The sequence below is a fragment of the Calypte anna genome, chromosome 27 (genome assembly GCF_003957555.1).
Source record: "Calypte anna isolate BGI_N300 chromosome 27, bCalAnn1_v1.p, whole genome shotgun sequence".
NCBI classification, from domain to species: Eukaryota; Metazoa; Chordata; class Aves; order Apodiformes; family Trochilidae; genus Calypte; species Calypte anna.
In genome coordinates, this window is record NC_044272.1 from 2,578,878 (window position 1) to 2,717,555 (window position 138,678).

Sequence of the window (138,678 nt, forward strand, 5' to 3'; positions counted from 1 at the left end):
TTTGCAGGTTTTTTTTTCCTGAATGTGTCCATCAGTCATCATAAATTCATTCTTCTTCAGGCCTCCTAAACTTATGGCAGTATCCCTGGGCTATCATCTCTGAACCCTGGGGTTTTAAACCAATGAATGAGATTAAAAGAACAATTTTAAAAGGTGGTTAAGCTATTTCTTTTGAACTTATTTATATTTATTTGCTATTGCCTGGTAAATTAAGGATTGTTCTATTCCCAGAGCTGAGAGGAACTCAGTTTACATTTCTTCTTTGCCTTGGAATTGTAAAACTGCCTCCAAAGTTTCAACCTTGCCCTCAAAGTTAAATCAGCAGAGATATTTTCTCTATTTTATGGATATTTTACTTTATCTCAACTCTGATCTTGTAGTGGAGATTTAAACCAAGGAAACTTCATATTTAGAGAAGTGGTGTGGACAATGATTATTGGCTAAGAAAAGATGAATTCCCCATTTCTGATGTAAGTCAGAAGGGAAGGATTTGTGTTTTCTCTCAAAGAAATAAAATAAAATGAAATAAAAGGGTAAGGAAACTTTCCCTGGTAAATTAGGGACTAACCTTAGCACATGAAGCTTCTCCAGGGATGTGAGTTGCCAGCTGGGCCCAAGCCACTCTTCCTTCACCTTCCAGTTCCTCTTAGAGTTTATTATTTGGGATTTAAAGGGACTTTTCAGCAATCAATGACAGGAACTTCTTCTCTTGCAGATCTGTTTGCCCAGGAGCTGAGAAGGAGGTATGGAACCTTTCCTTTGTGCTGCTCTGAATCCCATCATTCCACTTCCAGGAAAAAAAAACTCCATTATCCAGGATTTGAAGGACTTGTAGTGCCTGGGCACAGTGCTAAATGATTTATTTCATTTGAAAGGAAGAGCTCAGCTCAGGCAGGATTCTCCCAGTATTTTCCCAGGTTTCTTTTTCAGCTGGAAGGAGTTTTTGTTGGGCTGGGTTCCCTTTCCATGGGGTTTTGCCAAAGAAAAGCATTCCCAGCTCTCTCAGCTGGGCTTACACTGACACCTAGGAACTGCTCAGCTAATTACAGCCCAGGCTTTTCCCAGGTTTTCTCCCTGGCAGCTCCAGCAGTGAGGAATTCCTCATCCTCAGCAGGATTTGCCTTTGTTGGACTCCTGGCACATCGCCTGCCTGGTGAGCCAGAGCTGAGATCCAGCAATTCCCTGCCTTGTGCTGACACACTCCTTGGCTTATAAGAGAACTTTTAATTAATTACTGAAACTCTATCTCTTCTGGAGAGCCCTTTCTGCATTTCCCACCCAGGCCCAGATGGGTCCTGTGCCCAGCCAAAGCACATCTGCTTGTTATCCTACCAGCCAAAACACATCTGCTTGTTATCCTAGTGCCCAGACCAGATTTACTGCTCCTGTCATATTTAAAAGTTAAATAACAATGCAAATATTGAAGATTTCACCAGGCCAGCAGAAGAGGAAACTCCATCCTCAGCTGTACTTCCAATAAGTGAGGTACCAGTAAGTTACCCAGCTATCTAAGATAGGAGTTTTTTTGCAAGATTTACAACCCATGACTTGGAAACCTTTTCCACGTGTTGAAACTTAGGGAAGAATTACAAAATTCCCATTTCAGGAAAAAAAAGGATGCTGGGACACTGTGATTTCCACAGTGTGCAGAGGATGCTGATGTGCAAGGAGGACAGAGCAGAGTTTCTGCCTCACTGTAATAATTCCCAATAATTCAGACCCCAATAATTCAGACTGTGTAAGGCTGTGTCAATCCCTAAAAAACCTTGGGAATGCTGGGGAAGCTGCTGGAGTCTGGGATGGGCAGGAAAATGGAGCTCAGAGGGGATGGCAGAGGTGGCTCTGAGAGCAGAGCAGGAGGCAAGTGGTGCAGGTGATTGGCAATCAAAAGAATTATTCAGTGCTTCTTCTCTCCTGCCAAGCTCAAGAGCAAGCAATGACATTTCATCTTGTTCTCTATTTTCCTGCTTTTCCATCTTCCTTAATTTACAGCTCTGAGAAAACCAGATCAAACCCTTAATTCCACCAGGAAGCCTTAATATGGAGGACCCTTTCCATTGGTTTTTCTACCTCTCCTTTTCTCCTCCTTTAATTAAAGCCAAACCAAGTGTGTTTAGGTCCCACAGACCTCTCTCTACTCCTTTCAAAGCCCCAACACTGACTGCTAATTACTTTAGAAGACTCTAGGTCAAGGGAAGGAGTAAAGTCACCATGGCATTTCTATTGATTATGCCCTAAAAGTGCCTCCCCTAATTGGAAACAGTTGGCTGGGTAGTTGGAGTCCTAACTGACCTCCTTTAACCTTTAAAATCACAAACTATGGAGATGCCTGTGGTTCCTCTACATTCTTTGCTGACATTCTTTGCTTCTGAGGTTGCTTCTGATTAGAGCTTCAGCTTTAAAAGTGAGGTGATGCTGTCCCCAGCTTGCAGCCAAAGCACCCTCTTATTTTCTCATTGAATGCATATGACACCAACCCAGCCCCTCCACTTGATGTATTTCAAGTTTTCTTTCTCTACCATGGCCTGAACCAAAAGGGTTTTTCTTTTGTTTCAGATGGGAGGATGAAGGCAGAAGAAAACCACTTGGATCTTGACCTACAAAACCACTGAGCTGCCTTCATTCTAAGAAACAGAAAATAAAGTTGTTGTTTTAGAAGATAAAATACCAGACAGCAAAAAGACTGGAATATTTAGATGTAGTTAGCAAAAAAACAATTTAGGATTCAGCAAAAAAATTGGATTTGTTAGAAATTGGCCATAGAAATTCTTTAAGCTACTCAGAGATTTGTTCCTGAATTGCTGTCTGGTTGTAACACATTTCCATTCCAGCTTAATTTGAAATCTATCACTCAATAAATGCTGGTTCATCTTACTGTGTGTGATGAGGGTGTATAATTTTGCAAGTTTTAAGGCTCTTACTGTCCCCTTGTGCTGCTTTTTCCTCTCTGTCACCAAAAACCTGAGCTCCCTGCTCCCCAAATTATCTTCCTTAGAAGCCACTTACTCACTGCAGAAATTACAAAAGAATTATTACACATGAACTATGCAGATTATCACCAATAACCATCCCCAGTCAGGAGGACCTAGGATGTTTATCACCTCTGGAAAAAATTCCTTACTAAGCAGACATCATTCACAGAACTTTGCATTCCTCCTGGATCCAGCCAAGCTTCTGAGACTGCTGCCTGGATTCTGGGAATGAGGAAACAAAAGTCTTGTGGTTCCTCTTTTTGCACAAACTGCTTCTTTTCAGTGGTTTGTAACCATGGGGTGAAAATGAAAACAGCTGCCAAGTGCAGTTTGCTTCCAGAAGGCACCATCCACCCCTCCTGGTCCCCCACACATCTGCAGCTCCAGATCTTTGATGCCCTTCAGCCACTTTTTCCTGGAATTTTCCTGGAATTAACACTGAATTCTCACCTTTGCAAATGCTGTGGGGTTGGAGCTGAGTGGTCCAGAGATGCTCAGCCCAGTTCTCTTTATCCTGCTGGGTAAAGCAAACTCAAAACCCCTGGCATGGCCCCAGAAGGGCCCAAAGGCATCTGTGAGCACTTCCCAAACCCTCAGGATCCTGGGATCATCTCAGAGCAGGCATCAAAATCTTCGAAGCAGATGATGAGCAAGTTCTAACCCTAACCAGCTTGGGTCTGCTTTTACCCATCAGTGGGGGCAAAATCCAGGGAATTGGGGATCAGATCCCTGGAGGAGAAACTGCAATGAGTCAATTCACAGGTCACCTTGAGAGCATTTAAAGCTTCAGCACAAGGATGCCCCAAGTGTCCTCTCCCCTCCTGCCCCCTGCCCTCCCTCACCATTATTTCTACTGCTGTTTGCAATGAAACAGAGCAGCTCTCATTGCCCCCCCTCCCAGCTCCTCTCATCTTTGGGGGGAAAACCAAAAAAAAAAGAGAGAAAAATCATCAGCTCCTTCCCAGGCAGCTTCTGCTCCAAGCTCCTGCTCCCTGCTCTTGGCCAAACCAAAAAGGCAAAACCTCAGAGTCCTGGCAAACCTGAGGGAAACCTCCTGGAGACCTCAGCTCCCCTGAGAGGAGGGGGAGAGGTGGGTGCAGGGGGAGGGGACAAGGAAACAGCACCCTGAGCCACTTTGGTGGGAGATGAGGAGCCTTCTGCATGGAACTGCTGCCCCCAACATGATGCTTGTGTCCTTGGGGTCCCTTTGGGACGGGTTGGGTGTCCCTGTGGGATGCGTTGGGTGTTCCTTTGGGATGGGTTGGGTGTCCCTCTGGCTTTGGGATGGTTTGGGTGGTCCCTTTGGGATGGGTTGGGTGTTCCTTTGGGTTGGTTTTGGTGTTCTTTGGGATGGTTTTGGTGCAGCTCACCTCCTCCTCCATCCTCAGCACCTGCAGCCAGGCCAGGGTGTTGGGTGCCAGGGTGGTCACAGCCACTTTTCATCCCTCCAGTGGGAGCAGGAGGATAAAGCAGCTGGGTTCCAGCCCCATCTCCCAACTCTTGGGGGAAAAACAGGAATTCCAGTGTTTTCCTGAGGAGCCTACACAGTCTGGCACCTTCTTGCAACTCAGGAGTCATCCACAAGTAATATTCAGAGAACAGTTTGGGTTGGAAGGGACCTTAAAGCTCACCCAGTCCCAACTCTCCCATGGACACTTCCCACCAGCTCCAAGCCCCATCCAAAACCTTCAGCAGTGCCAGGGATGGGGCAGCCTGGGCCAGGGGCTCACCAGCCTCACACCAAAGGATTTTTTCCTAATGTCTGACCTGTTCTCCACCATCTCACTGGGACACAGAACTGAGCAATGCCAGGAATTGGTATCAAGTATCCCCCTCACCTGGGCAACCTTTAAGCCTCCTCCACTAGCCACAGGCAGGTGTCTTGTCAGCTTTATGCTTGCTGCTTGGCAGGGACACAGGCAGAGCCAGGTTTTGTTTTTCCCCAAATAAAAGGGAAAGAAAGAAATAAAATAAAAGAAAAAAAAAAAAAAAAAAAAAAAAAGGAAAAAAATAGGTGGGGAAGGAAATTTTATTTCCAAGCTTCTAAAAGGATCTTACAAACCACAGAGAGTAAAAAAAAAAAATGCAAAACTATATATATATATATATATTATATATATATACTTGACAGGGTCCTCATAAGCAACTCTTCACATTATTCTAAGGGTGATAGGAGATATCACTTAACCATATATGTGTTCATCCCATAATCCTGATCACTGCTGACAAAACTCTTCTTGTACAGAAGTTCCCTTAGGCTGCACAGATTTCTTTTCTTGAAAGGCAAGAAGAAGGAATGAGAACCAAAGTCAGAAGAAAAAAAAAAGAAAGCAAATCTCTTGAACAAAGTGTCCCCAGGTAGGGCTGGGTGACAGCCAGGCCTGATGCCTCCTGCCCAGCTATGGGAGCTCCTTCCACACCTTTCCATGCCACCAGTTTTCCAGCCCTAACCCCTGCTTCCCTGCATCCAGGAGGCTTCTCCAAATGAATCCCAACCTGCATCAGGCATTTCTCCAAATGAATCCCAACCCTGCCTGGCTGCACCCCTTGACCTCAGCACCACTCTGTGCCCACCAAACCTCACCTCAACCGTTTTATATATATTTTTTTTTACTTCCTTTTTTTTTTTACTTCCTAACAGATCTTTTCACCCAGGAGGAGTTAATCCAGGACCTCCATGCCCACCCCCAGGACAGCTTCCAGCTCAGCATCCCTCCTCCTGCTCCAAGCAGGGATGCCAGGAATGCTCCAACAGCAGCTGAGGAGGAGGAAAACCACGGGCAGGTGGACAAAACCAGCAGCCCCAAACCAGAAAGGATCTCAGGAAATAAATGCAGAGAAAACCAAGAGAAAAACGGAGCTGGGGCAGCTCCGTGTGCTCCAGATTCTTCCTCACCCTGAAATTTGTCCTGGCAGCTTTTGGACATTGCCAAAAAGTAAACAAAACCCCAGTGGATTCCTTGTTCTCCCCCACCCCCACACTTAATGTCCAGCTTAAGTGAAATCAACAGATTTAAAATCCACACTGAGAAGGAGAATAAAAAATAATAATAATAAAAAAAAGAGCTAATTCCTCTTGGCATCACAACAGCAACAAAAAACTTGAGCCTTGGAGGCAGGGGGCTGACCAGAACATCTCCCCCCCCCCTCCTACTCCACTCCAGAGGTCTAAGGGGCTCTTTGGGTCCCATTCCCAGCTGGGAACCCCCTTAGGGCCCAAACATCTCCCACTGTCCCCAGGCATTTTCTGTCCCAATCCTGGGAGGCAGCTGCTGGGGGGGAGGAAGGCTCAGCCCTGGGGCATCCCCTCTCCTTCCAGCACAGCTCCAAAGGCAGCCCTGAGCCCCTCATCATCCTCATCCTCCTCCTCCCTACACATGAAACAGGCAACCACAAACACCCCAGCCAGCTGTGTGAAAGAACGGGTATATTCAGCACGCACTCAATACAGCATAGCAAAAAAAAAAAAAAAAAAAAAAAAAGCTGTCGTTCCCTTAAAAAAAAAACAAAAAAACAAAAAACGAAACAACAACCGAACAAAAAAAAAACCAAAACCAAACGAACAACAAAAAAAAACCCAACCAAAAAACAAAACAACAATACGAACAAACCCAAACAACCATCAAACTTTCAAAATATCCACCAAAAGCTTTCAAATCACTCCCCACCCGACAGCCCTGATGCTCGGGTTCGTCTGGCCCCAAGGAGGGACCCCGGCCTCAAGGAGGGACCCTGGCCCCAAGGAACCCCAGCCCCAAGGGACCCCAGCCCCAAGGAGGGACCCCGGCCCCAAGGAACCCCGGCCCCAAGGAGGGACCCCGGCCCCAAGGAAGGACCCCGGCCCCAAGGAGGGACCCTGGCCCCAAGGAACCCCGGCCCCAAGCCGTCCCTGCCCACCATGGGACCCAAGGTGGCCCTGGCTCCCGGGTCACCCCTCGGTGCTGCAGCACCCAGCTCCTCCCGCGGTGCCCAGGGTGCTCCCACTGGGGTTGGGCCGGCCAGCGGTACCGCTCCGGTTCTAGCCCGGGTGGTTATTTAGGGGAGGGGGAGGACACACACACCAAAATAACAGAAAGCAGGAGGGGGGTAAGGGGGGGGTTGAGGGGTCTGACTGCCCCCAGCCCGGGGGGAGCATCCGCAGCCCTTGGGATGTGCCAGGGAGGAGAGGGGGGGTCCCATCGGTGATGCTGGGGCAGGGGGGGTCCACGCTGGGCTGGCTGTGCCGGTGCCTCCGCTGCTTTCTGCCCGAGGGGGGGGACGAGGTGGAGGAGGGGGAGAGGAGCGGCGGGGCTGGGGGTGGGCAGGGTCCTGTGCGGGGAGGGGAGGTAGATCGGCTTTGGAGACCTCTTGCCCCGGGGGACATCTGCTGGGCCACCAGCTCGGTTCCTGGGTGAAACGAGCCCATCGCAGGGCCCCCAAACACCCGCTCTCCCCTTCTCCCAAGGGGCAGGTGGCTCAGAGCCCCTTCACACCACCAGAAAGCTCTCGAACTTTGCGGGTGTGCCGGGAGGGGGGGGGACGGGACAACTTTCCTCTAAAACTCTTCAGCCCTGAAACCGCCTCCACGGCTGCTGCAGGAAAACTCCCGGCAGCTTTGGGGACAAACCCGGAGGTGGCAGCAGCGACCAACGGGGCAGGAGGGACCTCCCCGACCCTAAGCCCAAACCCCAAGCCCCCTCTCTCTCCCTGCCCCCTCTGCCAGGGTCCCGCTGCCGCCCCTGCCCCGCGGGGATTGCGCGGGTGATGTTCTCCGTCCTCCCCCCTCCCCAGGTCCCCGTCCCCAGCGTCCCCCCTGCCCTTAGTCTTGCTGCTCGTTCATTTCCATGTCGGACACCAGGATGTTTTTCTCGGCGGATTCGCTGGGGTTGGAAGTGGTGCGGCTGTAGCGGGCGCTTTCGAAGGCTCCGCGCTCCGCGTTCCGCCGCCGCTTGTAGAGACAGACGGAGACCCCCAGGACAGCGCTCAGAGCCAGCGCGGACACCACCACCACGGCGATGGCTGTCGTGTTCTCTGGCAGGGCTGTGGGGAGAAGGGAGGTAAACTCATAGAATCATGCTGGTTGGGAAAAAAAAACCAACCTTGAAGATCACCGAGTCCAACCGGTGACCTGACTCTGCCCAGTACCGCAGCTCACAGAATGATTTGGGTTGGGAAGGATCTCTGAGAGCATCAAGTCCAACCCTTGATCCACTGCCACATGGTTCCCAGCCCATGGCCACATCTTTTTTAAAAAGTGCCATCGTTTTTAAAAAGCTCCAGGGGTGGAGAATCCACCCCCTCCCTGGGCAGCCCATCCCAATGCCTGATAACCCTCTCTGGAAGGAATTCCTTCCTAATATCCAACCTAAATCTCCCCTGGCAGAGCTGAAGCCCCTGGCTCTTGTCTTACTGGGAGAAGAGACCAACCTCCTCCCCTGGCTCCAACCTCCTTTCAGGGAGCCCATCCCAATGCCTGATCACCCTCTCTGGAAAGAATTCCTTCCTAATATCCAACCTAAACCTCACTTGGCTTAAGCCCATGGCTCTTGTCTTACTGGGAGAAGATACCAACCCCCCCCTGGCTCCAACCTCTTTTCAGGAAGTTATAGAGAGCCAAAAGGTCTCCCCTCTGCCTCATGTTCTCCAGGCTCTCCATGTCCCTCACAAGCTCCCTATAAGTCTTATAGGGACTTACAGGACTCAGTCCAGCACCTCATTGTCCTTCTGGTACTTGGGGACCCAAAGGTGACCCCAGGATTCAAGAGCAGCAGTCTGCCATCTCCCACCAGCTCATTCCACAAGAGGGGCATTGGCTGGTGGGTTTCCAGAGGGATGGTGGCACAGGGACAGGACTGGAGTCTGCTTTGGTGTTTTGGAGACATTCAGCTCCTGGGTTGGACCTTTCTGGGTCACAACTGATGTTCAGCAACCCCTGGCAGTTCCCTGGGCTGGATCTTTGGGAATCCACCAGCAGATGGGATCCCCCAGCCTGGCCAGGCAGTATGGGCAAAGGCAGGAGAGCCCAGCAAAGGCCCAAATGGACATGGTCCCTCATGGAGGGCTGGCTCCAACCCCCCACACCCCCTCCCTCTGGTTATTAACACAAGCCAAGCTGCAGCAGCCTCCCCTCCCTGACCCCCAGTTCCTGATCCTAGTGCTGATGGTGACACTCACCTGCCCTGGAGAAGCTGCTCTGCTCCACTGCAACAGCAACACAGCCAGGTGAGTGTGTGACCACAGAACCCTCTCCCAGCACCAGCACCCCCAGCCCCCCAACCCCCCCTACTCCCAGGCCCCCCCCAGCCAGGCAATGCACAGCTCTGGGGACCTCTGACCCTGCCCCATCACCCCCCATCCCACCCAAGCAATGCTCTACCCAAACCCCCAGCTCACCCCACCTCAGCCAAGGTTTCCTCAGTCCCCTACCTCGGGGGATCTTGCAGATGACCCCCATGGTGACATTGGTGCAGGAACCCAGGTGCCACAGGCCATTGCTGCTCTGGATCCAGTAGCAACTGTTCTGGCTGAGCATGCTGGGCCCTGTGTCGTGCTGGCCCCAGTTGGAGTAGTTGACAGCAGTGTGGTCATGCCAAACCAAGGTGCCACCTGGGACATGGGACAATTAGGTCTGGGGAGCCCAAAGGGGACACCCCATCTTTGGGCCAGCTCAGAAAGCAGGAGGATGTGTAATGGGGTGATGGGGAAGGGAGGTGGGGAAAGGGGAGATGGGGAAAGGGGAGATGGGGAAAGGGGAGATGGGGAAAGGGGAGATGGGGAGGACCAGAGGTTGCAGGGCACATTCCTGAACTTTCAGGCTTCAGCTGCTTGCAAGAGGCTTCAAAGTCACCACTCCCATCCCATCGAGCCAGAGGAGGACATACACAGCATGTCCTGACACACTCCTGGTCACCCCATGGCTTCCTTGGCTCCCCTCAGACCTGATGGGAATTCATGGTGGTGCCTTGGGGGAATATCTAAAACTCCAGTTCTTCCTTCATACCTTTGGGGTTGAAGGTCATGCCCAGCCAGGCCCCTTTGGAAGTGCCCTCGTACGCCTGGAGGTGCTCCCACACAAAGACATTCTCCATCTCATCCTGGATGGACAACACTGAGCCACCAACTGCAGTGGAGAGAGAGTCAGGGAAGAACCCAGATCTCAGAAGGTTGGGGAGCAGCAGATCCCAATGGGACAAAGCTGAGGAACCCCTCACAAACCCCAACTCCTCAGCAAGGAGATGATGGGCACAGGGGTCCCATTCATACACCCAGGGGCATCCTGGGGACTCCATCCCCTTCCAAGGGTTTTTCACCCCCCTCCACACCACAGTCCCCCCACCACCACCCCAAAATACCTTTCTGGCACCTCCTCATGGCACCCTTCTACCCCAAAATACCTTTCTGGCACCTCCTCATGGCATCCTTCTGCCCCAGGGTGACCTCCATGTGGAAGGTGTAGCAATGATCCCGGAATGGGATCCAGGAGGAGTCCTCCAGTGATTTGGGGCAGCTCCCACTGTAGCTCCACTTGTGCATGGGGGGGGCATCTGGGGAGAGTTGGGGAGGGGACACAGAAGTTCAGAGTCCCACAGCACATGGGGAGGGACACCCAACCCTGTGCAGGGATGAGCTCCAGAAAGGATGGGGAGGCCATCACCCAAACTTGGGTTGCTTCTCACCCATTTTCCCCCCCCTCTCCATGTGTCCCTCTGGTCAGTACCTGCTCGGAGCTGGCAGATGCCCCCCTGCAGCTTGGTGTCACAGCTGGCTGTGCGCCAGCTCCCATCCACATCCATGTAGGAGCAGCCAGGGACCTGCTGGGGCTCCCCATCCTGCCAGCTGCTGTACAAGAGGTTCTCTTCTGTCAGCCACGAGTAGCTCCGACCTCCCTGGAGAACCAAGGGGAGAAGAAGCTTCTTGACACAACCCCCTGGGCAGCCAAGGGGAAAAGAAGATGGGGTTTTTATTCCTTAACCCCCTGGAGAACCAAGGGGAGGAGATGCTGGGGGGCTTTCTGCCACAACCCCCTGGAGAACCAAAGGGAGGAGATGCTGGGGCTTTCTGCCAGAACCCCCTGAGCAACCAAGGGGAAGAGAAGCTGGTTTTTTGGGGTTTTTTTTCCATAACATCCAGGGGAACCAAGGGGAGGGGATGCTGGGTGTTTTTTTTCCATAACCCCCTGAAGAAGCAAGGGGAGGAGATGCTGGGGGGCTTTTTTCCATAACCCTCTGAAGAGCCAAGGGGAGGAGATGCTGGGGTTTTTTTGCATAACCCCCTGAAGAACCAAGGGGAGGAGAAGCTGGATTTTTTTTTTCCCACAACCTCCTGGAGAACCAAGGGGAGGAGATGCTGGGGGGGGTTCCCCAACTACCTGGAGCCCCCCTCCCCCTGGATTCCTGCCCCTTTCCCTCACCTGGTTGTTGGCCAACCCAATCCAGAGTGGAGCCCTCAGGCTGCTGATGGCCTGGGTGAGGAATGCTTGGCTGTAGGGATCCAGGATGGTGACCAAGGTGGCATTAAGGGTCTCACAGAGCAGGAGTGCCTCGTGCCACCGGAGGGGTTTCTGCAGGATGCGGTAGGTGCTGTTGTGGTAAAAGAGGGTGCCAGTGGGAGAGGGGGGGTACAGGGTCCGTGCTGGGCTCAGGGATGGGTCTGGGGGAGCAAAGAGACACGGTCAGAGGGGACACAGGACACCCCGAGCTGTCACCCCTTCATCCATCCCTCCCCTTCACAAGCCAGGGTGTCCCTGGTAGTGCCATCCATGCATCTGGGGACATCTCAGGGGCAGCAGAGAGGCCACGTCCCCATGGGTGCCAAGCAGCAACACCTCAGTGCCACCCCTACCTTGGGGACATCCATCAGGATTCATGTCCCTAAGGGCCATGCCAAGCTTTGGGGTCACCCCACAAATGGCTGGGGGGGAACCATCCACCCAAGTCAAGCCCATTCCCCTGAGCTCCTCCAGCACGGAGCTCCCCCCAACCCCCCAAAATGAGCCCAAACTCCCCTGAGCCAGCGTGGGGCACTGAGGGGGGTGGTGGCAGGTCCCCAGGATGCAGAGGGTGGGACTTTGTCCCCCTGTCCCCTCCTCACCCATGCTCTGCTGGCAGATGTAGCCGTGCTTCTCCTCCAGGCAGCTCCGGTCGTCCCAGCGCCCCGTGAAGTGGGGAGGGGAGCCATGCCACACCACCACACAGTTGGTCTGCACAGCCAAGAGCCACCTTTGCATCCTTCCCCCATCCCAGGGACACCCCCATTCCATCCCCAGGGACACCCCCATCGCCAGAGACCCCCTCATCCCCATGGAACACCCCCCATCCCCAGGGATCCCCCATCTCCAGGGAGCCCCCCCCCTCCCATCCCATCCCATCCCATCCCATCCCATCCCCAGTAACCCCCCTCATTCCCAGGGACTCCTCTCATCCCCAGGGAATCCCCCCCAATCTCTAGGGATCCCCCATCTCCAGGGAGCCCTCCCCCTTCCTTCCTCAGTAATCCCCCTCATTCCTAGGGACTCTCCTCATCCCCGAACCCCCCCATCCCCAGGGACCCCCCCAATCCCCAGTAACCTCTCTCATATCCAGGAACCCCCCCTCAATCCCAGGAACCCTCCTTATCCCCTGTAACCCCCCCCTCCCATCCCCAGGGACTCCTACCCCCAGGGAACCCCCATCCCCAGGGACTCCCTCACCCCCAAACTCCCCCCCCCATCCCCAAGGACCCCCCTCATACCCAGGGATCCCCATCCCCAGGGACCCCCTCACCCCAAGGGACACCCCCACCCGGCAGGGACAGATCCTGCTCTGCCCTTGGAATTCCCCCCCCAGCACCCTAAAACTTCCAGACCCATGGTGGGACACGGGGCTGAGCCTTTCCCCAGGGGTGGGGGGGGATTTAGGGGAATGGGGGGGTGGTTTCTGGCTCACCAGCTTGTCAGGGGGTCCCGGGGTGCCCCCTCCCGAGGGCTCCCCAGGTGCCCAGCTCAGGTGCTGCAGAGGCTCCCCCGACACCCACCGGAATTCCCGCTGGGATTGGCGGAGCCCGATCCAGAGGTCGAAGGAGATGTTGGGAAGCATGGAGGTGATGAAAGCTGCAAGAGAGGAGGGAGAAGGGGGTAAGGACCAAGCCACCCCCCCCCCCCAGGAGGTGCCTCGAGAAAAGGGGGGTGGAGGAGGAGGAAGAGGAGGACGGGGAAGAGGAGGACGGGGAAGAGGAGGGAGAGGAGGGAGAGGAGGGAGAGGAGGGAGAGGAGGGAGAGGAGGGAGAGGAGGGAGAGGAGGGAGAGGAGGGAGAGGAGGGAGAGGAGGGAGAGAGGGGAAGGAAGGGAAGGGGGGAGAGAGGGGAAGGAAGGGAAGGGGGGAGAGAGGGGAAGGAAGGGAAGGGGGGAAGGGGATGGGGAAAGCGAAGGGGAAGGGGCAGGGGAGAAAGAGGAGGAAGAGGAGGAAAAGGAGGAAGAGGAGGAAGAGGAGGAAGAGGAGGAAGAGGAGGAAGAGGAGGAAGAGGAGGAAGAGGAGGAAGAGGAGGAAGAGGAGGAAGAGGAGGAAGAGGAGGAAGACGAAGGTGTCACTTACCCTGCTCCAGGGGGCTGGCGATGGTGGCCAGGACAGCCCCCTGGCTCTCACACGCCTGTTGTGCCTCGGGCCACTTCACCATCTCAGCTTTGTCATGGCCATTGAAGCTGAAACACTGCCCAGGCAGGGGACAGGGTGCTCCATGGCTGCAGCCATGTGTCCCCCCAACACCCTCCCCAGCCCCATTCTTCACCTTCCTCAGCATCCACCCCCTCCTGCACCCTCAAAAATCCCCCATCCATTCTTCCCCCCCCAACCATTCCTCAGCCCCCCTGCCCCATTTCTTCATGAGGTGGCTGTCCCCTCTCTGTTCCCTCTTTGTCCCCTCCCTACCTTACTGAGGAAGGGGACCCAGCCCGGGGGACAGCCCCCACTTGTCGGTGGGGGCAGTGGTGGTGGGGAAGGCTTTGGGGTGGTCCCATTGCTCCTCTTGCAGATGTATGGCAGGGCTGTCAGGCACTTCTGGTCCCCCCAGTCCTCTGTGGGGAGGGACAAGTCAGACATCATCCCCTAAACCCTTCACCACCCCCCCTGCTGCACTGGGGCAGGGATGTGACCCCCCCAGCCCCTCCCAGAGCCCCAGTATGGCTGGAGGGGGGGTGTTCACCTCTGCTGGCTGTCATGTACACACACTTCTTGTCCTTGTTGATGGGCCTGGGCTTGCCCGGTGCCCAGGAGATGAAGTTGAGGAGGGATCCATCAGACCACCTGGGAAAGGCACCACAGAATCCCAGGATCAGCCAGGTTGGATGTGACTGCTGGGATCATTAAATCCAACCCTTGATCCACTTACTCTCCCCCCCTGTGGTTACCAGCAAGTTGAAGTTGAGGAGGGGGATGAGGAGGGGGATGAGGAGGGGGATGAGGAGGGGGATGAGGAGGGGGATGAGGAGGGGGATGAGGAGGGGGATGAGGAGGGGGATGAGGAGGGGGATGAGGAGGGGGATGAGGAGGGGGATGAGGAGGGGGATGAGGAGGGGGATGAGGAGGGGGATGAGGAGGGGGATGAGGAGGGGGATGAGGAGGAGGATGAGGAGGAGGATGAGGAGGAGGATGAGGAGGAGGATGATGATGATGAGAAGGAGAAGGATGAGGAGGAGAAGGAAGGAGGATGTTGGAAAGGAGCCCTGAGATTATCAGTGAGAAATCCACTCCCCCCGTGGTTCCCAGCCCATGGCACTCAGTGCCACATCCAGTCCCTTCCTAAAAACCTCCAGGGATGGAGAATCCACCCCCTCCCTGGGCAGCCAATTCCAGTGCCTGATCACCCTCTCTGGAAAGAATTCCTTCCTAATATCCAACCTAAACCATTCCTGGCAGAGCTGAAGCCCATGGCCTCTTGTCTTGGGAGAAGATCCCGATGCCCCCCTGGCTCCAACCTCCTTCCCATCCCACTTCCCATGGGTATTCCCCACAGGACACGTTCTCCAGTGCCAGGGGGGACACGAGATCCCTCAGTGACTCAGAGACCCCTAATGGGTTCTGTGTCCCCCTCCCCACTGCCCTTTCTTGGGTGAGGACCCCCCATCCCAGCACCCCAGGGTGGGTCCCTGAGCTGGAGGTGCTGAGCTTGGTGCTGTGTCCAGGTTGGGGACAGTGACAGGGGGACAGCTCTGCCACTTACTTGAACCTCCCATCGTTCTCCTGGGTGTGCAGCCCGATCCACCAGTGCTGCTCCTGTCCCCTGGAGAACTGCAGACCCGAGGGGACACGTCAGACATGACAGATGGGGGGACTGTGCTTGGGGACAGCACTGTCACCCCAGCCATGGGGAGCAGGCAGCTTGCACTGCAGTGATCCCCAACCCCACTGATCCCCAAGCCCACCACCACACCAGACCCACCACAGACTCCCAGATTGGGTTGGAAGGGACCTTCAAGCCCACCCAGTGCCACCTCTGCCATGAGCAGGGACACCTCCCACCAGCCCAGGGTGCTCCAAGCCCCATCCAACCTGGAGCCCTCCATCCACCTTGAACCCTCCAGCCAAGGACGGAGGGAGCAGCCTGAGGAGGGAGTGGAGCCCACTGGCACCCAGGAATGTCCCTCCCTGTCCTCTCTGGTACCTTTTTCAGGTTCTGGCCCAAGAAGTGCAGCTCAGCCTCGCTGTGCACTGACACCAGCTCTGCCTGGACCCAACCACAGATGCGCTGAGCCTGGACCCAGGTCAAGTGGTCCTCAGAGAACCTGTACTCAGCCTCCTGGTACTTCACCCATTCTTTGCTGCCTGAATGGGTGTAAAGAACAGTGGGACAGTGTCACCAACACCCATCACCTCGTACCTTGGTCCCCCCAGGGTTGGGCTGCTTTGCTTTTGCCCTCCTTGGGCCAGCATCCAGCCAAGGGGTCTGATCCTGCCTGGTCCCTGCAGCAGTGCTGGGCAGGGAGGGTTCAGTGGGATGTGTGGGATGCTCTCCATCCCCACCACCCTAACACAGGGTCCATCCTCCACTGGGTCACACTGAGGGATGTCCCACAGGGACCACCCTGGGGTGGCAGATGTCTGGGGAGCACCAGAACACTCATGGCCAACACACCTTCAGCTGGGATCTCTGGTTCCTTCACATCAGCACCTGGAGAAGAGGAAAGAAGAGGCCTTCAGCAGGATGTGGGGCTGGGATGCTCCTGCTCCTCCTTGCCTGCAAACCCCTCCAAGGCTGAGATGCCCTCCTGGATCCCCTTGGGGATGGAGAGCACCTCTCCCAGCCTCAGAATGAGGCCTCATCCTCCCATCAAAGAGCAACCACTGGGAGGGAGGTGACCAAGAGTCACTCCCCCAGCCTGCAGGCAGATTTCTTGGGAACTGAAAGGGTCTGGGGGTGCTTCAGGGGGGCACCTTTGGGCAGTTTGCAGATCCAGTCCAGTTGGGCTTCACACTGCATGGGCATCCACTGCAGGGAGGCAAGGTCCAGCACGGCACAGGTCCGGATGTCATCGTCATCGTAGTTACTGCGGTCAAAGTTGTGGTAGAAAACTGGGGGGGTCAAGAGAGACAGGGGGTGTTGGGCACTTCCACCAGCACCAGATCCACCTCCCGCTCCTGCACCCCAAAATCCCCCCAAATTTGGGGTAGTTACTGAGGTCAAAGCTGTGGTAGGAAAACTGGGGGGGGGGTCGAGAGAGACAGGGGGTGTTGGGCACTTCCACCAGCACCAGATTCACCCCCCAGCCCCCACATCCCCTGCACCCCAAAATCCCCCCCAAATCCCCCAGAATTTGGGGTAGTTACTGAGGTCAAAGTTGTGGTAGAAAAACTGGGGGGGTCGAGAGAGACAGGGGGTGTTGGGCACTTCCAACAGCACCAGATTCACCCCTCACACACATCCCCTGCACCCCAAAATCCCCAGGGGTGCCCTATGACCCCAACCCCCCTGGACTCACCCCCAGCCCATCACTCCACTTCCAGCTCCTGTCCCCCGCCGGGTCCCGTCGGTTCAGGCCGATCCAGAACCAGTGCTGCTCGTGGAGTTCTGGCTCCAACTCCCTGTAGGGAGCCAGGGTGAGCACACACACACCTCCCCCCCTATATACACTTATATAGAATGAATCCCAGACTGGATTTGGGTTGGAAGGGACCTTAAAGCCCGCCCAGTGTCACCTCTGCCATGGGCAGGGACACCTCCCACCAGCCCAATCCACTTTCCTTAGAGGTGCAAAGCCACATCCACACCCACTCCCACGTGTCCCAGAGCCTGGGGACAGGGGAGAGCTGGGGGGTGCCCAGGGGGACACCCAGAGATGCCATCAGCCCCTCACCCAAAAATCTTGTTGAGGGTGTTGGCGACAAAATGCTCCTCCTCATAGCTGCCCAGGCTGAGCAGCTGAGCCCCCAGCTCCCGGCAAAACCCCTGGGCTGCAATCCAGGTCTTCTTCTCCTGCACTTTCTCAAAGTTGAACACCTGCAAAAGGAGGAACCAGCAGTGGAAAGGGCTCAGCACCAGGAGAGGAGCAGAGCACCCTCCCCACCCCACAGCTACCAGCACCCCAGGGCTGGTACCCCAGCCCCCCCAGCCCCATGAAATCCGGGATGTCCTTTGCAAGCACCAAACCATAGAATCCTAGAATCCTGGAGTTGGCTGGGTTGGAAGGGACCTCAGAGATCATCAAGTCCAACCCTTGATCCACTCCCACTGCAGTTCCCAGCCCATGGCACTCAGTGCCACATCCAGGCTCTTTGGAAATATCTCCAGACACGGAGAATCCACTACTTCCCTGGGCAGCCCATTCCAATGCCTGATCACCCTCTCCAGAAAGAAATTCTTTCTCATCTCCAACCTAAACCTCCCCTGGCACAACTTGAGACCCTGCCCTCTTGTCTTGCTGAGAGTTGCCTGGGAAAAGAGCCCAACCCCCCCCTGGCTCCAACCTCCTTTCAGGGAGTTGCAGAGAGTGATGAGGTCTCCCCTGAGCCTCCTCTTCTCCAGCCTCAACACCCCCAGCTCCCTCAGCCTCTCCTCACAGGATCTGTGCTCCAGTCCCTTCCCCAGCCCAGTTGCCTCCTTTGGACCTGCTCCAGCACCTCAGTCTCCTTCCTGAGGGGCTGAGGGGCCCAGAACTGGACACAGGACTCAAGCTGTGGCCTCCCCAGGGATGAGCACAGGGGCAGAATCCCTTCCCTGGACCTGCTGGCCACGCTCTTCCTGAGCCAGCCCAGGATGCCATTGGCCTTCTTGGCCACCTGGGCACACTGCTGCCTCCTCTTCAGCTTCCTGGCAAGCCAGACTCCCAGGTCCCATCTTCCTTCCCTCATCCCTGCACCCCCAGGGAGGGTTGATGAACCCCTAGAATGGTCAGGATAAGCCCCCCAAAAGTCCCCTCACCTTGTAGCAGTGACGGAGCTTGGAGTCAGAGCTCCATCCCAGGGGACAAGTGGCAGAGAGGCTGGGGGTGGGGTAGGGACCGGGCAGCTCGGGGTTGACGGGGGTTCCCAGGTTCTGCCTGCAGATGTACTTGGCCTTGAAGGTGCTGCAGTTCTTCACCTCCCACAGCCCCACGGAGCTGCCAGTGGCCAGGGCCACGCAGCCACCTTTGTTGTAACCTGGAGCACTCACGGGAGAGGGGAAGATGACAGCTTTAGGGTTGGACTGTGCCAGCTGCACCCAGCACACGGATAGGGGACATCCCCATCCCACCCTGGGTCACCCCCTTACCAGGCTGGTCACGGTTCCAGTGGGTGTACATGACCTCATCACCACTCAGCCAGTGGAAAGCCCCCGTCCTGTTGATGTCCTGAAGTGCTGTCCAAAAATATTCCCCATCCCAGCCATAGATGAGGCTGCTGACATAGGCCTGCTCGAACCTGGAGGAGCAGGTGATGCTCTGAGACATGGAGCAGCCCACCAGATGGTGCAGCCCTCCCAAGAAAAGCCACTCAGGTCAAACCCACCCCCTGTAGGGACTCATTTTGGGGTGAAGCCACCAGCACTGACCTGTTGGTGATGGTGACCAACGTGGAGCTGTAGTCAGAACAGGTCTTGCGAGCATCACCGTAGGTGACACGATCCTCACCCAGCCAGAAGCAGGAAGGGCTGTGCCACTTCCAGCCCTGGGGACAGGGGACACAGAATCATAGATTTTTCAGGGTTGGAAGGCACCTTTAAGATCATCCAGGTCCCATGGGCAGGGACACCTCCCACTTGATCACCCCATCCAGCCTGGCCTTAAAATCTTCCAGGGATGGGGCTTCCAGCACCTCCCTGGGCAACCTGTGCCAGCATTTCACCCCCTTCATGGTGAAGAACTTCCAATTATCTCATCTAAATCTCCCCTCCTCTGGTTTGAATAATAAAAATAATGTCTAGTTTGACATCCACCACCAACCCACCATCTCACCCCAACCCTTCCCAGAAGAATGGGGGATGAGCACAACATCCCCCATCCCTCACCACCACCTCCACCTTTCTCCTGGGAGGTCTCCCACCCCCTCCCACCCCTTGACCCCACTAAGTTTTGAGCTTCAAGAAGCCCCCAGCCCCAGAGGACATCCCTGCAAGGAAAAAAAACACCCAGATATCTTCAAAGCCTTGAAAGAGCTCTCCTGTCAACATCCAACCCTGGCTGGATTGGATGGTGCAGACATGTGTTTTGTCCCAATTTCTCCCCCTGGCCTCATGTGAGGGGCTCAGCACCCTCAGGATGCTCTGGGCACCCAGCAGCCCCTGGACACAGCAGCTCTGGGCTCTCTGAAATGGTTTTGGGGAGAAGTTCCCTGGGATCTCCAAAGCCCTGAGCATCACAGACTTGTGGAGCAGCTCCTCCTGCCCCAGCTCCCCCTCACCTTTCTGCACCCATGGTCATCCTCCTCCTTCTCCTGGCTCACCCTACCAGGTTTTTTGCAGATGGATGGCAGGGTCTGGTTGCAGGGGCTGTCATTCCACCTCCCTTCCTGCACAGGGTGAATAAGAGCAGAATTCCTCAGGATTCCTCAGCTCATCCAACCCCCAGGGTGGCTCCAGGGACTTTTCATCCCTCCATTGGGATGCTGGGCTGGCTTTCTCCCATCCCAACAGCTGGGATGAGATGTGTACAACTCCAGCTCCCTGAGCTATCTCTTCCCTGGCCAGGAGGTGCAGGATGAAGCCCTGGCTCTCACCGGTCCCCAGATGGTCACACAATCCTCCAGGCTGTCACGGAAATTGTTGGGCTCAAAGGGATGCCAGTAGGTGAACCTCACAGGTGTCCCATCCGACCACTCAAAATTCATTTGCAGCTTGAGGTCATTCAGGCCAATCCAGAGCTCTTCCACATCTGCCAAAAGAGGAATAGGGGGGGGTGAAATTCCCTCTGTCCAGCTGAAACCCAGCAGAAACCTCCCTGGGACAGCAGCTCCTCTGATGGGACCACAGAGCATCTGCCCAAACCCTGATGTAGGGCTCAGCTTCCAAGCCCAAGCTGTGCCAGCAGGCAGGAGAGGGCAGAGCAGCTCCTGCCCACAAGGATGGACCCCCCCAAGGTGAAAACACAGGGAAATTTGCCAGCAGTTTTCCCAGGGAGGTGCTGGGAGCAGCAGAATGGGCCAAGTCCAGCAAGTGATTGGTTTTCAACCATTTCTTCCCAGCCCATCTCTGTCTGGGACATGGCCCCAGCCTTCCTCCACCCTCCTCCAGCTCCTGCATCCCTCAGCATCAACTCTCTCCAGCCCCTCTTTGGGTCCCAGACTCAGGGATGAGCTGTGGGGAGCATGGATTGTGTTGGGAACAGCCAAACCCCCCCAGGGGTGACCCTAAGGGGAGGTGGCACAGGCAGGGACTGGAGAATGGTGGCACAGGTGCCCCCCTGGACCACACCTGGGCTGAAACTTCTCCCCAGGTAGCATCCCAGCTCTGACACATCCCAACCTAGGAAGCTCCAACTTAATAGGAAAGAGAAACCTGGGCCACTGCAAGCAGGACTTTGCCCTTCACTTGACCTCCTGTCTTAGGCAGATTCAGCAGTGGGAGGTGCAGCCTCCTCCAGCAAGTCCAGCTGGACTTGTTTTCCCCTCTTTTTCTCCACAAACCAGCTGGGATTAGTGCCATTCCCAGCTGCAGCTGAGGATTTTCCCTTCCCAGCCCAGCAGGCTCCTGGGAGCAGCTTTCCCATTAGCTGGATGGAGGATGCACCTGGAGCATCAGCTCCTCCAAGCACCACCTCACCTCCCAGCCCCAAATCTCTGCTCCCTTCATGGCAAGAGATGTGCAGAGAGGGGACCCTTCCACAGTGCCCAGGATGGGATGGGGAAGGTGCTGTGGGCACAGCAGGCTCCCCCTTACCTTGTTTGATCTGTTTGGTGACAAATTCCAGCTCGGAGAGGGTGTGGATGCTGACCAGGTCCCCCCCACTCCTCAGACAGGTTTTTTTTGCCTCCTGCCAACTCTTCTTCTCTCCCACCAGGCGGTAGCAGTTGGACTGGAAGGGCTGCCAGCTGGGCTCACAATCCACCTTCACCTCTGCCCACGAGTCTGGCAGGACACAAAGCAGCCTGAAAGCTCCTGACCCCCTCTCCAACCCCCTCCCTGGCAGGGATCAGTGGCCCACAGGGTGCTCAGGAGATGAAGACAAAGCAAGGAAGGGAAAACTACAGCCCAGATGTGCAAGGGAGAGGTGTGGGTGGTTTTGGAGCTTCAGGGATGAACCAAAATGCCTTTTCTTTTAATTTTCCAGAGGAGTGATGGTAGAGCAGAGACCACCCCATCCTCTGGAGACCACAAGGGTCCCTCAGCTCCTCTGGATTCCTCTCACACTGCCCAACCCACCACTGCACTGAGTGTCCAGAGGGGGATGCTCCACTTTTCCCAGATCCAGGGCACACAGCAGCACAGTGGGGACACCAAGAACCATCTCCAGGAGCTGCTCTTGGACAACACCCCCTGACCCTGCTCGGTTGGGAGCACAGCCAGCCAGAATTCGGGAATGAATACCCCTTCCTGGGGCTTGTCCCCAGCTCACCTGTCAGGAAGGGGTCAGTGGTGGCATTGGGTTTCTTCTTGCAGACATAGGGCAGGGCGATGCCACAGTCCCGGTTCTGCCACCCCCCTGAAGATTCTGTCCTGATCACCCCACAGTTCTCCTCACTGGGGTTGTCTGGTTGGTCTGGGAGGGACAGAAAAGGAGGGGGACATTGCTGAGGAGAGGTGGGGGGCTGGGGCAGAGCCCCCAGGGCTGGGCAGGCAGGGAGGGGACCACGCAAAGGCTGTGGGTGGCAGGGTCCCTGCTCCAGTGCCACTGAAAAATCTGTTTGGTTGGGGTTTTTTTGGATGATGGAGAAGGCACCAGGATTATCCATGGTGCCTCCGTGCTCAAGGCACCTGGAGCAGCATTATTTTACCTAGAAATCTTTGATGGCAGCTTGGGAGGGAGATGGTACCAGAGCTGGAGTGTTCCCACCTGTCCCCAAATCTCCTCCTGGGCTATCACTGTCCCCATGAGTGCCCTCAAATCTCCTCCTAGGCTATCACTGTCCCCATCAGTGCCCCAGATCTCCTCCTAGGCTACCACTGTCCCCCCATGAGTGCCTTTGGGTGATGGCACTGGGGACAATCAGAGCAGACCTCACAACAGCTCCTTCTACCCCCCTCAGCCTCCCAGGGACAGAAAGGGTTGGGGACCACTTCTCAGCCAGACTCCAGCACCAAGCTGGGGTCCAAACAAGGGTGCTCAAGCCAGGTTATCCACAGGGTTTGCCAAGTGACAATTGCAGCACTCTGTCCCCAAACCTCCAGCTCCTCAGGCTGCTCCATCTCCAGGCAGTGAGGACACAGCCCATGCCACCTCCCCAGCCATGGTGCCACCTCTGATGGTCACAAAATCTTCTCCCCAATCCCACCCTAAGACCTTGGGCTCACCACTCTCCCAGTTGAGGTACTTGAGGGGGGAGTTGTCTGACCACTGCCATCCTCCATTGATGTCCAGGTCGTTGAGCCCAATCCAGAGAGTGGAGCTGTACCCAGTCAGCAACCCTGGGACCAACACACCCAAAGTGTCAATCCCCCTGTCCCCAAACCCCAACCCTGGGCTGTCACCACCCCCAAACCAACCACCTGGCACAGGCAGAGCAACCTGGCACTTGGGACAGCCACAGGGCCACCAGGTTTAGCCCAGGTGAGGAGGACAGGGATGCTGCCACCACCTCACCATTGATGTAGGTCTGCTCGTGGATCTCGGTGATGCTGAGCAGGTTGGCTCCTTGCTGCTCACAACTATTCCAGGCCTCCCTCCAGGAGAGTGTGGACTGGAAGTTGAACTGGTAGCAGCTGTTGGTGAGGTGGTCCTTGTCCCAGAAGGTCTCACAGTCATTGCCTGCAGGGACAAGCAGGGTCAGCACCCAACCCAGCCCCAAACTCATCTCCAAAACACTCCCCAGACCACAACCAAGGAGGAGCAGTGGGGCTGTTGTGGCAGGGAAGGAAGGAAAGAGAACCAGGAGGGCTCTGCTTTTCCATGGAGGACACATCCTCAGCACACTTACTCTTTATGGGGCAGAACCCCCATCTCTCATCCTTGCCATAGTCCTGGGTGGTGGCACACCAGAGGTGACCATCCTCCCGCCCCGTGCTGGTGCACTCGTGGAACCACTGGTTGTCATACTTGAAGGGGATGGTGCAGGGCTTCCCGTGGGAATTGCCCTGGATGGTGTAAATCTCTGTGGAAAAGGAGGAGCCCGTGCTTCAGGTTGCATCTACAGGGGGAGGGAAATTCTGGAGGGGAGTTTGGGGTCAGTGGGTGTGGAGCTCACAGGGTGCCTGGAGGTTTGCCCACTCCCCATCACCCTCACCCCAGCTGGGTGCCTGGACGTTTCCCCATTCCCCATCACCCTCACCCCAAATGGGTGCCTGAAGATTTGCCCACTCCCCATCACCCTGACCCTGGTTTTGTTGATGGGCAGCTTTTTGTTGGGGCAAGAAGTGGCTGCCTGAGGCCTTGGGGTGGCTTTTTAGCACCCCAGGTGCCTGGAGGTTTGCCCATTCCCCATCACCCTCACCCCAACTGAGTGCCTGGAGGTTTACCCACTCCCCATCACCCTCACCCCAACTGGATCCCTGAAGATTTGCCCACTCCCCATCACCCTGACCCCTGGGTTTGTTGATGGGCAGCTTTTTGTTGGGGCAAGAAGTGGCTGCCTGAGGCCTTGGGGTAGTTTTTTAGCACCCCAGATGCCTGCAGGTTTGCCCACTCCCCATCACTCTCACCCCACCTGGGTCCCATCCTGCTCCTCCACACCCTCAAGCTCCCATCCCGGCGCCGGTTTGGGATGGGACCACAACCCAAGGGGACCTTACCAGAGTAGGGCACGGAGCAGAGGTCCTCCTCGGTGCCATAGGTTCTCCACTGGGATCCTCGTGCCTGATCCCCTCTTTCCAAGGTGGAATTCCCTGGCTGGGCACCCAAATGTTGGGAAAGCTGCTCCCCCAGCCCCCGGCAGCTCCAGCGCATGTTGATGGATTCACGGTCACACTCGTAGGTGGCCAAGGGATGTGTCCCCCCCGTGCCATTGGCCCCGTGCCAAGACACCCCCAAGCACTGCATGGCCCCCACGTTGAAGAGCCGGTTCCGAGAGACCCATTTCCACTGTTGGGCTGGAATGCTGGAATTGCAGACCTTGGATAACCTCACCAGGGAGTCCTTGGTCTCCAGGCAGCCCTGAGCACCCGTGTTGTAGATGAGGAAAACTTTGGAGTCTGGGGGGAAAGAAAAAAAAAAGGAAAGAGGAAAGGATTAAAGCAAAGGTGAAGCCCTCAGCACCACAAGGATCCAGAGATGTTGGAGAGAGCCCAGAGGAGGTTCTGGAGCTGCTGGAAAAGCTCTGCTCTGGGGCCAGGTTGAAAGCTGGGGGTGTTGAGGCTGGAGAAGAGAAAATTCCAATGGGGAGACCTCAGAGCATCTTCCAGTGACTGAAGGGGCTCCAGGAAAGCTGGGGAGGGACTTGGGATGAAGGGTTTGGAGGGATGGGATGAGGGGGAAGGGTTTCCAGCTGCAAGAGGGGAGATGGGAGGGAGACATTCTTTGGGGTGAGGGTGCTGAGCCCCTGGGTGCCCCCCAGAAGCTGTGGCTGCCCCATCCCTGGAAGTGTTGAAGGTTGGATGGGGCTTGGAGCCCCCTGGGCTGTGGGAGGGGTCCCTGCCCATGACAGGGGTGGCACTGGGGGGGCTTTAAGGTCAGAGAATCCCAGAATGTTGAGGTTGGAAGAGACCTCCAAGCTCATCCAACCCAACCTTTGACCAACACCACAGGCAACCACTAAACCATGTCCTGAAGGTCCCTCCAACCCCAACCAGTCTGGGATCCTGATTCATCAGGCTTCCCCTGATGCCTGTTGGGCTCCAGACAGGGTGACAGGGATGGGTATAGCAGCCAGAGCCAGCTGAAGCCTCGTGACATCCCCATGAGACCCCAACAAGTGGCTTTAAGGCACAAGAACCATCCAGGATCCAGTTCCCAGCTGTTCCCCAAAGCAGCATCACAGCACCAGAGGAACCCAGGCCAAGGGTTCCAGCTGGAGAAAAACAGCCCAGGGAAGTGGAGGCAGCATCCATCATTTTAATGGGCATTTGGGGAGCTGTTAAAAAAAAAAAAACAAAACAAAAAAACCAACCCAAAAATTCAGAGCAAACAAGAACTTGGAGGGAAAGTCTCCCATCCCATGAGCAGGGTGCCATGGCCTCAAAATCAAACCAAAACATCAAGAGCTTCCAAAATCCCAGCCAAAATCCCAAGACCTTCCAAAATCCCAAATCCAGGGTGCTGGGAGCAGGGCAAGAGAAGAGGTGCCAGGAGATCAAGTTCTGGCACAGCTGCTGAGGGGAAAAATTCTGCTCCCAAACCCAGCTCCGTGCAGGTCCCAGGTCCCAGTGCCACCACCCAACCCTACAATCCCCCACCCCAGCATCACCCAGGGCTCCACAGCCCCTCAATCCATCTCCAGACCTGTAGACACCAGTAAACCCAGAACCTTGGACTGGGAGCTGTTGCTCCAGCTGATGGGTCCTTTATAAAAGGTGCTTTTTTCTTTTTTTAAGTGCAAGTTTCTAAGCTAAAAACCCACCCTGGGGGCTCCAGGCAGCCACTTCTTGCCCCCCCAAAAAGCTGCCCATCAACAAAACCACTTTTATTGCTTTTTTTTTTTTTTTTTTTTTGCTTAAAAACAACCTTTTTTTTTATTTTTCCACCAGAACTCAGAGCAAACTCTTAGGCCCTGCTATATTTAGCTTGGGTTTGCTTTGGTTTTTTGCCACTGGATGAAATTTTGGGGGCTGAAAAGCTTTTCATTTCCTATTTCCCCCCCTCCTCAAACCTCACCCTGCCCCAGCTGTGTTGTTACAGCAGCTCCAGAACGTTCAAGCAACAAACAGCTCAGCTCCCTGGACCTTCCTGACTTGTTGCTGAAAGGAAAAAAAGAACTGGAGGGAGGAGAAAACCCCCCCAACCCCAGAAAAAAAAAAAATGATGGAAAAAGGCTCATTCCCCAGCTGTGATGATGTCAGGGATGACCTCAAATAAACAGAAGTGAAGCCCATGTGGTGACCACCAGGGAGCACGTGCAAGAGGAACAGGTGATGAGTGGGAAAAGGGACATGGAATTTCTCAGAAAATATATCTTTTTATTTTTATTTCCACTTCTGGCAAGTGGGAAAACAAAGAAAAAAAAATAAATCCAAGGGGGACAATTTTAGCTGGGGACAATTTTAAAGGGGGACAATTTTGAGTTCCTGAAGCTGGGGCTGATCTTCCCTTAACTGGAGATGCCTCCAGCCTGACCTGGACACCAGGAAACCACCTCACCCCCCACCAAACCCAGCACCATCCATGGCATCACCCAGCCCAGCACCCCCCTTATCCCCCCTACAGCCAGGGGTGCAGCAAACCCCCCTTCCCCCCAACACTGGGAGGTCTTTAAGGACTTTTGGGGTGATGAGCATCAGTGCCATGACCTGATGGACCCAAGCACCAAGCAGGATGAGGCCTCTTTGGCTCATAGACTGAGCCTTGGAGCCAAATATTTTGGTTCTAAGAGCAGAAGTTGCTCCACCATGGCCATAGGGGTCAGGACCTCCTGCTCTGCTTATCCACTAAGCCAGCCTTGCAAAAAAAAAAACCCAAAAAAACCATGAATAGGGTTGGAAAAAATCCCAAGAGCTGGGGTCAGGGTGCTGAGCATCACTTTGGAGCCAAGGGACAGGGTGTGAGGGTGATGCTCAACAGCAGCCAGGCAGGGATCTGCTGCTCAGAGGAAGTTGTCCAGACTGGATGGGGCAGCCCTAGGGCTGGAAAAGCACAAAATAGCATTTTCATCTAAAAAGAGAAGAGCTGGAGGTAGGAAATTATAGGCTAAGGGTTTTGGGGCTGCCCCCGCAGCTCAGCCCGTGGCTCCAAAGCAGGCAGAGAAGGGCACAAAATGGGCTCCCCAAGTCCCTGCAGAGCCCTGGGGGAATAGGAAGGATTCAAAACCAACTCAGCCCTTGCACCACCACCCCCCTAAACCCCTCCTGGGGCTCCCAACTTCTCCCTTTGCAAAAATCTCTGCACATCAATGGTGGGAGCTGCTCCTGGAGAGGATGGAGCTGGGGAAGGGAGGGGGGGGACAGAAATTCCATCTCAACACACCTCAGCAAAGGGATGCACTCTGCTCCCCCCCAAAATATGCTTTTATTTCCCTTCTTCCCAGGGAATTCAGGGCTGCCATCACCCCAGGACACCACTTGCTCACTGAAAGGAGCTTCCAGCACCCCTGGCCCCAACACCACCGAAGGACTTCAACACCTCCAGAGGACACAGCTTTTTTTTCATGGTGTTCCTGCCAAATCCAGGCTCTCCCTGACCATGTCCCAGCTCCCACTTGCAGAGGAACCTCCAAAAAACATGGCTAGGAGCACCCTGGGGGTCAATCCCCTCCTTGAAGGTTTCTCTGCTGCAGCCATGGATGGGATTTGTTCCCAACCATCCAGCAAGAGCAGCAAATCCCCAAATGGTTCTGGTTGGAAAAGACCTTTAAGATCAGCAGCTCCAGAACCTTAAGGTTTAAACCTCAGGCACCACATCTCCAAGGCTTCAAAAATCTTTAGTTTCTTCTACCAACCAACCTCAAATCCTCAAGCACAACAGCAAACTGGGCTCTGCCAGGGCTCCCAGGACATCCTGAGAAGCTCTTGCAAGGACATCAAACCTTCTGACCACCCCCTGCCCTTGGAGCTGGGAGCTGAAAGCAAAGTTTTACCCTCACATCTTGCACCAAAAAACCTCCCAGGGCACAGAAAAAAACCCTCCTTCCAACCTCAGCCTCCTGCTCTCACCTGCAAGCAAACAGGACACAGCCACCCCAAATTCCCTGCCCCAAAATGTGGGCTTTTCCACCCAGTTTTGCTGCCCAAGGGTGAGCAGCAGCTCCAAAACCCTGCTGGGAGAAGAGCTGCAGGAAGCAGAAGCTCATTCCCAACAAACAGGGTGGGATGCACCAGGCTGGGGTGGAAAAGCAAATTAAAACTCCCCTGGGATAAAAAAACAGCAGAAAAAGGAGCAGAAAGTGTTGTTTGTTGACTGCAGGAGGGCTCAGCTTGTACAGCCCTGCAGGAAGAGAGGGAAATACAGGGATGGGGTCCAAAAACTCATCCTCTGGTGATGTTTGGGGGTGCAGAAGTCCAGGGCTGCATCCCAGCCCTGCAGCAGCTACACTGATGGATGCTGCAGGGCCACAGAAAAGTCCCTGGCTCCACCCTAAATATTCCTCTGGGGGAAAATCCCCCCTTCCCAGAACATTCCCAGCAAAGCCCAGTGTCACCACCGCTGCCACCCTGGCGTGGGTGATGCCATCTCCAAGGTCTCAGCATGGAGAAGAGCAAAACCATGGTTGTTGCCATGGAAAGCAGCACATTTGGGCCCGAGGAAGGAGTTTGTGGGTCCCTCCAAGGGCTGGGAAAGGGAAGGAGCATCCAGGAAAACTGATGGGAGCTCCTGAACAGCAGAGCTGGAGCATCCTGGGTGCCACCACCCAAGGGTACCAGAGCAGTCCCAGCCCATGGAAAGGGCATCACTGCCACACTTCCCCCCTACCCCTTGAGCTGCTTTTCAGCATCTTTAAACTCTATGCAACCCCTTAAAGAGGAACTTTAGGTTTAAAAAAAAAAGAAAAAGAAGAGGGAAGGAAAAGCAGACAGTGCCCTGGGGCACGTTGTGAGTTCCTGGCTCCTGGCACCACTCCTGCCTGCTCCAACCCCATGGCAGACACCAACCCCCCAACTCTGCTGCTCCTAAATGAGAGATTTGCACCAAATTCACCAACCTCCTGCAGGCTCAGCCTGGCCCAGAACATCCCCAGGACTCAGCTGGGGCCAAACTCAGCTGCAAACAGCTCTGGGTGCTCCAAGCCAAGCAGCAGAATAAAAGAGAGAGGTTGTTGCTTTGTTTTGTGTTTTAAAAATAAACTTCAGGGAATAAGGAGATGTGTTACAGGGAAGGAAGTGAAGCTCCCAATGGCCTGGCAGAGGGGATGAAGCAGCAGGAGCTGAGAAACTCCTCTTGGCTTGCCCAGCAGCATGGAGAGAAGCTGCTGTTTGCACGGGGGGAGCTGCAGGAGATGAGCTCCTTACTTGGCTGTGACCAGGAAGGCAACCAAGCTACCAGCCTGCAGACTCCCTGCAACCTCCCCAAGGTTTTGGATGGGCTCCAGGTACCACATTGCAGCCATTAAAAAGCCCATTTTCCTCCCACCCTGCCTGGGATGCAGACAAATAAAAAGTTTCCAAGGAGGATGCTGCCCCCCAGGCTGCTCAAGTGACCATGGCAGGGAGCCAGGAGCCCAAATGTCCACCCTGCCATCTCCAGCAAAGGGTGGAAGGATGGAAATTCTCCCCAAATTTCCTCTAGAGCCTCTCTGGGCTCCACCAGATCACCCAGAGGTGGGAAATCCATCGTTTGAGGATGCAGGGAGAGGAAGGCAAAGGCATCCACAGGGCTCCAGCAAGGGATGGACCCACTGAGAACACAGCAGGGGTGACAAAGGACACAGCTGCCACCAGGCAGATGATTGCCCCCAGGACACAGTGGGCAGGCTTTCTGGGAATGTCCTGTCCCCCACACATCATCTCAGCCACACAATCCTGGCACTGGAGGCCTCAGCCCTATCCCAGGAGGAACCATCCCCAATTTTTCCACCCTGAAGCATCAGCCACCAGCAGCCAGGGAATTCATGGCCACATCCAGGGATATCCAGCCCTGATCTGTGTCCCCATAGACACAGGTGGCCAAAAAACAACCAACGTTTTCAAAACTACTGAAAAAACAAGAAAAAAAGAGATTTATTCTTTTTTTCTCCTTTGTTTCTCCAGCACAATTCCTGATTAGGAACACCCCGAGTGATGCCACCAGTGCCTCAGGATGGGGCATTCCCCATCTCCCCAAGACCACACAAAACCTGTACCACAGCAAGGATCATCCCAAGGAGTCCCACAGCTGCTTTTTTTTGGTTTTGTTTTAATTAAAATGATTTTTGCTCACTTGTGCTCTTTCTCTTTGCACTTATGGGCAAGACCTGGGTAAATGGGGCTGTTCCCTGCAGAGCCCAAAGTTTCTGAATTCAGGTGGAGGAAAGGGCTGGATCTCCCCATTCCTCAGCCTCAGCACCATCCTACAAACCTGCTGTTTTCCCAGGAAAATCCCATTTACATCCCTGCTCTGACAACACAAGGAGCAGCACGGGACTGAGCTCTCATTGGGATGGGGATGGAGGGAGCCCCCTGCAAACACCCAAATCTTTGCTCCAGGGCTAAAGAATACTCCCAAGAATTTGAAAGTCAATGCACTCATCATTTTCTAATCCTTAATTAATTAAAGATGGGTCCTTTAAGAACAACAGCATCTGCATGGGTCTCTTTTGGGCTCCAAGCAATCTTAAGAATGAGAAAAATGTCGACGCTCAGCGGGCTCGGCAGAGTTCAAATTAATTAAAATCCTGCTCCTTGGCAGCACGTGAAGAAGAAAATCTTACACATTGCTTTAAAAAAAAAACCAAAAAGCAACAAAACAAAACCCAAACAACTCTGAGGAAACAGCCAGGGATGGGCTGTGAGGGGGGGACACCACTCCTGCTCCCACCTGAGCATCCTCGGTGTGTGATGGAGCTGAGAGGGGCTCCAAAGAATAAAAGTTTGGGAAAATTCTGGGATCTCTGGCAGAGGCACCAACCTGGGACACGGCCCCTCCACACCCCCTGGGGCAGTAGAACCAGACCCTGGAACCAGACCAGAACCCTTAGAGCTTTATCAAGCAGAGATGCTGATTTAGCAGCCAGCAATTACAGCCCTGGGCAGCCATTTGCTTTGATTGCAGGGGCAAAAAAAAACTATATAAAAATAAAAAAAAAATCAGGAAGAAGGAAGGCAGAAACGTGGCTCTGCCCTGCAAGGAAAGGTACAAAATCCAGCCAGGAATAAGGTGGGAGAGAGAAAAACTTGCAACGTGGCTTTAACCATCACACCAGAAAACACCAACAAAGCGTCCTGGGGCAGCATGTGGGAAATTTCCTGAGACCATCCCCACCCCGGGATGGCTTTGGGGGAAGGACAGAGGTTTTTACCCAAGGCCAAAACTCTTTTGCTTTTCATTCTTGTCATTCTTGGACAAGCAGCCTTCCCCCATCCTGCCTGCCCGCTGCCTGAGAGCGATGTCCCCAAGTGTCCCCTGCCCCCCCCCCGCCGTGCTTTGAGCAGCAAAGCCAATACCTTTGCTCCCAAATCATCCCAAAAAAGAAAAAAAAGAGGATTTTCATTTCTTGGAGATGTTGTTTCCATTGCAAAGAGGAAAACAGGGAGGGAGCTTCAGGCCAAAGTGGCTCCGTTTGCTTTTTCAGGCTCCAAATTCTCCCCCTTTTTGTCCCCATAGAACTGGGGTGGCAGCTCCTGGTCCCGGTTCTGGAGGGACCCAAAGCACCGGGCAGGGCCACATCCTGCAGCTAGGGCAGGACTGGAGCTGCTGCCTCAGTTTCCCCAAGTGGGGAGCGTGGGTGTTGAGGTTGAGGCTGCGGAGATGAAGCAGCCGGCGGCGATTTCCCACTGAGGAGCCACCAATCTCCTGCCAAAAAATCCTGTTCCAGCCTCCCAGCCATCCCGGGGGGGGGGGAGGATTTGGCATGAAATCCCTTCTTCCCTGGAAGAAGAGGCAGCTCTCCAGGGAAAACCAGGCTGTCTGCAGGGCAAGCCTGCCAGGTTTCCCCCTTCCACCCCAAAAAACCCAAAGCATCCTGGCAAAACCCACAAAGGGACATTTGGGACAAACCCCCCCCCCATCCCCAAATCCTTGCGAGCTGCAAAGCTTGGCATGGGACAACTTGGATGCTGCCTTTTACCTGCTGGGGAAAAAAAAAAAGGGGGGAATTGGGGGTGAGGGGACAGAGAATGGGAAGGGGGTGTGTGGGGGGTTTGCACCCACTTGTGGGGTGGGAGCTGAGCAGTTCCAGGCAGTTCAAAGCCTCCTTGTTCAGGCAGGGACAGAGGAGACTCTGTCCTCAGGCTCCCAGGGATCAGGGGGAATGGGCAGACCTGGAGCCCAGGGATGTTTTTCAGGTTAAAATAAAATAAAATAAAATAAAATAAAGGCAGCCAGAATGGGTAGTGCCCAGGTAAGGAAATGAAGCAAAGCCCCCTTAAAACTTGTAAAAAAATTAAAAGTTGTAAAAATTAAAAAGAAAAAAAAAAAAAAAGGCAGAATCAGTAGTTCCCAGGTAAGGAAAGCTCTGCTGGAATCAAGCAAAGCCCCCCTAAAACCTGCAAAAAACCCTAAAATCTGTAAAAATTAAAAGGAAAAAAAAAAAAAAAAAAAGACTTCACAACCCTCAAGGAAATGACGAGGAGTTTTAACGGGAATCCAGCTGTGGAAAGTTGATGGTTCAGCTGAGATGTCTCCAGCCCAGAGCAAACCCTGGCACCGCGCTCCTGAACGCCCCGGGGTACGGGGAGGGGGGATGGGGAGAGGGGGTGTGGGTGTTGTGGGTGTCTCCCCCTCCTCTTCCAAACCAAGGAGCTGCTCCCAGCCACCCACCCCGGGCTGGGGACATCACTCGGGTTGTCACCCAGAGCCACTGGGACCCCTCCGGGACTGCCCCTTGAGACGCTGAGTCCCGGGGGGCTCCGGGGTTGGGGGAGAAGATGGGGGGCGGATAAAGGGGAGGGGGGGAACGGTGCCATCCTGTGCTGCAGGGTCCAAATCTGCTTGGGATTTGCTAAAGTTATCTAATAAAATAGGCCGAGGGTTCCTGTTGAGGCCAAAGTGGCCAATTCTGCTCTTTTTTTATATTAAAAAATAAAATAAATTAAAAGTTTTCTCGTTAGGGGCGAACGGAACCAAGGAAAGTCCCCAAAAGTCGGTCCTAGATTCTGAGCTGTCCTGGGGGTAAAAAAAAAAAAATAAAAAAGTGCCTCGAGTGGTGATTCCAAGGGGAGGGATCCCCAGGAGCTTCAGGCATCTGGCACATGGTGACTTCAGAAGGTTTTCAAAATCGTTTCAATTTAAAAAAAAAAAAAAAAAAAAAAAAAAAAAAAAAAAGTTAAAAAAATGTAAAATTAAAATTTTAAAAATATAATAAAGAAATTAATAAATAAAAGCCACTCGTTGACTTGCTTGTGAAACGTTAGGAAAAAAAAAAATAAATTAAAAAAAAAAATAGCGAGAAGGGAATCTGCAAACACCCGACCCGGGCTCCGCTCCAGAGGGGGGGCACTGATTTTTTCTTTTTTAGAGGATTAACACGATGGGAGAGGAGGGGGCAGGGGGGAGAAGAGGGAGGAAACCTCCAACAAAACACTTCGGCTCCTTCCCGACCTCTCCCCTCTCCCAACTGCCCTCCCCAGGGAGACAAAAGGCCGGAGCGGGGCTGCGGGAGGCTGCGGGACAGCGGCCGCCCCGGACCCCCCCGGAGCAGCCCCGACCCCCTCGGCAGGGCCGCGGAAGCGTTTCCGCCGGGCTGGGCAGAGGCTGCGTGGCTGCAGGGCGCGGAGAGTTAAAAATAAAAATAATAAAAGCGAGGGAAAAGGCGGCGGAACGGGGAGAAAAGACGACGAGGCGAAAGCGGAGAAAACAAAACGCCGAGGAACCAACCGAGACCCTAAGAAGGTGAAGGAAAAGCAACGGAGAGAAAACCAAATAAAACATCCCGGGAGGAAATAAATCGGAACGATGGCAACCGGAGACCTCCGCCCACCCCTCTGCTAGGGTCCCACCGCCCCCTGCCCCGCACAGCCGGGATAGGGGGGGGGGGATGGGGGTTCCCCAACCTCCCAATGATAATTAAAACGCGAAATGAGGGGGGGGAATGGGGGGTCTGGACGGAGGGGGGGAGGCGAGGTCCCACCTGGGTGCGCAGCGCTGAGCAGCAGCTGGAAGCCGAGGAGGCAGCTGAGGGGGGCGAGGAGGGACCCCATGCCCGGGCTCCCCCCGCTCCTTGCCCGGGCTCCCCCGCTCCTTGCCCGGGTTGCCCCGCACCGCTCCGCTCCGCTCCGTTCGGGGCCTCGCTGGTGCCTGGCTGGGGCCGGGGGGGCGGGCGGGGAGGGAGGGAGATGGAGGAGGAGAAGGAGGAGGGACAGTGAAAGGGGAGAGGGAGGGGAGAGAAAAAAAAAAAAGTTTTAAAAAAATAAATTAAATGAAAAAAAAAATATCGAAGCCTCAGACACTGCGTCAGCTCTGCCCGCCCCCCTGGGACCGGCCCGAAAAGGCGGAGGGGGGAGCGGAGGCTCCGCGTCCCGCTGAGCAGTTTGGGGGGGGAGGTGGTGATGGGGGAGGTTGAAGCTGGGGGTGATGGAGGGGGCTGGGGGTGAGGGGGGAGTTTAGGGGTGAAGCAGAGGGATGGACAGCCTGACCAGTGCATCCCCACCCCCTTCACCCCCCCAGGAAGGGCTGGGACCCCCGAGGTTCCCCGGAGTGGGGAGGGGGGAGATACCCACGGTGCCGTTGCTGTGCCACGAGTGAGCATCGACCTCGGCGTGGGCCCCCACTCCACGAGATGAGGAGCTAAGGGGTGCTGCCCCGTGGCACCTGGGGGGGTTTAGGGCAGGTTATTTCATGCTGAGCCAACCCAGCTGAATCCTCCTGGGTCCCAGAGGTCCCATCTCACCTGTGGATGAAGGTTGCTGAGGCTGGACACAGCTCATTGCACCTTCCAGAGAGGTCTCAGCCTTCCAGCTGGAGGTTTCATCTTCCTTGTCCTCTGCTGAGGAGCCTGGGGGCAAAGAGCATCACCCAGGGTGGGAATACCCCATATCCAAAAGCTGAATAAAAAAACTTTTTTAATTTTAATTATTTTTTTTTTTACACCTCCCTTCCAAGCAGGGCTGCCCGGCCTCCTGAAAGCCACACCAAGAGGGCAGTGTGTGTGTGAAAAACGCTGGAAATCAGCATTTTCCCAGCTCTGGCTGGCTGCTCCTGTGCCAGGAGGTTTGCTGCTACCAGAGCCCCACAGGCACCACAGGTTCCTGCTCAGTTTTGGGGTTTTTTTTGGTTTTTTCTTTTTCCTTTGGTGTTAAAAACCACTCAGAGCTTACAAACCATCAGCACCAAACCTGCAGAGCTGCTCTCACCTTCCTGGAGGTTTGGCTGGAAGGAGGAAATTCAGCATTTGCCATTTTGCCTGGACCAAAGAAAAGCCCCAAATCTCCCAAACCTGGGAGAAAAAAAAAAACAACCAAAAAAACCCCAAAAAAAACCCCAAACCCAACCATGGGGCAGCTGCTCTGCCCTGCCTGCTTCTCCTCCATTTTCTGGAGCAACCAAAGCTTTGAGGTGGGAACACTCCTGGCTAAAATGTGGTTGTACTGGTGTGGAAGGGGTGATCCCATCCCATGGGAGCATCCCTAAGGATATCAGAGCTCACCCCCCTCAAAACTGTGCAAAACTGGAGTGAGATGATGGCCAGGGAGCAGGATCTGGCCTGTGAGGTGGGGCTGAATCTGAGTCAGCCACGGGGGTTTTGGCCTCTCTTGCAAAAATTAACCAAGTTGTTGTTCCCCAGTGAGGCAGAAAGGACCTGGGGATGGTGCCAGGATGGGCTCTGGGGGGATGCAAACCCTCTGGGAGGCCCCAATTAAACACATCAGCATCTGGGCTGTTGGGTTTTGGGGTTTATTTTGAAGCCAGGGATTATTTTTTAATTGAGGCAGCTCCTTGCTCACCCTCCAGGGCTACAGACACAACAGGGGCTGCACGTGTGAGAGGAGGAAATGGCCCAGATCCTCCCTCCCATCCCTAAAACTTGGGACCCACTCCTGGGGGATAGCACCCATGTGAGTGGATGTGATGGGAGCCAGGAATTCCCCTAAATGGGTCCTTTTGCCCATCTTGGACAAACCAGGAGGCAAATCCCACCTTAACGGGGGGGCCCAGCAGAGCCCAAAGGTTTGGGATCCCACGGAGCATCCCTGGCGTGGTTCATCCCATGGTTTGGAAGCCACAATTAGAGTCTGCATGATTAGAAGGTAATTAGGACTTTCTTACAATGAATTCCCCCAGCCCAGCCCAGCAGCTCCTCACCTACTCTCCTCCTAATCCAGATTAGTACCAGTTGAGTTGCTACTTGTTGGAGGAAATGCATTTTTTCCCTTTTTTCCCCTGGGAGCTTTCCAAGCTGTCTGACCTCTCTGGCCCGAAGGATTTAGGATTTGCTGCCAAATGAGGGGACAGAGCCCCCCCCAGAGCTCCTGAGTTGAGGGATGGGAGCAATGGGCTCATCCTGGCTCACCCAGAGCTTCTGTGTCTGTCCCCTAGCTGGAAAAAGGAAAATAAATGTGTTTGGTTTGGTTTTCTTTTTCTTTTCTTTTCTTTTTTTTTTTTTTTGTTGGTTGTGGGATTTTTTTGTGGGTTTTTGGTGGTTTTGTGTTTTTTTTTTTGGTGTTTTTTTTTTTTTGGCTGAAGCAATGTAGCCTATGGGGACAGTCCCAGTGGATGCAGTGGGATGGGGAGGAAACCACCTCGTAGCCAAGTTGGCCACCAGAAAGATCAGGGAAAATGTCTCTGGAGATGGATCCCTGCCACTTTGCCCACCTTTGGCTGCAGGTTTGGGGTGTGCTGGCAGAAAATGGGTCAGCTTCCCACAGGTGGGAAAATAAGAGTTGCTAATGGGATGTGGGACTTAGCTTCTCATCCCATAGCTCCCCAAGGGGTTCCCTCATCCCGTAACTTCCCAAGGGATTCCCCCATCCCACCCCCAAGTGGTGTTTGTCCCTTTCCCTCCAAGGATAAACCTAGAGATGCTGGGGGGGGGGTCTCAGCTCTTTGGGGGGGGACTCAGCTCCTTGGGGGGGTCTCAGCTCCTTAGGGGGGGTCTCAGCTCCCTAGGGGGTCTCAGTTCCCTAGGGTGGACTCAGTTCCTTGGAGGGGGTCTCAGCTCCTCAGGGGGGTTCAGCTCCTTGGGAGTTCTCAGCTCCTTAGGGGGGTCTCATCTCCTCAGGGGGGGGTCTCAGCTCCTTAGGGGGGTCTCAGCTCCTTGGGAGGGGTCTCAGCTCCTTAGAGGGGGACTCAGCTCCTTAGGGGGGTCTCAGCTCCTTGGGGGGTCTCAGCTGCTTAGGGCGGGCTCAGCTCCTCCAGGGCCCCATCAGTGGCCATGGGGTCCCGGGTGATGCTGATGCTCCCGGGGTTTGGTTTCTCCAAAGGGAAGGGTTCAGAATGGGTGGTGTCAGGGGGTGCTGGGGACGTCCCCTGCCCTGCTCTGCAGTTTGTTTGAGCACAGGAAAAACAAAGTTTAAGCTCAGCCCAGGCAGGAGGATCCTGGCCAAAAAAGCAGGGCCATTTCCCTGCCTCCAAACTGACCCATCCCCTCTGCTCTTACAAGGAGCAGACAGGGCTTGGCCAGCTCCTGGGATCTCTCCAGGGGCTCAATCCCAGCCTCACACCCCCTCCCCACAAACCCCATCCCAACCCCCCAACGAGGGTCCCTATGGAGAGGAGGAGGGGGGGGGGTGTCCCTTTGTGGGTTCCCCACACTGAGGCCTTCGGGGCTCTTTTTGTTTTTGGTTTTGTTTTGGGGTTTTTTTGCTGTTCTCTCTTCTCCAGCCTTTAAAAGTCAGGCAAGTTCAAGCTGCAAATAATTTATGAAAACCAGATGTGCTCCCTCTGAGCTGCCACGAGGAATTTCAGGGCTCTCCAGCCTCGGGAGGGCTGGAGCTGAGGTCTCTGCCCTTCCGCCGCGGGGGCGACGAAGCCGAGGGCTGCCCAGGGAGCAACTCTGCCCTCTGAGCCTTCTTGTTACCTCTCCTTCCTCCCCAGGGCTCTTGGAAAGGGATGGAGAGGAATTCCAGGCGTTTGCAAGAAATTTGTCTTTCAGAAAAAAAAAAAAAAAAATCCAAACACACACCAAAAAAAATGAACACCCAAAACACTTTCTCCCCACGCCTCGGGAGGAAATGAGCAGAGCTGGGGAGCAGGGAGGGGATGGATCTGGAGAGAAACACAGCCCAGGATGGGGATGCTGGGAATGGGACCAGAGAGAAGAGATCCCACCCTGCTTCATGGCTCTCTCCAGCAGGAGCAGTGAGGTCCAGTGGCCACGTTGTCACCCTGAGATGTTCCCTCTGTCACCCTGCCCATCACCATCTCCTTCTGGATCCTTCAGCCTGGAGGGGGTTTTGGCAGCAATCCTGGAGGGTCCCCTGGGTTTGGGGGTTATCAGGAGCTGGGAGGAGCTGAACAAAGCAGAGATTTGGGCTCTGATCTCCATGTGGGGCTGAGCCAGGCCCAGGGTCAGGAGGTGGCCGACACGACTGCGGTCACGAGAGGTCAAGGCTGAGCAGAGCTCTGGTTTTTTCTTGCCCTGAATGCAAACCAGAGCCAAGCACCTTCTAAACCCTCCATCTGCATTCCCTGGGGCTGCTCCGGCAGGGATGGGAGATCTTTGCAGTGAGCCTGAGTCTCCCTCTCTCCACCCTGCTGCTCCCCACACTGTCCCAGCAATCCCAGCTCCATCCCAGAACTGCTGAGCTCCAGCTGGACCCTTGCACCCTTCTGCCCCATCCCTGCATTTCCAGCTCCATCCATCCCAGGACTGTTTGGCTCCAGTTGGACCAATGCATCCCTCTGCCCCATCCCTGCATTTCCAGCTCTTCCATCCCAGCTTTATTTGGCTCCAGCTGGACCACTGCATCCCTCTGCCCTATCCCTGCATCCCTAGGAAGCAGGCATGTCCATCACCCTGGGTGGGGGGGAGAGGCCAAGCAAACTCAGGGCTGTTGGGTCCTCCCCTGGCCACGTTCACCCCCAGGAACAGAAGTCTTGGCCACAAGGACACCATTGTCTGGGCAAGGCCGAGGAGTGGGGCTGAGAAGCTCTCTGATTTCATGCATGGGTGTGGAGGATGGGGAAGGCTGGGGAGGAGCTGCTGCTGCTCCTCCTCCTCCTCCTCCTCTTCTGGGCTCTTCTTCACTCCCAACCCCACCTCTTGCCATGGGGGAGGATGCCACAGCTTTTTTTCTCCTTCCATCCTTAAGCTGCAGCTCAGGATTTCTGTTGCTTCTCGTTTCCAAAGGCCAGGAAGCTGCTGAGGCAACACAGGGAAGGTTCTGTGGTTCTGGCTGACCCAGTAAAACCTGAAAACAGGGGGTTAGCAACTGCCTGGCCCAGCTGTGAGCTGAGCTACACCAGCCTGCAGGCTGCCCTACCCTGGAGCTGCTATCCCAGCTGATGGAGTTTGGGCTGTAATGATGGGGCAGAGGGATGCAGTGATCCAGCTGGAGCCAAATAAAGCTGGGATGGATGGAGCTGGGAATGCAGGGATGGGGCAGAGGGGTAAAAGGGTCCATCTGGAGCTCAGTAGTCCTGGGATGGATGGAGCTGAGAATGCAGGGATGGGGCAGAGAGGTGCAAGGATCCAGCTGGAGTCGAACAGTCCTGGGATGGATGGATTTGGGAATGCAAGGATGGGGCAGAAGGGTGCAAGGATCCAGCTGGAGCCAAATAAAGCTGGGATAGATGGATTTGGGAATGCAGAGTTGGGCAGAGGGGTAAAAGGGTCCAGCTGGAGTCAAATAAAGCTGGGATGGATGGAGCTGGAAATGCAGGGATGGGGCAGAGAGGTGCAAGGGTCCAGATGGAGTAAAACAAGGCTGGGATGGATGGAGCTGGGAATGCAGGGATGGGGCAGAGAGGTAAAAGGGTCCAGCTAGAGCCAAACAAAAACTGCTCTGGGGGACAGATCCCACCCGCCAGGTACCAGGAGCTCTGCAGAGCTGGTGGGAGATGCCTGCAGAGGAGCTGGGTGGGGGAACTGGGAGCTCCCTGGTTTTTGGGCCAGATGTGAGGAGGCTTGGAAGGGTCGAGCTGCCAAGGTTTATTTCCATATCCCATTGTGTGTTTTCCAAGGCCAGCAGACTTCAGGAGGAAGAAACAAAGGGAGTTTCTCAGCCCTGCAGTTCTTCAGTGGCAGCGTGGTGGGAAGAGTTGGAGCTGATGATCTTCCAAGGGTTTTCCCAACCCAAATGATGGTTCCATGACTGAGAACAGGGGCTTCGGTGTCCATGGGCTTGGAAGTGGCCAGCAGGCAGTGGCCACAGGGTCTCAGGGCAGGCAGCCCCAGCACGGGACTCCCAACGCAGATTTTTCATCGCCAGACACAGAAAGGGGCTTTTTGGAGCCCAAACACATGAAGGTCCTTAAGACAGCTGCTGCTCTACTGGAAAGGGAAAAACACACCTTGGATGTCTGCCCCAATGTTCCAGACCAGGATCAATACCAGTAATTAAATAAGAGTTGTAATTTCCAGCAACTTCCCTCTCTGCTCCAGAGATCTCCCTGCTCTGAGATGGTGACTGCAACCTTCCTCCATCCTTCCTTTATCCTTCCTTCATCCTTCCTTCATCCTTCCTCCATCCTTTCTCCATCCTTCCTCCATCCTTCCTTCATCCTTCTTCCATCCTTCCTTCATCCTTCCTTCCATCTTTCCTCACCTTGTCCTGGGTCACTTCTGTACAACCACCCCAAGAGAAGCTCCTGCCACTGCACTGTGAAGAGCAAACCAGGAAGAGCCAAGCAAATCAGTTTCTTAAAACTTATTTTAATATCCATGTCTCATCTGTTGGGTAGAGCCAAAACAGTCTGGCTTGGTTGAAGTTACAAATTCTTCATACATTTTTCTTGAAGTAAATGAACAGTGTGGCAATAAGGTCTGTTATTGGAAGTGAAACCCATATTAACCAGGTAGGTGTCCCAGCCAGAATTCTACCAGGGTTCTTCACTGCTGTCAGCCCCAGGAAAGGCCAACGCTGTCCCCAGGCCCCTGGATGGATGTTGCACAGCAGGAATAAAAGCATCTGACACAAAACTAATCACACCCACAGAGATAGCACACACTGGCTGGCCAAGAAACAATGGGACCAGAATAGAAAAAAAAAACCCTTTTAGAATTCTCCCTGATGTGGACAGACATCAAATCATCCCTTTCAGCAAATGGGATGAAGCATCAACCCTGATTTTGCCTGAGTAGAGCTGTCAAAGTGCTGCTTGCTGAACAGTTACCTTCTGGAATAGAGCAGCAGGGATGGAAAGGGCTAAGAAATGATGGCTGAAGATTTAAAGATGCAGTTATTTCTTTTCAAAAGATGCAGTTATTTCCTTGTTTTCAAACACCAGAGTTTAGAGACCACCTTAACGTGGCTGCAAGTCAAAACGTCCAATGAAAAGCTCAAAAGTCACTACAAAAATAGTAATAAAAATGAAAGCAGCAGAATTCTCCCTTCCATTGCTTAATTCCAGCAGGCTCCTCCATTTTACAGTTGACCATAAAGCTCCTGATCAGGTTTAAGTGTAAGATTTGCAGACAAAAAAAGCAGACAAGAACTCTCCAAAGGGGTGACAGAGGAGGTGGATTGCCATGAAAATGCCCCAAAACAGCTCCAACACTGCCAGAGCAGAGGGAACAGCCTTGGAGGTACCACTCAGAGGACAAGTTCATGCCATGGTGGTCTGGGGATTGGGTCAGGAGGTGTGCAGAGGGTAATCTGTTTTTTAAACAACACCCTGAAATCCAACAGTGGGCTGCTCAGCTCCCTCCTGAGACAAACCTTGCTCTTGAACACTGCATCTTTAAATATTTCTGGCTCTGAACTCCTGCCACATGTTAGGAACACTCCAACCTGGCTGCCACATGTTCAAGTGCTGTGCTTCTTGGGTGTGTTTTCAGCCTTCCTTCAACAGGGGGGGAAAAGAGGCAGAGAGGGGACAAGAGGTTTGCATTTCACAGCAGGCAGACTCCAGCTGAAGGTGTAAGAGCCCTCCGGGCAGATTACAGAAGGGAGGAAAAAAAAAAAAGGTAATAATTAGGGTGTTTGCTCCCTTCTAGAATATTACCTCATTCCCTCTCATCTGAAATCAGATGCAGTGATGGCAGCAAGTTAAAAAGCTTGAAAAGGAAAGTGTTAAGAGAGAGAGGAAGCTTTGCTGTCAAGTCACCCAAGTGAGAAGAGCAAACAAACCTTCAAGTTTTGGATTTTTCCTGTACAGCAGAGCATGAGCACAGATCACACCTGAAGCTGTGCCCCTATTCTTTCCTGTTCACTGCCTGCCTTTTCACCAGCCAGCAGAGATCATGCTCAGGAGAGCAAGGGGTGAGCATGGCAGGGTGTGTCTTCAAAAAAAAGAAAAGCAAAGCCCTCCCAATAAATTAAAAAGGTGCAACCGTTGTGAGAACCATGAAGCAGCAGCTGAAATACCTCACTCAGATCACAAGAAATCCACCCCTGGGCTTCACTGCCCTCCTGAGAAGGTAAATTCCTCCTAAGAGGCACCTCAAGGGAGCAGCAAGCTGCACCATCCACAGAATGGACACTGCCATCAACCTGCTAATATGGGTTTCGCTTTGAGACCAGAAAACTGTTTTTTCTTCCAAAAAATTGTTATTTTTAAAAAACTGAAATTAATTAGGGGTAAAACACTAACTCTAGTGCCATGAACAGGCAGGATCAACTTGTTTCCCCTCCAAAGGGCAAAGAGTCATATACCATCCCCAGCTGAACCTTGGTGCTTCGAGCTTTTCAGGAGATGTTACCTAAACTTTATTAAAAGAAAAAGAACAATGTTTAAATATCAACACTGGACTAGCCCAGTCTTTTTTTTTTTTTCCCAAGTCCACATTCTTCATATGAAGCACACACGGCGTCCTGGATTCCCCAAGGCTGCATGTTCAGAAGTTCACAGTACATGGAACCATGTCTTTTTGTGTTTTCTTGAGTTTCCCCTCCTTGCTCAGAGCAGCCACCCTTTTGTGGGCATTGCCTGGATAAACCTCAAGCCACCCCACGGCTTGGCCTAGATGCTGAAGGTTTTCTTGATGAAAGTTGATGTTGTCATGCTCTATGGATGGAAAAAAAAGCAAGAGAAAAAAAAAAAAAAAGCACCTGGTACAGGTTTCTTGAGACCCTTGTGGATTCCTCTTATTCCGAAGCCGTTTTCTCCAAGTCTTTTCGCCGGTTTCTCAAGCAGTTTTTTTTGTTGGTTTTTTTTTTTTGTTGTGTTTTTTTGTTTGGTTTTTTGGCCTATTACTGTGTCTCAGTTTGAAGAGCTGTTATTGGATGAGCCAGAGGTTGATGCAATTGCAGCTCCAGCTGGGCTGCTGGTGGATACAGATTTACGGATGTGAGGCAGTAGGTAGGGGTCACAGGCCAGCTGCTGGACATCTATCCGATCCTCCTTTCGGTAGGCCAAGCAACGTCTGATAAATGCCTGCAGAGAGCCCAGAGGAAAAATGGGATTTAAGTAGAAAGACAGCAAGAAGAAGCTTTCTTTCATAGCTTGCTTTCACAGCTTTCTTTAGGTGTTGGAGGAATGTGACAACCCCACTGCTGAAATCCCTTCCCCACAGGTCATGGCGCAGCTCCGATGCCAGGAGCTCATCTTTGAGCAGGAGAAAGCATGAGCAGAACACTGCATTCTGCTCCATCCTGAAAAATTACCACCCAAAGCCACTGAGAACTCTGCAGGAGACACAGAACTCTGGGTGGTTTGAAGGAAATCAAGAAGGAACTGCCAGAAGCCACCAGCAACTGACAAGGAGTGTGAGCAAACCCTCTGCAAGGATCATGAAATGTCTGGTTGGAAGGGACCTCGAGGATCACAGCATCCTAAAATGCCAGGTTGGAAGGGACCTCAAGATCATAGGATCCTAAAATGTCAGGTTGGAAGGGACCCCACGGATACAAGATCATAAATGTCAGGTTGGAAGGGATCTCAAGGATCACAGGATCCTAAGATGTTAGGTTGGAAGGGATCTCAAGGATCACAGGATCCTAAAATGTCAGGCTGGAAGGGACCTCAAGGATAAAGGATCATAAATACCAGGTTGGAAGGGACCTCAAGGATAAAGGATCATAAATACCAGGTTGGAAGGGACCTCAAGGATCACAGCATCCTAAAATGTCAGGTTGGAAGGGATCTCAAGGATCACAGGCTCATAAATATAAGGCTGGAAGGGATCTCAAGGATCACAGGATCCTAAAATGCAGGTTGCAACCCTTCTGTAGATTTATTTACCTTTGCTTCTGGTGTGACTACTGGCTTTGGAGGGAACTGCACCTCGGTAGCTTTCAGAATTGTGTTCTCCTGCAGAATATCTTGTTGTGACTGGTTGTGACCAAAGGGCTACCAAGAAAAAAAAAAAAAAAAAAAAAGAAGGAAGACAGTTGTTAAAGGTTGATGACAGGCCTCAAAAATCCCCTGACACTCCTGGTTATCATCACTTGGCTCAAGCATCCTTCTGGGCAAGGAGCCTGGGAGTGTTGGGAAGGTGCTTCAGATGAAGAGGACACATTGCTCCCATGTTTAAACTGAAAAAAAGGGAGCAAGCTGGAACATATCTGGGGTGTCTCCAGCTCAAAACTGGAGGAATCCTCTACCTGCTTCCAGATCTCAGCTTAAGCACGAGGTGCTGCATCCATCTAGGCTGACAGGAGCTTCAATCTGTTGGGCTGATTCCATCATTTATCTGCCTGACAACTCTGAGCAACACCACGTGTCTGTCACATGGTTACCAAGCACCAAACAAGAACTGATGGAATCCTCTTCCTGTCCCAACCCATTTCTTCTGCTGTCATGAAACAAATTACCTTTTCTCAGGACAAATCACCTTTTCCTGATCCAGACTCTCTCCTTCCAAAAAAACCCTAAAAAATCCCATAAACTACCTTTTTTTTTTTCTTTTTTTTTTTTCCTAACACACTTGCAACATCAGGTTTGATAAACACTGAGTGCACTGAAAGCATCACAGAAAGATGCCAGACCAAGAATTCCTTAAAAATCCACTTTTCCTGCCCATAATGGCCTCAGTGAGAACATGCCCAGAGGAGAGAGTTCTGAAGAACACTGCTCCTAAAGAAATGTTAAGTTCTAAACACACTCTGCATTGCAGCTGAGGTGGAAGAATGTTTTAAGCCTGAAGGAAGCAGAAACCAGGGCTGCTTCCTAAAAGGTTTGTGAGTAATCAGTAGGAAAGGAGTGAAAAATCTCTTCTTACCTTTCTGCCATAGAGACACTGATAGAAAATGACTCCCACTGACCAGACATCAACTTTATTTGAAATCTTTGGAGGTTCTTTCCCAACCACAAAACATTCTGGTGGTAAATACCTGATTGGAAGGAAGTGACAAGAGGTTATAAGCAGCATCTCAAATGCTTTCAATCATTTTTCTTCAAAAGGAAGGAACAAACTTCTGTGATCAGACACTGGTGTGAGACTCAAAAGGACCCTAATTCCATTCCTGGGCATCTCTGGTCCAAGATTTTCAGTTCTGGGAACAATGATCCCAAGGATTCTCCAGACATTTAGGGTCTGAAGTACAGACTTTTTTTTTTTTTCACCAGAGCACATAAAATAATCCCATTTTTTATCTTCAGAACTGTTTTTTTTTTGTTTAAAGAGCTTGGCCAACAATTCCCCAATAGAAAGACCCAGCCAAAAGCCATCAGTCTAAAAACACAAACCCAGATGGCATGGCCTAGCAAGACATTCAGCATCACTTAAACTAGAGTTAGGTTCATTTTTAGGAACAGAACAAAACTCTGATGACACAGAATGCCTCAACAAATGTTCCTGTCCAACTGTTGCCCATGGTGACAGTCTGCAGCTTGGGCAGCATCTCAAAATCAGTGACACTCTGCATTGCTCTCAGCCATGGGTGACAAAGTGACAACAAGGAAGATCCTGAAAACATCTTTTATGTGACACCTGAAAATGAAGCTCTGATTAGAGACAGCACTGTGAGATTTACATCTTTCCTAAGAGTTAATTATGGCTTTTCACCCTGCTTATTTCACTGAAATGCTCTTTTCCATCTTCCTGCTGTACCTGGACTGCCAAACATGTAATGGTATTCTCCTGTTTGCTTCAAGTGTCAGCCAGTGCCATTATGGCCTGGGAAATTGCAGCCAAGTCCCACTCCAGAGCTCACTATCTCAACAACAGGAGTGCTTTTTCACCAGGCCCTTTGGGTTTGCAAACACACAAACCTTAACCCTCTGAAAAGCAAAAAGCTGCCAGCCACAAAGGAGCTGTGTGACAAGAGCACTTTCCAAGGTCTCAAACTTCCACTGTCTGGAAGCTGCCACAACAATGGCAGCACAGACAGAGCTGACATCAATCCAGAGCTGTTTGTAAACTCTTCTTGATCTGTAACTTGTAAATGCCCCAGGGAATGCTTACCAGTAAGTACCAGCCCCCTGAGATGTCAGTTCCATGCCATCAACAGAGTTGTAGCTGTCATCATCCATGATTTTGGAAAGTCCAAAATCTGTGATTTTTATCTCTCCACATGCAGTACCATTGACTAGAAGAATGTTACCTAGATAGAGGGGAAAAAACAGCCCCTTAGGATACAGGTCTAGCAGAAAAAGAAAAAAAAAAGAATAAAACTAGTGCTAGAACTCATCTACCCATCCTTGAATGACCCAGTGGCCTGATATTACTTGGAGTCTCCTGATCCCAAGCCCTAGTAGCCAGAGGAGCTTGATGCTCATGCTTTTTGACCCCTCCCAAAGGTCCCCTTGGAAGGGCAGGTCAAAAAAGAGGATTAAGGAGAGAAGTACACAGCCAGAGTTATGACTCAGTCTGCCCAGAAGTCCTGACTTGCCCTGGCCTCTCAACAAGCCAGAAAACTCCCTCCTTCCTGGCAGTGTTCCCCAGTGGCTTTCGAAGCTCTAAAAGGACAATTAGTGCTTAGACAAGAGTCTTTTCCAAACCCACTAAAGGCTCAAGAAGTCAGGATCATCACTGCTTTGCTCCAAGGTCTGCAATCAAGCAGCAGAATCGTTTGTGATGGCAGTGGCTGAATCACAGCTCCAGCCAACTGCAGACAGAGCTCAGCCAACACAACCAAGTTGGCAGCTGGAGGAAAAGAAACAGGGTCAGTAGAGCTGGAGCAAGAGCACCACCTCCTGTCCAGATTCCTCCTCCTGATGCAAGAAAACCACATCACACAAGTTACACAATGCTGATGAAGTGTCACCAGGAAAAGGGAGATGAGCCAGAACTGCTGGAAGAGGTGGCTGAGTTTTACTGGACAAGAGAAAAGCTCTGGAGGCAGAATGCATCACCCTGCACTGGAGGGATTCCATTTATCCCCTGGTGATTCTGTGCAACAACCCAGGGAAATCTGCAACAACATTTGGAGAGGATTTTCTCCCTGGGAGATGCTGAATTCCAAGGCAGACCTGAGAACTTGGGACTGTTCTGGTCTCAGCTTTGGGAGCTGCCACATGATAAGAAAAAGCAAAAAGTGCCAAGTTAGCTTCTGCCACCCAATTTTCAGGCAGATGATTACAGAAAGAATAATCCAGAGGAATGGGAACATGAAAGACAGCAGTAATTATGGGAACCCTGATGAAGCAATAACAGAAGCTCAACAGCAGAAGAGAAGCAGAACATGAAGAAACCAAACAGCCACTTGGTGGTTCAAGGACTCCTCCTGAGCAAGGGAAGCCACTTTTTCTGGAATGTTACTTCCTTGGGTTGTGTTGCAATTTTGGGAGACAATACCCTTTTCACAGCACGACCTATGCATTTGAGGTTTTTTTTTTTCTTTTTTCTTCTTGTAAGTGAAGTTTTCCCAGACAGCCCTGTCTCCTTTTTTGCTGCCTGACCCAAGTAAACTTCCCCAGGCTTGTTGTAACCCATTACCTTTTTTCAGCATCCTTAAGCACATCAGCTAGCAGCACAACATACCTGGTTTAAGGTCATAGTGTATGATGGGAGGTTTGATTTCATTTAGGTATTTTAAAGCATTCACAATCTGCATGATAATGGATCGTGCCTCTTTCTCTGACATTAACTTGTGTTGTTTCAGGTAGAAATCCAGATCATTCCCCTCACAGTATTCTAACACTGTACAAAATCTGAAGGCAAAAAAAAAAAAAAGTTATTGTAATTAAGGCACCTGAGATGAAACAAAAAACTTGGCTATTCCTCATCTGGAAAACCCATTTGGTTAATATATTAAATGAAGAATCCTCCAGCTTATCAATCCCAGGGCCCAGGAGCACAGAAATTCTCAGTGCTCAACAGTCCAAAGGTCAGAGATCCCCCCATTAAAATCCTGAAGCAGAAAACTCTGCAACCTGGGGCATTTGTCCAGCTAACAAGTCAGTAAAATGGTGAAATGGTCAGACCAAATCAAATCCCTTTTTTATTTTTTCCTAGTGAAATGGTCAAACCAAACCAAACACCTTTTTGTTTTTTCCTAGTGACACAGTCAAACCAAATCAAATTCCTTTTTTTTTACTTTTTCCTAGTGAAGTGATCAAACCAAATCAAATTCCTTTTTTTTACTTTTTCCTAGTGAAGTGATCAAACCAAATCAAATTCCTTTTTTTTACTTTATCCTAGTGAAGTGATCAAACCAAATCAAATCCCTTTTTTTTTACTTTATCCTAGTGAAATGGTCAAACCAAACCAAATCCCTTTTTTTTTTTCCAAGTGAAATGGTCAAACCAAATCAATTCCCTTTTTTTTTCTAGTGAAATGGTCAAATCAAATCCCTTTTTTTTTTCCCCAAGTGAAACAAACCAAATCAAATCCCTTTTTTTCCTAGTGACACAGTCAAACCAAATCAAATCCCTTTTTTTTTTTCCTCTAGTGAAACAGTCAAACCAAGCCAAATCCCTTTTTTTTTTCCTAGTGAAATGGTCAAACCAAATCAAATCCCTTTTTTTTTCCCTCCAGTGACACAGTCAAACCAAATACCTTTTTTTTTTTCCCTAGTGAAATGGAGAAACCAAATCAAAGAGCAACTTACGAGTCAGTATCCAGTGAAAAGTAGTCATAGAGCTTAACTATTCGAGGATGATCCAGTTCTTTGTGAATTCTGTACTCCCTACATGCATGTCTGAAACCAGGAAAGTCTGAGCATTAGTCATACAAGTGATTTAATTCCAAGTTGGGCAGATAGTGAACCCACAGCAGCCCCAACTTCAATCAGACCCGTGCACATTATTCAGAGAGCTCAAGAAAAGGCATGAAAACTGGGCAGAAAACTTCTGGAGAACCACAGAATCTGAGTGCATCTCAAATGCTGGCATTACTACAAAATAACTCCTCTTGATTGAGGGTACTGCTTGCCAAAACAAAATAACCTCAGAATAAATCATTAAGAGGTCAAAGATAGCTGAATAAAAAAAAAAAATAATAAAAAATCAGAAAGTTCTAGAAAAAATTCTGTGATGCTCAACTTCCAAGCTTCTAATTCAGTTTAGTTTGTCCCAGTGACTCGTTGGGGAATTAAAATCCCTTTTTTAATCTTTGAAGCTCTGTGGAAAAGGCTTGGCTGCCACACAGCAGAGTTTATCTAACCCAGAGCAAGTGTTGGCAACACCAAAAGGCTTCCTGTACCTCCTTTTTTGGCCCTGCCATAGTCCTGGTCATCAGTGAAAACATTAAGTATTGTAGGAAACGAGGGGAAGGCAGTCAGGGAACAGTACCTGGAAGATGGGCACAAAAAACCCTCTTTCCTCCAAAAGCAGAGTTTAAGCCATGCCAGAGGGGAGAAGCCACTTCCAAGGCTTTAAAACCTTGTGCCCAAAACCTCTGGGTGTGAATGTTTAAAACATTTCTAAGCTGACCACAAATTTTGCAAGTAGCTACTGGGCTGCAGAGTGATCTGGAAATCCTAGAATCCTAGAATGGGCTGGGTTGGAAGGGACCTCAGAGATCATCAAGTCCAACCCTTGATCCACTCCCACTGCAGTTCCCAGCCCATGGCACTCAGTGCCACATCCAGGCTCTTTGGAAAGATCTCCAGACACGGAGAATCCACTACTTCCCTGGGCAGCCCATTCCAATGCCTGATCACCCTCTCCAGAAAGAAATTCTTTCTCATCTCCAACCTAAACCTCCCCTGGCACAACTTGAGACCCTGCCCTCTTGTCTTGCTGAGAGTTGCCTGGGAAAAGAGCCCAACCCCCCCCTGGCTCCAACCTCCTTTCAGGGAGTTGCAGAGAGTGATGAGGTCTCCCCTGAGCCTCCTCTTCTCCAGCCTCAACACCCCCAGCTCCCTCAGCCTCTCCTCACAGGATCTGTGCTCCAGTCCCTTCCCCAGCCCAGTTGCCTCCTTTGGACCTGCTCCAGCACCTCAAGCTCCTTCCTGAGGGGCTGAGGGGCCCAGAACTGGACACAGGACTCAAGCTGTGGCCTCCCCAGGGATGAGCACAGGGGCAGAATCCCTTCCCTGGACCTGCTGGCCACGCTCTTCCTGAGCCAGCCCAGGATGCCATTGGCCTTCTTGGCCACCTGGGCACACTGCTGGCTCCTCTTCAGCTTCCTGGCAATCCAGACTCCCAGCTCCCTTTCTGCCCCTCTGTGCCCAGCCTGGAGCTCCCCATGGGGTTCTTGTGGCCAAAGTGCAGGACCCGGAAATGTGGCAAAAAAAAAAATAATCTGCACACAGAAAAACCATCCAAGGCACTGGTTAAACCATTCCAGGAGGCCCTGGGGAACATGGCTGCTTGCTTCCCAGCCTTACTTACTTGTGATAGTTTTCTTTTTTCTCATCCCTCCAGTTTTTATTTAACTGGTGGATTTTCACAGCTACATATCTTTGTTCTGTTAAATCAAATGCCTGCAAGAGAGAGAAGAGCTGAAAATCAGTAGGAATCACAACTTCCAGTGAATACTGCAAAAGCAGGACAAGCTCTAACAAACCAATATCCCCACCCAGGAAATCAGCATTACAACATAGTGTGAGTGAAGAACAAGCCCACATTTTGATGTCATTAAATTCACTAATGAAACCAAACAACTCTGAAAACAACTGAATATTCTGGGCTTTGATCTGACCTTCCCCATAGGCTCTAAGAAATGAAAGTCTGACATTTTACCAGTGGGCTCAGAAAGGCCAAATTACCAAAAATCTAGTTAATCAACTGGGAAAGACCCTGCCATTATTCATTCCCAAATAACTTTCTACTCTCAGTGCAAAAAAAAAAATAAAATCCAAACCATACAGATGATTTTCAATCACCCTGGTAGCACAGTTCTCCATTTTGGAGTTTAATATTTCAGTTTATTTAGAAGCCAGAGAATTCAATAGCAGAACTGTGTAAATCCTGGGCTGCATTTTTGCTCTCCAAATAGTTTCTTGCTGTTTAGGCAAGGTTTAAGGAATGAACCACTGCAATTGTGCTCTCAGAGAAATGCAGAAATCTTTTCCCTTGTCTGAGAGCAGCAGCAGGTAATCATTTCTAAGATGTGGCAAAATCTGAATGCAAGCAGCTAAGGACAAAGTGTGTCCACCTCAAAAGTTGGACACTCAACTCCTAATGATTAATTAATTCATTGGCCAAGACCCTGGAGAAGAAGGGCTGAGCATTTCTTTAATAATAAATAAGAATTAATTTAATAATGAATAAAATTTCTTTTAATAACAGAGTGCAACTCTTAAGCATTCATCCCCTCTTGCTTTCATCTCTGGAGCCATATAGAATCATAGAATCATAGAATTAGCCGGGTTGGAAGGGACCTCAGAGATCATCTAGTCCAAGCTTTGTGCTTAGCAAAGCCTCCAAAGAGCAATTCAGGGAACTTACCACACTTATTAATTTTTTTTTCACTACCTGAGCAGTCCAGCCCCCATCCCACTCCCCCCAACTTGGTTTAGGAATCTGTTGTGCTGCATCAAAATCCTAAATCACTGTGAGGTTTCCAATCTTTGCATTGGCACAGCTGTTATCATTCTAGCCAAATTCAACATGAATTAAGAACTAGTGGGTACAGATAGGGAAGTATTTAGAACTGGAAAGGATTTAAGCACAGCAGTCAAATAGCAAGCATCAAAGTATCACACATCTTGGCCATGCAAGAGTGCTGACAAACAAGTAATCCTCAGTTTCAAGAAGTCCCAGGACTACACACACCCCCACACACACCCAGTCTGCTACTTCAGAGGATAAAATGAAGGAAAAAAAGAAAAAAAAAAAGCACTTTCTACCCCTAGAAAATGAAGGCTTTGCTCTTTTTCTTGGAATTACTTTCTCTTACAGTGATGCTCAGGCTTGCTGTGCCACTCACTATAATTTTGCTACTTAACATATTTGTGTGTAGCACTTGAAGAAACAAGTGGTTTGCTTCTCTGGCCTGAAAAAAAAACCTTGCAGATCTGAAAAAAAAAACCACCAAAACCTTGCAGATCTGAAAGAAAACCAAACCTTGCAGATCTGAAAAAAAACCCCAAAACTTGCAGATCTGAAAAAAAACCAAACCTTGTAGATCTGAAAAAGAAAAAAACCCTTGCAGATCTGAAAAAAACCCCAAAACCTTGCAGATCTGAAAAAAAAAAAACCCAAACCTTGCAGATCTGAAAAGAAAACCCAAAACCTTGCAGATCTGAAAGAAAAAAAAACAACCTTGCAGATCTGAAAAAAAACCCAAAACCTTGCAGATCTGAAAAAAAAAAACCTTGCAGATGTGAAAAAATCCCAAAACCTTGCAGATCTGAAAAAAAAAAAACCCCAACCTTTCAGATCTGAAAAAAACCCCTTGCAGATCTGAAAAAAAACCCACCAAAACTTGCAGATCTGAAAAAGAAAAAATCAAAACCTTGCAGAACTGAAAAAAAAAAAAACCAAACCTTGCAGATCTGGAAAAAAAACCCCAAAACCTTGCAGATCTGAAAGAAAAAAACACCTTGCAGATCTGAAAGAAAAAACCAAACCTTGCAGATCTGAAAAAAACCCTTGTAAAACTGAAAAAAAAAAAACCAAACCTTGCAGATCTGAAAAAGAAAAAATAAAAACCTTGCAGATCTGAAAAAAAAAACAAACCCAAAACCTTGCAGATCTGAAAAAAAAACCAAAACTTGCAGAACTGAAAAAAAAACCAAAACTTGCAGAACTGAAAAAAAAAAAACCCAAACCTTGCAGAACTGAAAAAAAAAAAAAAAACCAAACCTTGCAGATCTGAAAAATAAAAACCCAAACCTTGCAGATCTGAAAAAAACCCTTGTAGAACTGAAAAAAAAAAAACCAAACCTTGCAGATCTGAAAAAGAAAAAATAAAAACCTTGCAGATCTGAAAAAAAAACCAAACCCAAAACCTTGCAGATCTGGAAAAAAAACCAAAACTTGCAGATCTGAAAAAAAAAAACCCAAACCTTGCAGATCTGAAAAATAAAACCAAACCTTGCAGATCTGGAAAAAAAAACCCAAAACCTTGCAGATCTGAAAGAAAAAAACCCCTTGCAGATCTGCTGCAACATTCTTGACGACCCCATTTGCCCCAAACCTGCCCAATGAGGACAGGGGCAGAACCTAAGAATCTCCAAGCTAATGCAAGGCAAATGCAACACGTGCTTTGTCCTCCCCTTCTTCCCTCCACAACCACACACCCCAGTGAGAAAACAAGTGTAAAAATCCTGCTTACTGCAATATTTCCCTGCAGATTCAGATTACACCACAGAGTGCCACTTCAAATTTACCTTATATACTTCACTGAAGCCGCCTCTACCCAGAAGATGTAGCAACAAATATCTATCATTTAGTGTTGGGTGGTCTTTAAATCTGGAGGGAAAGGCAGAGTTTAAAAGGACTGAGAGAAATCAGGCATCCTACTGCACAATAAATTCCAGTTAATAAAGAGTTTAGGGGTAACATTGTGATTTTTAGACAGGGTAATGTTGAAACTGTGGTAAGGACTGAGAGAGCTGAGGTTATCTGATCACTTTTTAATGAAAAACCATAAAATAACACTTCAGTGCACTTTCTTACATTAACTTCAAGTTATATCACCATGTTATCCCTCAGTCAAGTGACATATTTAGTTGTAACACTAATTTAAATAAAAAGATCCAAGTGTTTCCAATTATGAAGGCAATTTTTTTTTTTTAAACACAGTTTTGCCCCTGAACCCCATGTGCTTACTGTGAATTATCTTCATTGTGTATCCTTTTCAATTCCCTGATATGTAGATTTCTAACCCTCTCTAGCCTTTCCAACTCTGCCTGGATCTCTGCTTCTTCCTGCACAAGAAGAAAAAAAAACAACAAAAGGAGTTAGGATGTCAGCCTGGTTTGAAGAAACAGGAATATAATTCTACTTGTAAAGTAGTTATTGGTAAACAACTTGTTTGTGAGATTAGAGAGATGCTCACAGCCAACTAAGAGTCAGGTGGAAGGTGGCAGGAATGAAAACTGGGCAGTTTTGTTTACAATTACACCCAGAGAGGAGCAGGTCTAGCTTTACACCTTGTTTTTAAGACTTTCTGTAATTAAGAAGTGCTGTAGCTCAGGTCCTGCTCCTCCCCTGACTAAATGCTAGGCAGATGTTTTTCCAGGACAAAACAAAAAAAGGATGGAAGAGAACATCCAAAGACTGGGGAATGTGAAATGACAACACTGGGTCCTGTTAGCAGAGTTCAGAGGGTAACTCAGTGCCATGGGTGAGTTCTGCTGCTGGAGCTGGAAGTTCTCCTGCCCTCAAACCTGACCCAGTGGCCAAGGTTGTAAAGCTCAATGAAAATGTGCTCCTTGAGCAGGATTATTTGGCATTTGTGACTCAAGGGACAGAGTTACCCATTTGTCTTGTGACTGTTCCCTTCCCTTCTCAACTTGTTCTATTTTTAAGCATCAAGAATAAGCCAGTTTCCAAAAGTGGAGCTTCAGACAATGCCAGGATCCCAGAACATTACTTCAGTTGCCATTAAGGTCCATTTCCACAGGAATTCCTCTGTTCCAGGGTTGCACACTACATGCCAGCACAGTTGGAGCTGCAATGAATCCCTTCCAGCAATGCAGAAGCTGCAGAGCAAGGATGCCTCCAGCATCCTCCTGTCCCTATCACTTATCTGTGGTCACATGTCAATAAAACATTGTGGGCAGAGTGCCAGGGGATTCCATGTGGACATCAACTTCTCCTCACCACTGAAAATAACAAGGTGGAGAGCAGCATTAATGAGGTTTTGCATTCCTCTTGTCTGTCAAGGTTGCAGGAAAACAGAGCTCAGACAGAAGCTGAGAAAAGGAGGACTCCAGCAACACATTTCCACACTTCCTCTTTGGTTCATATGTGAAAAAAAAACCTCTTTGGCCTCAGCAGAGCTCACAGCTAATCAGGGAATGGCAGAAGACAACTATTCTTTTCTTTCAGTACCTGTTGAAGTGTCTCAGAAAACTTCTTGATAGTTTATTGCAATTGTTTCAAAGTTAACCAATATATTGAAATAAATCCTCACTTAGTGAAGCCAATATTTGAAAACAAAAATGCATCAAAACTACCTCAACACCACTAGTTCCAAAAGGCCAAGAGAGTTTATTGGATGGTTACTGACAGTCTTGGTTATTCCATATGGTAAAGAAATGGGAAAATTAATGGTTGCAGGTTTTCTTGCATTCCTACAAGTGCTTTCCCTTGCTCTGTCCCTGTGTGTTCCCCCACATTAGACACAGAGACCAGCACCAGGGGACAGTGACAGAGAAAGATGCACCAGAACACTGCAACTCCCTGCCTAAAATCATTGCAAAAAGATGATTACAAAATAAAATAACCTAAATGCAACTCCCTGCCTAAAATCATTAGTACAAAACTATTATTACAAACTCCCCCCCAGCCCCTCCAAGTGACAAAACCCTTTAAATTATCAAACTCTAGTGACCTAAACAAGGGAAATGTTGTGGTTCAGAGCTCACCAGATGAAAAACTTGCCTACCTACCAACTTCTTCTGCAGTTCTTACCTTTTTAAGATGACCTAGTCGGAGTTTGAAGATTTCTTCCTGTTCGTGGTATTCTGCTAACGTTAACCTGCAGAGAAGAGAGAGATCCAGAGCATTCAAATTTAGTGGAGGGGATAAAAGAAACTGTCTGGAAAACACCCATCAGCAGGGGGAGTGACAGCTGTGCAGAGTGTGTCAACAGCTGGCAGGAAATGTTTAAGGTGTTCTCTGCAATGTATTGAGTTTCCTTATGGTCAAGCAAAAGCAGAGCAGAAGCTTAAAACTTGATAAAGCAGATCTTGATTTCAAATCCAAGTCCCTAAAAATACCTGGTCAGGCTAGGGAAAGGTGTATTTTTTAACAAAAACTTTTAACAAAGACTTTTAACAATGAAAGTGAAGCCCTGATCTAAATACAGACCACTGAAGCACAAATATTCATGAGTTGATTTTCCCACTTGAAGTTTCCTTTCCTAATCCATGTTTGTATTTTATTTTGTAATAAAAGGTGAGTAATTCAACCCAGCATTCACTCTGGGACCAGCACTGCCCCTGGCCACAGAGCTACTGCAAAAAGAGCTCTGATCTGGGATACAGAACTTGTGTCTCAGGCTCTGAGCATTGGCTTTCAGGGAAACCTTGGGAACTTTAATCCATTTTACCCTTTCTTTGAGTTGATGTAGAGCTAGAAGCAGCAATGGGATAAGGGGATTTTATTGATGATAAGTGATGTGCAAAGTTTCCAGCCTTGCTGGCTGATCAAAACATTTTTTCAGAGCTTTTTTAATGTCTTTTGTAGCCTTTGTGTCACATGAGACAGAGAGAAAGCACAGCTTTCCACTAAAATAGAGACAGATCCCATCACTAGCAAAAAGTAACCATGTGCTGAGATCCTTGAGGTTAAAAAGAAGAATCATTTCACTTCCTTTCTCACTCCTACCAACAAGGACTTTGGCAAAAGCATCACATGTGAACACCAAGTCACAAAGCTCCTATCAACACTGACTTGGTAAACAAGAGATACATGTGACAGCACATAAATACAGTTTTTTTGAACCCAAACAGAGTTCCAAGCATATCCCTGGAGGATTCCTCTTGCAGTAGCTCTGCTCTGCAGGGTACTTAGCACAAAGGTTTCTCTATGAGGTCTTCACAGCAGCAAAACCACAACCAGGATGGAGAGGGGATGGAGCTCTGCAGCCAGCAGGACCCTGGCTCACTGGGCAGTAAACTGAGAGGAGGAAATCACCAGCTGATTAAGTGTTCCTCTTAAAATGCCCCAACTTCTCTCTGCTGTTAACAATGCAGAGACTGTTAGCTGATTAATTTAACTGTTAGCTGATCAATTTAATTGTTTGCTGATCAATTTAACCCCAAACTCCCAAACCAAGCTCCCTTGGAAAGGATCTCAACCAGAAGGAGCTGCTTATTGCAAACTAAAGACCCATACAAACCACAGCCAGTCCCAGAACTGTTGCCATGTTGTCTCCTTTCACAGAAAAGCAGATTAATTCACACCTCACTAATTCACACACTTCCCCCAGCAGCAGTCTGACTTTTTAAATCACCTAAAAGATTGCCTGGAAAGTTTTGGTCTTTGGTCAGTATCACTGTATAAGGAAAGTTTTGGTCTTTGGTTGGTGTCATGGTATAAAAAGGAATAAAAAGACACCTGAATAAACCAGCCTCAAGCTCTCCTCATGTTTTAGGGCACAGAGGATACACAGATCTACACCCCAACAGGCTGCTCATGAAGCAAGAGATGTCATGAGTACCACCAGGCTAACACTGCCCAAAATAGCTGCCTGCTGGCAGCAAGCCTTCCAAAAACCAAGGGGGCTCTAAGACAAACACTGCCCTGTTTTACAGAAACATGCTTGAAATGCACTACTCCTGGCACAGCTGAAGACTCCAAGGTTGCCCCAGCAAACCTCAAAAAGCCCCAGCAGCTCAATCTTCCTGAATGAAAAGCTTTTTCTCATTCACAGAGTAAAAAGGAGTTTCAGCAGAGCACGTGTTTCAATTTGCATCACGGGACCTTCCTCTCCTTTTTTAAGAGACAGCAACAGCCATGAACAAAAGAGGAAGGAAAAATATTTAAAAACATTTAAAAACTCAATGAAGGAGTTTGGCTGTCTGCTTCCCATTCAACTTTCAAAAACATTTTTATTCAACTTGCCTCTTGCTTTCCACAGGAAAATCCTTCCCACCAGACATCAGAACATTTTGTATCTGGATCCACACTTGTCCCAAAAAATGCATTTGCAGGGTAACTACTGATTAAGCAAGGACTCAGGCAGTACAGTTGCTTCTGCTGACTTGCAAAAACCATGTTTTCCTTAGCTAAAACCTTCCCCATGAGCCACATCCATCCACTGGCAAGCAGCTTTTATCAAGAGTGCCACAAGAAGCTCTTCTGAACCACAAAGATAAAACCCCTGAAATGTATCAGTGAAGAATGGGGAGGAAAAAGGGTAAATGTCTGTATTTCAAGTTAGTTGCTTGCAAAAGGCACCAGCACCCTCCTGGGGAGCACCCTGAGCAGTTTGATTCACCCAGGCATCCCTGCTCTGAGTGCAAGAGGCAGTGGGAGCTTTGGCACTTTGAAAGCTTAAGAATTCCAAGGGCTTCAGGAACTCTGTGGTCAAATTATGCCCAGGAGATTTCACAGAGCACGAAGAAAAGTGTCACTGAGAGTTCTGGCCTTAGCCAACAGCAACAAAATAAAAACTGTAAAGGAAAAGTGGTAGAAAGCAGGGGAAAGTCTCCTACTTAAAATATTTCCAACTTGCAAAAAAACTTCCAAATGAATAATCTAAATTTCTTGTGAGACACAGCCTTCCTCTGAAAACATGGGGGCTCTTAAAGAGTATCAGGAACTTCAAAAGAGGTAGGGAAGAAAAGAAAACCTTTTATAGGAAGGAAGGGAAGCACTTCAACCACCTTTCAACTTCCCTGACTGCTCTGGAGATACAAGTCAGTGCTTAATGAACTGTCTTTAGACAGAACATCTTTTTCTTTCAGTGTACCCCATTAATTGCTTGAAAAGCCTCACCAGAAAGCCTGTGGAAATAAAGGCTTCTAAATGTGTACAATTATTTTTTTTTTAACTTAAAAAAAGCAGCACGTAACACGCAGTGATACCAAAATCAATTCTGAGGTTCCAACACTGAGGAAAAAGACACCACTTTTCAAACTTGACTCAAGAGGAATACTGGAAAACTCACTGCATTTGGGAAAAAAAAAAAAAAAATCCAGCTCATACAAAGTCTGGATTCAGCAATCCTCCTTGTTTTACTCCACTGAAAACTATTTAGAACTGCAGCCAGCTGTTGCCGAATGCCAGGCTAATTCCACAATATTCATTTTGTGCATGGAGTGAAGCCTAGAGGCAAGGGCAAGATTCCATTTCCCAGGAGAGCTTTTTCTGCTCTAATCAAAGCCCCCAGGCTCTGCAGAGCCCCATCAAGGCCACTCAACCTACGTTTCATTTTCTGCTCCGTTGGTCTTGTTCTTGCGCTGCTTCTGCTCGTTGCTGGCTGGAGGGGTTTGTCCCATTGCAGGGGGCTTCCTTTTTGCTAACATTTTTCGTTGTCTTTCTATTTCTTCCCGTTGGGAATTTATCCTTTCTTGTTGCCTGGAAAGAAGGGGAAGAAAAAAAAAAAAAGGAAAAAAAAAAAAGAAACAAACCATGAAGCAGATAAGTGGTGGCATGGACTCGGTTGTCTTCAGTCTCCGCTCTGAACTGGAGCACTGAATTTCAAGTTAAACTTTGAAGATGAGGAGTAAAATACTTATCTAGAGAAAAAGGGGGATGTGCCAAACACTATGCCTCAGGTTGCTTGAGCATATTTTTATATAAAAAGGCCATGAAGCAGGTAAGTGGAAGGAGTGGACTCGGTTGTCTTCAGTCTGCTCTGAACTGGAGCACTGAGTTTCAAGTTAAACTTGGAAGATGAGGAGTAAAATACTTATCTAGAGAAAAAGGGGGATGTGCCAAACACTATGCCTCAGGTTGCTTGAGCATATTTTTATATAAAAAGGTCATGAAGCAGATAAGTGGAAGGAGTGGACTCGGTTGTCTTCAGTGTCTGCTCTGAACTGGAGCACTGAGTTTCAAGTTAAACTTTGAAGATGAGGAGTAAAATATTTATCTAAAGAAAAAGGGGGATGTGCCAAACATTATGCCTCAGGTTGCTTCAGCATATTTTTATATAGAAAGGAGATTCTTTGCCTAGCCCATAGAAAGCTTTCAGTCAGTGAAAGGTTTTATTCATGCTGGTTGCTAACCTCAGGGAAAAGCCAGGGTTCCATGATAAGTCACTAAGTTTCCACACACTTTTTCCTAGAAGGCTGTGTTCTAAAGCTCAGACTCTCCTGTTAAAACTATTCCTGAAGTCTGAGAAAATACCCTTATGCTTCAAGGGTACAGTTAAACCAGCCCTGGTTCCCTGAAATATAACCAATTCCCAATTTCACTCAGGAAACAGTCTCTCCTCCAAGATAAAAAGACTATCTCAAACCATTTTACAGTGATAAAAGCACCCTTGAAATTTCCTGTCTGAATAACTTGAGCATTTACATCCTTAATTCACTTGTTAAAAGAGTCTGAGGCTGCAGGTAAATATTGCACAAATATTTTTTTCATGACTTGCTGCACAGACTAAGGAGGAATTACAAAGTCCTTAATCTGCACCTAACATGAGCTGCACCTCCCTATCTGGCTACAGAGAAGTTGTATCATTTTAAAAGATCACACATAGTTCTAATGCAATTAATTTGCCAAGTCCTACTTAAAGGTCTAGGCCAGGTGGGAATTTACTGGATATTTCCATTAACATCCTGCATAAAAGGGGCTCTGATCTTCACTGCCAGGTTTCTGCAGCCCCTTTGATCACTGTTACCAGGAGGCAAAAAAAAAAGTTAAATAGTATAGATTTTCTCTTTCAAGTTTCTCTACTTACTACTTAAAAAAAAAAAAAGGCACTAATTAGCCTCCATTAATACATGCAAGTATGCAAATTAATTTGATTGCCTCATGAGAGATGCAAGATCTGTCCACTCTTCCCCAGCACAGCCACCTAAGTGCACTAAGCCCAGAGGCCAACTCAAATAATTTGATTCCAGTTTCAAGTCTCTGGAGGCTTAATCATAGAATCCTAGAATTGGCTGGGTTGGAAGAGACCTCAGAGATCATCAAGTCCAACCCTTGATCCACTCCCACTGCAGTTCCCAGCCCATGGCACTCAGTGCCACATCCAGGCTCTTTGGAAAGATCTCCAGACACAGAGAATCCACTACTTCCCTGGGCAGCCCATTCCAATGCCTGATCACCCTCTCCAGAAAGAAATTCTTTCTCATCTCCAACCTAAACCTCCCCTGGCACAACTTGAGACCCTGCCCTCTTGTCTTGCTGAGAGTTGCCTGGGAAAAGAGCCCAACCCCCCCCTGGCTCCAACCTCCTTTCAGGGAGTTGCAGAGAGTGATGAGGTCTCCCCTGAGCCTCCTCTTCTCCAGCCTCAACACCCCCAGCTCCCTCAGCCTCTCCTCATCTCAGAGGAAGGGCCAGGTGTAAATGGTACCTTTGTCATCTTCACCTGGTGGTGTTTTGACCTGGGAAATCTTTGCTCTTGGAATGCAACAGAGAAAAGCTGGGGTGGGTTGATATTCTCAGGGCTTTTTCAGCCAGGCCTAAGTGTGGCTCCTTTTCCTGTACTCAGTGCCACATCCAGGCTCTTTGGAAAGATCTCCAGACACGGAGAATCCACTACTTCCCTGGGCAGCCCATTCCAATGCCTGATCACCCTCTCCAGAAAGAAATTCTTTCTAATCTCCAACCTAAACCTCCCCTGGCACACCTTAAGACCTTTAAGAACTTTAAGTGGAAACACATTTCTCACTTCCACGTGAAAACATTCCCCATGCTCAGGGTGAGTTCCTCTCTGCTCCTTTCACCCAGTCACACCACTCTCCCATTTGGACATGCAAACCATCAGACACAACTGCTTAATTTTTGCCATTTTCTGCCTCTGAAGGTAGAGAGATCCTCACTTGATGAGGTTCTGGAAGGCATAGCCATCTGTCCACTGCTCGGTGAAAGATGCCCCATGCCGCACGGTGGTGAAGTGTCCTAACCTCAATCGATCCTGCATGCTCTTATCTCTGCATGCCATCTTCTCCTGTTTTGACTGAAAACAAAAACAAAGCACCAGTTAAAACAAACCACCTCAATCAAGTGTCTTAACACAGCTCTGCTGTGGTTTAAATCACTCCCAATTCTTCCCACTTCCCATCCTTTCAGTGCTGCTTCCTCCGAAAAGAATTAGCCCAAAAGAATTGATCCCATTATTCCTGCTGCTTCACACTGGGCTGAGAGGCATCTGTTTGACTGCCTCATTGCTGACATTTCAACCTCACCTTTGCTAACTTGTTACTACTCAGGCAGTTCACCTATTCTGTCATCAGTTGCAATCAGTCTAGCAGTAGGATTATCCCTTTGTACCAGTAGCTTCACCCCGTGTGTGGCTCCTTCACTGGAGAGTGATGAATTGAAGGATGAAAATGCACTTTAAATCACTGTTAAAACCAAGAGACAGCAATCAGCTGGCTCACTCCTAGACTTGCACCACTCCTAGAAGTGACACAACCTCAATTAGGTCACCTAAGAACTTTTGGTGCTGTCTGGCATGGTGTTTCTGGTTAAGTGAGAGGAAATTTCCAAGGCCTGAGCTGAGAGGAGCAAAGCTTCAGTCAGTCAGGTTGAAGCTTTAGATTCTATTTGAACACCAGGTCTGTGAAACACCTGGCCAAGAGTTACAAATCCTCCCATTCAGCCAAGAACAATCAGCTCTCTAACAAAATCACCTCAAACAGACTGCATGTACCTGGCCAGCACCCTGGCAGCTTTGCCCATCCAGTGCCCACAAACAAAAGATGTAATTAGCCAGCAGGTGAAAGAGCAATCAAAGCCTCTCATTGTTTGACCATCACGATATCTGGAAATCTTTTCAACACTGAAGCAGGTTGGATGCTGGCAAACAGCAGCCTGGCACTTTCCCCAGTGTCTTTAATGTCTTGTTTTGAGTGTTACACAAAGCAATCATCTCCAGCTTTGTCATCTGAAAGAAGGAAAGGTTTAAATCACCTGCCCACGTCACAGAGTCTATCTGGCAATTTCCCTGCACAATAGGATACTTCTCTTCCAGTGCCAGGGCTGGAAAATGTTGCTTTTTAGGGTCTCTGAGTTTGCAAATCAAGTAATGCCTGCTCACCATTTCACTCAAGTAAAGGAGATGACTCTTTGAGACTGTGAAAAGGAACCAACCCAAAACATTCAGAACCATTTCAGGCTCAGCATTGCATTCCTACTTGCAGAGAAGTAATTCAAGGCCAAATTCCAGTTGTCTTTTATCAAAAGAGCCACAAAACCAGCTTTTCACTGCTTGAAAGAAGGCAGAGAAGTTTTCAAGGAGGTGAGGGGTGACTGCAGAGATGTGGAATGGCCCCTGCTCACCTTTTCTATAAGAAGTTTCTTGCTCATGGTTACACATCTATTCAACCTCTCCTTGTACTTTTCCAGCATCTTTTGTTGTTCATCAATCTGCCTTCTCAAATCACAGTTGGCCTAAAAGTAAAAGAAAAAAAAAAACACCTTTGACTTTAAATCACTCAGAGCCAAACTAAGCAGCACCTAGGAAGAAGTTTTTCCAGCTAGCTCCAGGCATGGGATTAAAGAAAAGCAAACCAGCAGGGTAAGAAAAGAAACCTGGGTCCTCATATCAAAACATCCAAGTCAGGCTTCTCAATTTTTAACCCCCTCAAATCTTACTACCCCTCAAGCACAGGGAAGTGCTGTCACCCTGCTTTACATATCAGGAACTCAAGTACAAAGAGATTAATGAGAAGCATAAAGAAACTGGAGATTTTAAACCACTGAAGACTTTGCCACAGCTACCAAGCCTCAAAATAGCTTTGTCATCCCTGGACTTTCTTCCCTCTTTAGCCACAATGCTGGCAGAGGGAAAAGGATGGAGTAATTAACTCCCTTTGTACATTCAATTAAATTCTTGTTTGAGTTACTATCCATCAGCTCTGCTAACAGTCTGTGCACAGCTCCCTGTACCAGCTGCTCTTTTTAACATCACCACAGCATGCAGCCAGATTTTATGTGCTGCCATTTTCATTGATAAAAAATTCAGTTTACCATCCCCTCTCCCAACCAAGAGTCTGGCTTCAGATTCAACAGCCAAGGGTAAAAAAAATAGAAAAAGATTAGAGAACAACAAAAGAAACCCAATACAGAAGTGTTTCCTGCTTCATGGATGGTTTTCCTACAAATCTGCATGTGCTTCTATGTTTCTAAGAGCTTGTCTCAGCTCTTTTAGCTCCTCAGATCAGGCACAGCCTTCCTTCTTCTCCTTTAAATATATTTTGTAATCTTTTCCAGCACTTCAGAAGAGATGCTGCTCCAGCTGATGAAAGTTAAAGCAATTAGAACTTCTCCATTAAAATCAGTTCCTGGATTTAAAGGTATTTCTCTTTTACTGGATGGTTTAAGAGAAGCTTTATTCTGTAGCTTTGACCAAAGGATGTTCTCCTCACCTCTACACATGTCACTGACTCTCTGGAGCATTTCAGAACACACCCTTGCAGCCTACTGAGAGGCTGTGGACATGTTACTAACCAAAAAGCAGAGTCAACTCCTCAAGTATTTAGAGGAGGGGAACAATTCTGAAGAGAAACATGTGACTTCAGCTAGAAATGCACAAAATCATGCAACAAATCAAAAAAAAAACCAACACTGAGGACACAAACAGCAACTCTCAGCTCCACAGCCACTGCCTGTGGAATCAAGCAGGCCCCAACAGAGATCTCCAAGCCAGGCAATTATTGTGCAGGGAAGGGATGACTGGATTTGGTTTGTTTTGCCAGTGCTGGGTTTTACAAATGGTACACAAAATCCTGGCTGGTACATGCACTTTAGGTGTCTTTAAATAGCAGCTTTTAGAAGAGTTGTCCCACTTAAAATACTTACTCTTAATAAGTCATCTATCCTCCCCTCCTTCTTCTCCAAGTCAGAGTTCTTACTGTTTTCTAGTGCAGATATTTTTTCCATTGTGAGGTCAGACTGGAGGGAAAAAAAAAAAATCACCATAAACCACATTTCAGAACAATTTAAGGTGGGATTTCAGATAGCCAGAATCTAACATCACATTGATCTTCTCTTCTCTAACCAGTTAGGTCTAAAAACTGGTCCCCTGCATCCTAACAGTGTGGGGAAGAACATTTTTCTTTTTCCATTCTGCACTTTTTTAGTGCATGGTGAGCTCCTCCCACATAGGAGGTTCAGTCAGTTGACACAAAGCTGCTCTGGAGAACAACCTGGTAACACTTCATAGGCTACAACATCCTCCATGTCCTGCAAATTTCAGTTTTAGAGTTAATTCTGCCCACTCCTTGGGGGTCTCTGACATTCCCTGTCTTTTCCTGCAGTGCAAGCAGCTTGCAGGGGAAAAAAGGTTGAGAAAAAAGCCACCAGATCTCCACCCCCCTCAGCTGGAATATCAAATTTATGAGATTTCCTGGGCACAGCCAGCCATCTGCTAGGCAAAAGACAGTACCTGTGGGTTTTAAGGTTGAAATAGAGGTCTTAATTTTAAAATATAACAAACTGACAGCAGGAACATGAGGCACAAGACTTTGTTTCTGACAAACTGATGTATTAGTGCTCACCAGAGACAGGTGCTTTATAGTTCTTAAGCAAAACCTATTTGGGAAGTTTTATGGAGTGCAGCACAGCTAAAATACCTTCACCACTGAAGTGAGAGTTATACTCAGAACCAGAAGAAAAAGGACATTTTCTTATTGCTAGAGAACACAGCATATTTCAGACTTAATATTCTGATTAATAGCTGGGGAAGAACAGGGAAAGAAGTCACTATGGACCTGAAACAACCTGGAATCAACCCAAAGGACTCTGGCACACACAGATTCCACATTTATGGCCAGCAAGCAACAGTCCTGGTTCTGGGGAGACTTACCTGGGGATTTCTTATTTAATTGTTCTCCACATTTCAGGAGAAATGTCTGCCACACCTGGCAGACTGTTGCTTCTCTACATAGGCCCAGTGTGGGAAGGATGAAAAAGAACATCTGCCAGCACAGCAAACCAAGCAAGATGAGCCTGAACCCCAAAAGATGAAGAGGAGGCCTGGGCAGCTCACCCCACTTCTGTCTTAACTTTTTTTCTACTTCCTGACAGCTTGCAGGAAGCACAAGGGACAGAAGTTGTTGTGTGGCTGTGGAGAATGGAGGCTGCACTCCCCAGCAGGAAGTTTCTTTAGTAAGGAACTGTTCTTACACTCAGACATCCTTGGGCTGGGTCATGGGAAGTCCTGTTTCAGGATTCTTCCCTGAGACTTCATCCCAACTCACCTTGCCTCAGAACACTGGCTGAAAATGCTAAGAAAAGGCTGCTCATGCTGAGTTGCTTTTGGCACTGGCAGAAGTGAATCAAACTGGAAGTCACTGAAGAGGTGTTTTGGGGTTTTTTAACCCTACCACCATCAAAGGGAAAGCCAAGAATGTCTATGTGTCATAATTGTGCAGTAAAACACCTTCCTGGATTCTGTCTAGAACTCTGAAGCTGAGAACTGATAGAAAGCACTCAGATAATGTGTCAACCTCTTCAAGAAAGATGAAGCCAGTGGGCATGCTAAGATGATAAAAAAACCATCTTGCTCCCTCCAGGAGGGGCCACTCTTTTAAGCACTGGTGTGGGACAGCAAAGATTGAAAGCTCAGGAGTTATCTACAGTAAGTTCTTGAGTTCTGGCATCATCCTCACCCAAGAATTCTCCTTGCAGAAACAAGAAACAGATCTTCCCAGACTGTTTTAGCAATAGAGACCACAAATGTGACCCTGGTGACACAAGAGAGCTCAGAGACTTCAGCTATTTAAGTATCCCCAGAGGTACAAGTGCTGTTCTTCATGCATAATGAACTTGTACCACCTGCTGGGGAAATGGAGAATCAATTTCCCCCAGCAATAAAATCATCTCAGGCACAGGCTGATGTGACAAAATGATTGACACAAACCTGATTGTTTAAAAATCACTCCAGGGAAGGGTCAGTCACAGAGAAATCAGAGATGAAAATCAAAAAACAGATGAAAAGCATGCTTGGAGAAGAAATAAGCAAGGTGCACTGCAGATAAAGCTGAATATCCTTATAACCAACAGAGGAAGATGACACAGCTAAAAGTAAATCTTGCCTTGAAGCCAGAAGAAGAATCTTAGCAAGTTAAAAGGCTCAAAAGAGGACTGCAACACAGTCAAAAGAGCTACTCCCCTTCTTGAGTCCAGGTCAGTGAAGTTGCTGAGAAATAGTGTCAGGATTCCACTTCATTTGGAAAGGACAAACTGTGCCCTGGGTGCACTCTGCAGAGGCCAAAGAACTCCCAGCCAGACTGTGGATATTTGTGGGGACACCCCCCCAACTCAGAGCTTGAACAGAAGCTCTCACACCTATCACTCGGTTTGCTTTCATGTCTTCACTTACAAAGAGAGGAAGAAACACTGAGGATACACCAGAACTAAACCACAGTGAAGGTGTTCTCCTCCTGAGCACATTTATACACAGCTGAAGAGCTGCCCATGGTATTGACCCAGAAAAACCTCAGTAAGAGATCAGGCAAACTGCAACAGATTAGCAGCAACTGAAAGGCATCCTTTAGAGGGTAAGGAACAAAGTTCAGAGTGATTTGCTTCAATCAGGAGTTCCAGACTGGCTCTTTCCCCTGGAAACCACATCAAGTACAAGCAGCATCCTCTGGTGTGAAGCCGCAGCAAGCTTCAACCTCATCCCCAAGAGCTGTAGCATCTAGTGAGCTATACCTGTGACTGTTTGTGCTGGATGGAAATCTGTTTTTGGGAAGTGCAGGAATGCTCAGTGTTCCCTGATCCAGTAGAAGATGGGCTGCCTTGCTGGGCCTGCAAAAGAAAGTTAGTGTATGGTTATATGCACCTCAGCATGATCACTGCTGTCCATGCAGATATAATTCTCTTTACATGGGAGGTGCAGCCTGGCCTGGGTACCATGCTTTCATTTTAAGGTTTAAGAATGCTCTAGAGATTTAGTTCATTAAAACAAGAGTCAGTTTCTTTCAAGAAGTCTTGTCCAACCTGCTAAAAGACAAAGCTTTTAAAAGCTTCATATAATTCATGTCAGCTGAGATTAAGCGAGGCCAAAACAAATATTCTCAGAGCAAGACTATACTTCAATCTTTTGCCCCTATTAGATTGGTCTCTCAGATGCTATTATTTTCATCTACAGAAGATTTTGAGTCGTTAACTCAAAACTCAAATCATTTTATTAACCAAACAAGCAAAGCTTGGGACCTAGCACTCTTCACAAGGAAGACAAAACTTACCAGAAGGTGCCGGACTTGGTCCTCAATAAACCAGGCTGCACTTAACCACTGTCTTGGAGCAGAAAAGCTTCAAATCCCCCTAAAATCCCTTCAACTAGAAACATCCCTTGGGATTCAAAGCTTTTCAGGGCTGCTCACCGAGACAAAAGTAAAACAGAGGCCACCTCCCCTCTGTGCCAACTGCTCACTCTCCAGCCGCTGTTTCGCCAGCATCACCGACATCAGGGTTGGCAGAGCAGAGTGTTCCTCCTGGGGTTCCTTTGCTGTGCTGCCCTCTACCCCGTACAGAGGCTGCTCCACTCGCCTCTGGAACACAGGCAAAAAAAATAATATATATATATATATACAATCAACTTTTTCTTAAAAGAAAAAAAAAACACCAAAACCAAAAACCCAACAACAATTTCTCCGACTCTGCCAAAAGTGTTGTCAGCGAAGCAGCAGCTCAGGAGTGGGCAGGCAGCATGGTGAGGGGCTGATAATTCTTAACAAGGCTCTTGAAATGATTGTTCCAATGGGAGACAGCAAAAAGGGGATGAAGTTAATTAAAAAAAATAGAAAAGCAACAAACGAATCCAGGAGACCGAAGTCTTTGGCAGGTAACGCACGCCCGGCCTTTGGGAGGTGGCTTAGAGGCAGGGGGAAAAAACAGGTGGAAGAGGCAAAAATCTTGGTGTGTTGTGACTTCTGTCAATGCTTTCAAAATTATTTTCAAAATTATGCTACTTGATGGGGTTTTTAGGACTCATTTTGAACCAGCCAGTGTCACAATCCATCCATTCTTCTGGTGAAGTAAACCGAGTCAGAACTTATAAACGTCACCAACTTCACCATCCCTGGGACCTCAGTAACCTCACTGCTGTCCTTACAGTTGGGCCCATTTCCTGCAAGATAAGCAAAGTGCTAATGCTAATTCCAAAATCTTCAGGAGATGCCTTGCAGTTCTGAAAGGCCACCCCCTTTCTCCTGCAGTAAGGTCATTTTTCCAAGTGCAGTGCAGGAACTGGGTTGGTTAAGAACAAGAATTATCTGAGCCACGTTGATTACAGCACTCAGAATCCCACTGCCCTCACTGGAAAAGCCAGGCCAGGCATCTGCCACATAAAACCACTCAGGTCAGGCTTCAGTTTTTCTTAAAAACCTAAACTGTAACCTGCAGCCTATTTTCTGGCTAACTTAACAAATGTCAAGAGTGTCCTTTCCTCCCCCAAAGAATGCCTGCAGATGACAGTGACCTTGCCAGAGTCTGAGGATCTGCAGATGGTTCTTCTGATCAAAGGAGAAGCAATTCAAAGCAGTCAAGAGATTTGAAGACAAGAAGTTAAGATCCCAAAGCCATTACAATCCCTCTGCAAGTTTTGATTGCAGAAAATTTCCAGGACAGTGTAGATTAACTCACATGTTTGGAGGAGGTTTGTCTCCTAGGGAAAAACATTTTCACACTCTCTTGCCATACCATACTGACATCCATGAGGGTAAGACACTCAATCAGCTCCAATTTTCACTCATCCCTCCATCTTTTGGGGCTTAGATCAAGCCACTTCAGCTTGTAAGAGGTCAGATTTCACAAATGCACATAATAGTTTGATGTGAGTAAGTGAATATTACAGGTTAAGGTGCAAGAGGAAAGAAAAGAAGAGAACCTGTGTGAAGGAGAGAGACAAAGTGACCTGGTTCAAACTAAATGTAACTCAGCAGTCTTCACCTCATGAGAAATGCTCTGTTCTAACCTTTACCTACTCAAAAGTGAAGAAAACAACTAAAAAAAGAATTAACTTGACCCATTATAAACACTTGCAGCTGTTGGAATAAAGAACTGTCCCTAATGCATCACACATCTGCAGCATTCTGTGATGACATTCCTTTCATAAACATCTCTTTTAAGAGGTGTATTAGTGAATTAACAGGACAGGAGGAAGGGCTCTTCAATTAAATCAGATATCTTTTAATTTTTGTAAATATCAAAAAAAGCCTTGAAGTGTATCTGACATTTTCCCTTAAAAGTAGCATCAAAAGCTTAGAAACCCCAGCTACAGATATTGAATTCTGAGCAGCACATTTGGGGTTGGGATTTAGTTCAGTACACATTCATGACTGTGCAAAGGTCTCTGCAGAATAATGTAATCAGTAAAGACTTTGCATTTGGGTTTCAGAATTCTAACCTTCCCCACAATGCTCCAGACTTCTCTGACATTCAACAAATGCTGAAGATTTGTAAAGAGGGGCCCAGGCAATGTTCAAAAACTACAGATCAGACACCAGAGCCTTTGAATATTGCTTTGCTAGTTGAAAGAAATCTCTTTTAGCTGTGCTAAAATGGCCTAAAAATACTGGTTATTTCTTCACATTCAGATCTTGGAGAAATGCTATGACAGCAAAATGGAATTATGTAACAAAACAAAAAAAAAGCAACAGATGTGCATGTACCCATATTTCTTTGCAAGCTTTTGCTAATGCTCCTTATAAAGCACATGCTCATAAAAAGGCCTTCTCAATCTAATTATGGTTTTCAGTATCCCCAAAGGCTCCAATCAGGATTGGAATATCATTTGTGTGGTGCTACCCAAGCAGCCAGCACGCTCCCAACTTGCTGCAGAAATTCCTGAGCTACAACAGAACACGAGATAATTAATGTCAATTCCACCTATTAACAACACTGATCTACCTGTAACCACACAGCATGCTAAAAACAATGTCTTGCATGCTTTCAACTCTTGCTATTTGTACCAGTTACAACTGGGCTAATCACTGGGACAGTCTGGAGACATCTGGCTTGGCTGCCCACACCCCCGTTTCTGATTTTTCCAAGGCAGAAGCGCAAGAGAGAATCAACCAAATCATTCAACCCAGAGATACCCACCCACTTCTTTCCTCTTCAGAACCTTTTTACTGCCTGTCTGGAAGCACAGCCCCCAAGTTCATTAAAGCCATGCCCCCAGGGAAAACACTCACCGGCAAGGGGTTGGACAAGGAATGCTGAGGGGAGGACCTGGCGACAGGCGGCACGCTTCTACCCGGACTGGTTCCTGGGCCACTTCCCCCAGCAAACTGGCCAAAAGAAAGAGAGTTGACCATCAGTAATGTCACAGAGAAATGATATTTCAGCAAAATTAAGCTTTCCAGGCTCTAGGGACTCGTTTAAACAAAGTGAAGAGGAAAATTTGGAAGATTTCATGTTATCAAAAAGAAAAAAAATCGCAGCGAAAGGGAAGTGCTCCAGGCAAACATCCAGGTGTGCACTGACTGCAGGTTTCATTTTAACATGAAGATATAAACCTGCACACCTGGAGACAGATCAGCCCCTTCCTGGAGAGAATGAGGAAGCCTATTCTTGATGGGATGTGTTCAGCTGTGTGCCACAGAAGTGGTCAGAACTGTACAACCTCCCCCGAGGCACCTGTGCTAAGCTCTTTACAGAGAGGTGAGGAGCTGGTCCAGTTGGTCCAGAAATTCACACATTTGTGCACCCCATTTCCAAAAAAGCCTTTAACTTCCTAATCAGATCAGCAGGGCTTTGAAGACAGGTTCATTTCTAACACTGCATCTCTATCACAAAACATTTGCAGGCTGACAGCCTCATCTGAGATCCAGGTTGCAATGGAAATCAACCCCCAGTGAGCACTGCTGTGGCTGCTCCTTTAAAAATCTCCTTTCTCAAGGGTTCAAGAAATGTTAATTTAAAAAAAAACACCACAACAAAACTTGCAAAAATCTCATGTCCTCTCCCTGAACAGATTTGAGCAGGTTAACATCATCAATCAAGGACTCCCAGCTATTATTTAACTTGATGGCCCAAGGAACAGAAGTCCCATCAGAGTTTTACCTACAGATTTTGCATAATGTGAGCAGATTTCTCAACCAATGGCAAGTTGCTTACCTCAAAATAATCACTAATTTTATGTCCTCTAGGAGTGCCTTTTCCTAAAAAAAAAAAGGAAAACAAAAGGGAAAAATTAAAAGTTGGTCTTTTAAAGTTCACAAGTTAGGACACCACACTGAAAAACCACCCCTCTCTTTCTGCTCTCCCTGGAGGAGGGTTCTACACCTATCACAACAGCTTCTGCACAACAACACAGTGCCCCAGGCTCACAGCTCTTGTGCTGTTGTTGGGAGGGTTTCCAGTTGACAATTCAATTAACTCTCCATTCCAAACATGTCAAATCCAATCAAACAGCATTTGCTCAAGTGCTCAGAAAACACCAAGGCACTGAATGGTGCTTGGGTTCTCCAAAATTTCCTTCAAGATAAGGACAGAGGTCAAAGGGCACTTTTACTCCTCTGCCTTCAGGTAAATGAGTGCATATTAGATCTCTCACAAGCATTCCTTTAGGAGTTAAGGCAGATAATTAGTGGTGGCTTAATACAAGCTCATTAATACAAGCCCTTTTCTCTTATTAGAATATTATCAGAGTGATTCTGTCCACACCATCCTTGTTACTTGTTGAAGAATGAAACAGAAATCTGCCCCAATGCCCCCTGTCCATCTGAGCTTGAACACACTGGGTTTTTTCTTTCTCAGCATTTTGAGACAGCCCTGCCTGCTTTAGACTTGAGCACAGTTTGTTCTCTGATTTGTTATGGTGACAACTGAGTCTTAACAAGGCAGGCATCCATCTCAAAAAGCAAGGAAGAGAGCACACAGCCTGTATTTTGAAGCCTGGCTGCTGCATATGCAGTGCTGCAGGACCAAAACACCATTTCAGAGAAGCCAGATGAAGCCTTTGGGCAGTCTGTCCCATCAAAATGCAATAGTTTTGTGTGAAAAGAAGCTAAAGACAAATATTTCCCTGCCAGTGAGGATAACAAGACTCCCAGAAGAGAACTACAGCATCATGGAGTAGTTTATAACAAGATGCCTGACACACCCTGGAGAAGAGCCATTAGTTTCCTAGGACACTGACTGTGCAAAACCTGCAGAAACGAAGAGAAATCCTGCAGCAGGGTCAGGATGAATTTACCTTGACTGGTCTCATATGCTTCTGCTTTCCTCTTTCTATTCCGCTGGTCATTCTGTTTTTTCTCAGGAGTCTGTTAAACAATACTTCAAAATTAACATTTCTGCAGTTATTCCAAGATTTTAAAGAAAAATGCCAAGAAAAAGAAAAAGAAAAAAAAAAGACAATAATCTGCTCCGTATCCCCAGCAGCCATTTCACTTTTCTGCTGCATCTTTCTGGTACTTAAAAGAAACAACTGCTCCCAAATAGCTGCTGCTTTCTGATAAATGCACTGTCAAAAGGAGAGAACAAAGTGAGCAATGAGGTGAATTTTTTTTTTTCCTATTCCAGCTGCAGCAAGCCAGCTTCTACTGCTCAATTACCTCGTGGGGTTAGCAGAATAAGTTCAGACACTTTAAAAAAAACTTGCAGAAAGTGATCCCAGGACTGGTGCAAGAGGAGTAATGGTGAGATATTTTAGTACAGACACCTAAATTTGCACTCTGGTGGCTACTAACAGCACTCTGGTGGCTACTAATAGTCTCCCAGGACAAATGATCTTGCCTGCAGCTAATGCTTCTTCCCCAAGTCCTTTGCAGATGGCAACAAGAACTGTCCAGTGGTGCCCAGCTGCAACCTCACACAAAACAAGGCAGAGCTGCCCAAGCCAGGAGAAAACTGCCACAGCTGCAGCAATTTCCCTGGATTTTGGGTTGCTCCTGTCACCAGGGTCACTTCTGTGGCCAAACCTGCTGAAAACATTAAGGAGCACTGCATTAAAAGCAGCTGGAAAGGAAGACACCTTGTCATTTCCATCACTGTCAGTTGAAAACCATCCCTTATCCCAAAAGGTCCCAACTAATATTCAATCTATACACTTCACAGTCACTGCAGCCACCACTAAACTGTAGCCTGGGGGCAGGAAAAAAAACCCCACAGAGTGCAAATCACAGCTCTGGGGGAGGGAAAGCCATGGCCAGAAAGTTTGTGGTAAACCTAAGTTTCATGCTCTTTGGAAACCAAAGTCCAAAGTACTCTGTTTAAAAAAGATCTCTGCCAAAAGACTTGCAGACAGGAAGCAGAGAAATCAATCTGCCTCCTTGAAGAGGATAAAAAAAGGATAAAAAAAGAGAAAGCTGACACCACCAGAAGCTAAACCTGGGATGCTGGATATCTCCAGTCCCATCTTACCAGCTGGGAAGTCAGTGACATGTTACTGGTAAGAAGATGGAGGGGATGTTAAGACAATGGCTAATGTGTCTGCAAGTAATTTTTAGAATGAGGGGACTGAAAACTCCCTTAACTATTTATAGACTTGCTGCACCAGCTCCTGGGTGTGTAAAAAGTCAGTGCTGTAGCCTCCTCACTGCCTGGTGAAGAACAACTCATGACCAGCGTTGGTGTGACTGTAACACCATGGGCTCCATTACAGCCTCCCTGGAGCTGTGAGCATATTAATGAGATTCTGGGGAAGTTGTTTTGCCATTCCAGTCCTTACATAATAAAAAAAAAATTACACACAGCATTATCTGTTAGAGAGAGAAAGAGCAAGGAATGGTAGATTGGATTATGTCAGCGTGGTCCATCTAAATCGCTCCACAGAAGTTCATTAAAAAATTAACTTGGTTTTTCACTGTTTAATTAAGAAAAAAACCCAACAAGTTGGGTTTTCACTGTTAACTATACTTACATGTATGAAGTTTAAGATATTGGACTCTCAAAACTTAGCTTCAGACACATCAGTAAGTGATATAATGGAGGGAAACATCAACCGAAACTTACCTGCTGCCCATGTGAAAAGCTCTTTAAATGCAGAAGAACATCCCTTTAAATCTGAGATTTTGCTTTCTTAATGGGGAATTTTAAAGTAAAAATAGAATTCTGCAATTAATTTTGCTGCTTTAGCAAGTGCTTGGAAACAGTTAGTCCTAAAGCAGTGAGATTAAACAAGGACAAAGCATCAATTTTCACCTCCCCACACTTGCACAGAATGATTCATAAAAATGCTCCACTTTGTACAGAGTTCTGCAAACCCACATAGGTGATAGGTAAGGAAAACTTCTCCATTAATACTCCCTGCCTCTTTATTTGACCAAAACCATATCCAAAACCAGCAAACAAACCACAATGCAGCTGAAAACAATTTCACAAGCTGAGGTTTACAAATTCTGGGGTTTCAGAGCTGGGTAAAATCTGCCTGCTACTGAGAGAAGTGTTTCTCAGCACTCTAAGATCCAGACTAAATACTTCCACTAGTCCCTTTCACACCCTTTCCCTCACTCTGACACAACTCCTGTGTTTTCAGTTGAATCATATCCACCTTAAACCCAATTATGAGGAGGATTTGTGCTTGCTTACCTCCAATTCCTTATCACTCAGGGAACCCACGCTGCACAAGCTCTGGTTGGAAGACTCACTATTTAATGGACCCTAGTGAAAAACAAGCAAAGATTGTTAGAAACAACTTCCAGGGCAGATCCATCCTATCAAACATTGCATCTCTGGCCTAACTACCCTGTTCTAAAAATCCCATGAAGGCAGCAGCAACATGGGTCAAGTACCCAGGCACATGATGGGGCACTAAAAAAACTTCCAGAGTGGCTTTGGAACAAGAATGGAGCCAGATGGAGAGTTTGTTCTCATGGAGTGATCCAACCTTTGCAGGGATATTTCTGAATTATTTCATAGCCCATTTAATCCCATCCACAAAACAGCCAAAGCAAGATTCCTAAAACTGGTTTGAGAACCCAAACTTTTTGTTCAGGAGCAGTAGTTCCAAGCTCAGCTCTTCAGGTGAGCATCTGCTTGACCTGGGCTAAGAATTCAGAGGCATTTTCCACCTGGAAATACAGCTATTCCTGTCCCATGATGCTGGCAGTCCCACTGATTATTTTTTTTTTCTTTAAATACATCATTTTTCTGCCTCTTTTAACACTAAGAAGTGAACAAGAGAAAACTGTGGTCACAGCAGTACAACTGGCACCCATTTTTCCCACTAGGATTTTACAGATCCACAGCTGAGCAGCCAACAGAGAAGTTGTTCCTAGCAGGATAAAACCCAAATCCAAGAAGCTGGAAGAGATTTAATCCAAATAATAAGCAGGTACTCCAAGAGCCTACATCTGCATGGGTACACATCTGCATTTTTAGGTACCCAAGAATTTTGGAAGTGATTTTTCTCCAAGCTGTATCCATACTGGTTGTTATAAGGAAAGGGAATCATGCCAAGTCAGTGTTTTAGCTTGGTGCTCTGACACAAAAATAACCTCCCACAGATCTGACTTAAAAAAATCAAGACAAATTTGACAAAGGAATAAAACCAAGATTCACAATTGCCAGCCAGCCAGGCAGAAAGGGACCTGGGAGTCTGCATCGACAAGAAACTGAACATGAGCCAGCAGTGTGCCCAGGTGGCCAAGAAGGCCAATGGCATCCTGGCCTGTATCAGAAACAGCGTCACCAGCAGGTCCAGGGAGGTGATTCTGCCCCTGTACTCAGCACTGGTGAGGCCACACCTTGAGTCCTGTGTCCAGTTCTGGGCCCCTCAGTTTAAGAAGGATGTAGAGGTCCTGGAACAGGTCCAAAGGAGGGCAACCAGGCTGGTGAAGGGACTCGAGCACAGGCCCTATGAGGAGAGGCTGAGAGAGCTGGGGCTGTTCAGCCTGAAGAAGAGGAGGCTCAGGGGAGACCTCATTGCTGCCTACAACTCCCTGAAAGGAGGCTGTAGCGAGGTGGGAACTGGACTCTTTTCACAGACGACCTTCAACAAGACAAGAGGACACAGTCTTAAGTTGTGCCAGGGGAGGTTTAGGTTAGATATTAGAAAGAATTCCTTCACGGAGAGGGTGATCAGGCTATGGAATGGACTGCCCGGTGAGGTGGGAGATTCTCCGTCCCTGGAGACATTTAAAAAAAGACTGGATGTGGCACTCAGTGCCATGGTCTAGCAACTGCTCCAGTGGGTCAAGGCTTGGACTTGATGATCTCTGAGGTCCCTTCCAACCCGGCTAATTCTATGATTCTATGATTCTATAATTACTGATGGAATGTATTACCAGCTAAAGCCACCTCTCCATTAATAACTTGTGAGCAGTTTTTCCTCCAAAATTCATTCCATTTTAGCTTTTTTGGTTTTGCAGTAACCACTTCCCACCAATTTCCTCAAGGAAAAGCCACTTTTTCTTATATACCTGAGTGGAAGATTTATGGGAGGGGTGGGGAAGAAGCTTTAACACCTCAGAGAAATGCTACCAGGGATTCTTTGAGTGTAGCACTTCTCCCCTGCCCATTTCTAAGACCAAAACCACCACTAAACTAAAACTGTGACACAACCTACCTATTACTCCCCCCAGTTTCCATGTAAGCATCCCCATAAAGTCAAAATTCTCTTTACCTTCTGCATTACCCTCTGAAACTACCAGATTTCTTCCCTCTAAAAGGACCTGCTTAGTTACTTCAACAAACCAAACCAACTACAACACTTGAACACCTCAAGAAACTACACATTGAGTAGTTTGGAAAGCAAATTACTTGATGACAACTTGCAGATGAGGTGCCCCTCATTAATTCTGCACACAAACAGCTCCAGACCAGCAAGATATTTTCTCTCCACTCTTCAGGAATACACCAAGTGAAAAGAGAGTTGTTTTCTAAATAAAAACTCCCCACCACCCAGGGTGATGGCTCACACATCATAGAGATCCAACTCCTTGGCCAAGTTGACTTAAAAAAAAAAAGATGCAGCAGCTTACAGCAAGTGGCAGCAGAAAGTTAACCTCTTCACCCATGTCAAAAGCTTGTTTACAAACTGCACAAATGCTGTGCTCTCAAATCCTTTGCTTCCTCACATGAACTCAACCCCCAGCCAGCAGGTTCAAGGCATCAACCTTCTGTGAAAGCTTCAGTAGGTGCAGGAGGATGGTAAAAAACATGAGCATGTGCTGCTCTCAGATGGGCAGGCTGGGGTTGTGACATGAAGAAGAGGAGAGGGAAAGTTGTTTTCACATTTGTTTCAATCTCACTCCTTCCATTTTACACATGGAGAGCAAGTGACAGGAGCAGCTGCTCCCAAAATGCCACATTTGAGCTTTTCAGGAACAGTGGGGTGGGAAGGTTCCAGCCAGGACCTGTATACCAGGGTAACCTGCAGAAATTAACTGATGAGGTCATCTGGAACTAAAAATGATCCTGAGATTTTTTTCTGAAAGGAATTTTATCCTCTCCAGCACAAGAAAAAAAAATCCCCTAAATTTGCATCTCAATGTCAAGTTCTGGAATGGAAGCAGCTGGAAGAAAGGGCTCATAAAATCCACAGTTTTTCCTCTTCCCAGTATCACAACACCTCTACCCACCAATCCATGTGGGAATTTTATTTGGAATCCAACCCATTTTTTGCATCAATGTAAGATCAGTTCTTAACACAGATTCTTGAAGAGCAAAACCACCTCTTTTCCCTTTACTTAAAAGCTTCCTCTAGAAGCTACACTGACAAAATTGTAAAATTGAACTCAATGCAGCAGGAGAAAGGTGAAAAGGAACCAACTTCTGAGTGATGGAACCAGAAAAGAAGAGCTTGCCAGATGTCTGAAAGTCTCACACCAGTTCCTGTGCACTGAGGTTGGGAATAAATGCAGAATTCCTTCTTTGTAGCCAAGTTTTGACCCATTTCCACTTCATGAGCTTTCCTCTCCCTTGATGATCTTCTAGAGGGCTTTTCACTGACACTTCTGACAGTAAAGGATTAAGCCTTTCTTCCAGGCAAGGAGCTGAAGCATCTTGTTGATGGCAGAGTTGGCAAAAGTCTTGTTTTGAGGTATTCTGACTACAGAAACACAACTGGGCTGGGAGAACGTGCTGTACTCCAGGCAACAAAGCTGCAGGGATGTTTCAGGAACATGGTGAGTCCTCAGCTACACCTCTTCTGACATAGTTAGGGGAGAGAAATCAACAGCAAGTTTTCCTGATGATCCAGCCAGATATCCTGTTTCACATAGAACCTCCTGTTATCAACTGCTTATAGCACCAGGTTGAGACAATGGATTTAAGAAACCACCCACACCTCAGCATCTCCCCCTCAACCAACAGCCAGTGTGTGAGGGTATAAAAAAACCCAACAAAACCTTCAAATTTCTGCTTTATCATTCCTTACTGTTTCTATTTAACTCACCCACTGGATAAATGGTAATTTAGCAAACCATTCTAAGTGGTCATGACACAAAAGGAATTAAAGGCACAAACCTGAATTTTGGAGGGGAAAAAAATACCCCAAACTAAGCAACATCAGAGTATTGCTGGGGAAGTAGAAGCAGGGAATAATAAACATGCAATAATTAACACAGGAAGGACTTATAAATTTTGTTTCTGAAGAAGGCATCTGGCTGTTCTAGCCCTGACTACTTTGGGGATGCCACTTCCAGCCCACTCACCCACTGTACCCTGTCAAGAGACTCAGTGCTGGGGCTCAGCAAAAATTCAAACTACGTGGGTCATCTGAAAGCAGCTCCCAAGTTTCCAGAGTGTTTACCCAAATGACAAGCACAGGAACAGCACACACTTCCTCCTCCACAAGGAATTTCATTTGGAGATAAGCTGGCATGCTCTTTTCCCTTGTGATTCACCTCTCAACTGCTGCTTTTAAGTCCATGACCTACCTATGCACAACAAAACCTCCAGGCTGAGAAGTGGATGCGGAAGGAGCAGACGTTTTCAAGACTCCTACTCAAAAGGCAAGGACTGAAAAATCTGTCCACTCACACAAGCTGGTTTTAGTCATTTCTCCCTCTGCAAGAGCTCTGGAAAGGCCACAAAGAAGGCACAATGGCTGAATTTTCAATAGGAACAACTTAGCCTTGGATCTTCCTTCTCCAAGCCTGACTCAGCCCTCACCTCTCTCCTCTTCAAGCCCATCCACTGCCCCACGACTTCTGCAGCTCCTCAGCCTCTCCAAGCTCCCCAAAATCAGCCCTCAAGGCTTGTTCACAACTTTGGGCAGCCTCCATTTTCTTCACTCCAGCTCCTGGTATCAAAAGACAGCTCTAGGAATTCAAGCTGCCTAACCAGAGCCTCCAATGGGGCCTTCCAGCAACATGCAGTGCAAAATTCTTCTCTTGCTAAGTCCAAGGCAGAGCCATGCTTCATTACCTTGAGACAAGGGAACTTGAGCTCTTCTGAATTCTGTAGCAAATCAAGAGATTTCAAAGAGGAAAAAAGTCAATCTTAATTCCACTAAAAGTGCTGACTCCACACAGGTTTACACCCAAGTGAAAAGGTTGAATGGTTTTCCAGTTACTCTGGTCCAGCACTATAGTCTAAGACAGGTTTAATTAACATGCTCTCATTAAGCATCAACTAAGTATGAGAATTACAGCCTGCTTCTTAATTGGGCTTTTAGGAAAGCTCCCTATTTCAGCTAACAATGAAATCCCCCCAATCACTTAGTCTTTTAGCCATGAGAAGTTCATCTACTGTCAGATGTATCCCCACTACATCAGATGGATAAGCAGATCTGCACCAGGATTTCCTTGCCTTGCATTAGGAGTTCTCTCAAGTTGAAAAAGGATTTTTCCTGACACCAAAACTGGCCAGAAGGGTCATGCAATTCACCTGAGGGCAGGGGAAGGTAGAGAAACTAAGCTCTGACAACTCAGGCTCTGGCAGCCACACAACACATTTGAAATAAAATTCCATTGCACACAGAAACACCCAAACCAATCTGGTATCAAGTACTGACACATCCTGTGAGAGCTGCTAAATCCAACTGTGAGTTTCTAAACTCTTAACTAGCTCTTCTGGTGGTTAGTTACCTGGTTACCTGGTAGGGCCCACTGCTCTGCAGCACCATTTCCCTTCAATCAAGACATGCTTCTTCTCAAATAAATATTCAACTTGCTAACTGCTAAAGAAATGCTGCCATGTAGACCACCAAACTGCTAGTTACTGAGCTGGTTAAGATGATAAAATGACAGAGAAATGGTAAAAACCAAAATAATGCAAGTAAAAACTGTTCTTTTTTTAGGAGGAATTCTCTTTTTGGAGGCAGATGCTCTGCAGTTTAAGTGCCACTCTTTGGGTTGTTTTCATTCCTGCCTTTACAGTATCTCAAAGAGGGAGGAAAGGGAGCACTGGCTCCCACCAAGACTTTTCAATTCTAGCACAGTCATCTCCAAGATTCCCACCCCACAGAAGTGAGGGTTACTCTTAGAAATCCTTCAGCCTGTTAATTCAGCTCTAATCAAGTGGCACACACAACTTTTAAGATCTTTTAAAGAGGAGATGTGTGCTGCTGTTCATGATCCACCCTGGTTAAGCCTGTGGAGAACCACATGCAAACAGAGATTCAACCCCAATCACCCACTCTCTGCTCCAGGAAAAGGCTGTTGGAAATTCCAGAAATCCTTTGGAGTTAACCCATCTGATATCTTAAAGGCAGCACCCAGGCAGGGGGAAGGGAGGCAGAACAGAGCAAATTAAACTATGTTATCTACAGAGACAAACTGCATTTTGAAGATGCTTCCACTTCCCTAGTAAGCAAATAAAAACAGGAGCCAAAAAAGCAGGAATTCTGGTAGGTGTCAGGTAGTGATGTGTTAATGCAAGGACTTGCTTTGCAAATTTGGGGGAAAATGGCACTTTACCATATGGCAGGAATAGACATCTAAAGCATCACTGGCTTTTTGAAGCTATTTAGTGACCTGGCTGAACCACAGGAGTAGAAACAGTTGCCTAGAAACATTCCTTGCTCATAGATTTGATTCCAGGAATTAACTCCAAGCTTCTAGAGAATTATTTTCTCCAGCAACTAAGTGAGATAATTCAGCACAGACTTGCAACAGAATTTTGAGGCATCTGGGACTGCAAATGAGCTCGGTCATTGGGTTGTGCCTTCAGCTACCACAGGAGGTGACAGCACACAGCTGTTTCCAAAACAGTTTAGGATTTCTGTCCTCTACTACTGTTACTGGAAAGCTCTTCCAGAATCTCATGACTCTGATGGCTACAAGCTTTTTTTTCTGGTTTCAAGCCTAAACATTTATTCTAGCTCAGCTTATCAGTCTTTCTTCATTTTTAGAAACACAATGTAATTGTTCTTCACTGGTGGGCTCTGAAGCTGCAGCTGTATTAAGGATGTAAAGGACTACATTACAAAGCTCCCAAATATACCCTCTATTTCTAAACATTAAAAAAAAAAACAACCCTAACCAACCACCCTGAGCTATGCAGCCAGTCAGAAGAAAGCAGGAAGCTCAGTTACAACTGCCTGCTGCCTTCCCCCCAATGGCAGAGCCTCTCAGCTGACATTTCTTCCTTTTAGGCAATAAAACAACCCCAGAATCCCTTCTATCCCAGGAGGATGTGCCAGTCCCAGTCCCACTAGATGGCACCACCCTACCCTACAGAGCTTTCCTTCCCCCTTGGGATTGGAGAGAGCTAAAAAACCAAAAAAAATCTCAGAAGTTTGAAGCAAGACATCCCAGCTTTCCCCAATAGAATTCCCTTGAAGACAAGGACCTACCAATGCCAGGGCGGAGCATGACGGACGGAGGCTTGGGGGGGTAGGGAGGGAATTTGAAGCACCAACCTGGGAGGGAATGTAGTAGCTGAGGTTAATATTGCACCCAAGATTTGCTGCAACATAGCAGAGTCATGCTACTTCATATCAATGGTTGGCTGAGCTGCTGGAAATTAGCAAGGGAATCACTAGAGGGATCTATGGTTGGAAATGCACTGCCCAGCTTACTGGGGATCATGAAGTAAAACCCTGTGCTGCACAAAAAAGGGGGGAAAATTAAAGTTGGGAGCAGGGCTTTGCTCAAAACCTCCAAGAAATGAGGCTATTCTGCTTGGTTATGCTTTAGAAAGAAAAATGAGTTGTCAATATTCACCTGACAGAGAAAGGGCTTCTCCTTTCTGCTACAAACCTGTTCAAAACAGAATTAAGTTCCAGTACCATTTAAAATTTATGCCTCTAAAAGAAAAAGTTCTTAACATTCTTGGTGAGCAGTGAGTGTGCTGGCACAGTTTTAAAGCAACAGTTGTGTCTACACTTCTAAGTCTCAGCTAGGCCAGAAAGTTGGTTTACTTTATCTCTACAGCTAAAGATGTTCAAGTGACATTCATGGGGGAAAGAGGGAAGAAAGAGATGAAGAGGTCCATGAAAAGTTGTAATGCTGCATAAAACAAGTCTTTCATGATTGTAAATACATTGTGTGGCATAAGCTTATGGTAGTAAAAGTCTGCAGATTAAAAAAAAAAAAGTCTTGGAAGTGGGGGAAAAGATCAAAAAAAGCCTCACTGACTTCAGTAACAGAAACTGCTACTCCCTGGCAACAACTCCTCTTCCTCACTACTACTTAGAGCTGAGGATTTTACTTGTGCTCCCTTCCAAGACTGAACCTTGAGTCCTGATTGAAGTACAGAGCAGAAAGGAAAGCATGAACTCCAACAAAACCCTTTTTCAAGTTCTGCTTGGCTTTGAATTCTTCTAAGAAACAGAGCAGCTACAAAGTTTCTCCCCTAAATAATTCCAAGAGTTTTCTGAAAATCCCAGCCAGCAACGCTAGGTTGGTTTACCACCTCCCCTGGTGTTGCCCAAAACTCAGGATCTTCCTCAAAAGGAAACTCCTTATCACTGACTCAGTTGCAGATGAGTTCTGCCATCATTTCATTGCTAGGTGACTCAATTAGCATCAATTAACACCATCAGCAGCATCTGGAGAACTAAGAGTTTAATGCCAGGGGATCAAGCAGCCACACAATGTTGTTATTCTCAAGAAAGGCAACTACTGAACAGTTCTTAAGTTGGACATGAGGACAAAGATGGGATCACAGGTACAGGAGAGCTTCCCTGCTATTAAAAAACTACTTTTTGGGGGTGTCCATGCAACAATTTGAGCACCCTGCACCCTCAAGCTCTTGATTTGGGGGGTCAGATGTTGTATAAAAACACAGAAACCTGGAAACTGCATCTACCAAGTGGCCAAATTCAGTTCTCAAATGCAGATCTGGAGAAAGGAAGAGACAGAGGAGATTTTCCCTTGCAAAGCCAAAGCTGTCAGGGGTTTTTTGGGCAACAATTTGAGCACCCTGCACCCTCAAGCTCTTGATTTGGGGGGTTAGATGTTGTATAAAAACACAGAAACTTGGAAACTGCATCTACCAAGTGGCCAAATTCAGTTCTCAAATGCAGATTTGGAGAAAGGAAGAGACAGAGAAGATTTTCCCTTGCAAAGCCAAAGCTGTCAGGGGTAATTTGGGCAACAATTTGAGCACCCTGCACCCTCAAGCTCTTGATTTGGGGGGTCAGATGTTGTATAAAAACACAGAAACTTGGAAACTGCATCTACCAAGTGGCCAAATTCAGTTCTCAAATGCAGATTTGGAGAAAGGAAGAGACAGAGGAGATTTTCCCTTGCAAAGCCAAAGCTGTCAGGGGTTTTTTGGGCAACAATTTGAGCACCCTGCACCCTCAAGCTCATGATTGGGGGGTTAGATGTTGTATCAAAACACAGAAAATGTGAAACTCTATCAACCAAGTGGCCAAATTCAGTTCTCAAATGCAGATTTGGAGAAAGAAAGAGACAGAGGAGATTTTCCCTTGCAAAGCCAAAGCTGTCAGGGGTTTTTTGGGGGGTGTAGAGAAGCTGCCTGAAGATGGAGCATCTCCTAAAGTCTTAATTAGATCCCCCCAAAACTTCTGCATGGCAAAACATCTGCTCATAGAGATCCCATTTTCATTCCTCTTCACCACAAAGGAGCAGCCAAGACACAACTATCAACACAAAACATTCTGCTCAGCCAAGCAAAATTATCTAGGTAAATTTAAATAAAAAAACCAACCCAAAAGGGGCAGCAGAGGATGGCTAAGGAGTCATGCCAGTTATCAAAGGGATTCCTACTCACCTTAGCAACCCCAACTCCAGTGAACCTGGCCTCCAGGAGTTCCTGCCTTCTTGGGTCCAGGCTATGCAATTCTTCCATCATTTCTGCTGCTAAAGGAGAAGAAAACTCAGGTTATGCAAGGCAAGGAGAGAGATTTAATATTCCATGCCACTGAGAAGCCTCCAAAGGGCCTGCTCTGCAGCACAACCATGTAGAAAGCTTTTTTTTCCAAGAAAAATGCAGGATTACCATGAAGGAATGCCATGACTTAACTCCCATCTTCCTGTATTTAAAAACCATAACCCTGCTGGAGAGTTTCCTCTGTGGTATCATCCATGTCAAGGGCTCTAAACCCAAGAACCCAATGATGTCCCATTCTCCCACTGGATGCTTTTATTAAAAAAAAAAAAAAAAAGGAAAACATGGGACCAGAGTGTTCTGACTAAAAGCTTCAGAGCTTTTCATCAGTGCTGCATGACCAGGAGGAAAAAAAAAACCAAAGAAAAGCAGCATTTTTTTTACCCTGTAATCTTTGGCAAATCCTGGAAATTCTGGATGTCCCCTACCTCCAAATTTCACTGAGTGTTGGAGGTTTCAAGTAAGAAAATGAAGCTTGTTTAAACCTTTTACTCTACAGAGGAAAGCATCAGATACTTCTAGTGGAAGAGAAATAACTGAGGTTCTGGATGCACCTCTTGGCAACTCAAGGTGTTGCTGTTATCTGAAGGATTAAAAAAAAAACCCCAACCAGTTGTGTCTCCCAGGTTAAAAAATCAGGAAATCAACATTTTGAATACTGAGCTGAAAGGAAAAAAAAAAAAAAAAAGGACAAATTTCAATGTTCATTATAACTGTGAATCACATCTTCCCAACTGCACCAATTCCAGAAATGTCTGTTCCAGTTTCATTTTCTGGACTAAGGCAGGGAAAAAAAAAAAAAAAAAGAGACTGAAGATAAAGATTTGCTGTATAAAGAGCATATGCAATGAGGAAAGTTCTTGAAGGGCAGCAAGTGCCCTCTAGAAGAGGCAGTATACAATTGTTCCTTTTATTAACTGTCCATTTTGTCCCTGCTGTTTCCTCCCAATGCTGCAGCTCTGAGTTACAGGGGGCAAAGTGAATCCATCCAGGGGCATTTCCAAGTGCTCTCCCAAATCAGGAAAACGGCCTCAGACACTAATGGGATACCAAATGTGGTTATTATTAAAAAAAAAAAGCAAAGAAAACAACCTTTCTACTATGAAAACCTCCAACAAAGCTCTCAGCTTAGTTTGCAAACCAGGAAATCTGTGCAGGGAGGAAAATGACAGACAAGGCAGGAAGGCAAAAGGTGTTCAAACACTCCCAGGTCTCTCCTTCACTGGGGGAGACGTGGAGACCATCCAGGAGGGAATCACATCCCTAGGCCGGGAGGAAGAGCCAGGAAAGGGATTGCCACAACTTCCCGAGCCTTCCCACCCCCAGGGACTGCCCAGGACCCCCCTTTCCCCATCCCTCCCAGCTGGGGATGGCATTGCCTCCCTGACTCCTTTGCTGGGGGGATTTTTTCCTTTCTTTAGGGAGGGTTATTTTTAGGGGGGGATTTCAGGTTTTTCTTTCTCCCCACGCGGTAACAAACCCCCGGGTGTACGAGCAGCTTTACCACCGCCTCGGCCTCCTCCTCCTCAGCACCACCTCAACTCCCAGCCCGGGGATTCACAGGCCGTGCCCACACCCCCCCAACCCCCTTCCTTCCCCTACTCCCCCCCTCCCCCGAACCGGACCGAACCTCCCTTCTTACCCCGGTAAGAACGGGCCCGGGCCTAACGCTGCCAACCCGCGGGGCCTGCGCTTCGCCCTGCCCCGCCGAGCTCAGCACCCGAGGCCCAGGCCTCAGCTCCGGCCGCCCCGGGCCATAGGCCTCGGGCCCTTCCGCCCTGACCCCCCCCCTCAGCCCCGGCCCCGCCGCAACCCAACCCCGGGGAAAGCCTCGGAACCACCTCCGCCCCTCCCCGGGGTCTCCGCTCGCTTTCCCCCCACCCTCCGCCACGGCCCCGCCGCCCTCAAAGCGGCCTCGGGCCCGGCACCGGGGGAGGGAGGAGGAGGAGGAGGAGGAGGAAAGGAGGAGGAGGAGGAAGGAAGGAAGGGGGTGATGGTGCTGGGGGTGATGGGGTCTCCGTGCTTCCCCCTCCATCCCCCCCATCCCGGGCGGTCTCACCTGGTGCTGCTGCTCCTGCCGCCGCCCCGCCGTTCCTCTCCCCTCCTGCCCGGGCCCAGCGCTCCCCGGGCACCGCTCGGATCCCGCCGCCGCCGGGGGCAGGAGGAGGAGGAGGAGGAGGAAGGAGGGAGGGAGGGAACCTGCTGCGGCGGCGGCAGCACGGGCGGGAGGGGGGGAGGCCAGGGGCGGCTCCGCGGCCTCTCGTAAACCGAGCGCCGCCGCCGCCGCTGCGGGCACCCGGGGCTCCAGGCGGGAGAGAAGGGCGGAGGGGAAAGGAGGGGGGAGGTTGGGAGGGGGGGCGGTGGCAGTGGAGGGGGGGAAAGTGGGGGCTCGCCCCTCGCCGACTCCGAGGCGGGGAAGGAGACACTTGGGGGGGGTCGAGGGAGGGGGTGGGTGGGTTTGGGAGGGATGGGGGAGTAGGGAGAGAAGCGAGTGAGAAGGGACGGGTAGGCCGCGGATCCCCGGCCTCGCGTAAGAAACCTGTCCCGGCCGGGGTGCGCGGAGGCCGGCGGTAACCGCAAGGCCTCGCGGCAGGACAAAAGGCCCGAGGGTGGAAGGTTGGGCGGGCGGAGGTGGCCCGGGCAGGTAGGGAAGAGAGAATGGAGGCCGGGGTTTGGGGTTATGGAGGGGGGGGGGGAGGAGGAGGGGAACCCCTCCGGTTCTCGGGGGTGCGGGCAGGTGGCGGGGCCGCTGGGGCCCCTGCTCGCCCCCTCCCTCCCCGCGGCGCTGGGCCCGGCCCGGCCCGGATCGATTGGTGCACACACAGTGGTGAAACCCCGCCGAGTCTCGCGAGATTTGCACGGCGGCCGAGAGGGCGGGGCTGGGGGGGGGGCTGGAGGGGGGGTGGGGGGCAGGGTCAGAGTGAGGGGGGGGGCAGAGGGGCGGGCCTGGGGAGGGGGGTCTGAGGGGGTCTGGGGGGTCTGGGGTCAGGATGCCCCGGGGGGGGCTGGAGGGGGCAGGGGGGTTGGGGGGTGCGAAGTCGGGGGGGTCTTGGGGGGTCTGGGGTCAGGATGCTCCGGGGGGGGTGCATAGTCCTGGGGGGACAGGCGGGGGTCGGGGGGGGTCTAGGGGGAAGAGGGTGAGGGTGGGTATGGGGTCAGGATGCCCCGTGGGAGTCAGTGGGTCTGGGGGGGTCAGGAGGGGGTCTGGGGGTCAGAGGGTGAGGGGGGGTAGGAGGTCAGGATGCCCCGGAGGGGGGGGAGGGGGGGCAGGAGCAGTCTGGGGAGGGGGCGTTTGGGGGGGTCTGGGGTCAGGATGCTCCGGAGGGGGTCGGGGGGGGGGACAGGGGGGTTGGGGGGGTGCAAAGTCCGGGAGGGTCTTGGGGGAAGAAGGGGAGGGGGGGGGTATGGGGGGCAGGAGCAGTGTGGGGAGGGGGGGTCTGGGGGCGTCTGGGGTCAGGATGCTCCGGGGGGGGATCAGTGGGTCTGGGGGGGTCAGGGGGGGTCTGGGAAGTAGAGGGTAAGGGGGGGTATGGGGTCAGGATACCCTGGGGGGGGAGGGTCAGAGGGTCAGGGGGGGCCTGGGGAGGGGCCAGGAGGGGTCGGGGGGGGGGGTCTAGGGGGAAGAGGGTGAGGGTTGGGGTATGGGGTCAGGATGCCCGTGGGGGGGTGGGGGGTTATGAGGGTGAGGGGGGGGTATGGGGTCAGGATGCCCCCCCCGGGGGGCTTGCGAGGGGGCAGTGGGTCAAGGGGGGTCAGAGGGGGTCTGGGGGGGGAGATGGTGAGGGGGGTTTTGGGGTCAGGATGCTCTGGGGGTCACGGAAGGGCTGGGGGGGGTGCATAGTCCTAGGGGGGTCAGGGGGTTCTGGGGGTGGGGAGAGGAGCAGAATTTGCCCAGACCCCCCCCGAGTGTCCCCAAAAATGGGTGTGTGTGTGTGTCTATTCACAGCCCCCCCAAATCCCTCTCTTCCCAATCTCCATCTTCCACAAGCAGGAGCACCCCAAGACCCCCCCAATCCACCCCCCCCCCCCCCTCCTCGTGAAGCCCCCCTGGAAGGGGACCCCAAGCCCAAATCCGAATCCAATCCGGATCTGGAGGGTGAAACGCGACCCCGGGAAGCACTGGGTCCCTTTTCCCCCCCCCCTTTTCTCTTTTCCAAGGCTGAGCTGGGCAAGAAGAAAAGCTTAAAAAAAATTAATTAAAAATAAATAAATTAATTAAAAAATAAAATAATAAATCCCAGAGCTCCCTCTGGCTGGGAGTGAGCGATTGCAGCGTGGTTTTATTCTCCTTTTTCCTGGTGGGGGGGGAGGTAAAATCCTGGAAATTCCTTCAGGAAAGGAGGAGATGGGACTGGGGGGGGGGAAGGTGAAAGAAAAAAAAACCCAAAAAACCGGGGTTTTGGGTAAGGAAGTGGCCGGGGCTGTCCGAGGGGAGGCAGGCGCGGATTAAGGATGGGAGCGGAGATTTCCGCAGCGCGGATCCCCCGGGACAGGTTCGGTACCGTGCCCTCCTTTGGACTGAGGAGTTCGGACCCAATTGGATCCCGGAATAACGAGGGAGAGGTGGCGGAGCAGCGCGGAACAACCGCGGTGGTTGGGTTGTTTTAAAAGGGATTTGTTAGCTCGCAAAGAGGGGGGGAAGAGCCCGAGGCTTCGCTGCTTGGCTGGGGTTGGGTTTTGGGGTTTTTGGGGGGGTTTTGGGTTTTTTAGGGTTTTTTTTCGGTTCGGCTCCCGCTCTGGGAGTTGAGCGCGATGGGAGGGAGGGGGTGAAAGAGAGAAGGAAGTGGAGGGCAGGGTGGGTGTTGGGGTGGTTTTAAAAAATAAAAATAAATAAGAAAAAAAAGGGGGGAAGAGAGAAGAGAAAGAGGAAAAAAGAGAAAGGAGAAGAAAAAGAAACGAAAAAAAAGGAGGAAAAACAGAGAAAAGAGAAGAAAAAGAAAAGAAAAAAAAAGGAAAAACAGAGAAAAGAAAAGAGAATAAAAAGAAAAGAAAAAAGGGAAAAAAAAAGAAGAAAAAAGAAAAAAGTGAAGAAAAAGGAGAAAAGAGAAAAAAAGGAAAAGAAAAGGAAACAAGAGGAAAAAAGGAAAAAATAAAAGAGGAAAAAAAGGAAAAAGGGAAGAAAAAGAGGAAAAAAGGAAAAAATAAAAGGGAAAAGAGGATAAAAGAGAATAAAGAGAAAAAAGGAAAAGAAGGAAAAAAAGAAAAAGGAAAAAAAGAGGGAAAGGGGGAAAAAGAAAAAAAAGAAAAAAGGAAGAAAAAAAAGAAGAAAAAAGAAAAGGAAAAAGAAGAAATAGAAAAGAAAAAAAAGAAAAATAAAAAAGAAAAGACAAAAAGGAAGAAAAAAGGGAAAAGGAAAAAAAGAAAAAAAAGGAAAAAAGAGGGAGAAAAAGAGGAAAAAGAGAAGAAAAGAAAATAAAAAAGAGGAAAAAATGAAAAAAAATAAGATGAAAAAAGGATAAAAGAAGAAAAAATAAAAAAGGAAAAGAGAAGGAAAAAACAAAAAAGGGAAAAAAGAGGAAAGAAGCAAAAAGGGCTCAGGGTGATCAGGCATTGGAATGGGCTGCCCAGGGAAGTAGTGGATTCTCCGTGTCTGGAGATCTTTCCAAAGAGCCTGGATGTGGCACTGAGTGCCATGGGCTGGGAACTGCAGTGGGAGTGGATCAAGGGTTGGACTTGATGATCTCTGAGGTCCCTTCCAACCCAGCCCATTCTAGGATTCAAGACCAAGGATTAACTCATCCATGAGGACAAGCCAGAGCCTCCCACACCATGCCCTCTGCCAGCTTCCTCCTTCCCAGTATCCTGCTCCTCAGCCAGTGTTAATTCTTCCCCTGACACCCCCTGGGAGATCTCTCCTTGGATCAGGCTCCTTGGATGGCAGGAATCTCCTTGGCACCTTGGAACCACTCAGCTGCTGCAGCCATTTGCTTTGTCACTGAATAATTCCACTTGAGCAGCCCTGGCATCACAGCTTCCCTGGTTAAAACGAGTTAGATTTGACCTAAATTTGGTAAGATTTTTTTATTTTAACACATTATCTGCAGTTTGGAAAAGATAAAATATACCCCAAGCCAAGCTCCTGGTTTTTAATATTTTTTTTTATTTTTTAAACGTCTGTTCTGGTGACTTCCTTTTCCCTCTGCTTTTCCTCTAAATCTTTCCTAGCATTTCTGTACTGCCATGAGGTCTAAAAAAATAAATTGAAAAAAAAAGCAATCCAAGATTCCTCAGGGATAGCAGAATTCCAGGAGCTGATGACTCAAGACCAGCACCAAACAGCCTGGCAAAAAAGTTGGATCAGCACTTGGAGACAAAAGAACAGAATTGTTCAGCATCCAACAGGTTCCTTAAGGTTTTGGAGCACTGAGGGATGATCTCACCATCCAGAAGATGGTGAGCATGAGATGCAGAGCAGATCCTAAGGAGGGATCATAGAATCCTAGAATGGGCTGGGTTGGAAGGGACCTCAGAGATCATCAAGTCCAACCCTTGATCCACTCCCACTGCAGTTCCCAGCCCATGGCACTCAGTGCCACATCCAGGCTCTTTGGAAAGATCTCCAGACACGGAGAATCCACTACTTCCCTGGGCAGCCCATTCCAATGCCTGATCACCCTCTCCAGAAAGAAATTCTTTCTCATCTCCAACCTAAACCTCCCCTGGCACAACTTGAGACCCTGCCCTCTTGTCTTGCTGAGAGTTGCCTGGGAAAGAGCCCAACCCCCCCCTGGCTCCAACCTCCTTTCAGGGAGTTGCAGAGAGTGATGAGGTCTCCCCTGAGCCTCCTCTTCTCCAGCCTCAACACCCCCAGCTCCCTCAGCCTCTCCTCACAGGAATTCTGCTGGATCCCTTCCCAGCCTCCTTGCTCTTCTCTGGACCTGCTCCAGCACCTCAATCTCCTTCCTGAGGGGCTGAGGGGCCCAGAACTGGACACAGGACTCAAGCTGTGGCCTCCCCAGGGATGAGCACAGGGCAGAATCCCTTCCCTGGACCTGCTGGCCACGCTCTTCCTGAGCCAGCCCAGGATGCCATTGGCCTTCTTGGCCACCTGGGCACACTGCTGCCTCCTCTTCAGCTTCCTGGCAATCCAGACTCCCAGCTCCCTTTCTGCCCACTCTGTGCCCAGCCTGGAGCTCCCCATGGGGTTCTTGTCTTGAACCTCATCCCCTTGGGATCAGCCCAACTCTCCAGTCTCTCCAGGTCCCTCTGCAGAGCCCTCCTGCCTTCCAGCTGATCCACACTCCCCCCAGCTTGGTGTCATCTGTGAATTTGCTGATGAGGGACTCAATCCCCTCATCTAAATCATCAATAAAGATATTGAACAGCACTGGGCCCAACACTGATCCCTGGGGGACACCACGGCCGCCATTTTGGACACCACAGCCGCCATGTTGAGGCAGCCCCGTTCAGCACCACTCTCTGGGCCCGTTCCAGCCGGTTCCTGACCCAGCACAGGGTGCTCCTGTCCAAGCTGCGGGCTGACAGCTTTTTCAGGAGGATGCTGAGGGAGACGGTGTCATGATGAGTGGGAAGTGAAGAAGGATCCTTCAGGACCATCTCCCCCTTGTGTGGATGGAGTCTTCAGGGCAGGACTCCCAGCACAGCCTTTCCCTCCCTAGGAACAATAAAAAAATCTCTCCTCCTTCTCTTTAGACTGGCAGAAAGTTGGTGGCTCAGCCCCTGAAAGATAAAATAAATGCCTGGCTCCTTCCTGAGGCCATTCTTAAAGCCTCCACCCTCCCACACAATGGAGTTTTATCTTGGGAGGTTGTTCCTGCTCCTCCCTCTCTCTCTCCACCTTCAGGTATCCCAGGAACGAGGCTTTGATACCCAAACCCAATAGGAACCCATCCAGGTGCCTTCCTCAACCTCCAGCAAGCTCCAAGGGATGCCCTTAGCAGGAGGAGCCCTTGTCCTGTTTGCTGGAGGAGGAGGAGGAGGAACCTCCAGGAAGCATCAGGACCCAAAACTCCCAGGTGGGCAATGAACACCCCTGTGGTGATGCTGGCAAACCCCATGTTTTGTTTTGTTTTGTTTTTTTATTTTGCACGTACCTGGAATGATGTGATGGGCCAGAAAATCCTTCCCCCTCCTCCCTCCCTCCCAGCTTCCTAGAAAACAAGGAATTTACTCTCAGCAGGATTTGCTCCCTGCCATCTCTTCCTCCTGCATGAAACAGGCAGAATAAATCCCCTTCCTTCCATGGCTTTGGAAAGCCTCAATTAAACAAAGTGCTCTGAGATTGTGTGGAAGAGGGAAATGAAATCAAGATCCCATTGTCAAGTCCCAGTTAGGGTGAGTGTATTTCTGCAGCCTCTGTGGGAATGTCTGTAAATACATCCCAGCCTTCCCATCAAGGCTTTTCCCAGCAGGGAAGAAGTCACTTGAAGCTGAGGAAAAGCCAGGTTGGGTTTTCCAGGGAACCTTGATCAACCTCTTCACATCCACCCTTGGCACTGAACGTGGAAAAAAAAAACCCCACGTGGCTGTGTAATTACAGGCTGGAGCACTGCCTACCTCCAGATTTGGGGCACCCAGCACTGCACCTTTCTAGATCCCGTGGGTGAAGCAGCAGAAGAGAGCAAATGTTCTCTTTACATGAGGAAAAACACCTCCATTTTCCCTGGAGAAGGGTGGCAGCTGGAGAGCCTCAGTGTGCCCCATGCATCCTGCAGAGGGGGGAGCCTGGGATGCAACCAGCAACTTCCCACTTCACAGGAGCTGAAAAGCAAAGTTTCAGAAGCCAAAAGATTGGCCAGAGTTCCCCAGAACCCCCCCAGACTTACCAGGGTTCGTTGGATTCCAAAGCATTAAAACCAATCTCAAAATCAAGTTCCTCTTCATCCCCTGGCTTGGTGCTTGCAGTGAAGACTCTTTGGGGTTATTTAGTGAAAAGGAAAAACATTTTAGAGCAGCAAGGGCCAAACCTCACCAGGATGTTCTCCCTTCTTGGAACCAGCCAGGAACCAACAGGCTGGGAGCTCCAGGTGCTGACATGGGAGATTTCCTGATGAGCTTTCCCATTGATGCTTTCCAGTCCCATCCAGCTCTGGGGCAGAACCCCTATTTCCAAGAGGTAAAAAAAAGGTTTCAGTGGCACAACCCCCTCTGCCATACCATTTTGGGACACAAAAGCAGAGGCACACGTGGCTGTTTCCTGCTTTTCCCTCCCTGTGTTCCAAGCCAAGTGGCTCAGGTCTGGTTTGTGCTCTCCAAAAGGAAGGTAACTGGGATTCTCTGGAGTTGCAATCAGCACTCAGAGCTGCCTACAGAGGGGATTTCCTCCACCATGTCCCATTTTTTCAGCACCACAAGCTCCCATTCAGCAAGGCACTCAGAGGAACTCACTGCTGAAGCACAAACTCCAGAGCTTTGCTGATTAAAGCACAGAGCTCCCAATTCCTTTCCCTCCAGAGCACCTCACTTTGCAGGAGAGTCCTCCAAAAAAAAAAAAAAAAAAAAAAAATTCTTCCTCACTTTTCTAGCAGTTTCTATCATGCCCTGAAAAGATCAAACCCTGGTAAGAGTCAGAATCCTCCAGACACTGTAAAAAAAAAAAAAAATGGGAGCCAAACACATTCCCCTGTCAAAGTAGAAGAGCAAAAGTGACAGTGATCCAATACTTTACTTTCTGGACTAATTTTTCCCACTATGGCACCAAACCAAAAGCGGTGGCACTGCTCTGACTGGCAAATCAGATCCAGTTGGCTGCTCAGGAGAACCAAGATGACTGCATGACTCAGTTTCCCTTCACCTGTGATTACAGAAATGGAAGGATGCTCCCCAAATCCCTCTGTAACTGCTTCATCCTCATCAGTGCTCCCCCTTTTTAGGCACTGGAATCTGGGCACTTTTCATTTGTGCCCAGGAAAACCAGTTCAGTTCACTCTGGGTCTGTCATTCCTGTAGGGAATTCACAACTGGGGTTCAGCCCAGAACCAGTGACAAAAAGAAATCTTTCAGCTTTAGTGATAATGCAGTGACAAAAGCTGCTGGCATAGCCGTGGGGAGGTTTCTTCTCCTCACACTGCTGATTTTATTGAAAATAATCAGCTCTCATTCGTCCTGGAGCTCAGTTCAGAGTTAGCAATGGTGCTGCCATAACCTGAGAAGGTGAAGCTGAACTATTTGGAAGGGAAAACCACTGTGTCTGCTCTCACACCCTCCTGGTTTAGAAATATTTCAATGATTCCTCTTGTAACAATAAAAAGCCCAAGGATGGCTGCCATGTCCCACTCTCCTGTGCTGTCAGGAAGCTCCAATTTTCAGTGGAATTGCCAATTTCTTTTTTTTTTTTTTTTAAGTGATGCCATCAGAAGTACTCCCCACTTCCTCGTTGCCTTTTCCCTCCCCTGTTCCTCCCTCCTGCCTTCCAGTTTCTTGCTGACCTGGGATATTTGGATGCTGCAAGAGCAGTCATGTGCCTGAGGAGGCAAAAGGTTCTTCACCCTCCACTCTGGAGCTCTCAGCTGAGTCAAGAGTCTCTCTGAAGGACCAGTTCTGGCTCAGCCTAAGTCTTAGGCTTGATGCCACAATCCCTACATGAAAGAGTCATGCAAAGGGTCAGAAAAGGTGATGATAAAGTTCCCTTCCAGCCAAAACAATCTCCAAACCTCCAAGGAACTCCACCATCCTCTGGCAAGAACCAGGACCAGACTTTCCAAAGTGTAACAATGTCTGGCTCCAGAGTGGCAGGGGCAGTGCCTCTGAAAAGCAATGAAATCATCTTCTTCTGCTTGGGAGGTTTGAGGAGCTCTGTTGGCATGGCCTGTAAACCACAGACCACAAGTCTGGAATGCTGGCAACACAACCAGAGCAGATCCATGCAGAATGGCTAGGAAGGAAGAGAAAGGGAAAAAAAAAAAAAAAAAAAAGGAATAAAAGCATTTAACCTGGCTGCAAGTGAAGTTGGAGGTTTCCTTTGAAGGTGTTGGGCAACCCAGCCTGCTCAGCAGGCTCAAGGTGGGAAGGACAGAAGCTGCTGCAAGTCAGGACCCAGGCACCTGAGCAGAGCTGTGTGGGAGGCAAGGCCAGGAGGTGCAGCAGAGCAGCAGCAGCTTCAGAGACAACAGGAGCTGGAAGAGATTAAGGACAGAAGCTCAGACACTGTCTGGCTCAGCTCAAGGCCATTAACTTGTTTGCTGATGTTTCTGAACATCACCAACAGGCCTGGAAACCAAAGCAAGTCTGCCCAGCATGTTGGGGGATTGCTTCAAGCCTCCAGCAGCATGAGGAGCATTAAGGAAAAGGCCAAGAGCCACTTGGATGGCTGCAGGCACACAGGGCTGCAAGTTTTTGCATGAAGCCCGAGTGAAAAGCAGGCAGGCAACTGGGAGGGAGCCTTGCAAAAGAAATGCCTGGCCTTCATTTTCTCCCATTGAGGAGTTTCAACTTAAAGGGGGAGCCCATCAGCTTTAAATAAATCCCATTTATAATTAAACCCATATTTTCCCGCGCTGCTCTCAAGCCTTTGGATGATTAATGAGGCTTCTTCCAAATGACTTTAATTCACACTAATTATGCTGCTTGTTTACCCCAGTCACTCATTTTTCTTCCAGGGAGATAAAGCTATCCCAGGAGGAGCTCTCCCTTTGGGGACCATGAGGAAAAGGACCCCAAGGGACCTGCCTAAGGCACCAGCACCACATGGGAGATCTTCCACCCAAAGCAATGGAGCTGGTTCCACGAGTCAGGTCCTGCTGAGCCCTCCCAGGACTTTTTTTGGCTAAATCTGACTCTTGGACTGGCTAAGATGAGGAGACCTGAGCTTCCACAGCTCCTAGAGGCTGTGTTTTGCTTAGGACTTGCCTGAGGTACCAACCTTGCCAGGGAGTTTTTAGGAAAAAAAAAAAAAACCAGCAGCATCTGCAGAGCTTCTGGGGTGGGTGGCAGGAGTCAAACAGGGACCTCCTCATCCTTTGCAGCTGCCTCTAAACTCTTTAGAAAATCCAGTCCAACAAAGTGATGATGAATTCTCTCCCCCCAGTGGTGTGACCAACTTCCAACATGATTTTGGAAAGCTCTCAGAAAGCAACAAGTGAGTTTCCATTCCCACCCCAACCCTGCCATGGGTTTGCTGGCTCCCCCTTCCACAAGCAGGGCTGAAATATCCTGCCCCAAAAAGGCTTTGGGGAGCAGATTCAGGGATATCTCTGGGCTGACACCATGATGGGGAAGTTATAAACTGATTATCCTGCAAGAGGCTCAGCACAGAGCACTGCCACAACCCCTCCCATCACCTTACAAGTCAGGGTGCTCCTGGTTTGACTCCCCAGGACTGCTGCAAACTCCCCAAAGAGAGCAGAGAGAATTCCTCATCTCTTTACCCTTTTCCCTCCTGTTTCAAGACAGCAATTATTCCATAACCTTTGTGTCTATAGCTGGCAGTTATTCCTAGGCAACTCTAAGCTCCAAATACTAACAAACATCCAAGTTTTGTGGAGCATCAACTGCTCCTCAGCCCATACAACAGCCACTGCTGCTCCAGAGACTGAAACAAGGTGATGGATGAGAGCTGGCACAAGTAAGACTCATGAAAAGAGGGAAGAAAAAACCAACCTGGTGGCCCAAACCATCTGGGGAACTTTTGGGGAAGCCTGATTTATTATTATTATTATTAACCAAAGCAGCATCAAAAAGCATTACCACAAAATTTATTCTGCTACCTGTTGCAACACAGCCTAAAAATAACAAGAGGAATCAAGCTGAGATAAAAGGTATTTGCTGTCAAAGGTGGGAAAAGACCTTCAGAAAGCCAAAATGGGTAAGAAATTTAAGAGAAGTGGTGGCCACTCTTTAGATTTATCACAGCCAAGTGTCTTGGTTAACTCTGGTTTAGCACGAAGTGGTTGCAGTCAGCAGGAATGGTTCTCACTTTCCAACCAGAAAAAGAAGGGAACTCCACATCAGCTCTGGTCCCATCAGCTGCTTGGGATTCTCTGCATTTGGAGATGCAACCCCAAAAGTTTTGGGAGCTTGGCCCCTGCCCAATGTGAATTTTTAGGGCATCTGTGTGGACAGCAAGGCCAAGGCACCAGACTCTGCTTTCTCCACAGGTTATCTGCTTGCCAGGAGGGATCCCTAAGGAAGGTGGCCCAGAGAAACCACTCTGCTCTCAGGTCATGCCCTCAATCCAAGTATTTTCCCTCGTGGCTTTGCAGAAAGCTGTGTGATTAGGAGAGAACTGGAGGAGACAAGGTGGGGAAGGGATCCAGAGTAGGTACAAAGCAGATTTACCACTCAGTTGGTTGCTTTTGGTTCCCAAGAGTACACAATGCAGCACAGAAATCCAGATTAGGAGTTTCTTGCCACCCTACATCTTCAGCTGCTTCAAGATGAGCAATCCTTATGTTAAAACCATCATTAATAAAAAAAAAAACAACCCAAAACAAACCAGTAGCACATTTCAATCACTGCTTGGTCTCCTTTTAGAGCATTTGTCCATAGCAAAACCCCACTGGAAGTGCTGCCAGGCACTGAAAAAAGGCACTGAGGTCCTGGGGGGGTGCTGAGCTCCATCAAACCCCAAATCCCCAGGAGGAGCCACTGCAGGGGGAAGGGGAAGAGGCTCGGTCCTGAAGCCCTGCCCCTCTTGCTCCCTGCTGGGGGGGAGGAGGTTTGCGGTATTTGCACTGGATCCACACTCGATACATCGTCATCTGCTTCCCTCGGTTCACCTGCAGGCGGCGATCAACCAAATTCTGGATTTTTTCCAGCCCAGCAGTGGTGAAGAGATGGTTCAGCTCATCTGGAAGCAAAAGAGAGACTGAAGGTGATGGAGCTTTCGTTTCACTGGGAGCTGCTCACCCCAAGGGCTGGGAGAAGCTTTGTTTGGTCTCAATCCAGCAGGGAAAGGTAAAAATCAGAGAGGATTTAAGTATTGCATGATGGGGGGGTTGAGATCAGTTTCTCCCCTTGAGTTTACCTCCTACCAAGGAAGGAAAGAATTATTTAGAGGGCAACAAGAATTAGAGACTCAACAAAGAGCAGTTTCAGACCCAGGTATTGCCTCCAGTAACCCAGGACAGGAGCATCTTCTGGCAAGTAGGGACAGATCCAGTCCTTCCCCCTCTTTCCAGAAGAATTTCCAAGTCTGCAAGAGCTAAAAAAAAAAGGGACCAGAGCTTGGCTTGCAACTGCTGGCAGTCAGCTTGGTGCTGTAGGGGAAGAGGAGTCATTAAGGTTAAGGTTGTTTGGGAAAAAAAAAAAAATTCTGAAGAAACCACACCCTGTTGGGGCCCAATCAAAGCACTGAGAGCCCTGGAGGCTGCAGCACATGGACTGCCAGGTATTCCTGACCCAGCAAATAAATATCAGAGAGCCCCAGCAAGCTGGCCCTGGGCAAAGCCAGCCCCAGTCCTGCTGAGCAGCAGAGAGGTTATTTACCTGCAGCCAGGGAATGTGGGGTTTGTGTGGAGTTTCTGGAGAAAAGGGCCAACAGGTCCCAGCTTGTGCTCTTTTATCAGCTGCTTGCCATCATGAAGCCTTTGCCAAACAGGCTCCGAACATTTATTTTGGTGGGACAAATCAGGCTGGTGGAGTAGGGAAGGGATTTAGTTCCTTGCAGTTGTGCAGCTGCTCCCAAACTGCCCTTGCAGAGGGGCCTGTGGTGCAAATGACTGAAGGTGCAACTGGTGAGAAGCAGGGAGAAGACAACCCAGAGCCACCACAGAGCAGCAGCAGGACTGGAGAGGTTCCCCTCAGGTCTGTGCTCAACCAAACCCTTCTCATTTCCTCACAGGAGAGGAAGTCAAGAAAAATTCCTTCAAGTGGCATCCACATCACCTCATCCTCCACAGGCAGTAAGATTCAGGGAGAGCTTTTCCAATCCCCCCCTCCCCAGGCTAGCAAGCATCCCAATCTTTCTCTAAAAGGATTTCCCAATAAGGAGTTGCCAATGCCACATTCCCATCAGCAAGTGCCAAGGCCAGGTCCCCATGCTTGGGAGACACTTAACATTTCACATTGCTCCAAGGAAAGGCTGGCTGGAAAGAGCTCGTGGCAAGATTTGAGGGGCAAAAAGAGGTGAGGAGAGTCAAGGGGATGTTTTCTAACCTCCTACCTTGTGTGAAGAAGTAGACTCTGGTGCCATCACCCCTCACATAGAAGTTATCAGACAGACACTGACCTAGGGGCGAGAGGGATTTCAAGAGTTACCAGCAAACAAAAAAGCAACAAGAGGCACTTTTCCCAGCACACCCTGTGCTTCCAGGGAATTAACAGGGCAGCCACCTCTCCTGAGAAGCCCCATCTAGCAGTGATCTGAGCAAGAATCCCCAAGGGAAAAGAAATCACCTTTCTTAAACCGAAGCTGGGCCAGGTCGTAGCGGCCGTAATCTCGTAACAAAATCATTCCTCCTGGTTTCAGCAGGTGGCTCAGTCTGTTCACAATGCACTGCATCCTGAGGAAAGAAGAGACCAGAAGCCTTCAGCAAGCTGAAAAAAGAAAAAAAAAAAAATTCCTTAGGCCTTTTTTTTTGGAAAAGCAGGCTAAAGGTTTCCCCATGTTTCAGCTCCAAGCAAAGAGCTCTCTGGGATGGATTTGGATTTGGTTGCTTGATTTCTGACATTCCCCAATTCTGCTTGGTTTTTTATTTATTTTTTTTTTCTACAATGATCACTTAGCAAGGCACAGCAGGGATTAACTGCTCTCTCTCACTACAAGTATCTCCACTGGTTGCTGTAAAACAAATCACAAGTGAACTTGAAGCGAAATGCCCTGGAATAAAACCCAAGGGAATCTAAAAAGGGATTTGTGGAGGTTCTAACAAAGTTCTACAAAGATTCCACAGCACTTTGCTGAACCTTTCCCCTCCCAAACAAGAAATTAATCTTGCTTTTCAGCCTTAAAATCCAGCGGTGTGCCCTCCACAAAGAAATACTGAGTGCAGCAGTGTGGCTGGGGTTCAGGACAGGTGAGTGACTGATGTCACACAACACCCTCTCCCCAGGACACTTCCAAATCACACCCAGCTTGTTCCAGAAGTTGGAGAGAAAGCAGCTCCACATTTTCTTTGCAGAGGCTTCATGGAAAAGTGGCCCAGAGACAGCACCAAGTTTAATTTTCCTTGGTATTTCATATTTCCTTGGGAGGAGGGGACTTATTCCAGCTTGTTACACCTCATCTCCTGCAACCAGGAGGAATTTTCAGGACTTACTTCTCTGGGAGAATTGCTGAGAGGACAAAGATGAGAATAACAACATCAAGACTCCCTTCTGGCATGGGGAAAGGGCTTTGGTCATTGCACAGGTCATGGACAAAAGCAAAGCAGCGAGAAGAATCATATCCTGCATTGTTCTGGGAAAAAGGGGAGAGAAATCAGAGCATGAGGAGCAGCCCCTCAGGATAATCTGGACATGGGAACATCCTCCTAACTTCCACATCACCAAGTGGTGCAGCCAGGGAGCTGGTGCTGGCTCCCTGGGCCAAAGCACAGCCCAGAAGGCTTGGACCTTAAAAATCCTAAAGATCCAATGCCCTCTGCAGGAGCAGGGCCCAGGCTGCACAAGGTTTCATCCAACCTGGCCTTCAACCCTTCCAGATGGGGCCAGAGAGGTTCCTCACAAGGAAGAGGGTTGAGATTTGAATAATAAGTACACTTGGGTGATTTCCAAGGAGATTTGGACTTGGGACATTCAGGCAGACAGCAACTGCCAAAACCCCAAAACTGGATTGAGGGATTATGGCAATTTTAAGGTCAGGTTTTCCACTCCCAGTGGTTAAGAAGTGAGGGACTGACACAGTTAAACTGAAAATCTTCACAAAAGTGAGAGCCTCTCACTACACCACTGGAATCAATGCTCAGCTACAAGCAGACCACTCCCTATACTCCCAAAAGCCACATCTGGATGAAGTTACACTCTTAAAAATCCCATTTAGACTCCTAGACAATACACAAGTTGTGTATTTCCCTAAAGCTGCTGTGACAGATTGCAGTAACCAGTCCTTGTGTCACCTTAAGAGGATGGAATGGCACTGCTGCTGTGCTCCCCACAGCATCACATGAACCAGCTGATGCTTCCCATCTCCTCAGTTCTGTTCTGACCTGAAATATCTTTGTGGTATTTGTCCTGTGACTAAATCCCAGCCTCCTGCTCCACAGACAGCATCCTCCTCCTCAGCTCTCTGTGCAGAAACAAGCAGACTGCTTTCCCAGAGCTGCCAGGAACACAAACCAAGCTTCAGTTCCTGTTAAAAACCAGCCTGAATGTTTTCAAGGTTCAGCACTGACTCAGCTGAAAGAGCCCTGGATTTAAAAAAAAAATCCTGCTAGCCCCAGGGGAAAGAAAATCTGGCTGACTTGCTTGCTGCCAGGGTGACATTTTGAGAACAACTTCCCTCATTTCTCCCCTCTTAGCTGGCTCATTCTCCTCATTTAACAGCACCAGGGCTAGCTAAAAAAAGCAATCAAGGCAGCTGTGATCCATTTCATGTGCACCAGGTGCTTCCCCCCTTCATGTTTACCTGGACAAGCTCCACAGCTGTTGTAGAAAAATCACAGCAATAAACAAAAAGGCCTGGATCACTGAAATAAAGAAAAGAAACAATCAGGACTTATCTAAAAGTGCTCCCCAGGGATTAAGAAGTGTCTCAAAGGCACAGGATATAGAGTTGGGAGGCAGAAATCCTGGGATTTAGTTTATCTCTGTCAATACAAAGCTATTTGTCTCTGCTCATGGATCCCATTGCTCCTTTGTGCTCTCTTTGCTTTTCCTTCTGGAAAAGGAGCCACACTTAGGCCTGGCTGAAAAAGCCCTGAGAATATCAACCCACACCAGCTTTTCTCTGTTGCATTCCAAGAGCAAAGATTTCCCAGGTCAAAACACCACCAGGTGAAGATGACAAAGGTACCATTTACACCTGGCCCTTCCTCTGAGATGAGGAGAGGCTGAGGGAGCTGGGGGTGTTGAGGCTGGAGAAGAGGAGGCTCAGGGGAGACCTCATCACTCTCTGCAACTCCCTGAAAGGAGGTTGGAGCCAGGGGGGGGTTGGGCTCTTTTCCCAGGCAACTCTCAGCAAGACAAGAGGGCAGGGTCTCAAGTTGTGCCAGGGGAGGTTTAGGTTGGAGATGAGAAAGAATTTCTTTCTGGAGAGGGTGATCAGGCATTGGAATGGGCTGCCCAGGGAAGTAGTGGATTCTCCGTGTCTGGAGATCTTTCCAAAGAGCCTGGATGTGGCACTGAGTGCCATGGGCTGGGAACTGCAGTGGGAGTGGATCAAGGGTTGGACTTGATGATCTCTGAGGTCCCTTCCAACCCAGCCAATTCTAGGATTCTAGGATCTTAGATAAAATTAGAAAACATGCAAAACTTTCCCAATTGTTTTTTTTTCAGAGCCTGCCACATCACAGAGATGAAACCCCCACTGAACACTACTTACTTGTTGGTTTGCAAAATAGGGAAGACTGTATTTCCAGCACCACATCCAACCTGCACAAACACAAGCTCAGGGAGTAAAAAGGATTTCCACACTGTGCCCCCCCCCCCCAGCTCATTTCAAGTCATCTCTCTACATCTAGGAGCAACAAGTCAGTAACAAGTGAGTAACAAGTGAGCAGAGCAGTGACCAGTTGCAAATCTCCCTGGGAAATGGGATTCTGGGCATCAGGCTGGAATGTATCAGTGTTTCTGGGAAAGCCCTACACCAGTTCTTGGAGAAATCTTACTGATTGTTATCCTTTTGGAAACTGGGATTGCTGGAATCCCAAGTGTGACACTCAGCTCAAGTCACTGGAGCACTGGGAAAGGCCAGGGATTGGTTGCATTCACTTCCATTTTGCTTGACTATCCTGGAGTTCCAGGATTTCCTTCATGGCTCTTCCTCAAGTTACAACCAGCCCTGCAATGATTTCACCTTCCTCTTCCTTCTACTTTGAAGGTAGCTCAGACAACTGCACCTGGGGAATCTCTTTGAATGTTTAAGGAATCCATCAAAATGAAAGCAGAAAAACTCACTGGTGGTTTGCAGGGAGAGCCAGGAAAGCCAAAAGGAGCCAGAAGCCCCAAAATCTGAGGGAATCTTCAAATAATAATAAGAAATCAAAAGGACAGGTCCTGTTGACTCTCCCTGGAAGGGGGGAACTTCCAAACCCAGCAAACAGTGAACAAACCAGAGAAAAAGGTCATCACCAGCTGTCAGCACTCTCACAAGTCCTACAGCCTTTTCTGGGATAACTCTGAGATTCCCCATTATTCCATGGGCCATGAGGAATAAAACCAAAGAGCGTTTTTCCCTTCTCAGTTTCCTTGTTGTGTTTCACACCTCCCAAGGCACCCAAGAGCCAGCACAAATGTGCAAACCAAAAATGAGAAGGGAAAAGCTTGGTGCAGGCAAGTAAAAGGCTCAGCTCTTCAAAAGATGACTTTTCAACACTTGTTTTAAGATCTGAGAGTAAAACTTTGTCTTTTAAACTCAAACTTCTTATGGTCCTTGTGCTCTGCCAGTTCACAGCCTGAACCAAAAGAATCCCAACAGATTAAACTCAGTTCTAAGCTCAGCTTTCTGCTCTTTCTGACTTAAAGCAACCACCCCCTGATATTTATTTTTCTTTCCCAGTCACACTACCAAGGACACAAAGGACTCTGGGATGGGTGACACTCTTTTCCAGCTCTTACCTCCAATATCCTGTAGGATGCAGATGATCCTGGGTAATCTCCATCCCTTGGATTCAGCTCTTCTCTGCAGATTTTTTTAGCAGGTGTGGTTTTGGGGAGGCTGAACTCATTCCCTGCCCTGCTTTGCAAGGGACAGTGCCCATTTTCACAGCTGCCCAGGCCTTCACTCTTGGCTTCTTCTTGGTTGCTCAACAGAGGCACAGAATTCCCAGTTGGATTTGGGATCCTCTGAGGTGCCAGCTCAGGGAATTCAGTGAACAACCAGTGCCTGTCCTTGAAGAAGCCATTTTCATGGATTCTGTAGAAGTCATCCCAGTACCTCTTAGCATTCACCTCATATTCCTCTGTGAAGACAAAAGCAAAATGGTCAAATTGCAGCCAAATGAGAAGGCAGCAAGAGCTGAATCAGTCCAGGCATCCACTCAGCAATCTGCTTGACCAAGGTTGAAAGTCATTTTTCTTTAAATTGTGGAGATTTAACAACATCACCACTCAGCCTGCCCCCTCACAGCCACTTTGTTGTGACTGAAGAAAGGCAAAGAGAGAGAAGAGGATCCTGCTGTCTCCTCAGAGGAAGCTGACACCAGACTGAAGGAAACTGGAATGAAGAAATCCAGGTTTGGTTCACTGGAAAAATCCATTTGGAGCCTCCTGAGACTCCTCAGGCACTGACAACTTGTAAGGAGTTCTCTTTGTTTCACAAAGACAGGAAGAGGACCTGCATGGGGGCTACTTCTGGAACCTCCAACCAAACCCAAGAAACTCTTCCAGTTTTTCCCAGCCAGGAGACCCAAATCTTCAAGGTATCCCCTAAAACTTCTCCCCTTTTTCAGGACAAATTCTGAGAGCCCCCCAAAAATCCAGAGAATAAGAGAGCCAGAATGACCAGCAGCCTTTCTTCTCCTGCTTGGCCATGAGTGCTCCTCAAAATCCCTTCAGGCACATCTGGCTGGGTTGCTTTCCCTCTGTTCCAGCCATCCCATTGTCTCCTCATGCTTCCCACTGAATAGCAAGCACCAAAATCTCCCTGGCCCTCATTGTTCAGCCCAGGAAATCCATCCTGGAAAGCTGACAAACAGCTCTTGACAGCAAATTGCTCCACAATTTCAGCCTCTCTGTATAGGTTCTCCAAAGATGACAGAGAAATCTTTTAATGCCAACCAGATTTGCAGCTGAGCCTGACACAATGGGAACTGCTGGGGGCTGCTGGGAAGCCAAGAAAAAGAGGGAAGCTCTTTGGGATCATGTAATTTGCCATTGTGAACACAACTGGAAGCTGGATGGGAAGTGGCTGACAGAGGACACACTCCATTTCCTTGGAACAAAAGGAGCAAGAGCTCAGCAGGGCAGAAGAGAAGCAGCACAGAGGTCTCTGGTAACAATATTTAGGGGGCTGGATGGTATCTGAGCAGCATGGAGGGAAAATTGAATTTTTAAGCAGCTCAGAAGAGCTTCAGCTCTGTCATTTGGCTCTGGAGTTGTGCACCTTGAGCTTGGTTCAGACCCAGGATGGAGAAAACAGACTTCAAGCTAAGTTGGAGGAAATAAAACCCACTGGGATTCCTTTTTCTGCTTTCTCTGATGAGAAACACTTCAATCAGGAGAAAATAAATCTTCTCACACTTCTGGTGGCATCACCATCATGTTGGTTGTTAACTTGGGAGGGACAGACACAGCCCCTGCTTTCCCAGAGCCTCTGAAGGGAAAAACTGAGCTTGAATTAAGGAAAATTCCAGAAGCAAAGAGAAGATGAAGGGTTAGAAGTTTTAGAGAGCAAAACCAGAGACAACAACACTGCAAGAGGTTTGTGGGTGAGGAATCCACACCATGAACAAAGAAGCCCAACCCCAGGTGACTCCTCCCAACCAAGACCCTTTCTATTCCAGCAGGAGGAGCCTCTGGAATAGGAGGAAAAAAATCAGAGAGAGAAACAATCTTCCTTATGAAGAAGAGGAAGATTCCACCTCCTCCTCCTTTTCCTATTGTTTAGAAAGGTTCAGGAGAGGGGGAAAGGGAGGAATAAATGATGCTGCACATGCTGGTTCACTCTTAGAAGCTCAAGTCAAGACTTCCCCAAAGAAAAACCCCCTGGGCTTTGGTAAAAATTAATTTCTTAGTTATTTGTAGAGGAACTCAGGGAACTCTGTTGATGAGAGTTGTGGAATGTATCCAGAAAAAAATCACCAGTCCTAATTTTTTTTGCCAGTTAAGGCATTTAAAGTATTTGCTCCTGTCAATGAGGAGACCTGGAGAGACTGGAGAGTTGGGCTGATCCCAAGGGGATGAGGTTCAACACAAGAACCCCCTGGGGAGCTCCAGGCTGGGCACAGAGTGGCAGAAAGGGAGCTGGGAGTCTGGCTTGCCAGGAAGCTGAAGAGGAGGCAGCAGTGTGCCCAGGTGGCCAAGAAGGCCAATGGCATCCTGGGCTGGCTCAGGAAGAGCGTGGCCAGCAGGTCCAGGGAAGGGATTCTGCCCCTGAGCATCCTGAGCCTGCAAAGAAAATTCCTCTGTGTCTGGCATCATTGATTTGACAACTGGAGAAATGAAAGAGTCTCTTTTGAAAGATCTCCAGACACAGAGAATCCACTCCTTCCCTGGGCAGCCCATTCCAATGCCTGATCACCCTCTCCAGAAAGAAATTCTTTCTCATCTCCAACCTAAACCTCCCCTGGCACAACTTGAGACCCTGCCCTCTTGTCTTGCTGAGAGTTGCCTGGGAAAAGAGCCCAACCCCCCCCTGGCTCCAACCTCCTTTCAGGGAGTTGCAGAGAGTGATGAGGTCTCCCCTGAGCCTCCTCTTCTCCAGCCTCAACACCCCCAGCTCCCTCAGCCTCTCCTCACAGGATCTGTGCTCCAGTCCCTTCCCCAGCCCAGTTGCCTCCTTTGGACCTGCTCCAGCACCTCAAGCTCCTTCCTGAGGGGCTGAGGGGCCCAGAACTGGACACAGGACTCAAGCTGTGGCCTCCCCAGGGATGAGCACAGGGGCAGAATCCCTTCCCTGGACCTGCTGGCCACGCTCTTCCTCAGCCAGCCCAGGATGCCATTGGCCTTCTTGGCCACCTGGGCACACTGCTGCCTCCTCTTCAGCTTCCTGGCAAGCCAGACTCCCAGCTCCCTTTCTGCCACTCTGTGCCCAGCCTGGAGCTCCCCATGGGCTTCTTGTGTTGAACCTCATCCCCTTGGGATCAGCCCAACTCTCCAGTCTCTCCAGGTCCCTCTGCAGAGCCCTCCTGCCTTCCAGCTGATCCACACTCCCCCCAGCTTGGTGTCATCTGTGAATTTGCTGATGAGGGACTCAATCCCCTCATCTAAATCATCAATGAAGATATTCCATTTCCCCAGCACAGCCCAGGATTTGCTGGTTTCTGATGGGTCAAGCTGCCTCTTTTCTTTCTCCAGTTGTCAAATCAATGATGCCAGAGACAGAGGAATTTCCTTTGCAGGCTCAGGATGCTCTCAGACTTCTCTTTCTCTGCTCTTTCCTTAGTGTATAAATTCAAATTCCCTGGATCCTTCCACTTCCCCCAGAACTCCCAGACAAGGAGCAGGAAACTGCTCCTGACCTCACTTGAATTGATTTTATTGTTTTTTTGCTGCCACAGGCTCAGTGTTTTTCCTCCTTTTTTCTTCCCTATGGCCTGGATCATCCCCACTTCCAGTGTCTGTGGTTCCATGAGATGAGGCCAATTATCTAAACCCCATCCCAGCATTTAATTAACTCCTGAACATCAGGATCTGCTTAGTCCACTGGAAGCAACTCCTAAAAGTCCCATCTCTTGGGAAATTTGGGATAAAAAGTCCTTCTTTCCTTTGTTAAACAAAACCATTGCCTTTCCCAACACACCTTGTTTATCCTGGGGCAACACCTCTGAGCTGTTCTCCTCCACTTGGCTCCTGGCACTGGCTTCCTGCTCCTCTGACCACTCCACATGATCCCTGGGAGGAAAAAAAAAAGGAGCTGAGCATGGAATTGGGGAAAAAAAAGCAGAAAAAGGGCCAGGTGCCAGCTCAGCAGCTTGCTCACCAGCTCCAGTTCAAGCTCAGAAGGCCCCAGCACTCAGGGGACCTGGTTCTGAGCTGCAAAAAGGCTCAGGAAACACCAACTCTGCCTCCAAAACCTTTTCCCTGTTTGAGGAAAGAAATTCTCCCAGCCCAGGGGGTTACTCAGCACCAAGAAACCATTCCCAGAGGCTGAGGAGCATTTGTTCCAGCAGAGGGGCTGGAGAGGGAGGCACCTGGGGGTGGTTCTGCAAAAATGAGATTTGTTTTCTGAAGTTGAAGCCCCCCAAAAAAGGCAGTTGGGTTATTTGGAAAGGGAATCATTAATATTAATAATATTAATTGTGAGGAAGCTTTAAAGGATTAATAACTGGACTGGGCAGGCAGTAAAGGACTCACTTGAAGTTTCTCCTTAAACCAAGGGAATCAAAAGCAGAAATCAAGGACTAAAAAGCCCTGCTCTGGTCCTCAGGAGGACTCAGTTCTCTTTCTATTCATCCGTAAACCAAAGACTTCAATGTCCCACCTACAACCAAAGGGATGACTCCAACTTCTGGCAGGAAAAGCCTCTGGAGGACAAGTCCTGGGGCACAGTCCCCAAATGGACTTGATCCCAAAACTTTATTCCCAACCAAGAACCCCCACTTAACAGCTCAGGACTCCCCAGAAGAAGGCTCAGGACTCCCCAGAAGGCTCAGGACCCCCGGGGACAGCTCAAAGCCCCCCAGGGACGGCTCAAGACCCCCTAAGGGACAGCTCAGGACCCCCCCGGATGGCTCAGAACCCCCCCAGGATGGCTCAGGACCCCCTCGGGGGACAGTTCAGAACCCCCGAGCACCGGCAGGACAGAGCAGAACCACCCCAGACCTCCGAACCCTCCCGGTACCGCCCCAGGTCCGGTTCGCTGCCTGCCGCCCGCAAACCCCCAGCTCCCCCCGTTCTGCTTTAGGTCCCGGTGTGCGGGACAGCGCAGGGGTTCTCCTGTCCCCAGAGGAGCCCCGTTAGCCCGGGGAGGCGAGGACGAACCCACCCGCGGCCTCCCCCGCCAAAGCCCCGCGGCCCACGGGAGGGGGGGGAGCAGCGCTCCAGGGCCTTCCTCAGCGCGCAGCAAAGGGCCGCGGGTGCGGAGAGGGTGCGGAGGGGGAGTGGGACCGAAGAGCCGCCCTCACCAAGCGTTGTGCTGGAAGAGGCGGGAGGGATCGGTGAGGAAACGCCTCCCGAAAGGCCGCCGCTCCGCTGCCTCCTCCCTGGGCGCCGCCATGACGGCCCCGGCGGAAGCGGAAGTGAAGGAGAAGCCCCGGGAGGTCACGTGGGGCGGAGGCGGGAAAGGGCGGGCGGTACCTCAGGGAGAGGGGGGAAAGGTGAGGGAAATAAATGAGGGAAATGAGGGAAAATGAGGGAAAAGGGGAAAAAACGGGGTTTGAATTATAGAATCACAGAATGGGCTGGGCTGGAAGGGACCTCAGAGATCATCAAGTCCAACCCTTGATCCACTCCCACTGCAGTTCCCAGCCCATGGCACTCAGTGCCACATCCAGGCTCTTTGGAAAGATCTCCAGACACGGAGAATCCACTACTTCCCTGGGCAGCCCATTCCAATGCCTGATCACCCTCTCCAGAAAGAAATTCTTTCTCATCTCCAACCTAAACCTCCCCTGGCACAACTTGAGACCCTGCCCTCTTGTCTTGCTGAGAGTTGCCTGGGAAAAGAGCCCAACCCCCCCCTGGCTCCAACCTCCTTTCAGGGAGTTGCAGAGAGTGATGAGGTCTCCCCTGAGCCTCCTCTTCTCCAGGCTTCCTTTGGGGGCTTTTATCCCCTGTTATACACTGGGGAGGAGAGGAGGAAGTGGAGCAGGAGTGGGGAGGAGGGAGAGAGGGAGAGGATGATGATGATGAGGATGAGGAGGAGACGGAGGATGAGGAGGAAGGGGGTGTTGGAAAGAAGCCCTGAGATTATCAGAGAGAAATCCACTCCCCCCGTGGTTCCCAGCCCATGGCACTCAGTGCCACATCCAGTCCCTTCCTAAAAACCTTCAGACACGGAGAATCCACCCCCTCCCTGGGCAGCCCATCCCAATATCTGATCACCCTCTCTGGAAAGAATTCCTTCCTAATCTCCAACCTAAACCTCCCCTGGCAGAGCTCAAGCCCATGGCCTCTTGTCTTGGGAGAAGATCCTGACCCCCCCTGGCTCCAACCTCCTTCCAGGGAGTTGTAGAGAGTGCTGAGGTCTCCCCTGAGCTCCCACTTCCCATGGATATTCCCCACAGGACACGTTCTCCAGTGGCAGGTGGGACACGAGGCCCCTCAGTGACCCAGTGAATGGTGTCCATGTTGGAATCCAGGTGGTGGATGGCACTGGGAGAATCTTTTTGAGGAGGGAGAGGCTAAATTGGAAGAAAAGTTTGGAGGAAGAGGTCTTGGCTGCAGCCAAAAGGGCAATTTACAACCCTGAGAATCCCCAAATCTGCAAAAGTTTTGGTGATTTTTGAGAATCTCACCCCAAAACTGCTTCCCAAAGTCGGGCTGATGAGAGCTGGAGGTCTCCCCAGAGCCTCTCATTCATCCCAAGCTAATCCTGACTCTTCTACAGCCCTGGAAAACCTGGATAAATCCCTGGAGTAGCCCTGCCTGATCACTCAGGACCTCCTGGATTTTGTGTTCCTGGGAAATAGCAGCATTTTAGCTTTTTTTTTAAAAAATTCCAGCTCTTTTTCCTTCCCTAATTCTCCAACTTTCTGCCCAGCAGATCCTCCAGATCCTGAAAAAAACATGGAATGCCCATATGCTCCCCATCTACCTTTTCCAGTGCCCTCCTGGGAACTCTGGTCTGGTAAGTGGATTTCTACTGGGGGTTGGGGAGACTTCACCTCTCCAACATGGATCCCTGGAAAAAAAAATCAGAAAACTTCCCAGAAAACTTCCCAGAAAACTGGAAAAAGCAGCTCTGGGAGCAGAACACACCTTGGGTCACTTGGCTTATCTTTGGGTTTCTTGGCATCAGTTTCCAAGAGGAGCTGATGGGATGGGGAGGCTCCAAGGAGAGGAAAAACTAAAGTTTTCAGGAATAGAAGTAACGTTAAATAAGAAAATAAAAATAAAATAAAAGCCTCAAGTGTTGCTTCAGGAGCTCCTCTCTGGGGTTGGTTGCAGGGTGTCCTCACCCTCTGGCAGCTTTCCTGGTGGAAAACTTCCCGGGAATCTCTGCCTGGAGGGGGAGATGAGCCCGGGAAGCTGTAGGGACATCACCATCTAGTGGAGGAGCCTCAAAAAAAGTGAAGGATTCAGCAGGCTGGGAATTCCTACAGCTCCCAACTGTCTTTTCCAAGGGAAAGAAGGGAAATCACCACCTCCTGCCCCAGGAAGTAGCTCCGGGTGCTCACCTGCCAGCAGAACAACACAGCCTCTTATTTTGGGGGGGAAAAAGCCATTCCAGAGTCCCCAAAAAACATTGGAACCTGATCCTGCCCTCAGCCAGAGCCCCTGGCACCAAGGGGCAGTGAAGTTGGCTCAGCAGAGCTCTCATCTCCTCCCAAAAATTCCATGGGAAATGGAAATCTTCTGCCCCAATCACCCAGGGGGAATCCCACTGGTTTCTCCAGCATGCTGGAGGTGGGATAGGGAATTCCAGGGATTCCAGAGGAGCAGGGCTGCATCCCAGCTCCAGCAAAAACTCTTCCTGCTTTTCTTCCTCTTCCCTCTCTGGATTCAAGCACGGGCTGGGAATGTTTTTCCTACTAAAGGAGGAGATGGACACCTGGGAGATGTCCCCTCCCTGTCCCTTTCCCAGCTGGCATTCCCAGGCTCAGCCCCACACCACCTGGGAGAGGATCCAATGGAATCCCAGAGGGTGACAGAGGTGACACAGGGATGGGGACACTTGTGCCTTCATCCCTCTGCCTGCTCCTGGCAGGTCCCTGTTCCCTTCCTGCAGCTCCAGGCAGGATCAGTCCCTCTGCAGGTTGGATGTGTCCCATGGGAAGGACCCTTCATCCAGAGAGGGGGGAATGGGATCCTGGGATGGATGACCCGGGATAGGGGGGAGGTGTTGGAATGGTATCATTCCCTTGGGGCACCAGGGAGCATGGTGTCCCCAACCCCAAAACAACCCCAAAACAACCCCAACCCCAAAACGACCCCAAACCAAATCCAACCCCAACTCCAATCCCAAACCGACTCCAAATCCAACCCTAAACCAACTCCAGCCCCAACTCCAAATCCAACCCCACCCCCAACTCCAACCCCAACCCCAGTTCCAACCCCAACCCCAAACCAACTCCAAATCCAACCCTAAACCAACTCCAACCCCAGCTCCAACCCCAAACCAACCCCAACCCTAATCCCAACCCCAGCTCCAACTCTAAATCCAACCCCAACTCCAGCTTCAACTCCAACCCCAACCCCAGTTCCAACTCCAACCCCAATCCCAACTCCAACCCCAACCCAACCCCAACTCCAACTCCAATCCCAACTCCAGTCCCAACCCCAAACCAACTCCAAATCCAACACTAAATCAACTCCAACCCCAACCCCAACTCCAACTCCAAACCAATCCCAACTCCAAATCCAACCCCAAACCAACCCCAACCCCAAACCAACTCCAAATCCAACCCTAAACCAACTCCAACCCCAAACCAACCCCAATCCCAGTTCCAACCCCAACCCCACCCCTACCCACTCTTTGGGTGCTCTTACCCCACCTCACTGCAGCGGGGGGCACTGGGATCCCCCCCATGACCCAGGGGGTGTTTGGGGGGGATGGAATCGGGGCCGGGGGTGTCAGAGAACCGGGCAAATCCCTGACACCTCCTGTGTCCCCAAAATGCAGTGGGGTGGGTGGCCACTGGGTGGCCCCACAGCCCCACGGTAGGGCTTGAACATGGCCACTGAAATCATGATGTGCTCCAAGGGGGTTTCATTTGGGTGGATTTTATGGGTTTTTGGGTGTGAAGCAATGCTGCTCTGCTGCCCCCCTTCCAGCTTTACCCCCCTCCCCACCTCCCATCCCATTCCCAGCTCCTGCCCCCACTAAACCAAGGACATGTGGCCACCACTAGCCCAGCCAAACATGTCTCTGGGGGCTTTGGGGTCAGCCCTACCTTGGGCTCAAGATCTCTTTGGGGTTTTTGGTGCAAAAAGAAGGAAAAAAAAACAAAACCAAGGGCTGGGGCATGGAGCAGAGAGCAGCACTGCCCCAGCTTTTTTTTTTTGGGGGGGTTTTCCCTGGATGAGGCAGCAGGATGGGGCCTGAACCCTCCTGGAACCCTGAGTTACACAGAAAACCCAAGTGTGGTACCAGCACTCAGCCCCCCCCCCAAAAAAAAACCACCCTAAAACACAGAAAGGGAAGAAATCTGGCATCACCCCCACCCACCCCAACCCTCTCCTGGGTTGTTTTCTGGGCTGCTGCCTTCATGGTCCTGCTTTGGTAGGATCTGTGTCCCCCCCCATCCCAAATCCCAGGGTGCTGCCTGCACATCCAGGTGCTTGGTGGCACTGGGGGGGACACAGGGGGGGACAGAGGGAGCTCAGCACCACCCCAGGCAGGGGCTGAGCCAGCAGAGCTGATGCTGGGGGTGCAATGCAGAAAGGGCCCTGGGACACTGTGAGGGGAGGTGGGGGGTGTTTGGGTTGCATCATCCTGAGCCCCAGCAGCACCAGGATCCAGGAAGTTGTGGATTCAAGTTCTGGGTCCAAGAAGCTGTGGATCCAAGAAGCTGGGGATCCAAGATGTGGATCCAAGAAGTTGTGGATTCAAGTTCTGGATCCAAGAAGCTGTGGATTCAAGTTGTGGATCCAAGAAGCTGGGGATCCAAGAACCTGTGGATCCAAGAAGCTGTGGATCCAATTTGTGGATCCAAGAAGTTGTGGATCCAATTTGTGGATCCAAGAAGTTGTGGATCCAGGATGTGGATCCGAGAAGTTCTGGATCCAAGAAGCTGTGGATTCAAGTTGTGGCTCCAAGAAGCAGGAGCCTGTTGGGTTGCTCCAACAATGTCCTCAAGCCCCGTGCTGGCTCCTGGCTCCTGGCAGCATGTGGAGCTGCCCTGTCCCCTGAGATGTCCCCTGAGATGTCCCCTGGGCCCCCACCTCTGTCCAGTGCCCCAGGGGACAGAGCTTCTTCCAGCCACGGAGAGGAGCACAGCTCAGCTGCTCCCCAAATCCACGTGGCCCCGTGGGCACTTCCCAGCCTCTTCAAGCAGAGAAAATCCCATTTTTTCCACATCCAGTGTCTGGAGGGACCACCACCTCCTGCGGGGTGACCCCCCTGAGGTCAGGAGGAGAGGTTTGGTGGGGACAGGAGATCCCTGTGGGCACCCCGAGGCTTTGGGGACAGTGTGGGGTTCCACAGGCAGACACAGACACACAAGCAAGCTCCTCTGTACAGCAGATTCCAGAAAGTCCCAGGGATCCTTGGCTGATCTCCCAGGAAGTGCTGGATGAGGCGTCCTCAGATGTTCCCCCGATATGTGATGTTGGTGAAGGTGGACGTGGCCTCTTTGTACAAAGGATTGTTGCCCTGGGAGAGGAGGAGGAGGAAGAAGAAGAAGAAGAAAAAAATCATCCTTTTGTGCTTGGCCTCAGCATTTGTTCTCCTGCACAGCTGGGGAAACTGAGGCACGGGTTCAGCACAGGATTTGGTTCTGTAGGTTAAAGGTTCCCTGGAAGGTTGGATGGGGGAGAGCAGGGAAAATCTGGTGTGGGTCTTTGTACAAAGGGGAGGAGAGGAGGAAGAAGAAGGAGGAAGAAGGAGGAAGAAGAAGAAAGAAGAAGAAAGAAGGGAGAAGGAAGAAGAAGAAAGAAGGGAGAAGGAAGAAGAAGAAAGAAGAAAGGATAAAGAGAAAGAAGAAAGAGGAAGAAGAAAGAAGGAAGAAGGGAGAAGGGAGAAGGGAGAAGGAAGAAGGAAGAAGGGAGAAGGAAGAAGGAAGAAGGGAGAAGGAAGAAGGGAGAAGGAAGAAGGGAGAAGGGAGAAGAAGAGCATCATCCCTTTGTGCTTGGCCTCAGCATTTGTTCTCCTGCACTGCTGGGGAAACTGAGGCACGGTTTCAGCACAGGATTTGGATCTGTAGTTTAAAGGTTCCCTGGAAGGTTGGATGGGGGAGAGCAGGGAAAATCTGCTGTGGAGGAGGAAAGGAGGAGCTGAGGAGCAGAGAGGCCTCCAGAAAATCCCCCAGCCCAGCCCACTCCTCTGGGGAGCTGGAGGGGACGTGGGGGACAGGTCCTGGTGGCTTCCTGACCCCCACTCTTGTGCTCTGGGTGTCTCAGCCCTTCCAGCATCCCTTGGGACCTTCTGCTTCCCTCACGGGATGGAAAGAGTGGTGTGGGCAGTGGGTGAGTCAGGGTCACAGTGGTGAGCAGTGCTTGGGATATTTGGGAAGTGGGAAAATCCTCTGGGACATCTCTGGGCTGTGTGACAGCAGGGAAAGGCAGTGTCATGCTCCAGGGGACAAGCTGCTCCCCCAAGGACCACATCTTGGGACCACAGAAAGCAAGTGGGACCTGGATCCACCCAAACCTGGGGTTTTGGGATTCAGGGATTCATCCCAAGTGGCTCTCACCGTGTCCCACTTGGCTCTGGCTTTCTCCTCCTCAAAACGGGCGAATTCCCGGCGGTCGTGGATGGTGATGAGGAGCTTCCAAATGAGCAGAGCAGCCAGGCCAATGAGCAGGATGGCTCCTGTCACTGAGAGCAAGACCACCAGGACATCTGGACCCTTGGGACAGTCTGTGGGAAGGAGGAGGAGAAGGTTGGGAAAGTTCAGGAGCTCTGGAGCTGCCTGCTCCTGGCTACAGGGAGCTCCTCAGGTCTCTGGAGGGCTTCATCCTCCCTTCTTAGGGAGGAAAAATCTCCAGCCTGGAGCAGAGCAAGCTCTGTAAAGGAGGAGCTTGGCCATGGGAAGCATGTGCTGAGATCCTTGACTCCTTTTTACACCCAAAACTTGGAATAGTCCAGGTCAGGGGCATCACAGATCCCATCCATGGGCTGGCAAACCGAGGTGGGGAGATCTGGTGTGGAGCTCAGCACCCACTTGGTTCCCCTTCAGCCCCCCCAAAACCTTCTCCCTGGGGCTCTGCACCCATCCCAACCCTTTCCTGGGTGCAGGGAGTGGGAGAGGGTGGGCTCCTCCTTTCATGGTCCTGCTTTGGTAGGAAATCAGACCTCCAAGTCACAGGAGCCCCTGGGGGCTGCTGTATCCCAGCCCTGGGGAGCACCCATAGCATCCCAACCCCCTGGATCAGAAGCTTTCTCAGGAAGCAGGAAAGCTGGAAAGAGGAACAGGGTGGTGAGAAGGTTGAGCCCCCAGCCTTGGCTTCAGTGAGGGGATGAAAGGACTGAGCAACCTGGGGGGGAACTGTGAGCCTGGCAGGAAATCAGGGGCTGGTGGCAAAGAGCAGGGGATAAAACAGCTCCTAAACCCCCCCTCTATCCCCCCTGAGAACCTGGAGGTGCTGGGAGTTACAGAAGGGCCAAAATCCTAGAATGGCAGGTTGGAAGGGACCTCAAGGATCATCTGCTCCAAGCCTTTTCATAGGAAAAGCACTCCTTGAGCTGAGACTTCAAACATTCCAAAGCAGAGGAATCCACCCCTTCCCTTGGGAGACCATTCCAGTGCGTGCCTGTCCTCAGGGGGCAAAAAATTCCCTCCTGTGTCCAGTAGGAATGGAAATTCCCCCTGTTTAGCAGAGAACTCCAGCATGGCAACACTCTGCATCCCCCCCCCCCAAGTTTGGACCTGGCTCCTGGATGACATAGAGGATGGATTTGCCACTGGAATCTTCGGAGTACTGGAACCTCACCACGCAGTCATCCTCATCCTTGTAGGTGCAATTCACTGCATCCTTGCCCCTGTCACCTGCCAGACACAGAGACTCAGAGCCCCCCAAGCTTGGGGGGGGTGCAGGGAGGGGTTAGATGCAGCCCCCCCACTGGATTTCCAGGCCTTCAAGTGGCTTTTTTAGGGCTCCTCTTACCCAGCTCCTCCACGTTCTGGATCTCATCCCGGCACAGGCGGCTGCAGGATTGCTGCTGCACCAGGACTCCCCTCTCAAACTTCTTGCACTCCACACATTCCCTGAGGAAGAGGAGGGAGATTCCATCAGCTCCTCCGGGCTCTCCTTCCCAAGGGAAGGTCCCACTTTGCAGTCCCAGGCTGGGGAATTTGCTGCAATCCCAAGCCAAGGAGGATGCAGCTTGAGGGAGCTCCTGCTGCTGGTTCCTCAGGGGGGTCTGATCCATCCCAGCTCCCTGCTGGTTCATCCCAGCTTTCTGATGGGACATCATGGAATGTGTTAGGCTTGGAAGGGACCTTTAAAGGCCATCGAGTCCAAGCCCCATCCCAGATTTCTGATGGGATAGCATAGAATGTCAGCTTGGAAGGGACCTCAAGGATCACCTGGTCCAACCCTTTCAGGTAATAGATGGGAACCATCCCAGCTTTCTGCTGGCTTCCTGCTGGGATAAGACCCATCCCAGTTCCCTGATGGGATGTGATGGATTGTACCCCAGTTCCCTGATGGGGTACAACCCATCCCAGCTCTCTGATGGGATGTGACCCATGGGATGTGATGGATTGTACCCCACTTCTCTCATGGGGTATAACCCACCACAGCTCCCTGGTGGAATGTGACCCATCCCAGTTCCCTGATGGGGTAGAAGCCATCCCAAATTCCTGATGGGATGTGACCCATTCCCCTGATGGGATGTCACCCATCCCAGTTCCCTGATGGGATATAAACCCATCTCCCTGATGGGGTAAAACCACCCTGAATTCCCGATAGAATGTGACCCATCCCAGTTCCCTGATGGGATGTGATGGATTGTACCCCAGTTCCCTCATGGGATACAACCCCAGTTCCCTGATGGGGTACAACCCATCCCAGCTCCCTGATGGGATGTGACCCACGGGATGTGATGGATTGTATCCCAGTTCCCTGATGGGATGGGATGAATTGTGCCCCAGTTCTCTCATGGGGTCCCACCCACCCCAGCTCCCTGATGAGGTACAACCCATCCGAAATTCCTGATGGGATGTGACCCATCCCAGTTCCCTGATGGGATGGGATGAGTTGTGCCCCAGTTCCCTGATGGGGTTCCACCCACCACAGCTCCCTAATGGGGTACAACCCCAGTTCCCTGATGGGGTCCCACCCACCCCAGCTCTCTCCTCCTCTCCCCTCTCACTTTTTGATGGTGCAGGCATCAGGGCAGGTGGGACACTTCTCACAGGTGTCTCCGTAGGAGCCAGGCTGGGTGCAGTCACACTTGCCACAGACACAGGAGCCGTGGCCACTGCAGACCAGGCCATTGCTGGCCAGGCAGGTGTCAGTCCGGGTGGTGCAGTTGCAGGAATCCCCAGTCCAATCCGAGTCACACAAACAATCCCCACAGCTGCACTGCCCGTGGCCTGGGGACAAAGCAGAGGCCATCAGGACCCTCTGATGTCCCCATGGATCCCATCAGCATCCATGGGATAACCAGGAGCCCAGGGCAGCAGCTCCACTTCCATGGGCAAAGCAGAGCAGCTGTCCCAGGACAAAAAATCTTCGTGTGTCCTTGGGGTTGGGGACACAAAGCCCCCCAGCCCAAACCTCAACCTCTGCCCAACCCTCCTTATTCCACCCAAAACAGGAGAAAAAGCTGCAGAGTGGAAACAGAACAACTGGAAATGTTCCCTCTTGAGCTTGTCAAGCTTTTGGGATTTTAATTCCCAATCTCAGCACATCTGCTCCAAACCCCCTCATCTCACACCAAACCTCAACCTTTGTGCCCAACCTTCCTTATTCTACCCAAAACAGGAGAAAAAGCTGCAGGGTGGAAACAGAACAACTGGAAATGTTCCCTCTTGAGTTTGTGAAGCTTTTGGGATTTTAATTCCCAATCTCAGCACATCTGCCCCAAACCCCCTCATCTCACACCAAACCTCAACCTTTGTGCCCAACCCTCCTTATTCCACCCAAAAAGCTGCAGGGTGGAAAGAGAACAGCTGGAAATGCTCCCACTTGAGCTTGTCAAGCTTTGACCTGGACTTTTAATTCCCAATCTCAGCACATCTGCCCCAACCCCCCTCCCCACACACACAAATTCCCCTCGTTTTCCCCCACCCCTGAAGCAGGCAGGAAAAGCTGATTGCTGGGAAAAGCCCCATGAGCTCTGCGTGCTCACTCAGCCTGGTTTGCTCAGACAGACAGACAGACAGACAGATAAAATACTCAAATCCAGCCAGAACCTGGAGCTCTTAGCCTTGTGGTTTGATCCCAAGACTCATGAAGCTGTGGAAATCCCACGGAGCTTCCCCATCCCAAGGCCTGAAGGCATCAGGGCAAGGAACACTGCTCCCCCTTCCCCCATCCCCACCACTGCCTGGGAGGCAGCAGGATGAGAAATAAATGTGGAAATCCCCTCCCTGGGGAACTTCTGAGGCTGAGTCACAGGGGAAAAAAAAACCAAAAACCAAAAGGTGACAAAGCATGGAAATGAGACAGGGAGAAAAGGTGGCTCCAGGGGATGGGCTCTGTGCCAGCAGGGTCAGGCAAATCGGGTTAATCAACAGCTCAGCCAGTTTGGGGGGGGGGAAAGCATCCCCCATGGCCTTCACCCATCCCTCCTGTCCCTTCACACAAGGACAGATACCTGGGGACACAGGGGACAGCGTGGAGGGGAAAGGCAGAGTGGTTCCAGCTCTTATCAGCAGGTTGTGAAGATAAGGGATGGATCCCTGCAGCTGGAAGCCAGGAAATTGGGCTGGGGGGTGGGGGGGGGGAAGGTGTGGTCCCCAAAATTCCCCTGAGGATGCCAGGGAGCTGATTCCAGCAGGTTTCATCTTGCCCATCATCTCCTGCAGAGTGGGATCAGCTTTGACCACTGCTTTTGGGGATCAGATCCCACTCCTGGGGATTTGGGGACTCAGAGCAGGAAAGCAGTGGCTTTTGTGGCACTGTGGCAGCAGCCACCTCACCTGCTCACATCCAGGGGGGGGTTTAATGTCCCCAGAGGAGGTGGCACAACTTCAGTGACAGGTGACAATGCTTTGTCACCTTCAGGGTGGAAAATGTCACTGGAAGTCTCATTAGCCCAGCAGCCAGAAGGGGACCAGAGGAGGGGTGGCACAGGGTGTCCCCTGCTGCTGCCACCAGCTCAGGGATACTGGAGAGCAGAGGTGAGAGCTGCCTGTTTTAAAGAGCCTGGTCTGTTAATCTCTGCCTCCTGGGTTTCACTAAGTGTCTAAAATAATATTTGTTCCTTTAAGTCCCATGTCAGGAAAATTCTTGGGGGGAAAAAAAAAAAAGTCACAGTTAGGAGAAAGAAGTCATCTGGAGATAAGAGCTCAACATCCAGTCAAGACTCCAAAAATGCTCTGCTAAGGTGTGGAGCACTGCAGGCTCTTGAGCAAAAGGGAAGCTCAGTCAAACCCAAAAGAGCTGAGGTGTCCCAGCCCTGGGCAGAAACCTTGGAGTCATCAAGGCTGGGAAAGCCTCTGAGGTCATCGAGCCCAACCACCCACCCTACACCCCCTGAACCCCAACACCTCAGCCTTTTCCCCAGCCCCACTCACCCGAGCACTTCAGAGCAGAAACACCTTAGAATTTCCAAAACTGGGAAAGTTGAGGAAGACCTCAGAGATCACCAAGCCCACCCATCCACCCTACACCCCCTGACCCCTTTTTGCTGTCTTTCCTCCCCATCCCCATCACTCACCTGAGCACATCTGAAGCAGAAACACCTCAGAACTGTCACGATTGGGAAAGTTGGGGACGATCTCTGACACCACCAAGCCCACCAACCCACCCTACACCCCCTGAATTTGAGCTCCTCATCCTTTGCCTTTTCCCCAGCCCCACTCACCCTAACACATCAGAGCAGAAACACTTTAGAATTTCCAAAACTGGGAAAGTTGAGGAAGACCTCAGAGATAACCAAGCCCACCCATCCACCCTAAACCCCCTGACCCCTTTTTGCTGTCTTTCCTCCCCATCCCCATCCCCACTCACCTGAGCACATCTGGAGCAGAAACACCTCAGAACTGTCACGATTGGGAAAGCTGGGGACGATCTCTGACACCACCAAGCCCACCAACCCACCCTACACCCCCTGATCCCTTTTCCCCCCGTGCCCATCCCACTCACCTGAGCACATCTGAGGCAGAAACACCTCAGAACTGTCAAGATTGGGAAAGTTGGGGAAGACCTCAGAGGCCACCAAGCCCACCAACCCACCCTACACCCCCTGATCCCTTTTCCCCCCGTGCCCATCCCACTCACCTGAGCACATCTGAGGCAGAAACACCTCAGAACTGTCACGATTGGGAAAGCTGGGGACGATCTCTGACATCACCAAGCCCACCAACCCACCCTACACCCCCTGACCCCTTTTTCCTCCCCTTCCCATCCCCACTCACCAGAGCACATCTGTCCCTTGAAGCGGATGCAGGAGAAGTCATCGCACTCGCAGTACTTTCCTGTCACTTTCCCAAAGTCACTGCCGTGGCAGACACACTGCCCACAGATGCACTCCCCCCTCTGGCTGCACAGGGCTTGTCCCTCCCGGGGGCTGCAGTTATCCTGCTGCCAGGGTTTGTAATCCTCTTCTGAGCACTCACAGTGGGAACCCAAACGCCCCGGGTGACAGCGACAGACCCCGCATTCCATGGTCCCGTGTCCTTGGCTGCAGGAGGAGCTGTTGGCCTGGGCTTGGTTCTGGCAGGAACAGTTGCACTGGAAGTTGACCACCACTGTCAGGCTGTCCTTAAAACCCACGGGTTTGATGGTGAAGGATTTCTGCTGCTCCCCAGGACAGCCCCTCACCTTGGCTTCGATGCTGAAGCTCACCTGGAGGGCAGAGGAGAGGGGCTGGGTGGGATGTGACACCAGCACGAGACTGGGACCAGGTGGGATGTGACACCAGCATGGGACTGGGACCAAGTGGGATGTGACACCAGCACGAGACTGGGACCAAGTGGGATGTGACACCAGCACGGGACTGGGACCAAGTGGGATGTGACACCAGCATGGGACTGGGACCAGGTGGGATGTGGCACCATCATGGGACTGGGACCAGGTGGGATGTGACACCAGTACGGGACTGGGGTACCTGCTCCAGGCTGTGCTCAAGCTTGGGGAGCCCACACTGTGACCCACTGAGTGGTTTTTGGGGTCTTTCAAAGCTGGCCCAACACAGTTTGGCCAAGCCAAGTCCCCTGGGGTGTGGCCAGCAGCCCAGGCTGAGCTAGAGAAGCACAGAGGTTGCATCCAGAAGACACAAAAAATTATTTTCTACCCATCTGGACTCCTCTGTCCCCTGCAAACAGGGTTTGGGTCACCCAGACTGAGCTAGAGGGGCACAGAGGTTGCATCCAGCAGACTCCAAGAATCATTTTCCATCTATCTGGACCCTCTTCTACCCTGCAAACAGGGCCTGGGTCACCCAGACTGAGCTAGAGGAGCACAGAGGTTGCATCCAGAAGACACAAAGAATTATTTTCTACCCATCTGGGCCCCTCTGTCCCCTGCAAACAGAGCCTGTGTGACCCAGGCTGAGCTAGAGGACCATAGAGATTGCATCCAGCAGACTCAAAGAAATATTTCCCACCCTTTTTACCCTTGCAAACAGGGCCTGGGTCACCCAGACTGAGCTAGAGAAGCACAGAGGTTGCATCCAGAAGACACAAAGAATTATTTTCCACCCTCTGTCCCCTGCAAACAGGGTTTGTGTCACCCAGGAGGTGATGGGGCAAGCAGATGGTGCTGGTGGTGAGGAGGGAGGAGGTGGCAGTGGTGCAAAAAGGGGAAGGAAATGCAAGCCAGAGAGGATCCTCACCGTGTCCCCAATCTTGAGGCCCATGCAAGACTTGAGGCCGGGGATGACCTCGTCGTTGAGGCAGGTGGCATTGAAGGCCAGGGACAGCTCTTCAGGGAGGTCCCGAACCTCCAGCTCCACCTTGGAGCGGATTTTCTGGGGGAAGAGAGAGGAATCATGAAGAGGAGAGCACAGGTTTGGGCAGGGCTCAGTCCTGGGGAGGCTCCCTGCCAGTGGTCATCACCCCACAGGGATGCTTCTGCCCTCCTCTGCAGGGAAAAAGGTCCCAAGGTCCCCAAAAATCATTCTGAGGGCTCAGCAAGGTGGTTTTCCCCCAGGGAAATGTCCTTGAGGGATGGGAAGGGAGAGGTAGGGATGGGAAATGCCCTTGAGGGATGGAAAGGGAGAGGTGGGGATGGGAAATGCCCTCAAGGGATGGGAAGGGAGAGGTGGGGATGGGAAATACCCTTGAGAGGTGGGAAGGGGGAAGTGGGGATGGGAAATGCCCTTGAGAGGTGGGAAGGGGGAAGTGGGGATGGGAAATGCCCTCAAGGGATGGAAAGGGAGACGGGATGGGAAATGTCCTCGAGGGATGGGAAGGGAGAAGTGGGGGGTGGGCACAGTGATGTTCCTTCCCTGGTGGGGTCTCCACAAGTGGGGGGTGGAAGCAGATGCTGGTTCAGAGAAGTGCCAGGTGGCTGTGGAGCACCCACTCACCCCATAGGAGTCCACGATGAGCTGCAGGACATTGCTGGAGTCTGTGGACAAGGTGCCCACAGTGGTGCCAGGGATCAGCTCACTGTAGTTCTGGAGAAACAGCAGAAAGAAGCTGCTGGTGATGGGTGAAAGGGACAGATCCAAGCCAAACCTTCTCCAGGTATAGGGACAGGGGACCCGTGAAGCTCTGGCTGGTCACCCACAGCACAGGCTGTTCCTTGGGACTCAGAAGTCCCCCCAAAAGTTACCTGGTAGAGGCCAACAACTGCATCTGTCACAGCAAAGATCAAGTTGATGTTTTTCTGTGAGAGCTTCTCAGTCATCAGGCCCAGGGAGGGATAGTCCTGGGGAAGAGGAGAAGCTGTTCCTTAGGAACCTCATCCCACTCTGGACCACCCTTCCCATCCCACGGGGAGCCCTCAATGGGAATTCTGAGCTCCACGACCCCACTGGTGCCTTGGGATTTACCAGGATGGTGGAGGCAGAGTAGAAATTATCCTCATCCATGTGGCAGAGGGCATCATTAGGCTGCACAATCCCAGCCAGCCTGCCATCCAGTGCCACGTGGGTCTTGGCATCCGTGGTGAAGACCAAGAGGTGGGAAGCATCACTCCTCCACCCAATCTTCTCCTGCAGGGACAAAGTTGAGGACATCCCCAAGTGCCACCACCCCTCTGCTGGCTTCCCTGTCACCCTAGGTGATGGGCCTGGCCATAGGGACCAAGCTGCCACTGGGATGGGATCCCCAGGGGGATTTGGGATGTGGAGCTTGGCAGATGGAGCTGGGATGCTCGGAAAGGCAAGAGGGGGGTTTGCATTTTGCTGGAGTGGTAATGGAGGGGCAAAAGGTGCAACTTCTCCCATCTCCAGCAAAATCAAAGTGCTGGCACAGGAGGGGATGTCCCTTCTGGGCTGACATGGGATCATCTCCCTCCAGGACCACCCAAGGGTCCTGCTTGGCCCTGAAATGTCCTTATGGAATGTTCCCCCTCTCCAACCCTGAGAGAAGGAAGCTCCGTGGAGCTTATAGCCTTTTCCTGAGGGGCTTGGGTGGTCTCTGCTGCCCTCCCAACCCTCTCCTGCTCCCAGACAGGTTTTTTTTTTTTAGCCCTGACCTGGCAGACAGTGGCCTGGATGATGGCATCGAAGCCGCCCTCAGGCGCGTCGCGGTTCCGGGAGACGCTTTGCTTCTGCACCTCCTCGTTGAATCGGGTCACCTCGTCAGTCAGGGACAGGACATGTTTGTAGCCAAACATGGGCAGGCAGGTTTCCCCAGTCCTGCAGGAGGAGAGGACACGAGGCTCTTCCACTTCCCATCCCTGCCCTGCAACCACCCCAGGGCCAAGGGGCCTGGCCGGGATGCACCGAAGGAAAGCGAACACCCCAAGAGGTTAAGAACAGAGCTGGAGAAGCCCTCTTGCCTGCTGGGATTTTCCAGAGCTCAAGAACAGAGCTGGAAGTGTTCTGGAGTCATCTCCCAGACTCTATCCTGCTGGGATTTTCCAGAACTTAAGAAGAGAGCTGGAGTGGTTCTGGAGTCAACTCCCAGACTGCCCTGCTGGGATTCTCCAAAGCTCAAGAACAGAGTTGGAGGCATTCTGGAGATGTTGGGCCCGGGTCATCTCCCAGTCTCTGCCCTGCTGGGATTTTCCAGAGCTCAAGAACAGAGTTGGAGGTGTTCTGGAATCAAGTCCTAGACTCTATCCTGCTGGGAATTTCCAGAACTCAAGAACAGAGCTGGAAGTGTTCTGGAGTCAAGTCCCTGCTGGGATGTTCAGGGGGGGGGGTCACTTTTTTTGAACCTCTCTTGAAAAACACTGAATTGATTATTCCCTTAGGAGCTTCCCAGTGCCAAGGATACTCTGCAGGATACAAGGATACTCTGCAGGATACAAGGATACTCTGAAGTTCTGACCTGGGCCAGCAGGACACGCAGCACAGCAAACTTGAAACCCCAAACCCAGGAACCAAATCAACCCCATAACCCAACCCCAAATCCCATTGCCACGGATTTCCAGTGCTCCAGGGAATGTCCCCTTCACTTGTGACCTTTAGAGGGATCCCTCAGCCTCAGACTCACTCGTAGCAAGGGTTGGTGATGGCTTCAGGAGGAGAAATGTACATGTAGGGGGAAATGGGTTTGTCCACAAAAGCCCCGAACCCGATCCGGAGGTTGCTGGTGAGTTTCCTCATCTCTGTGGCCAGTTTGGTGCCCAGGTGCTGGATATTCCTCAGATCATCCTTCATGGAATTGGAGAGGTCCATCAAGTAGTAGATATCCACGGGGTAGTCTTCCACTTGACGCACTTGGACTTGAAAGATCTGGGAGTCATCTGGAAAGGGAGAGGGGAGAGGAGTGGGAGATGCTCCTTGGATCCACTGCCTCCAGCCTGACCTGGGAAATCCCAATCCATCCCTCTGGCTCCCCAAAGCTGAAAATGGCTTCAGGAACCAAGCCCTGAGGGTTTCAAAGTCCCATCCCAACCCTGCACTTTGGGAATGGAGCAACCCAGGAACCTCAGCCCCAGAAAACCCCTTCAGGGATGGCCCCACAGCTTGGTCTGACCCCAAAACCACCTTGGCCAGGTAGGCAGAGGGATGTGTCCCTCATCACTTGGGGGTTTTATTCCCCTTCCCAATGTTTTGGGGGCTCTTACCTGGCCGTAGGTTCAGCTGAATTTTCTGGGGTCTCATCTGGGTGGTGGTGGAGCCCCCCGAGCCCTTGGTGCTGAGGGGTTTGTCCTGTAGGATTTTGATGGTGCTGGTGGGGAACTCGAGGTTCTCCTTCCCACAACCTTTCTGCAGGAGGTTGGTGTGAAGGTCACAGCGAGGGGAGGATGGAGCCCAGGCCTGGCAGAAAGGGAAAGGATCAAGAAAAAAATTCCTCCAGGAATGGGAACTGAGAGCTGAAGTTGAGAAAGTTGGGAATGTTCAGGCTGGAGAAGAGAAAACCCCAATGGGGAGACCTCAGAGCAGCTTCCAGTGACTGAAGGAGCTCCAGGAAAGCTGGGGAGGGATTTGGGATAAGGGATGGGATGAGGGGGAAGGGTTTTCAGCTGGGAGAGGGGAGATGGGAGGGAGAAATTCTTTGGGATGAAGGTGCTGAACCCCTGGCCCATCCCTGTGGCTGCCCCATCCCTGGAAATGTTGAAGGTTGGATGGGGAGGGATTTGGGAGAAGGGATGGGATGAAGGGGAAGGGTTTACTAAATATATATCTAATAAATATATATATACACACACACACATATAAAATATATATTATTTTCTAAACTCTGGCAGCAGACCAACCACCTTTCCCCCTCATTTTTATTTATTTTATTTTATTTTATTTTATTTTATTTTATTTTATTTTATTTTATTTTATTTTATTATTTTCAGAGCTGGCCCTGCAGCCAGGATCTGTCCCATGGCAGGGAGCAGAGCTGGGTTCCTGCCCAGCCTTATCTCCTGCTCTCCAGCTTCCTGCCAGGGAAAAGAGATCCAAAAAAGGACTGGAAGAGCCCAAAAGGCCCCGGGGCTGTCAGGGACAGGAAACACCAAGTGGGGCTCCAGCCCCATCCCTCCTTTCCTAGAAAGCTCTCAGCTCCTCCTCATCCTTATCACACTCCCCCAGAAGGGCTCCAAACACTTTGGATTTGCCCCAAGACAAATATGGAAAGAATTTCATTCCCACCCCTCCGCTGCAAAGGCTTCTTTCAGAGATGACACCAAGCTGGGGGGAGTGTGGATCAGCTGGAAGGCAGGAGGGCTCTGCAGAGGGACCTGGAGAGACTGGAGAGTTGGGCTGATCCCAAGGGGATGAGGTTCAAGACAAGAACCCCATGGGGAGCTCCAGGCTGGGCACAGAGTGGCAGAAAGGGAGCTGGGAGTCTGGCTTGCCAGGAAGCTGAAGAGGAGGCAGCAGTGTGCCCAGGTGGCCAAGAAGGCCAATGGCATCCTGGGCTGGCTCAGGAAGAGCGTGGCCAGCAGGTCCAGGGAAGGGATTCTGCCCCTGTGCTCATCCCTGGGGAGGCCACAGCTTGAGTCCTGTGTCCAGTTCTGGGCCTCTCAGCCCCTCAGGAAGGAGATTGAGGTGCTGGAGCAGGTCCAAAGGAGGCAACTGGACTGGGGAAGGGACTGGAGCACAGATCCTGTGAGGAGAGGCTGAGGGAGCTGGGGGTGTTGAGGCTGGAGAAGAGGAGGCTCAGGGGAGACCTCATCACTCTCTGCAACTCCCTGAAAGGAGGTTGGAGCCAGGGGGGGGTTGGGCTCTTTTCCCAGGCAACTCTCAGCAAGACAAGAGGGCAGGGTCTCAAGTTGTGCCAGGGGAGGTTTAGGTTGGAGATGAGAAAGAATTTCTTTCTGGAGAGGGTGATCAGGCATTGGAATGGGCTGCCCAGGGAAGTAGTGGATTCTCCGTGTCTGGAGATCTTTCCAAAGAGCCTGGATGTGGCACTGAGTGCCATGGGCTGGGAACTGCAGTGGGAGTGGATCAAGGGTTGGACTTGATGATCTCTGAGGTCCCTTCCAACCCAGCCCATTTTAGGATTCTAGGATTCTCCACCTCCCTCCCCCATCCCAAACTTTCCCAGCACAACTTTTCCCTGCAATAAAAGAGGGAAGGGGGGAGCTGATTCAGCTCCTTCCTTGCTCCTGGCAAGCTGGATCCCAATCCCAAAGCCTCCCAGAACTGGAGTTATTCCCTATCCAGGAGCTCATCCCACCCCTGGCTGACCCCAGGCTGAATTTTTGGTGTTTTATGTAAAACAAAATAAAAAAAAAAACCAAAACAAAGCAAATGCTTGGCAGGAGGTCCTGGAAAAAGTGGGCAAGTGGTAGCCAAGAACTACATCAGCAGGCGTGGTCCCCTCTCCCATGGCCTCCTGTCCCCACCCTTCCCACCAGGAATATGGGGCTGGCAGGGAATGAGGCAAAGTCATCCCTGGGAATTAGCTCCTTGCATCCACCCACCCCACGGGTTGGCCCTGGGGGCTTTTTCCTCCTGGAAAATGTTCCTTTTCTGCTCCAGATCCCAGTAACCAACCGTGGGCATTCCCATCCTGGGAGGGGGGAAAAAATCACTGGGAAGATGGATGGGAGGAAAAGGAGTTTGGAGGGATGAGGGGAGGGTTGGGTGGGTTTGGGGGTGCAGGACAGACAGGGGGAATGGATGATCCTTGGGTCTTTTTTATGATTTTAACTAGGGTGCTGGGCTCTTGGGTGATCCCTTGGGAGCTTCCAGGACCACGGAGCACCCTATGGGATTATCAGCATCCTATGGGATTATCAGCATCCTATGGGATTATCAGCATCCTTCCTCCCACGAGAATCCCCTGGAGAAGGGAGCCAGCACTCTTTCTCCTGGAACCTTGGTGATGGACTTGGGAAGCACCAGAACCTCCCAGGCAACAAAACCACTGGAAAAAAAACCACTGGGATCAATGGGCCTCCTCAACCTCCCCATCCCAATTTCTGACCTTGCAGACTCAGGGACATGGACACAGCCCCAAAACCACCCCAGGGGCAGCTCAGGCTTCTTGGTGACAACCTCAGGGTGCAGGGACTTGTCCCAAAACCCCAGAGAGAACAATTCCCACATCCCTGCCATCACCTCCCTGCTCCAGGGATGCTGGGAGGGGGGAAAAATCCTCCCTGGCACCACCCAGGGTGCCACTCAATATTCCCCATCCCCTATTCCCCTATTCTCCAATCCCCCTGTCCCCCTATTCCCCATTCCCCTACTTCCCATCCCCTATTCCCTATCTCCCTTGGGCCAAGACACCACCTCTTGCTGCAGGGAAGGAGTTTGCAAGCTCAGCATCATCCCAAGCTCCTTCCAGAGTGGGAAAACTGAGGAATTAAGCCCTGGAATTTTTCCTCCAAAGCCTGGGAAGGAGCTGAGGCTGAAGCAGGAGCAGGGAAGAGGCAGATCCAGGGTGGGGAGGCTGCAGGAGGTCACCCACCTCCCCCAGAGCATCTTTGTTTGGTCTCACAGGCAACCACACACAGCATCAGTTTCTCCAAGGGAAATGCTCCTGGGATGACCCAAAACATGGGATGAAGCTCAAACTTTCCAGCAGCTTTTCCAAATGGAGCCCTGGGTTCAGCTTTGCCTCCACTTTTCCTTCCCAAAGGAAGCAGAGCAGGTGGGGAACCAGATTTAGGGGAGGGCTGAGACCTTGGAAGCTCTGTCACTATTATTATTATTATTATTATTATTATTATTATTAAGGGATTTTCCAGCCAGATCTGAAGTGTTAAGGCTTGGCTGATTTTTTTTCCAAGAGGAAAAACGAGCAGCTGGGCACCTCTGGGTGTTGGGGAAGAGTGGGAAAATTTCCTGGAAAACACAGAAATCTCAGTTCTTTTCTCCAGAAACTCCCAGGGAAGGGCAGGGATCCCATCAAACCACCAGGAAATCCAAAGGCAGGATGGAGCAGGAGCAACTGATTGGGAAGGAGGGGATGGGAAAGAGAAGGGGGAGCTCAAGGAAAGGCTGGAAATAAAAAAAAGGAGGAGAAGCAGCATCAGTGATCTTCCCCACCCCCCCAGGGAAATTAAAGAACCCCCCCATTTGCTAAATGTGGTGCAGATGTTGGGGACAGAGCTGTTGTCACATCTGTCCCAGAGCAGCCCTGGAGATATTGCCTTTTTTTTTTTGGGAACTTCTGCTGCTGTGGAATAAGAATTAAAAAAGAAAGAACCCAAGAGACCAAACCCCAACCCCAGCTCAAGACACCAGCAGAGCCCCTGAAGGTGGCTGAGGAAGGAGCAAGCTCAGAAATTCTCCCTTGGAGATTCCTGGGGGGAATCAATGCCATTCCTGGGGGGGAATAAAGCATCAGCATCTTCAGCCAGACCCAGATCCCATGGGATCCCATGGGCCAAGAACCAGAAGCATCTTTGCTGATCCCAAAGCCTCAGGGCAGCATCCAACAGCATTTTCCAGCTGGGATTGGTTTTTTCCCCAGGTTTTTCTTCCTGGTGGTCTTGTTTGGTTGGTTGGGTTTTTGGTTTTTTAAAAAATGATTATTATTATTTCTGATTTTATTTGGGTTTTTTTTCTTCCCATGGCCCCAGCTCTTACCTCTGAGGAGCACCAGGCACAGAGGGGGCTGACACCCAGGCACTGCTTGCAGGAGTTCACCCCTCGGGTGGTGCAGATGTTCCCCCCTAAAACACCAAAGCAGAATCTAGTTGGGAGTCCCAACCCCACACAGGTGCTGAAGTCTCAGTGCTCAGCTGCAGAACCCTCCAGAACCCCATCCCCTATTCCCCTATTCCCCATTCCCCTACTTCCCATCCCCTATTCCCTATCTCCCTATTTCCCCATCCCCTATTCCCTATTCCCCTATCCCCCTATTCCCCAACCCCATATTCTCCATCCCCTATTCGCCTATTCTCCAATCCCCCTATCCCCCTATTCCCCATTCCCCTATTCCCTTATCCCCTATCCCCTATTCCCCATTCCCCTATTTCCCATCCCCTATTCCCCATCCCCCTATCCCCTTATCCCCCTATCCCCTTATCCCCCTATCTCCTATTCTCCTATCTCCTATCCCCTATTCCCCTATCCCCCTATTCTCCAACCCCATATTCCCCTATTCCCTATTCCCCTCTTCCCTTACCCCCTATTCCCCATTCCCCTATTTCCCATCCCCTATTCCCTTATCCCCTATTCCCCATTCCCCTACTTCCCATCCCCTATCTCCTTATTCCCCTATCTCCTATCCCCTATTCCCTTAACCCCTAATCCCTTATTCCCCATCCCCATCCTCTATTTTCTATTCCCCATCCCCTATTCCCTATTCCCCATCCCCTATTCCCTATCTCCCTATCCCCTGTCCCCCTACCCCCTTATCCCCCTATCTCCTATCCCCTATTCCCTTATCCCCTAATCCCTTATTCCCCATCCTCTATTCCCTATCTCCCTATCCCCTATCCCCCTATCCCCCATTCCCTATTCCTCTCTCCCTATTCCCCTATCTCCTATCCCCTATTCCCTTATCCCCTAATCCCTTATTCCCCATCCTCTATTACCTATCTCCCTATCCCCTATCCCCCTAGCCCCTATTCCCCATTCCCTATTCCTCTCTCCCCTATTCCCCTATCTCCCTATTCCCCTATCTCCTATCTCCCTATCCCCTTACCCCCCTATCTCCTATTCCTCTATTCCTTATTCCCCTACTCCTCTCTCCCTTATTCCCCTATTCCCCATCCCTATTCCCATCCCTCTCCTCACCCCTTTTCTGGCCACTTCCCCAGCTCAGCACCACCTGAGCCTCATCCTGCTCATTTCCCACCTGCCACCTCCTTAATTTCTGTCCCCTTTTTCCCACCCCAAGCTTTGCAGCAGTGGCCTGGGCAAAGCTTGGGCTCTCTTAGTGGCCTTGGGGACTTTAGGAGATGCTGGCAGCAGGCATGGAATTATTAAGGCTGGAAAAACCCCTGCAGCCCTGTGGCCCCTCTCCAATCATCCCAATAATCCTCCAGAGGGGATTAAAGGGTCCCCAAATCCCTGCAGGGCCCTTTTGGAGCAGCTCTGGGGTGACACCCTCAGCTTTTCTTCCCTCCAGGGAAGGGCTTTAGGAAGCCCTGAGCCAATTCCCAGTTGGATTCTGCAGCCCTGGGATTGCTGGGCTCTCCCCTTCCCCCTAAACCCCAAGCCAGGGCTCTCCCCCATCCCCCTGAGAAAGGGCTGAAATCCCCCTGGGTGCCAGAGGAGATAAGCAGAGGGTTGTTATCACCACCCAAACATGTGCTTTTGGGGAGAATTCTCCCTAATTTGGCTTTTCCAGCACTGCTGGGGGGTGTAGGAGGAAAAGAAGAGAGGGAAAAGCAGAGGATGCTGAGATCCTGGGGCTCAGGGTTAAGAAGATCCCAGCACAGCCAAAATCCTGAATTCTGGGGAGGTTCTTTACTTCCTTTTGGAGTTTTCTTTATCCAGCCCCACAAACAAATCAACCCAAGGCCAAAACCTCCACTTTTTTCTTTATTTTTTTTTTTAAACTACCAAACCAGCTGATCTCACCTGATCCTAAAGCCTCAGCTTTTCCAAACCAACACAATCCCTAGAAATCCAGGGAAATGGGAGCACAGGAAACCCTCCCCTCCCCCCCTTAACCCAAGGGGAGGTGAAAGGAAGGGAAAAAACCCCAAAAAAACCCTCAGTCCCCAAACTGCCCTCCAAGTCACCTCCTCCAGCAACCACAGGAAGCAGCCCCAGGCTTTGTTCCCCCTCCTCCTCCTCCAGTTTCAGCAGGAATGTGCCCAGAGGAAACTTGGAAAAGATGGTTTAGAAAACCCCATAAAGACCCAAACCATCCCTCCATCCTCTGTGGGTTTTCTGCTTGGCTCAGCGAGAAGGTTTTGGGGTTTTTTTTTTTTTTTGCTGCCCACCCCATCCTGGGATTGTATTTTTGCTGGGAATTTTTTTCCCTGTCTTGCAAACACCTTCCTGGAGAGGAGATTCCACCTAAACCTGAGCTCAGAGATTCCAAGGCAAAAATTAAATTAAATTAACTTAAATTAAATTAAAATAAATTAAAATAAAATAAAAGAAAATAAAATCACCTTCACAACCCCAAAACACAGCTCTAAAACCCCAAAACTCTGCCAGGGTTTCTTCTCTGTCCTCTGCTGATGGCAGCAACAGCTCCGAGCCTTTTCCTGGGAATTCTCTAAAGATTGGGAACCTCCAGCCAGAACAAGGTTGCCCCAAACTCTGGTTTTATGAGATTGATTGATTAAAGAACTGAAAACACCGATTTGCACTTCCAGGATTTACTTGGAGCTCTGGAAAACCCAGCTGGGAAGGAGATCCCACTTTTCTGGGCTGCTTTTCCCTGCTGGAGTTTTATTTTTTTTTCCTCAAGGACACAGAGTTTTTAGGAATCCCTGAGCAGATCCCATTTTTAGGAATTTCCTTTATCCTGCAATCACCTAATGCCAGAAAATTTATCTTTTTTTTTTTTTAAAAAGCACCTAAATAGCAGGAAAAAAAAACAACACCCAACCCTAACGCTTCCATACATCCACTCCATGCCTTAAACAAACCGGGATTCAGCAACTACTTCCCTTCCAAACTCCCCCCGGTGTGTTTTGATTCGGAGCCCAAGTCACACCCCAGTCCTTCCAGTACAAACCAGTAGGATCCCCCCCAGCACAAAGCCCTAAACCACGTTTTGACTCCCAAAATCCCAGAAAAACCCTTTTGTCCCCCCCTCACCCTAAGCCTTTGAGGGTGGGAGCTTTCCTCCTTTCCAGCTTTCCCTCCGAGGGCTTTTCCCAGGAAACCCCAACCCGAAAACCCTGGAATTTTAGGGTATCCATCCCCGGGAGCTCTCAACTTACCCCAAACTCCAGCGGAGCAGAGGACGAGGAACCCCAAAACCTCGCAGCATTTTCCCATCTTCTCCACTCAATCCCAAACTTCGGGAGCTGTCGGGACCAAGGATGGAAAAGAAATCCTGGACCAGCTGAAGGTCTGGAAGGAGCCAGGAGATGAATCATGAGGCTGGGTGGATGACACAAGGGGCAAACGGGGCCGGACGGAGGAAACTGGGTTGGTTCCGGTACTGGGTTGGGAAACCGAGACTCTCCCCCCACCCCTTCCCAGCTCTGCCGGAGGCTCTTGGGGAGGTTTTATTTTTTTTTAGCCTCAGGAGGGGTTTTTTTTTCGCTCTTGCAGCTCAGAAAAAGGCCGAGGAAAGGGAGGCAGAGTCCGAGGTGACCTCCAGCCCTAAGGCTGGGAATGGGCCCTTTCCCACAGGTTCTTTCCCATTGGATTTCATTCCTTGTGAAATCTCCCTCCCTCCTGTTTGTTAACTCTTGCCTGAAAAGCAGCCCGGCCCCAGTTCAGGAGTTTAGGAGGAGTTTTTCCTCGAAATCCCGGGGTTTTCAGCTCCCCGAGCCCTGCAAACTGGGATAACTGGGAGCTGATGGAGACTCAGCCAAGGGCTGGACCTGGTGGAACCAAAAGGTTTGGGTTTAAACCCGGACATCCCAAAATTCAGCCTCGGGACAGCTTATTGGGACCTGATTTTTTTTTTTTTTTTTTAATCTTTTTTTTTTTTTTTTTTTTTTTTCCCTCTTCTTTTTTTTTTTCTTTTTTTTTCCCTCTTTTTTTTTTTCTTTTTTTTTCTTCTTTTTTCTTTTCTTTTTCTCATTACTTTTTTCTTTTTTCTTTTTTTCCCCTCTATTTTCATTTTTTTCTTATTTTTTTTTTTTTTATTTTTTCTTTTTTTCTGTTTATATTTTCTCTTTTTTTTTTTTTTTTTTTTTTTTCTCTTTTTTATTTTTTTCCCCCTCATGGGGGCTGGGGCACAGGGGATGCTTTGCTTTCCCCTGGGGAGATTTTTTTTCCTGACCCTCAGGATAAATAAACACCAAGGAGATGCTCTGGATCCATCAGGGGGGGCTTTGCACATCCCTCCCCCAAGCTCCTTCTGCTGCAGAGGGCTCTGGCAGCCCTGGGGAAAAATAAGGAGGGAAAAAGCAACAAGTAAAACCCAAAGCAAACACTTTCTGAGCCTCTAAACAGCAGCACAAGAGGAACATGGGGCCCAGCCACCCCACAGGAAAATCCATGAACATTCCTCAGCCACCCTAAAGGAAAATCCATGAACATTCCCCCTCCTCAGCCATCCTAAAGGAAAATCCATGAACATTCCCCCTCCTCAGTCACCCTACAAGAAAATCCATGAGCATTCTCCCTCCTCAGTGTCCCTAAAGGAAAATCCATGAACATTCTCCCTCCTCAGCCACCCCACAGGAAAATCCATGAACATTCCCCCTCCTCAGCCTCTCCAGCCTCTGCCAGGCCCTTTCTGTAGCTGCAAATTATCAATTCTGCTTCAGGTTTATTAAAATCCCTGCTGGGAGCAGAGAAAAGAAAAGGGAACCAAGCTGTACACAGAGAAATCAGGACCAAAAGTCCCCACTTTGTGTCTCGGGGGTGATCCCTGCCATCCAGAGGCCATCCCAGGAAAAGCTGGGATGTGGCATGGGCACAGCCATGGGGTGGGCAGGCTTGGGCTTGACACCCCAACTCCTGCCTTCCCTTTGGGAGCTCCCAAAGACAAAGAGGGGGAGTGAGGATGAAAATTCCCTTGGGATTGGCTCGGTGGGGCTGAGGGTCTGTGATGCTCCAGCCTTGGAATGTCACTGCTGGAGGAGCTGGGGACAGGGAAGGGATGTGGGGTGCACATCCTTGGAGGGTGCTAAAGGATTCTGGAAGGGGAGAAGAGGGAGGGAAAGAGGGATGCAGAGAGGGGGAGGGATTGGAATTCATCTGGAAGCACAGGACAAGCATCACTGAGCAGAGCTGGGGGTGGACTGGGCTGAACTGGGCCAGTGCTGCTCTGAGGAGTGGGTGGCACAGAGCAGCAACAAGGAGGGGTGGGGGGGGACTTGGGGGGGGGTGGCAGGGACATCCAGCACCCACCTTGTGGTCAGGAGGAAGGATGAGTTAAGGTGCTGGGGGTGGCAGAGTGGGGGGGAAGGGGTGGGTGAGGATGGGGTGAGGATGAGGGGGAGGAAGGCGGTGCTGGGGGTGGCTGCGAGGGGGTGGAGTTGCTGGTTTTTTTGGTGGTTTTTTTCTTTCTGCTTTGAACACGGTGAAGACTTCAGCTTGGAACTTGCATTTGGGAAGCTCCCAGCCGGCAGGAACCAGCTCTGCATCCCTTCCAAGGTGGTGGTGGGGGGAAGGGGCTGCAACGCTTCGGTGCCTTGGGGCAGGAGCATGGGGCTGTCCTTGCCTCCCTTCCCCTCCCCTGTGGTCCTTTTGCTTTTTCTCTTTCTCTCGGTTTGCTTTTGGGGCTTGTGCTAAAGCTGCTTGTGCCTGGAGAGAGCCGGGAACCAACCCCCAAGAAGCTGCAGGATTCGGTTTCCCACCCGCTCCCAAGAAGTTTCCATCCCTTCCCTCCGAGGTGGTGGGAGAAGAAGAAGGTGGGATGTGATAAAGTGGGCTAAAAAAACCCCAGCAAGCTTTTTCTTGGCTTTTTGCCTTCCCTGGAGCTTTGGGCTGGACCATGAACGGCTCTTTTTTCAACCTCCCGGAGGAGGGAGCTGAACCCAACAGGACCCAGGGCTTGGGGATGCTCCTGGCTTGTTGCAACGGGACCAGCTCGGGGCTGGCACCTGGAAGTGGCTCCTCCGTCCTGGAGCTGGAGGAGAGGAATTTATACATCACCCGGGTGGTACAGATCGCTGTCCTCTGTGTCCTCTCCTTGACTGTGATGTTTGGCATCTTCTTTTTGGGCTGCAACTTGCTGATCAAGTCGGAAAGCATGATTAATTTTCTGGTGAAGGACAGGAGACCTTCCAAGGATGGGGGAGCAACAATCATGGGACTTTACTGAAGCTTTTGGAGGCAAGTGAAGTGGCCTGAGCTGCAGATCCCACAGCTGAGAGGATGTGGGGGGAAGTGGAAAAGAGTTGGGGGGGTTCTTTTGAGGTGGCCCTGAAAAATCCAAGCTGCCCTCTCAGCCCAGAAACTCTGTGGTGGTGACTGGGGGAATGGCCCCAGACTTGTGTGAAGCCCAAGGAATGTCCAGAGTTGTGTTGCATGCTGAAATGGTTGAAGTTTTGCATGAAACTTGGAGAAATAGTGATAATGTGGAGGTCTGGGCTCTTTTTTTTTTTTGCTGTTACCTTGGATACTGCTCCCTGGGATTTAGGACTAAAAAAAAACATGGAAAAAAAAAAGGAAAAAAGGGGAAAAAAAGGTAAATAACTCATTACAAAGAGAAAAAAAAAAATAACTCAGTCAAAAGAGATAACAAGCAAGCAAACAAGAAAAAAAAAAAAAAGAAAAAACATGGATTACATCTTTGACCATAGGGCAGGGGAAGTGCCTTGTGGGTCACACAACCAAAAGCTGCATGCTAGAAAATCTTTTGGTCTGTTTGTATTTCAGCCCTCCAGCATCTTCTGGTAGAGTTTTGTAATGAGGAAAGCATGTTCTTCCCTTTTCTTTTTGAAATTGCTGAGCTATCCTGCTAAATAACCTGCTCCTTTCACACTCTGTTGAACCCAGAGATCTCTAAAACCCCTCACTCC

General features: G+C 49.9%; 5 protein-coding genes across 14 annotated transcripts in view; 1 reads left to right on the forward strand and 4 right to left on the reverse strand.

Moving 5' to 3' along the window:
* Positions 1–7,770: 7,770 nt before the first annotated feature.
* MRC2 (mannose receptor C type 2) lies at positions 7,771–34,449 on the reverse strand. The gene is made up of 30 exons (XM_030466085.1): positions 34,331–34,449; positions 24,276–24,674; positions 23,465–23,638; positions 23,131–23,295; positions 22,842–22,955; positions 21,946–22,089; positions 21,270–21,458; positions 20,111–20,265; positions 19,796–19,903; positions 18,948–19,063; positions 18,669–18,817; positions 18,339–18,556; positions 17,275–17,417; positions 16,896–17,002; positions 16,355–16,492; positions 16,056–16,091; positions 15,585–15,745; positions 15,144–15,211; positions 14,127–14,227; positions 13,853–13,998; positions 13,520–13,634; positions 12,875–13,038; positions 12,042–12,150; positions 11,362–11,600; positions 10,669–10,837; positions 10,346–10,495; positions 9,952–10,071; positions 9,378–9,557; positions 9,126–9,152; positions 7,771–7,991 (listed from the first exon to the last, which is right to left on the reverse strand). Exons 1-30 carry the CDS (start codon positions 34,398–34,400, stop codon positions 7,771–7,773), a joined length of 4,395 nt encoding a protein of 1,464 aa, XP_030321945.1. The 5' UTR covers positions 34,401–34,449.
* A 6,542-nt stretch (positions 34,450–40,991) lies between these two features.
* TLK2 (tousled like kinase 2) lies at positions 40,992–88,189 on the reverse strand. 8 transcript variants are annotated; one of them, XM_030465850.1, is made up of 24 exons: positions 87,572–88,189; positions 85,396–85,481; positions 83,009–83,074; positions 80,638–80,670; positions 75,856–75,927; positions 73,520–73,589; positions 72,439–72,482; positions 71,514–71,609; positions 68,700–68,867; positions 68,026–68,121; positions 65,167–65,259; positions 63,646–63,756; positions 62,184–62,320; positions 59,617–59,769; positions 56,155–56,221; positions 54,346–54,443; positions 53,904–53,985; positions 50,959–51,050; positions 49,233–49,322; positions 48,164–48,333; positions 46,646–46,784; positions 45,461–45,572; positions 44,482–44,589; positions 40,992–43,674 (listed from the first exon to the last, which is right to left on the reverse strand). In XM_030465850.1, exons 2-24 carry the CDS (start codon positions 85,474–85,476, stop codon positions 43,501–43,503), a joined length of 2,352 nt encoding a protein of 783 aa, XP_030321710.1. In that variant the 5' UTR covers positions 85,477–85,481; positions 87,572–88,189; the 3' UTR covers positions 40,992–43,500. The 8 variants fall into 8 exon arrangements, with proteins under 8 accessions (XP_030321710.1, XP_030321709.1, XP_030321711.1 ...); XM_030465849.1 differs by having other exon boundaries at positions 85,396–85,484; XM_030465851.1 differs by lacking the exon at positions 87,572–88,189 and adding an exon at positions 87,155–87,199 and having other exon boundaries at positions 85,396–85,484.
* Positions 88,190–99,003: 10,814 nt separating this feature from the next.
* Positions 99,004–110,400, reverse strand: METTL2A (methyltransferase like 2A). 3 transcript variants are annotated; one of them, XM_030465919.1, is made up of 10 exons: positions 110,295–110,400; positions 109,048–109,062; positions 108,971–108,999; positions 105,127–105,470; positions 103,892–103,941; positions 102,977–103,037; positions 101,670–101,809; positions 100,807–100,913; positions 100,574–100,639; positions 99,004–99,259 (listed from the first exon to the last, which is right to left on the reverse strand). In XM_030465919.1, the coding sequence occupies exons 1-10, from the start codon at positions 110,384–110,386 to the stop codon at positions 99,030–99,032; spliced, it is 1,134 nt and encodes a 377-aa protein (XP_030321779.1). In that variant the 5' UTR covers positions 110,387–110,400; the 3' UTR covers positions 99,004–99,029. The 3 variants fall into 3 exon arrangements, with proteins under 3 accessions (XP_030321779.1, XP_030321778.1, XP_030321780.1); XM_030465918.1 differs by having other exon boundaries at positions 108,971–109,062; XM_030465920.1 differs by lacking the exon at positions 99,004–99,259 and adding an exon at positions 99,275–99,439 and having other exon boundaries at positions 108,971–109,062.
* A 3,935-nt stretch (positions 110,401–114,335) lies between these two features.
* Positions 114,336–135,282, reverse strand: ITGB3 (integrin subunit beta 3). The gene is made up of 15 exons (XM_008505717.2): positions 134,971–135,282; positions 131,705–131,790; positions 127,294–127,486; positions 126,717–126,969; positions 125,752–125,914; positions 125,105–125,266; positions 124,885–124,980; positions 124,637–124,726; positions 123,941–124,075; positions 122,523–122,952; positions 119,309–119,531; positions 118,099–118,199; positions 117,861–117,980; positions 116,685–116,851; positions 114,336–115,645 (listed from the first exon to the last, which is right to left on the reverse strand). The coding sequence occupies exons 1-15, from the start codon at positions 135,026–135,028 to the stop codon at positions 115,577–115,579; spliced, it is 2,346 nt and encodes a 781-aa protein (XP_008503939.2). The 5' UTR covers positions 135,029–135,282; the 3' UTR covers positions 114,336–115,576.
* Positions 135,283–137,561: 2,279 nt separating this feature from the next.
* RPRML (reprimo like) overlaps positions 137,562–138,678 on the forward strand; it is a 1,149-nt gene continuing 32 nt past the window's right edge. The window contains exon 1 of the mRNA XM_008505718.2: positions 137,562–138,678. This exon is cut by the window's right edge and continues 32 nt beyond it. Coding sequence (XP_008503940.1) covers positions 137,649–137,978 — 330 coding nt within the window. The 5' untranslated portion in view covers positions 137,562–137,648 and the 3' untranslated portion in view covers positions 137,979–138,678.

What these genes read in the sequence shown, in the direction of transcription:
- MRC2 (XM_030466085.1), bottom strand. Translation starts at nt 34,400, where the DNA reads ATGGGGTCCCTCCTCGCCCCCCTCAGCTGCCTCCTCGGCTTCCAGCTG. An exon ending in GGGGTTCTGCCCCATAAAGA is followed by an intron (nt 23,296 to 23,464) that starts GTAAGTGTGCTG and finishes TTGTCCCTGCAG; the next exon opens with GCAATGACTGTGAGACCTTC. An exon ending in ACCCTCAACAAGATTTTTGG is followed by an intron (nt 17,003 to 17,274) that starts GTGAGGGGCTGA and finishes GGCTCCCTACAG; the next exon opens with GGAGTTGGAGCCAGAACTCC.
- TLK2 (XM_030465850.1), bottom strand. Translation starts at nt 85,476, where the DNA reads ATGATGGAAGAATTGCATAGCCTGGACCCAAGAAGGCAGGAACTCCTG. An exon ending in GGATAGATGACTTATTAAGA is followed by an intron (nt 63,757 to 65,166) that starts GTAAGTATTTTA and finishes TTTTACTTTTAG; the next exon opens with GCCAACTGTGATTTGAGAAG. An exon ending in TTTTCACTGGATACTGACTC is followed by an intron (nt 48,334 to 49,232) that starts GTAAGTTGCTCT and finishes TTTTGCCTTCAG; the next exon opens with ATTTTGTACAGTGTTAGAAT.
- METTL2A (XM_030465918.1), bottom strand. Translation starts at nt 110,386, where the DNA reads ATGGCGGCGCCCAGGGAGGAGGCAGCGGAGCGGCGGCCTTTCGGGAGG. An exon ending in CTCTTCCAGCACAACGCTTG is followed by an intron (nt 109,063 to 110,294) that starts GTGAGGGCGGCT and finishes TTTTCCTCCCAG; the next exon opens with GGATCATGTGGAGTGGTCAG. An exon ending in CCTATTTTGCAAACCAACAA is followed by an intron (nt 103,038 to 103,891) that starts GTAAGTAGTGTT and finishes TCTTTATTTCAG; the next exon opens with TGATCCAGGCCTTTTTGTTT.
- ITGB3 (XM_008505717.2), bottom strand. Translation starts at nt 135,028, where the DNA reads ATGGGAAAATGCTGCGAGGTTTTGGGGTTCCTCGTCCTCTGCTCCGCT. An exon ending in GTGCCTGGTGCTCCTCAGAG is followed by an intron (nt 127,487 to 131,704) that starts GTAAGAGCTGGG and finishes CCTTTCTGCCAG; the next exon opens with GCCTGGGCTCCATCCTCCCC. An exon ending in CCAGAACGTGGAGGAGCTGG is followed by an intron (nt 117,981 to 118,098) that starts GTAAGAGGAGCC and finishes TGTGTCTGGCAG; the next exon opens with GTGACAGGGGCAAGGATGCA.